Source organism: Erinaceus europaeus, chromosome 10 (genome assembly GCF_950295315.1).
Source record: "Erinaceus europaeus chromosome 10, mEriEur2.1, whole genome shotgun sequence".
In the NCBI taxonomy this organism is placed as follows: domain Eukaryota; kingdom Metazoa; phylum Chordata; class Mammalia; order Eulipotyphla; family Erinaceidae; genus Erinaceus; species Erinaceus europaeus.
Genome location: NC_080171.1, coordinates 100,618,329 through 100,759,291, shown reverse-complemented (window position 1 = coordinate 100,759,291; position 140,963 = coordinate 100,618,329). Strand labels below are relative to the sequence as shown.

General features: G+C 47.2%; 4 protein-coding genes and 2 long non-coding RNA genes across 13 annotated transcripts in view; 2 read left to right on the top strand and 4 right to left on the bottom strand.

The window, feature by feature from the left end:
* LOC132540921 (uncharacterized) overlaps positions 1-11,296 on the bottom strand; it is an 18,211-nt gene extending 6,915 nt beyond the window's left edge. The window contains exons 1-2 of the long non-coding RNA XR_009552110.1: positions 10,666-11,296; positions 10,290-10,378 (exon numbers count right to left, since the gene is read on the bottom strand). This is a non-coding gene — a long non-coding RNA (uncharacterized LOC132540921). The remainder of the gene's footprint in view (positions 1-10,289; positions 10,379-10,665) is intronic.
* A 15,303-nt stretch (positions 11,297-26,599) lies between these two features.
* Positions 26,600-54,965, bottom strand: URM1 (ubiquitin related modifier 1). 3 transcript variants are annotated; one of them, XM_007526783.3, is made up of 5 exons: positions 54,609-54,726; positions 47,581-47,651; positions 29,936-30,017; positions 28,028-28,076; positions 26,600-27,684 (listed from the first exon to the last, which is right to left on the bottom strand). In XM_007526783.3, exons 1-5 carry the CDS (start codon positions 54,641-54,643, stop codon positions 27,616-27,618), a joined length of 306 nt encoding a protein of 101 aa, XP_007526845.1. In that variant the 5' UTR covers positions 54,644-54,726; the 3' UTR covers positions 26,600-27,615. The 3 variants fall into 3 exon arrangements, with proteins under 3 accessions (XP_007526845.1, XP_060056269.1, XP_060056270.1); XM_060200287.1 differs by lacking the exon at positions 26,600-27,684 and adding an exon at positions 36,353-36,462 and having other exon boundaries at positions 28,029-28,076; positions 54,609-54,965; XM_060200286.1 differs by lacking the exon at positions 28,028-28,076 and having other exon boundaries at positions 54,609-54,735.
* An 8,572-nt stretch (positions 54,966-63,537) lies between these two features.
* Positions 63,538-83,084, bottom strand: SLC27A4 (solute carrier family 27 member 4). 2 transcript variants are annotated; one of them, XM_007526782.3, is made up of 13 exons: positions 82,725-83,083; positions 80,773-80,939; positions 78,151-78,545; positions 75,615-75,773; positions 71,794-71,863; positions 71,602-71,693; positions 68,911-69,020; positions 68,460-68,669; positions 68,179-68,305; positions 67,510-67,647; positions 67,191-67,355; positions 66,955-67,101; positions 63,538-64,405 (listed from the first exon to the last, which is right to left on the bottom strand). In XM_007526782.3, the coding sequence occupies exons 2-13, from the start codon at positions 80,931-80,933 to the stop codon at positions 64,248-64,250; spliced, it is 1,932 nt and encodes a 643-aa protein (XP_007526844.1). In that variant the 5' UTR covers positions 80,934-80,939; positions 82,725-83,083; the 3' UTR covers positions 63,538-64,247. The 2 variants fall into 2 exon arrangements, with proteins under 2 accessions (XP_007526844.1, XP_060056265.1); XM_060200282.1 differs by lacking the exon at positions 80,773-80,939 and having other exon boundaries at positions 82,725-83,084.
* A 13,599-nt stretch (positions 83,085-96,683) lies between these two features.
* COQ4 (coenzyme Q4) lies at positions 96,684-112,125 on the bottom strand. Of its 3 annotated transcripts, none has more exons than XM_016189865.2 (7): positions 111,980-112,125; positions 111,432-111,563; positions 109,449-109,545; positions 108,789-108,891; positions 99,954-100,083; positions 97,608-97,701; positions 96,684-97,180 (listed from the first exon to the last, which is right to left on the bottom strand). In XM_016189865.2, exons 1-7 carry the CDS (start codon positions 112,020-112,022, stop codon positions 97,003-97,005), a joined length of 777 nt encoding a protein of 258 aa, XP_016045351.1. In that variant the 5' UTR covers positions 112,023-112,125; the 3' UTR covers positions 96,684-97,002. The 3 variants fall into 3 exon arrangements, with proteins under 3 accessions (XP_016045351.1, XP_016045350.2, XP_060056268.1); XM_016189864.2 differs by having other exon boundaries at positions 111,857-112,037; XM_060200285.1 differs by lacking the exon at positions 111,980-112,125 and adding an exon at positions 111,819-111,939.
* On the top strand, positions 112,069-125,923 carry TRUB2 (TruB pseudouridine synthase family member 2). Of its 3 annotated transcripts, none has more exons than XM_007526794.3 (8): positions 112,069-112,201; positions 112,660-112,791; positions 113,629-113,703; positions 116,962-117,023; positions 121,188-121,269; positions 122,654-122,726; positions 123,376-123,512; positions 124,963-125,923. In XM_007526794.3, the coding sequence occupies exons 1-8, from the start codon at positions 112,093-112,095 to the stop codon at positions 125,259-125,261; spliced, it is 969 nt and encodes a 322-aa protein (XP_007526856.1). In that variant the 5' UTR covers positions 112,069-112,092; the 3' UTR covers positions 125,262-125,923. The 3 variants fall into 3 exon arrangements, with proteins under 3 accessions (XP_007526856.1, XP_060056267.1, XP_060056266.1); XM_060200284.1 differs by lacking the exon at positions 112,069-112,201 and adding an exon at positions 112,404-112,421 and having other exon boundaries at positions 116,934-117,023; XM_060200283.1 differs by lacking the exon at positions 112,069-112,201 and adding an exon at positions 112,456-112,472 and having other exon boundaries at positions 116,934-117,023.
* A 7,178-nt stretch (positions 125,924-133,101) lies between these two features.
* LOC132540774 (uncharacterized) lies at positions 133,102-137,220 on the top strand. Its single transcript, XR_009551916.1, has 3 exons — positions 133,102-133,368; positions 136,399-136,484; positions 137,031-137,220. It is a non-coding gene; the product is annotated as an uncharacterized LOC132540774 (long non-coding RNA).
* The last annotated feature ends 3,743 nt before the right edge of the window (positions 137,221-140,963 follow it).

Here is a 140,963-nt window from a genome sequence, read left to right as displayed (position 1 = left end):
CTTTCTCTCCCCCTCTCTGTCTTCCCCTCCTCTCTCCATTTCTCTCTGTCCTATCCAACAATGATGACATCATCAACAACAACAATAATAATAAATTTAAAAACAAGGGCAACAAAAGGGAAAATAAATAATTTTTTTTAAAAAAAATTCTAAAGTAGGGAGTCGGGCAGTAGCGCAGTGGGTTAAGTGCACGTGGTGCGAAGTGCAAGGACCAGCGTAAGAATCCCAGTTTGAGGTCCCCTCCCACCTGCAGGTGTCTTTCTCTCCCTCTATCTTTTGCTCCTCTCTCCATTTCTCTCTGTCCTATCTAACAATGACGACATCAATAACAACAATAATAACTACAACAATAAAACAAAGTCAACAAAAGGGAATAAATAAATAATAATAATAAAAGAAATTCTAAAGTATTTAGAATAAGTGAATTTTGAAGAGTGGTCTCTGGACCAATCATCATCAGCCTCACCTTGAAATTTCTAGAAATGCAAATGATTTGGTCCAGGAGACGGTGCAGTAAATAAAGCATTAAACTCTCAGGCATTGGGCACTGGGATCAATCCCTGACATCACATATGCCAGAGTTAGGGTTTGGTGTGTGCCTACCACCTGTCTCTCTCATGAATAAATAAATATTTAAAAAGAAATCCAAATTCTTATTCTTCTTCTTTTAGAAATATAAATTCTTAGGTCTCTCCCTACACCTATGGAGCTGAATCTAGTCACTGGTGTAAACAGTGATTTCAATACAGGCTAAAGTTTTTGCAGAACAAGAGCCTAGAGCACACACAATTTCACCTCTTTCACAGAAGCAGAACTTCCTCAAATGCCACAGCACCATCCATGTGGTGACGGGGCTCAAGCCTGCACGGTTGGCATACCAAAAACACACCCTAAATGCTGGGTGAACTGTTGCTATGGCCTCAGGATAAAGTTTGAAGCTACTGTTTAATTGGTCTCATTATTCAGACCATGTAGACTACGTGCTTGGAGAGAAAAGTGATTGTTTGAGCCCATCTGGATGAATGAGACCCATAGCACCCTGGACCAGCACCTAGTTGGGCTGGGGCTTTCTCCCTTGGAACACCCTCATTCCGACCGGTGAGCTGTTGTAATTCTGGCCATAGCCAGGCGGTGGCGCCTGTAGTTAAGGCTTCACTCACTTTGGGCACTAAAGCCTGGTTCTCCTCAGCAGGGCCTTTTTCATACTGGGAGCCTCTGCTTCAAGTCTTGCCCACTGGCAGAGGCCCTGCAGAGTGACCTTTATCAGGGATAAGAGTGCTGAGGCTGCCATGCCCAAGATGGAGAGAGGGGTAACCTTTCATATCTGGAGGTACAGAGGTGGGCTAGCGGAGCCCTTCTAGTTGGAGAAACTAAGGACAAGGGAGACAGCATAATGCTTATTATGCAAAATACTTTCATGCCTGGGGCTTAGAGATCCCAGATTCAATTCCCAGAGCCACCATAAGCCAGAGCTGAGTAATGCTTTGATCTCTCTCTCTCTCTGTATCTTTCTCTCTGTATCTCATTCAAATAAAACAAGCAAAATATAAGTAAGTAAGAGAGAAAGAAATAAAGGGGAGGGGAGAGAGAGAGGAAAGGAATGAAATTAAGGGCCTGTGGGACTTGGGAGTCAGGAGCCCAGGCAGACAGCTCTGACCAAGTAGATTCTAACCACACCCCCATTAACCCTCTACCAACCTGCTCAACCTGAAGTAAAGTCTTAGGCTTTGCTGCCAATGGGTGGGAGCAGGTTGAAAGGAACATATGGCCCAACAACCCTAGGGCTGGGGGTGTGGGGGGAGAGTTATCCCAGACAGGCAGGGAGCAGAGTCCCATGACTACAGACAGTTAGATAGAGCTCTTACCTGCTGCCAGATGCACGTCTTGTGGGTTGGGGACTCTAGGGTTCCTGTCCTGCCTGGTGGCCAAGCCACTGAGGATGCTGACCAGAGGATGGTCCTGGGTCCGACTCAGAAGACAGGAGTCAAGGAGCATAGCCTGATTTCTCTCCCACTTCAGTTTCCAAGTCCAGCTCCAAGATGCTCTGGAGTGAGTGCTAATTTGCCCATAAGCTCCCCTGCTCCTCACCTTTCCAATATGAGTGAAGACTGAGCTCCTCAACCCCCAAATTCCAGCTGGAGCCATACTGCCTATTCCACTTAGACCTAGCATACCTTGGCCTCTGCTCCAGGAATCCACCCACACCTCCTCATCTCCAGGGGCCCCAGCCAAAACCCAACCTCCCTCCCACCCCCTCCCCAAGACCACCTTCTCTCTCTCAGCCAGGCTGTCTTCTCCCAGGACCCCAATGGGGAGCTGTCCTCCTCTGAGGTTCTGCCTCTTTCCTCAGGAGGCTGGGACCAGGCCAGCTGTTTTCCTGCTGTAGCCAGCTGTTTTGCCCATCAGGAAGCCTCCCTGGCTCCTCTGCTCTGGCCGCTGCAGCGTGGCAGCCCTGCTGGGCCAGTGCCTGGGGCTGTTAACTCCTCTGGGCCCACGCAGCCCCTTCTCCCTCCCAGGCCCATCCCTTTGCCTTCCTCAGCTCCTGGAGAAGTAACATGTTAAAAAATTTCTATAAATCCATGGAAGACTAAGCACTGCACCACTCCTACCCTAAAATTGCTAACTGCCCACTTCACAGAGCTTCTAGCTCAGGTGACCGAGGGAAAGGGAAGTTCAAAGGGATAAATGTTACCCTCACCCAGAATAACAATAGCTATCCTGAACTGAGGGTAGTCAGGCTTTGTGCTAAGTATTATCTCACTTTAAGTTCACACCCTATGAATTATTATTATTCTCTTTTCATTTTACAGAAAAAAAAAACTGGGAGTCTTTGTAGTGCAGTGGGTTAAGCATTAGGTGCACATGGTGCAAAGTGTTAATGGACCAGAGTAAGGATCCCAGTTCGAGCCCCTGCTCCCCACTTGCTGGGGACTTGCTTTACAGGCGGTGAAGCAGGTCTGCAGGTGTCTTTCTCTCCCCCTCTCTGTCTTCCCCTCCTCTCTCCATTTCTCTCTGTCCTATCCAACAACAACAACATCAATAACAACAACAATAATAACTACAATAAAACAACAAGGGCAACAAAAGGGAATAAATAAATAAAATAAATATTAAAAAAAAGACTGACAAGTGTCAGGCCTCACACAGACTTAAGAGTTTGAAATGGAACTATCTCCCCTTCTCTGGGCAGCCCCATTTCCTCTGGAAGGGCTGGTTTAGGGGGTGTTGTTTCCCAGAGCTCCTTGCTGCAGTCTTATTCTCTGGTTGGGGCCACCTTTGTGAATTTTTCTATCTGTGAAATGGGTCAACAGGTGGGTGGGGTTAGCATTTCCAGCAGCTCCTGCAGGCTGGTTCTGGAGCCTGGCAGGCTCTGGCACTCAGCAGCTTCCAAGTATTTATGAGCAGTTTGTTCCTCTTGGTAGCTGCGGTCAGCTGGGCCAGGATCCCAGCTTTGCAGCTTCCTACCAGCCTGGTTTGGGCAAGTGACTTTACCTCTCAGTGCCCAGAGCCAGATAATGGATCCAAGCACCTTATCTACTGCATCCCATTTCACTATGAAAGGGAAGAGCAAATGCAGGTTAACTGGTTAGCCTGGCAGCCAACATGGAGAAAGAGGGTGAGAAATGATACCCCTGGTTAGCATGACTATTAACCACAATCTGGAAGGATCTGTGTGGTCCACCCACCACTTGGCATCCCCATGACCATCATGGAGTTGGCACTTGGAGGGTTGTCCTTGTGAATGAATGAACCCTGGTCCATTCATACCCACATGGGGACAGTGGGCTGTGAGAGAGGGCAAAACTCATTCCCATCACGGTTACTGAGGTGAAGCTCTGGGGTCTCTGTGGCTTTCTCTCCTAAGGTTGAAACCTGGTTTGGGGTGGGGGAAAGGGGGAAGGGAGGGACGAGGGAAAAGGGATGATCCCAAGGTTGAGACAGCCCAGAAGGTGACTGGGTGGGATATCAGGGTCTGGGAACAACCCCTTAGGATGCAGTGACCCGTGCTTTCTCCCTTTGTCCCCTCCCTCCAGCCCACCATGGGTCAGCTCTCTGGTCCCAGCCTAGACATCTGGAACTGGGACAGACAAAGGGCTGTGAGGAGGGACAATAACCTTCTGTCCATTTTCAGATGCTGGGCTGGGCCTGGCCAGGGCTGGGGGCCGGAGCCCCGGCGAGGCGGTGCCAGGCCCCCCGCGGGCAGCGGACAATGTTGGCAGTGATGGAGAGGAGGCATTTCAAAGTGTTTTGTTCCTACTGACCCCCCCACCCCCCAACACATACACACACACATATACATACACACACACACACACACACACACACACACACACACACACACATCTTGCCCCTGCTTGGGATGAGGCTCTATCCCCACCCCCAGCCACCCAGGCCCCTGCTCCAGGCTGCTTGGGGACTGGCCACATTCTTGACCTCAGGGGAAAAGTTTAGACTCTTTGCACCCTGGGCAACAATAACAGTGTCACAGAACTGATTTAGGAGTGGTACTTACCATCACAAAGCAGCAGACAAAGAGCCAGGGCTGAGAACGCAGGCCTCTAGGCTTACTCCTCCACCACTGCTCACTTCTCTCCTGGGCTCTGCCCTAGGGCACTAGGTGCCAGGGCCTTGGACCAGGGGTGTGCCAGCGGAGGACTCAGGGAGGAAGGGAGCAAAGTACAAGAGACAAGAGTTCAGCTGGAAGTGGCGAGAATTGACAACTGCTTCCTGCCTCCACCACAAATTTGCCATGTGACCCTTTCCTCATTCTGGGGTCTCAGTTTCCCCATCTGCAATAAAGAAGAAAAATGATAAAGCAAACATGACAGACTCTCATTTATTTTACCAGAGCACTGCTCAACACTGGCTAGTGGTGATGTCAGAGACTGAACCTGGGACCTCAGAGCCTCAGGTATGAAAGTCTGCTGTAAAACCCTGTGCTATCTCCCTGCAGGAGGCTCTAACATCTTGCCTGCAAAAGGGTTTCGTTAATGCTGCTGCTGCTGAGTAGTTAGTTATCTATTCATTCTGAGAATTCACAGGTGCCAGAAACAATGATCCTAAGCCCCTTTCTGGCCTTTATCTCTTTTGCTCATTAAACTTGATCAGCCTCATAAGGTAGATACACAATTAACCCAGTTTATAGTTGACAAATTATGGTACTGAGAGGCTGGGTCACTAGTCCAGGACCACACAGCTCAGAAGTTGACATGTGAGGCAAGTTCATTTCTGATTATGCTCTGGTGGGATGAGCAGTGAGGCAGCTGGACCCCAGAGAGGTCTGGATGGGAGGGCCTCTCCTCATGGCCAGAAGGCTATGAATAAATAAATGTCTGATCACCCCCACAGGGAGTTCTACCCTTGGAGCAGGTGCCTCTCAAAGCTAGATTGATTCTTGTCTGTAAGCAGAGGTTGGTCCGGGTGAACACCCAGATGCAGGGGACTGAATGCAATGACCTTTAGTGGAGACTTCCTAGGAATCAAAAGCAGGATTGGTGAGCAGTGCAAGCTCTGCATTTGAGGGCCAGCAAATAGCTCACTTGGTTAGTGTGGTGCTTTGCCATGTGCCCAATCCAGGTTTGAACCCCAAAGGAAGCTTCAGTGCTGTGGTTTTTTTTTTTTTTGCCTCCAGGGTTATTGCTGGGGCTCAGGGACTGCACCATGAATCCACTGCTCCTGAAGGCCTTCCCCCCCTTTTGTTGCCCTTGTTGTTGTAGCCTTGTTGTGGTTATTATTGTTGTTGTTGATGTCATTCGTTGTTGGATAGGACAGAGAGAAATCGAGAGAGGAGGAGAAGACAGAGAGGGGGAGAAAAAGATAGACACCTGCAGACCTGCTTCACTGCCTGTGAAGCAACTCCCCTGCAGGTGGGGAGCTGGGGGTTTGAACCACTGGTCCTTGCAGCACTACTGCCAGACCCCCGCTGTGGTCTTTTTTATTCTCTCTCTGCCTTTATGTTTCTAAGAGGGAGAGGGAGAAGGAGAAGGAGAAGGAGAAAGGGAAAGAGGGAGAGAGACATATCTGGATTTGAATCCCAGCTCTGACTTTTCTTGACTGTATCCTTGGACAAATGACTTCAACTTTAAAATATATATATATATATATATATATATTATTATTATTATTTATTTTCCCTTTTGTTGCCTTTGTTGTTTTATTGTTGCAGTTATTATTGTTGTTGTTGTTATTGATGTCGTCATTGTTGGACAGGACAGAGAGAAATGGAGAGAGGAGGGGAAGACAGAGAGGAGGAGAGAAAGACAGACACCTGCAGACCTGCTTCACTGCCTGTGAAGCAACCCCCTGCAGGTGGGGAGCCGTGGGCTCAAACAGGGATCCTTATGCCAGTCCTTGTGCTTCTCGCCATGTGCGCTTAACCCGCTGCACTACTGCCCGACCCCCTCAACTTTCTTTTTCTTTTCTTTTTTCTGTTTCTTTCGCCTCCAGTGTTATCACTGAGGCTCAGTGCTAGCACTAGAAATCCACAGCTCCTGGCGGCCATTATTTCCATTTTATTGGATAGGATAGAAAGAAATTGAGAGAGGAGGGGGAGATAGAGCGGGAGAGGGAAAGATAGACACCTGCAGACCTGCTTCATCATTTGTAAAGCGTTTCCCTGCAGGTGGGGAACCTGGTGCTCAAACTGGGATCCTTATACAGGTCCTTGAGCTTAGTACTATGTGCGCTTAACGGGGTGTGCCACTGCCTGGCCCCAGTGAATTCAAATTTCTGAGCCTCTTTTCTGATCAGCAAAACTGAACCCGAGTGTAGCAGTGTGGTGACAACTGACTGAAATCCTTGGAGGGCTGGACTTGGTGGGGCTGCTGTTTTTGTTTGGCAAGGTCCTCCTGCCAGGCCCCACTGACTGAAGGAAGGTTTGATGCTGTGGTCTCCCTTAACTTTCTCTCTGCTTCTCTGTCTATATGTTTTTTAAAGGGGGGGGTGGTGGTAGCACAGCAGGTAATCACACATGGTGCAAAGCACAAAGACGAGCCTAAGGATACCTGTTCGAGCCCCAGCTCCCCACCTGCAGGGGGGGGGTCACTTCACAAGCAGTGAAGCAGTTCTGCAGGTGTCTAGCTTTCTCTCCCCCTCTGTCTTTCTTGTTTCGGTCCGGGTGGTCTCCTTTGGTATTCCTAGTTGATCCGGGAGAGGAGAGGAGAGGAGAGAAAGCGATCTGCTGCTCGTAGCTCCGCCTCCGGAAGTCGAATCCCCCCTCTGTCTTTCTATCCTCTATTTCTCTCTGTCCTATCCAACAACAATGACAGCAACAACAACAACAACAATGATAAATAACAAATAACAAGGGCAACAAAAGGGGAAAAAAAACATCCCCTAGGAGCAGTGGATTCAAAGTGCAGGCATCAAGCCCCAGTAATAATCCTGGAGGCAAAAAAAAGAAAAAAGAAGAAAGAAAGAAAGAAGAAAAGAAACTGTGTATTTTATATACATTTAAAAATATTTATTTACGGGAGTTGGGCGGTAGCACAGCGGGTATGGCGCGAAGCGCAGGGACTGGCATAAGGATCCCGGTTCGAACCCCAGGCTCTCCACCTGCAGGGGAGTCGCTTCACAGGTGGTGAAGCAGGTCTGCAGGTGTCTATCTTTCTCTCCCCCCCGCTCTGTCTTCCCCTCCTCTCTCCATTTCTCTCTGTCTTATCTAACAATGACGACAACAATAAGTACAGCAACAATTGTTGGGCATTACACCAGCTCCCCCTGCTCCATTGTTTGGCGTTGTGGTCTATTTACATAATCATTGTTTTGCCTGAGACCCAATCTGCCTGCAGGGCATTGGTTTAATCCCCACTGGTTAGAACCTTAGCAACAGCTGGAGACCTGCCCTGCCTGTAGGGCATTAGTTTAATCCCCACTGGTTGGATGGAAGCTCGCTACTTTTGTGCTCTTTCCTTCTCCCCACCCCCTATCCTACCCATTCCCTTTTTCTGACCTGCCACTTCCACCTCAGAAGGTATAAAGGCAGATCAATAAAGGCAGGATTGCATTGCATTCCTGCTCAGCCACGAGAGTTCCTGGTTCCTCTTCTGTGTCGCTGAGTAAGCAGCAGCCTAGGTTGGCTCCAATAGAATTCTCTCTTCAACCCAGAGAGCACCAGCCCCGGGAGAAACACCCTCAGGCTAGCCCGGCAGGTGTGGGGGTTGGGAACTATCAAAACAGAAAACTCCCAGCCAATCTCTGTTTCCTTTGTCCCTTTTCAGCCTCTGTTTGTCAGCCCAAATATGAATTATAGGACTCTTCTTGTCTTGAAGTGACCTCCCTGTAGGTGGGGAGCTGGGGGCTCAAACCGGGATCCTTTCATGGGCCCTTGTGTTTTGTACTATGTGTACTTAATCCCGTGGGCTACTGCCAGGCTTGCGTCGCAGGAGAGAGACCAGGAACTCGTAGTGGTGTGGTAATACGATTCTTTATTCATGCGAGAGCCCCAGAGTCAAGTGTGAGCGCAGCAGGTTAAGGCACGTGGTGCCAAACCGCAATGGCCAGCATCGCCTCCCTGTCTGCATGCCTGCCCTCTACCAGGTCGGGACACGGAAAGAAAGAGAAACCAAAAACAGCAGTGACTTTTATAGGATAAAACCGCTATGCCATCTCTCCGGCCCTTTCTGCTTTTTTTTTTTCTTTTTAAATTATTTATTTATTTATTTACTTATTCATGAGAAAGATAGGAGGAGAGAAAGAAACAGCCATCACTCTGGTACATGTGCTGCCGGGAATCAAACTCAGGACCTCATGGTTGAGAATCCAATGCTATATCCACTGCATCACCTCTTGGACCACTCTGCTTTTTTTTCCCATCTCATTAAAATAAAATAATTTTGGGGGCCAAGTGGTGGTGCACCTGGTTAAGTGCACACATTACAGTGCACAAGGATCCTTGTAGTTATTATTGTTGTAGTTATTATTGATGTCGTCGTTGGATAGGACAGAGAGAAATGGAGAGAGGAGCGTAAGACAAAGAGGGGGAGAGAAAGAGAGACACCTGCAGACCTGCTTCACCGCCTGTTAAGGGACTTACTTGGGTCCTTGCACTTTGCACCACATGCACTTAACCTGCTGCGCTGCTGCCCGACTTCCTATTTATTCTCTTTTGTTGCCCTTGTTTTATTGTTGTTGTAGTTATTATTGTTGTTACTGACACTGTTGTTGTTGGATAGGACAGAGAGAAAGGGAGAGAGGAGGGGAAGACAGAGGGAGAGAGAAAGACACCTGCAGACCTGCTTCACTGCTTGTGACATGACTCCCCGACAGGTGGGGAGCCAGGGCTCAAACCGGGATCCTTACACTGGTCCTTGTGCTTTGCACCACTGCCAGACTCCCAATAAATAACCTTTTTATTGCCAACACGATTATCACTGATGCTAGGTGCTACTAGCACTATGAATTTACCACTCCCTATGTCATTTTTTTCATCCTCCCCCTTTCTATTTTACTTGATAGAACAGAGAGAGAGGGAGACAAAAAAAATACCTGAAGACTTGCTTCACTGTTTCTGCAGCATCCTCCCTGGAGGTGGGGAGTTGGGGCTTGAACTAGAGTTGTCACACATGATAACATTTGTGCTCAATCAGGTACACCACCCCCTGGACCCCCTAAATAAACTTTTAAAAATGTTTATATAAAAGAGGCAGGACTTGTATTACATTATAAAGAACTCAATTAGGGAATCGGGCGGTAGGTAGTGCAGCGGGTTAAGCGCACATGGCGCAAAGCACAAGGACCGGCGTAAGGATCCCGGTTTGAGCTCCCGGTTCCTCACCTGCCAGGGAGTCCCTTCACAGATGGTGAAGCAGGTCTGCAGGTATCCATCTTTCTCTCCCCCTCTCTGTCTTCCCCTCCTCTCTCCACTTCTCTCTGTCCTATCTAACAACGACGACATCAATAACAACAACAATAATAACTACAACAATAAAAAGACAACAAGGGCAACAAAAGGCAAAATAAATAAAATTAAAAAAAAAAAAGAACTTAATTAGACCCTAAAGTTAATGGGTCCCTGATTTCTGAGCTCTCTAAAGCAAAGGCCAACCATGGCTTCACAGGGACAGCCAGAGACTGTGTCTACTCAGATGCCTGGGCAGAGTTTACCCACTTCTGGGCATGGTGCCTGGAGAGAGGACAGAGAGAGAAAGAGGCCCTGAAGTGGGGTGCTGTTTAGAGCCTGTCCCACCCACTCCATAGAAAGGGGAGGTCAAGGGCAGTGTCCAGAGCTCCCCAGTGCTGCCCTCAGCCTGGTGAGGAGGCCTGGTGGGCCAAGTCCCAGCTCTACCAACCTGATGTGTCACCCAGGAAGGTGTGCAACCCCCAAATTCATTCCCCAAATCAAGGAATGCAGAAAGGGAGCCTCCGTGGTTCCACCAGTCTAATAAAAATAAATAAATAAATAATTTACAAGTTGGCTTGGAACTGGAGTCCTATCCCACTGTCCCCACATCCTCCTGCCTCCCCTCAGCCCCAGACATCTCCAACCAGCCCTTCAGCCTCTCACCAAAGTACCAGTGACACAACTGTCACAGATAGGAGGCAGGACCAACAGAAAATGTCACATTCTTGGGGACTCCTGGAGCCTTTAGGATGTTCCAGGGAGTCCCAATCAGGACAACTTTCCTCTCCCTCTCTACCCAGCTGTGGGGCCTGAGGAACACTCACCCAGGCATAGCATCTTGGGGTCCCCTGGGCCTTGGAGGCAGCTGGCACTGCAGACTTACAGGGGCTGCCTCTGTACAAGGTGACTGGCCTCGCCAGCGTCTGCTCTGAGAAGAGGGTCAGGCGGGTCCTCAGGTGTTAGACCGCCCTTCCTGGCACAGATTTTCCTTGGCATCTGCCAGGCAGGAAGGGCACTGACTGAGGGCTGGGCAGAGGGGCAGGGAAGGTCTGGGTGAAGGAAGGGGTCTTCTAGAGGGCACAGCCCCAGGCCTAAGCCCCCTCCCCTTCTTGAGGCTGGGGGCCAAGGGACAGGAAGCCATGGGACCCTGAGAGGTTAAAGAGGGCTGAGATATGTTCAGGCCCCTCACCCCATTCTGTTCCGCTCCACCACACAGGCCAAGTAGGGCCTGGGCTGTGGTGTTTGCTTTTCCTGTCTTCACACTGACTCCATTCAGAGCAGCCCTTCTCCACCCCTGGCCAGGGAGCCAGGGCACCAGGGAGAGAGATCACCACCCCTGCCTGCCCTCCCTCCTGCCTTCACAGCCCCTACTGTCATCCTCACTGCAGGGACTGGCAGTAGCAAGGGCTTCCTCCTGGTTGTTCTTTTTTTGGGGGGCAGGGGTTAGGTGGGGGGAGAGTCAAGGGGGACTGCAGAAGCAGAGGGGATGGAGGAGAGGCCTCCCTATGCAAGAGGAGGATAGAAAATGTGATCAGACACAGCAATTGGAGCTGGGGTGGTGGAAAAGAAGGCTGTGAAATAAAGCCATGGAAAGAAGCAAAGGGACAGAGGAATGTGGGAGGACTGGGCAGGAGAGGGGCTTCTGAGGGAGGAGGTGCTAGGCAGAAATGGGGAAAACAAGGGACCCAGGGTATGGGGAGTCCTGGGCAAGGAGCACCTTCACCAGCTGACCCAGGCTTCCCTGCCTGGCTCTCAGCCATTAAGGGGGGCAGGGCCTGAGGGGGCCCTGAGGGCTTTTGAATCCCACCTGCTCATCCCTAGGACAAGGACCCTGGAGGGGCTATGACCTGGTCTGGGGCCAGGGGAAGACAGAGGGTGAAAAGTTTCTCAAAAGTCAGAAGGCCATGGTAGAAGTGTCTGGGGGCTCTGCTCTTTGCTCTCTCTGACTGTCACGTTGGTACATAAAGGGGGTAGAAAGGTCAGATGTGGCCTTTCAGGCTCGTGGGAAAAACTCTGCCCATTTCCCTAATCCATATTTATTGGTGTGAGACACTGGGGTGGGAGGAAGCCCCCCGCTCGCTGCCCCGGCCAGGCCAGGTTAGCACTAAGAACAGACTCCGTGTCACCCAAATCCTACTCTTTGTCTCCAGAGTGGCTCCAGAGTCCTCCCCCTTCCCTCCTCCCCTCTGTTCCCCCCACCCCCCTTTGGGGTTGCCAAGCAACCGTGGAAGGGTAGCTGAGATATTTTCTTTATTACAAGCAAAAAGCAAGACAGCATCATGGCCCCAGGAGGGGAGGGGGGTGGGGGCTGGGGGAGCAGGCATCCTGGACTCCGGGAGGACCTCACTGACTCAGTCTGCTCCTGGGTGGTGGGGAGATAGGATGTTGGAGCCCAAGAAAGGTGGAAGATGGAACAGAGTTGTGGGGAGGGGGCAGGTTTGTATTGACATGAGTATAGACTCCATAATGCTAAAAGAAGCAGTTCCTGGCCTGTCCCCTTATCTGACACCCTCCAGCTGTGCGTTCTGAGTCAGGTCACTTCTCTTCTCTGGGCCTAAGTACACGGGGAAAAGAACATGTTTTATCTCACTTTGAAAAGGATTTAGTATATGGGCTGGCCAAAGAGCTCATCTGGGTAGTGCATTGCTTTGCCTTGTGTGTGATCCAGGTTTGAGCCTGGCTCCACTGCATTGAAGGAATCTTTGGTGCTGTGGTGGCTTTCTCTCTCTCTCTGTCTTTCTGCCTGTACCTAAAGATAAATAAATAAATAAATAAATAAATAAATAAAATAATTACCAAAAAGACTTATTGTGAGTGGGGAAATGAATGCCTTAACTAGTAGAATATTGGGTGTGTGTCTACCTGCGGCTCCTAGATTAATCCCAAGAGTGTGATCTGTCTTCTTTCTCTCCGTCTGTGTCTCATGTAAAATTATTTCAAATACACACACACACACACACACACACACACACACACATGGGGGGGGATAAAAATGGTGAGGGAGGGACAGAGTTTCACAGAGGAGACAGAAAGAGACAAGCCCGAGTACCATTCTGGTGCATGAAGCCTTAGGCACAGGAGTCCAATGCTCTATCTCCTCAGCCACATGATATTCTCTCTCTCTGTTTTGCTATGTTTTAACTTTTTAAAATTATCTTTATTTATTGGATAGAGACAACCAGAAATTGAAAGGGAATGGAGCGAGAAGGAGGGAGGGGCGGAGGGAGAGAGAGAGAGACATCTGCAGCACTGCTCACCACTTGCAAAGGCTTCCTCCTGCAGGTAGGGTCTGGGGGCTTGAACCCAGGCCCTATCGCATTGTAATGTGTGTGCTCAACCAGGTGTGTCACCACCCAGCCCCATGATCATCTCTTTAAACCTTACATCAGTCCTATGAGACAACTTACTGGTTAATACAGATTTGTTCAGAAAAAGGCACTCATTGAAGGCAGGGTGTGATCTTGGGAAGTGAGAAAAAGCCTCACTCCACACTCCAGGGCCTAGAAAATGTATTCAGTTAAAGAAAAGAAAAAGGTACAGAGTATGGGCTTAACTCAGAGTAAGAAAAAGTGTTACAGGCCTAGTAGAAAACTTGAGAACGTTGGGCAGGAAGTGGGCTGGCGGCACCTGTTTATCTATCTGTTTCTCTTTTTAAAGATTTTTTAGAAGAAAGAGCTTTAATAACAGCTTTATTTTTGAGATGTAATTCACGTATCATACAAGTTGCCCATTTTAAACAGTTTAATGGTGTTCGGGGAAGTAGCTCTGCTGGCAGAGTATGTGAGTTGCATGCCTGAGGCTCCCAGTTCAATCCCTGGAGCCTCATGTACCACAGTGATACACTGGCTTCTCTGTCTTTCTCTCATGTTCTCTATTTAATATATTAAAAAAGCCTTAAGGGATCAGGGTGGGGGGGCCAGGCAGTGGCACACCTGGTTAAGTGCACACATTACAGTACACAAGGACACATGTTCAAGCCCCTGGTCCCCACCTGCAGGGGGAAAGCTTCATGAGTGGTGAAGCAGGGCTGCAGATGTCTGTCTGTCTCTTTTCCTCTCTATCTCCCCTCCCCTCTCCGTTTCTTTCTATCTCTATCCAATAATAAAAAATAAATAAATTTAAAAAAAGCAATGGCAGTAGTGCAGCCAGTTAAGTGCACATATCACCATGTGCAAGGACCTGGGTTCAAGTCCCTGCTCCCCACCTGCAGGGGGGATGCTTCACAAGTGGTAAAACAGGTCTGCAGGTGTTTCTTTTTCCCTCCCCCTCTCTATTTCCCCTACCCTCTCAATTTCTCTCTGTCCTGTCAGATACATTAGAAAGGGAAAAATGGCCACCAGGAGCAATGCCAGCACTTAGCCCCAGTGACAACCCTGGTGGGAAATAATAATAATATATAATAATATATATAATACAGCTTAACTTTTTAGTACATGCATAGAATTGCAAAAGCCACCCTCCACCCTCGCTAGACCACTGTTTAGCTCTGGCTTATGGTGAAGCTGGGGAATGAACATAGGACTTCAGAGCCTCAGACAAGAAAGTCTGTTATGTAAACTACTGTGTTATCTCACTGGCCCCACAGTCAGTTTTAGAACATATTCATCACTTCAAAAAGGAATCCTGTATCCATTAGATTTAATTCCCCATTCACCCCTAACTTCCCTTTCCCCAGCCCTAGGTAATTACTAGCCTACATCCTGTCTATAGATTGACCTATTGCAGATATTTCTATAAATGGAATTAGACGATCTGGGTTGCAGCTCTTGATTTCCAACGACTCTGATCTCACTGGGTGCTTGGCTCACATGGTAGAGGTGTTAGAGAGTGGGGTTTAGGTGGGCGATAACTCAGCAAGTAAAATACATGCCTAACTATGATTGAGGCTGAGTTCAGTCCTCAACACCATGTAAGAGCACCATGCACAGTAACCATGGAAATCCATGGATGGTGGAGTAGTACTTTGGTGTCTCTCCTTTTTTTCTCTATGGAAGGATGGATATATAGTTGGGGCTGGGAGATCACTCAGAGTATCCCTATACCTGAGCACATTGGTTCATTCCTGGCACTACAGGGTTATTGCTGGGGCTTGGGTCCTGCACTGCGAATCCACTGTCCGGAAGGATATATTTTCCCTTTTGTTTTTCTTGCTGTTTACTGTTGTTGTTATTGCTATCATTGTTGGACAGGACAGAAAGAAATGGAGTAGGGGAAGACAAAGATGGGGAGAGAAAGACAGACACCTGCAGACCTGCTTCACCACTTGTGAAGCGACAACCCCCGCCCTCCCGCAGGTGGGGAGCCTGCGACTCAAACCCAGATCCTTATGCTGGCCCCTGCACTTAACCCACCGCACTACTGACTGGCTCCCTGGTTTCTCTTTCTCATGTGAAACTCTCTTCTCTCTCCCCCCACTGAGGCTCTGAGGTCCCAGGTTCAATCCCCAGCACCACCATAAACCAGAGCTGAGAAGTTCACTGGTAAAAATAAATAAAATTAAGCTTTAATGGGGGCCAGGCAGTGGCACACCTGGTTAAGCACACACATTACAGGACTCAGGTTCAAGCCCCTGGTCCCCACCTGCAGGGAGGGGGAAAGCTTCACGAGCAGTGAAGCAGGGCTACAGGCATTTCTCTGTCCCTCTCCCTATCTCTTCCCCTGTCAATTTCTCTCTGTCTTCATCCAATAATAAATAAAAATAATAATATTTAAAAAAAGAATTCCCACATTAGGGAAGTGGTACAGTGGATTGGACTGCCAAACATGAGGTTCTGAGTTCAATCCTCACCCTCATTCCATGTACCAGAGTGATGTTCTGCTTCTCTCTCCCTCCCCATGTAAACAAATACACCAATATGTAAATAAATCCCAATTTAAAAAAGAAGAGCATGGGTTTTGTTATCAGATAGACTTGGGCCTAAAACATGTTCTTGTTACTTAGTAACTCTGGCCCTCAGTTTCCTGATCTGTAAAATGGAGAGAGTTGATGTCACCGCTCTGGCCAAGTTGGAATAATCCATGAACAGTGCTTAGCCCAGCATACAGTGCTTAGGATACAGTAGCTGTTAACTGGATTATAAGAATCCCTACATGCAACTACCCATATATTTTTCTTTTTTAATTTTTTAATTTTATTTATTTTGGATAGAGACAGGGAGAAATTGAGAGAGGAGGAGAGGGAGAGGGAGAGGGGCTGGGTGGTGGCGCACCTGGTTGAGTGCACATGTTACAGTGTGCAAGGACCCAGGTTTGAGCCCCAGTCCTCACCTGCAGGGGGAAAGCTTCAAGTGGTGAAGTAGGGCTGCAGGTGTCTCTGTCTCTTTCCCTCTCTATCACTCTTTTCCCTCTCAATTTCTCGCTGTTTTTATCCAATAAATAAAGATAATAAAAAAAATTTTTAAAGGAGAGAGAGACAGACAGACAGACAGACCCACACCTGCAGCAGTTTCACCACTAGGGAAGCTTCCCCCTGCAGGTTGAGCCTGGCGCTCAAACCAGGATCCTTGCACACTGTGATATTTGAGCTCAATCAAGTGTGTCACCATCTGGCTCCATCTGTTTATCTTTCTACCTGGACATTTAATAAAAGTTAGCACCTTCTCAGAGTCAGGCATTTCTCTAAGTTCTGGGGGCAGAGAAAGAAACAGGGTTCCCCTCAAGTGGGGAGACAAGACAGCAGTGAACAAGAGGCTTCAGGAGAATGCAAGGTGCAATGAATCCAGCAGCAAGGCATGGTGGGGGGAATCTCCAGCTGCTTCAGGAGGCTACTTGGGTTAGATGAATTCCTTGCTATGTCTACTGTCTGGAACAACATTTATCAACTGCAACATGCTCTGTAGAGCTGAAGGCTTCTGAAGATCACCTCTGAATGGGGACTGTGGCCTGGCTTTGCCATCTTTGAAATTGGGGACAGGTCAGATTGCCATCTCATTCAGCTGATCACTGGATAAAGCACAGGCCACATACAGCCCAGGAGGTGACACCATGAATAGCGTGAAGTCCTGACTTCAATTCCTGGCATTGCATGTGCCAGAATGATGGTCTGGTTCTCTTATAAGCAAGCAAGCAAATAGATGATTGATAGATAGATAGATAGATAGATAGGTCTGGGAGATGGCACGGTGGAAAGACACTAGGTTCTCAAGCATGAGGTCCCAAAGTTCAATCCCCAGCAGCACATGTACCAGAGTGATGTCTAGTTCTTTCTCTCCTCCTACCTTTCTCACTAATTAATAAACAAAATCTTTTTAAAAAAAAGGGGGGTGGTGGTGGTCCAGAAGGTGGTGCAATGGATAAAGCACTGGATTCTCAAGCATGAGGTCCCGAGTACAATCCCTGGCAGCACATGTACCAGAGTGGCATCTGGTTCTATCTCTCTCCTTCTAGCTTTCTCATTAATAAATAAATAAAATATTAAAAAGGGGGGGGACAGGTGGAGGCGTGCACCAGGTTTAGCACACATAGTACAAAACACAAGGATCTGCCCAAGGATCCCAGATTGAGCCCCTGGTTCCCACCTGCAGGGGGAGGTCACTTCACAAGTGGTACAGCAGGGCTGCAGATGTCTCTCTCTCCCCCTCCACTCTCAATTTCTCTGTCCTAGACAATATAATGAAATAAAAATGGTCACCAGGAACAGTGGATTCCTAGTGCTGGCACTGAGGCCCAGCGATAACCCTGGAGGTAAAAAAATAAATAAGAAAGAAAAAGGAAAAAGCAGCATCTAGCGTGAGAGTGAACTGAGAGACCTGTCCCCACAGCAGTTCTCCAGGCAGCTGGCTGCCATGCTCAGGTCTCCTGTAGTATTGAACCTGTCTTTGAAGCACAGATTGAGGACTCAGTGGAGCATCTCCCCCCACCTTTAACTCTTGCTAAGCCCCAGTCATAGGAACATCTCTAGATCCACAACCAGAATCCCAAATGACTGGCCACTCTTACCTACCCAGATAGCTCTAATCATTTGAATTTTATTTTTATTATTTATTCCCTTTTGTTGCCCTTGATGTTATATTGTTGTAGTTATTGATGTGTCGTTGTTGGATAGGAGAGAAATGGAGAGAGGAGGGGAAAACAGAGGGGGAAAGATAGACACCTGCAGACCTGCTTGCGAAGCGACTCCCCTACAGGTGGGGAGCCGGGGGCTCAAACTGGGATCCTTAATGCCGGTCCTTGCGCTTTGCGCCAAGTGCATTTAACCTGCTGTGCTACCACCTGACTCCCTCATTTGATCTTTCATGTGCCCCAATTTCTGGTCTTTCATCCAGTTATCTATGTCTGTCCTTCCACTCACTCCTTTAATTATTATCCCAATAAGGATTTTGTTCACCCATTCACTCAACATAGATTTACTGAGCACATACTCTGCGATGGACAAAATGTTTGGTGAAATTTTTGGCAAAATTCTAATTCAAAAAAGGTGGGCATGTTTAACTGGCAGTGTGGATAACTGCCACTTTCTTCATGAGAGTTGTTTTAACAGGGGAGATGGAAGAGAACAGAGGCTAGGAATAGCTTAATTTACATGAGCTTGGACATCTCTGCATGTGTGCATGCCTGTATGTTGAAAGAGAATAAAACTTGCTGGAGCCGGGCAGTAGCACACCAGGTTAATTGCAAACAGTTCGAAGTACAAGGACCCGCACAAGGATCCTAGTTCGAACCACCGGCTCCCCACCTGCAGGGGATTCACTTCACAAGCGGTGAAGCAGGTCTGCAGGTGTCTGCCTCTCTTTCCCTCTCCTCTCTCAATTTCTCTCTGTTCTGTCCAATAAAATGGGAAAAAAAATATGGCCTCCAAGAGCAGTGGATTCCTAGTGCCAGCACCAAGACCCAGTGATAACCCTGGAAGCAAAAAGGAGAGAGAATAAAACTTGCAAGTATAAGGCATCCTGGCATCCTTGTAACACTACAGCCATGTAAGCCCTTCCTTCCTTTCCTTCTGTAGATTTTTAGGGGCCGGGTGGTGGCACACCCGGTTGAGAGCACATGTTGCAATGTTCAAGGACCCAAGTTTGAGTCCCCACTCCCCACCTACAGGGGAAAAGCTTTGCAAGTGATGAAGCAGTGCTGCAGGTGTCTGTTTCTTTCCCTGTCTCCCCCTTCTTCTCAACTTTTGGCTGTCTCTATCCAGTAAATAAATAAATTAATTAAATTTAAAAGATTTTTTATTTCATTGTGCTTATTGTCTATTAGACATTTCAACTCAATGCTTTAAAAAAATTCTTTATTGGGAGTCGGGCGGTAGCAGCAGGTTACATGCAGGTGGCGCAAAGCACAAGGGCCGGCATTAGAATCCCGGTTCAAGCCCCCGGCTCGCCACCTGCAGGGGAGTCACTTCACAGGCGGTGAAGCAGGTCTGCAGGTGTCTGTCTTTCTCTTCCCCTCTCTGTCTTCCCCTCCTCTCTCCATTTCTCTCTGTCCTATACAACAACGACAACAACAACAGTAACTACAACAATAAAACAAGGGCAACAAAAGGGAATAAGTAAATAAATAAATATTAAAAAAAATATTTATGGGGCTAGGCGGTAGTGCAGTGGGCTAAGTGCACATGACACAAAGAGCAAGAACTGGCGTAAGGATCCTGGTTTAAGCCCCCAGCTCCTCACCTGCAGGGGTGGGGGTCACTTTACAAGTGGTGAAGCAGGTCTGTAGGTATCTTTCTCTCTCCCTCTGTCTTCCCTCTCTCCATTTCTCTCTGTCCTATCCAACAACAACAGCAGTAACAACAATAACAGTGACAATAAGGGCAACAAAGTGGGAAAAATGGCCCCCAGGTACAGTGGATTCATAGTGCAGGCACCAAGCCCCAGCGATAACCCTGGAGGTAAAAAAAAAAAATTATTTATTTATTGGGTAGAAACAGACAGAAATCAAGAGAGGATGAGGAGACAGAGAGAAAGAGAGACACCTGCAGGCCTGCTTCACCATTTGCAAAGCTTTCCCCCTGCAGGTGGGGAACTGATGGTTTGAACCTGGGTCCTTGTGCATTGTAATGTGCACTCAAATCTTTTTTTTTTTTTTTAATTTTATTTGGGCTAGGTGGTGGCGCACCTGGGTGAGGACATTACAGTGCTCCAAGTTTTGAGAGCCTCCAGTCCCACCTGCGGGGGAAAACTTCACAAGTGGTGAAGCAGTGCTGCAGGTGTCTGTCTCCGTCTCTCTCCCTCTTTATCACCCCCTTCCCTCTCGATTTTTGTCTGTCTCTATTCAATAATAATAATAAATGATAATCCAATGTCTTTTTCTCTTTTGCATAAGTACTATGCTATTTCCACAGCCCATCCCTGCAAACTTTTAACAGAATTCCAATTATGTTTAGGAAAAGCCCACTAACCCTCCCCATAGCCCACAGCCAGCCATCTGCTTAGACTTCATCTGCCCTTGGTGTTTCAGTCACATTCATATTGATTTTTTTTTTTTCCTGGAACTCACCAAGTCCCTTCTTGCTTGTTAGCTCTGGAGTGTTCAGTTTCCCCCTTCTGGAACAATGCCTGCCTAGGCTGCACCCCACCACCTGACTCCCACCCCCCATAACCGCTTCTCTTCTGGCACTCTCATCCTGAAGTCTCCTGTTTCTGAGGACATCTGCTTCACCCCCCACCCCCACCCCCAGAATTTGGTCAGCACACAGTAGGCATTCTATTCATTGACTAATGGAAAGAACCTTCCTGGTGCTTTGATTCCCCTGAGAAGCCAAGTTAATCCTTCTCTGCACAGGACTAGGGCCTTTAAATAGCCCAGAGGTACACAGCTCAATAAATGCTGCTGCCCCATTGACCTGGGATCAAGCTGAAACCACTACTGGCCCACACACCAAAGTCATGGCCCTGTCAGACTGGGGTGGGGCTGGGCCCAGACCCTAACTTAGAAGGTGTCATTTTGAGCGTGTGCACCTGCACCAGTCCCCTTTATCTGCCAAACAAAGAGAGAAACTGGAGTGTGTGGCAGGTAACCTCAGTTTCTTCATCTGTAAAGTGGAACTGATAATGTCTTTTCCCAGGGCTGCTGTGGAAAAAAAAGCTATTTTTAAAAGTATTTTATTTATTTATGACAAAGATAGGAGAAAGAACCAGACATCACTCTGGTACATGTGCTGTGGGGGACTGAACTCTGAACCTCAGGCTTGAGAGTCCTGTTCTTTATCCACTGCGCCACCTCCTGGACCACCAAAAAGCTATTTTTTAAAATAAAGTTTTTATTTATTTATGAGAAAGATAGGAGGAGAAAGAAAGAACCAGACATCCCTCTGGCACATGTGCTGTTGGGATCAAACTAGTGACTTCATGCTTGAGAGTCCAAAGCTTTTACCACTGTGCCACCTCCCTGGACCACAAAGCTATTTTTTAATTATTATCTTTATTTATTGGATAGAGACAGCCAGAAATCAAGAGGGGGGGTTGACAGAGAGGGGGAGAGATAGAGAGACACCTGCATTCCTGCTTCACCACTCATAAAGCTTTCCCCCTACAGGTGGGGACTGGGGGCTTGAACCCGTGTCCTTGTGCACTGTAATACATGTGCTCAACCAGGTGCGCCACCACCCGGCCCCAAAAGCTATTTTTAAAAATATTTATTTATTCCCTTTTGTTGTCCCTTGTTCTTTTACTGTTGTAGCTATTATTGTTATTGATGTCATTGTTGTTGGATAAGAGAGAATGGAGAGAGGAGGGGAAGACAGAGAGGGGGAGAGAAAGATAGACATCCGCAGACCTGCTTCACCGCTTTTGAAGCGACCCCCCTGCAGGTGGGGAGCCGGGGGCTCGAACCAGGATCCTTGCGCCTTGCGCCACGTGCGCTTAACCTGCTGCATTACTGCCCGACTCCCCCCAAAAGTTATTTTTAAAAATTATTCATTTATTCCCTTTTGTTGCCCTTTTTTATTGTTGTTGTAGTTATTACTGTCATCGTTGTTGGATAGGATAGAGAGAAATGGAGAGAGGAGGGGAAGACAGGAGGAGAGAAAGACAGATAGATACCTGCAGACCTGCTTCAACGCCTGTGAAGTGACTCCCCTGCAGGTGGCGAGCCGGGGGCTTGAACTGGGATCCTGATGCTGGTCCTTGTGCTTTGCACCACCTGTGCTTAACCCGCTGCGCTACCGCCTGACTCCCCAAAAAGCTATTTTTAAAGCACCCATCAGTGCCTGATGGCCTGAGAGGTGGCATAGTGGATAAAATGTTGGACTTAAAGGCCTGAGGCATCAAGTTTGATCTCCAACATCACATATGCCAGAGTGATTGATACTCTGATAGCTCTCTCAATACATACACACACACAACTTGGTGACTGGCAATATATTTCCTTTGTTGTAGTGACTATTAGTAATTGTTACAGTTGCTGGGGCTTCACCTCTCTAAGCCCACTTTTTCTAAGCCCAGACAAAAAGAAAGAGCTATAAGAGATAGGGAAAGACCCCATAGCTTCTTCCAGTATGGTTGGGGCTGGGTTTGAACCTGGGCCATGTATATGGCAAAGCATGTACATGTGAGCTGTCTTGCCCATCAATAATGATTGCTATTAGCAATGTTCTTCTCTCTATAAAGTCCTACCTTTGAGGCTGGGGAGGTAACTGGAGTGACAAAGAGCAGGACTAACATGCTAGAGCCCCAGATGCACTGGCCTCTCTCATAAAACAAATAAATCTTGGTGGTTTATGGTTATGTAAATAGACTCTCATGCCTGAGGCTCTAAGGTCCCAGGTTCAAACCCCCACACCACCATAAGCTAGAGATGAGCAGTATTCTGGAACAAAAAAAGTTAAAAAAAAAAAAAAAAAGATACATAGTGGAGCAGGAGGTAGTGCTGTGGATAAAATACTGAACTTTCAAGCATGAGGTCATACTTTCAATCCCTAGGGTCAGATGTGTGGGAGAAATGCTCTTTTTTTTCATAAATATGCAAATATGTATTTAAATAATTAAATAAAATGTAGACTTCCTAGGAGCTGTACTTTTTCAGTTTTTGCAATATACTACAGAAGTTCATGTGGTTTGTGTTTGAATCACTGAGTAGCACTCAGTGATTGCTTCATGCTAGGGCACTGAAACAGAGGCACAAAGGGCAGGCAGCAGGATGCCTAGGAAAAAGGCTCAAATGGCAGATCATCAGACTTTCATGCCTTAAGTTCCTGGTTCAATCCCTGGCACCACCCATTCTGGACTGATGCTTTGGTTTGTCTTTCCTCCTCTCTGCCTTATCTGAAACTATCTTGTATATGTACTAAATAAAATGAATATAAAAACCCCCACCTTTATTGAAAGAAAACCAGTATGATCCATTTCCTGATCCAGTAATGAGAAGAGACAAACCTGTAATGAACTGCATGCAATTCAGGGAAGCATCCTTGAGAAGAAAAAACTTCAGGGTGAGGGCAGGGGTGCACTGGGTGCCCGTGGGTGGATGGAGGGCAGGGTGAATGAGAAGAGTAGCCACATACCTCTCCTCCTCAGAGTCCCTGAGGCTCACTGGGAAAGGCAGGCTGCACTTTGTGGGATACATTCTCCAGGAGACTGAGAACCTTCTCAAGCATCTGACCCAGGCACCCCCTACCCTCCTGCACTGACAAGACATATCTTAACAGACTCTATACCCCTCTCACAGCCCCCACTCCCTCCCCTCTTCTCCCCTTGCAATTGTTGAGTTGCTAAGTTGTCCAGAAGCCTGGGATCAAGTCCTTGGTCCAAAGGAGAAAGCAGTCTCCAGATGCCTTGGGGAAATGGAGGTGGGGTGGGTACATTCTCCAGAAGTGGCATCTTCAGCTTGGGGGTGGGGTTGCACCCCCTCATTCTTCAGCATAACCTTTTAAGGGCCCATTGACCTCCAGGTTGTCCCCCCATCACCCTCCAGCTAGGTGGGTTTCAGGTTTTAGATACAGAGAGCAGAGAATGGAGGTGAAAAGACTTTGGGGTCCTGTGGAAACACTTGGGAAGCCCAGCCAAGGTTAGGGGCCTGAATGAGGGCCATGAAGTGCAGGGCTGAGATGTGGGTGCTTGGCCCAGGAAGGAGGGGGTGATGAGCAAAGGGTTCAGGCTGAGGGAGCAGGCGGGGCATTGGGAGTCTAGGATGCATGGTGGGGGTTGGAGGGTGAGGGCAAGGGGTCCTGCCGATGCAAGGGGGGCGCCCCCGGGGAGGGGCATGCTATGTCTTTAAGAGCTGCCTGAGCGCAGGTTGCAGCTGCCTGGCCAGACCCAGAGACAGCGGAGATTCATTACCCGCCCGACACAATGACCATTGATGGCCCCGTGGCGTTATTCAAATCCAGTACCAATTGCAGCCGAGCCCCTTTCTCCGCGCCAGGCCCGTATTGTTGGAGCGGCCCACTAAAAGCCCGCCCCGGCCCCGAGCCGCCAGAGGCGCCCGCTCGGGTTCAGCCCTGCGCCTCGCCAGCCTGCCGGCTCCCAGCCCGGCTACCCGGGCGCTGCCGGTGACCCAGCGGTGCATTCCAGCGCTTCCCGCCGCCTGGGCCACCGCTGCCGCTGGCGCCCCGGCCGCGACTCAGCCACAGGGAAGCGGAGAGCGCCCGAGCCGGTGCGTGCCCGGGGCTGGGCGGGGGCGGGGACCCCACGGGTCCGACAGCCCGAACTCCGGGCTCGGAAAGGCGCCCCGGCCTCGGTTCCCTGCTGTCCGAATTGCCGGCGAACCCGGGATGCCCGGGCGGGGGTGGGGGAGGGCGGGGAGATGGGGATTCGGGGTTTCCCGAGCCCGACGGAGGAAATTCCCCCTGACCTGGGGCGGCGCAGAGATCCAACGCCGGCAACTTCTGGGACCCCGGGCCGCGATGGAAGGAGGCGCACGGCATCCCCGCGCCGGGTCGGCAGCCGCGTGCGGGCGCGTCCACCGCACCGCGGAAGCAGCCGCCCTGCTGAGCTCTGCGAGGTGGCTGGACACGCGGCCCCGGGGCGCGCCTGGTGCTGCGGGCTAAGCGCAACCTCTCGGCGGCGATCGGGGCTCTGAACTCAGGGGCTTCGCCACTGATTGTCCAAACGCAATTCTTGTACGAGTCTGCGGCCAACCGAGAATTGTGGCTGGACATCTGTGGCTGAGCTCCGGGTGCGACGAGGGCGGGGGCCGCAGGGACTGAGCTTAGCGCCAGCGAGGCCCCGGGCGGCGGCCAGGTTGACCCAAACCTGGTCCAGGCGTGTGGATCGCCGCCCCGGCCGGCCGGCGCCCAAAGGGGCGCGGGTCTCCGCCACCAGAGCCGCCATCCTCATCTTCGTCGCTGTCCTCCTCCTCCTCCTCTGCGAGGGACCGAGCCTGAATGGCGGGGTCCTCCAGGCAATGGCTTCGTTTCGTTTCTCCCGTTTTTTTCCCCCACATTTCGGCGGGGAACGAAGCTGGCCCTGGGCGGTGGGGCCCGAAAGTGATCTGGGGAGCCCTTGCCTGCCCTGAGCCGCAGGAAGTCGGGCGCGAAAGAAGATGCCGGCTGAACGCGCTCCCCAACTCGTTTTTGAATTGGTTCTAACCTATTACCTACGAATACCCCCCAACCAAAAAAAACTAAACCAACCCCTAAATTCCAAATAAACCGACCCCTCCCCTCAGCCTCTCCACACAGACTGATGGGCTGAGCCTCCTCCAGCTGCCACCGCTCAGCGTTGGGGAATGATGCACTCCAGGCGGGTAATTGCGTTGGTTTGGGGGCATAGAATTTGGACAAACGAATCCTTTTCATTAAAAACAAATCTTCGGTGATAGTGGGGTTTATTTATTCGTTTGTTTACTCAAAAGCCGGGATCAGGAATTGCGGCGTGTGTGGGGTGTTCGGGTTGAGTTGTGGGGGGTGGCAGTTGGGCACTGGGGTTGATCCCAGATCACCAGTTCCTGACCTCTCCAATTTCTGGCCAAAAATGACCCTGAATGATATGGAACTGTGGTCAGGACCCATCTCAGCCTGGACACTGGCAGCCCTCACTGCCTGGTCTCCTGCCCTGCTCCTTAGTATTAATTGGGGTGCAGTGGGGAGGGATATCCCTTATCTACCCCATCCCTGGGTGCAGACAGGCAAAGCATCCTATCATTTCTAGGACGTGGAATCCCTGGTATGACTAGCCACAGTTCCACAGGGTTGAAGGTAGGCAGGGACCTCCAGGTTTTAAGAATCAGGAGACAGGCTGATGTGATCTTCTGTCTAAGAAAGGCTATATGGGGGACATCTCAACTTCCTTGCTCTGTTTCTGAACACGAAGAGCCAGACCTCAGCATCTAGTGTAGGTCTCTCTAGCTAGCACTTGGCCAAAAATCCACACCGGTCTCCACTGTACCCAGGGCACCTGCTATCCATAATTCCTACATGATATCTTCCACCCACACATCTCCAGAGGGGCTCCATCTGTGGGAGAGATGCTTACCAGCAACGGGTTTATCCTTTAAGTCTGGAGGATGGTGAACACACCTCCTTATGAATACTGCCAGGATAACCATTTGGCGCCAGAAATTTTACCTTAAGTAATTAACATTTAATGTAATGCAACTTTTTGTGGGAGATGGACCAAGCCTGGGTCTGGAGACAGGTGGGAAGAGGGGAGCCCTGGGATCCAGACTGGTCAGTATTGAAAGGCTCTGCTATCCCTTGTCCAGATGACCTTTCCTTCTCACCCCACCCCCAGTTTGGGTAGTCTGGTTTTGTTCAACCCCTGCTTCTTTCTGGAGGGTAGTTCTGAAGGATTAAGGCTGAGGATAGACAGGCTGAACCAGAGACTCTGACTAGGGGTGATGTGGGCTGCTCCCAGTTTCTAAGGATGAAGATCCAGGCAAGGCTAGTAACTTCATCTTTTATTTGCCCATGGCCAGCAGTTACAGGCACTGAGAACTCAAAACTTCCAGAAGGGGTGAAGGGAGGAGGGGAACCAACTGTCTACCAAGTGGTGATGCCACATCTTGCTTCCTGCAGAACATGGAACAATAAAATCCACAGTTGTGTCATCAAGCATCTCCTAGTTCTTAGTTACTACCAATATTCAGTTATTGGTATGTTGGTGAGGAGGAAACTGAGGCACCTTGCCCCACCACCCAGGCCTTTTTTTCCCTTGCCAGTCCCAGGTTTAGCTCACTCCTGCCTCCTCTCCACCTTCTGCAGAATGAACTATAGGCAGCCTTTTGCTAGAGGAAGGTCTCAGGAGCCCATCTGGTGGCCTGCATGTGTGAGAAGGCCAGTCAGGGTCAAGGACTGGAGATGGGGAGAGCAGGAGGAAGGGTGTGGTTGGAAGAGCAGCTGCTGGGTGTGTGGGGGTGGGGTGGGGTGGGGAAGAGGGCCAGCCCTGAATAAGGGACCCCAGCTGGGACTCCATAATGATATCAGTGGGGGACGTGCACCATCCTCTGCCATCCAGATGGGGAAACTGAGGTGGAGCTACTTCAGTCTTCGGGAAAGGAGGGGCTTCCCATCAGTTATTCAGGTCCCTTCATCTTCCTCACCAAGACACTGTGGCCCAAGAGTGAGTAGTTCAGAGTTTAGAATGAGACACAAGGAGTGAATGGTGGCTGGCTCACCTGGCTGCAGTCTCCTTCACTCCTGATATATCCAGAGGCACCCTGCCCCCCAACCCCAGTTGTGAGCAGAGCAGGTGCTGGGCTCACCAGCCCCCTGCTCACGTGCCTGAGAAAGGCTCATTTTTAGCACCTGGCCTCTTTTCCCTGCCTGGAGGGAACTCAGGGGACAGAGCAGGGAAGAAAGCAGCCAAAGGTGACAGGCAGATCTGGAGGTAGGGCCCAGGGGGATGTCTGACTGTTCTCTTCTTCCTGGCCCAAGCGACCCCAGGTGCAGAGAGGGGCTCCTAGCCTCCATGCAGCGTGGAGATGAAGAGGATGCTGTCCTGGTCCTGAAGCTGGTAGTCCAGCTCACCCTGGGCCAGGAGAGAAATTAGGAGACTATCAGGGAAACTTCTCTAATTTTCCCTCGGCTGTGTGGGGGCTGGGGGTCAAGCTGGCTGTTACGGGAAGACCGGTATTTTCTAGGACCCAGAAAAACGTGGCATCTTGTTCATTAACCTGCAGATCTCTAGGGTGGAGGGAAGCTCAGCACAACCCCATCGCCCCCCCCCCTCCCTCCCACAGGGAACCTTGAACAGCCTTTGTGTGGAGGCTGGGGTGGGACAGGATGGTCCATCCAGCCACTCTGGTCTGGGCCTGACAGGAGGACCAAGTGGCAGGGGAAGTGGTGGGGGTGGGAGTCCCCGAGGTACTGACCAGCAGCTCCCAGTCGGCGTCATTAACCAGCACCAGAATTCCTGGTCGCCTGTGGGAAAGATGGTGGGGAACAGCACGGGGTGAAGGGCAAGGGCAAAGAGGCTTAACCGCTTCAGTGATGCAAGTTAAGAGTGTGCTAGGGTACCCTCCACCTGAAGAAGATCCTGGGGTGAATGGTGGCCCAGGAAGCAGAGGCAATGGTCCTAGTCGAAAGGAAACCAAGTCCAGGTGGGCAACTAGTGCAGATTCCCTCACCTCTCAGGGCAGGGGCAGGTCTTTTGTTTCTGAGCATCAGCTTTTTTTTTAATTTAAACAATTTTTTAAAATTATCTTTATTACTTCACCACTCGCAAAACTTTCTTCCTGCAGGTGGGGATGGGGGCTCAAACCTGGGTCCTTGCGCATTGTAACGTGCGCTCAATCAGGTGTGCCACCACCCAGCTCCCTAGAATCAGCTTTCTCATCTGAAAAGGGAGTAAACTGCAGACCCTTCCCCACAAGATCTGTGGAGGATGGAATGGAACTAACTATACATGTGCAGTGCTTATGTCTGTTGTAACCACTGGGAGCAGCATACTTTTCCAAGGGTTTAAGCTAACTAGGTCTCCCATACACTATTCCTGAGAGGAAACTTCAGGGTACATTTGGATAGGCATCTCAGCCCAGTTCCTGCAGGCAGAGTCCCAAGAAGCTCTGGTGCCCTCTCAATTGCTGGACCATGATCTGAGTCAGGAGCCAGGCGGCAGCTCTTACCCAAGAGCCCCAAGAGTGCCCTCATTTTTACACGCCAGATTGGCCTTATTTTAGAAGTAAAGTGACTTCTTGGCATATAGAACTTGGCTCCTTTCCTAGGAGGCTGAGCTGGGCCCAGGACAGGTATAGAAGCTGTTCCAGGATGTGTGCACATGAGTGTACATGCATACACACACGCAGAGTGACCCTCTGGAGTCCTAGATGTGCACTGTCTAGTGAGGCACGAATAGTTACATTTAATTACAGCTGGTGGGAAAAGAGCCAGCTGGCAGAGTGCAGGACTTGCATGCCTGATATTTGAGAGATGTTCTAGTTTCTCTCTCTTGATAGAGAACCTTTATCTCATATGAAATAAATAGTTTAAAAATAAATCAAGAGGAGGGGAAATAACACCGACAGTGCACTGGACTTGGTGCCTGAGGCTCTGGGCCCAAGGTTCAATCATAAGCCAGAGTTGGGCAGTGCTCTAGTAAATAAAATTCAAATCAATAAATTTAAGTTATAATGAAATAAAACTGAGAATTTCATTCTGCAGTCACAGTAGCACATTTCAAAGGCTCAAGAGTCTCATGTGCCTGGCAGCTGCCCTATGGGCAGCACAGAGAACATTCCTTCATTCAGAAAGTTCTATGGGAGCTGGGGAGACAGCATAATGATTATACCAATACTTTCATGCCTGAGGCACCGAAGGCTTCAGGTATAATCTCTAGCACTGACATAAGCCAGAGTAGAGCAGTGATCTGGTAAAAACCAAACCAGAAATTTCTACAGAAGAGCAAGACTGAGTTCTATGTCCAAGAATGTCAAGGGAGAATAGAGATCTGAGGCAGCATCTGTTTCTCCATAGAATAATGAGGCCCAGAGAAGTAAAGACACTTGGTCTACCATCCCACAGCAAGTTTGTGACAACCAGAAGGAGGAAGCTGAGACTTTAAGTAAATTAGGACTTTAAGTAAATCCCCAGCAGTCCAGTGTGGTAAGAAAACTGAGAATAAGATTCCTAGAGGGTTAGGTAGAAGCTCTTTTCCTTGGAAGGCTCAGGCTAGAGGGGATAGAGGAGGCAGGGTCCCAGAGAAGGCTCTGGTTGAACCCAAGGACAGGGGTTGACACGTCTTTCCTACCACCCGTCCTCAGGGAAGGCAGAAAGGTACTCACACGCTGTCTCCCTGGATGAACAACTCTGGCTGCTCTTTCAGCAAATTGTTTTTGATCCAGACAAGGAGGTTTCGGATGTCCCCTGGAAAGGAAGACAAAGAACAAACCGTGGTCAAACCTAAATAGGCCCTAGAGGGATAGCACAGTGGTTATAGGTTATACAGAATAACCTTCATGCCTGAGGCACCAAACCTTCCAGGTTCAATCCCTAGCACTGTCAGAAGCCAAAGCTGAACGGTATTTTGGTGAGAAAACCGACATGCGCATGTAGATGTACACTAAATGCCCCGACTTGCCTGGATCAGAATGAAATAAGCATAGAGGTCAGAGAGCCTCTTTCAGACCAGGTTAACAAGGGCCTTGAATTGGTAGGTTCCCGAGGGGAAGAAATGGTTGGGAAGGAGTCAGTGTCCTGTCAGGCAGGTCTTCAGAGCCAGTGGCAGCTACCATGCTGAGACCTGAAGCAGTAATAGGGACTTAAGGTACACAGGGGGGAAGTGTCACATATAAAAGGGTTGGGGAGACACCCCCCCCAAGACCTGGAAGATGCTCTAAAATGGCCACAGAGGGGCTCCTGGTAGGACCCTGAGAGGCCCCTCCACCTTTATCTCTCTAGCCAGTCCCAGATAGGAAGGTTCAGCTTTGCTCTTGGAGGGGTCTGAATATATTTCCCTTTGTGAGGGAAGAAAAACAATTGCCTAGCTGATAACATCAGTTAATTTCCTCTAGCTGAGGGAGAGAGGGCTTCTTCACCAGGCAGAGACGCTGACAAATCACTGTCCCACCATTCCCCCTCCCAGCGCTGGTTCTGGCTAATGGCAGCCACTCTGAAGAAGCAAGAAGCTCCGGATTGAAAGGGCCTCTCCAGTTCAGCTGAACAGAGACCTACTTCTTTGTGGTTCTGAGACAGACATCATATCATACTCTGCACACTATGTATTGGCATAGTCACCTGTCCCTCCCTTCTTGGGGGTCAAGGTCCCAGGCCACAATGCTGAAACCTGACTTTGAATTTCTCCAAGCCTCTGGCTTTCAGCTGTTCACTCCTCAGACCGTCTCCTGAGGCTGCAGTTCCTTCTCTCCTTGAGAACATTTGAGGACTAACAGTCCTGGGGCATGGGTCTCTAGGATGCCAGGAGAGGCCTAGAGCTGGCCATCTCCATCCTGAGTCAATGCCAATTGACTAGTTGGGAAACTAGAGGGTCAGTGACTTGGTTTTTCTCCTTGGAGTCAGATTCCTGGCACACGGGCCAGGTAAAGGTGGCCTGGATCTGAGGCAGGGTGTTAAGGCATTTCCACTAGCCTGCAGCCACACTCCTAGGAGTCAAGCAGCCTATGCTCTGGCAAGCCCCCACCCCTGGACTGTTGGCCAGCAGAGCACAGGCCCATGGGCTAGCTTAGCTGTTCAAGGACGGAGCCTGCCACTTTTTATTTCCAATCCCTACATCTAAAATCCCTAATTTATCTATTCTTACTACATGTCACCAGGGTTTTATTGCTCCTAGCTAACTATTTTTCAGATGGGAGAAACAGGGACAGAAGGAGAGAGGGAAAGTACCAAAAGGTCTTCCACGGTAGTGGGGGCTAGGCTTGAACCTGGGGCACATCTTTGATAAAGCACTATTCAGGTGAACTATCTTGTAGGCCTCAACCCTTACTTTTAAACAAAGATGACCCAAGAGTGTAGAATCTCCCTTTCTCTCTCTCTCTTTCTCTTTTTTTCCTGTTTCCAGGATTATTGCTGGGGCTTGGTGCCTACACTATGAATCCACTGCTCCTGGAGGCCATTTTCTCCATTTTGTTGTCCTTGTTCTTGTTGCCACAACTGCAGTTGTTGTTGGATAGGACAGAAACAGAGAGAGGAGGGGAAGACAGAGAGGGGGAGAGAAAGATAGACACCTGCAGACCTGCTTCTGAAGAGACCCCTTGCAAGTGGGCTCAAACCGGGATCCTTATGCTTCACACTATGTGCACTTAACCCGCTCTGCCACCACCCCCACCCCTTTTAAGAGCACTACTCAGCTCTGGCTTATGGTGCTGGTGGTGGTGGGGTACTGAACCTGGGACTTTGGAGCATCAGGCACAAGAGTCAGTTTGCATAACTATTATGCTATCTCCCCCACCTGAAGAGTATAATCTCTTTCACAAACATAGGACTGGAGGTGTTGCCTTCAGTTGGTTGCAGTTCTTCTGGACTCCTGGCTGAGCTCCTTTTGAGATCCAGCTTTTGGAGGTTTTCTCTTGGCCTCTATCTTGGCATTGTATGGTGGGCCACCAAACCATATTATCTTATGGCCGTTCAATAGAGCTGCCGGGGTCTGACACACCCATCAGCTAGCACTGGCCAGTGGGAACACATCTATGTATAATCTGTGTGTGTACACTGAGAGGGACTGGGCAGGGTATGGTCTGAGGGCCACCTACCAAACCTACACCAATACCCAATTACCCAATACCCACTTGGGTAACTGTCTGGGCTTCCTCCAAAAGGAAAGGATTTCTTGCTCTGCTCTGAATGGGGGATAGTGGGGGCAGGGAGACTAGTGGTCACATTAGGGTCATCCAAGGGATGGTACCATCATGGAGTCCCAGAGGAATAGGCTGGGGGGGGGGGGTGAGTCTGCTGCCACTGCCTGCTCATTTATCATGATGCTTCTCTTTGCTGAGGTCATTCCCTCCCTTTGCTGCACCCCCCAGGCCTGCGCACATTCTTGATAGCCTGTTACCATGGTGAGGCCACTGCATCACCACCAGTATTGTTCCCCCATGCCTGGATTTGGGGGTGGGGGAGGTAAAACTCACTGCTCCCTTCGCAGGCTGCAAGGGCCACTCAGCCTGGCCTGAAACCCACCCCCAGGGACATCTTACTAGGCTACTTGAGACCCAGACAATATGCAAATGGCCTCCAAGCCAGATGGTCAGCTTCCAAAGGCGCCCAGGGGGGAGGAAGGGTTAAGCAGAGTCAGGGGCTGGTGGCTTAGGATGGGCCTGGGACAGACGGGGAATCTTACTCTCACCTTCCCCCTGTGTCTTCTTGCCTTCCCACTTCCACTGAAGGTGGACTCTCTGCTAGGATTCCAGGTCATCATTCATAAGAAAATCGTTTATTGAGCAACTACTATGTGCCAGGGCCCGAGGAAATGGTGGTGAGCAAGATGGACACTGATTATTTAATCAGTTGGGATAAGTGCTTGCTCCTCTGTGTGGGATCAGGAAAGCTTTTCTGAGGATGTTCAAGTGGAATCTGAAGGATGGATCAGTAGGGTGGGGTGGAAGGGCACTGCAGACAGAAGAATATATGGAAAGACCTGAGGTGGGATGGAATTGGCAGGCCAAGGTAGGCAAACAAATGGAGGCAGGAAGCAAGGCCAGTTCTGAGGGCTCTTGCTCTTTGGCAAACACGGGAACTTACCAAGGGTTTGATCTGCCGGCCTGAGAGCTGTGTTCTTATGACATGGGTATCAAGGACCAGCTCAAAGGGACTGGCTGATCACTACTAGGGTTTGTTCTGAACACCTGCACTGGCCAAAGCAAATAACATGCGATCCTGGTATTTTTTTTTTTTTAAGATTTTATTTATTAATGAGAAGACAGGAAGAGAGAGAGAGAACCAGACATCACTCTGGCACATGTGCTGCCAGGGATCGAACTCAGGACCTCATGCTTAAGAGTCCAAAGCTGTATCACTGCGCCACCTCCTGGACCACCTGGTAATTTTTTAAAAGACAAAGATATTGAGAGGAAGGAAAGATAGGGAGAAGGTAAGATCCTCGCAGCACTGCTTCACCATGTGTGAAGCTCCTACTTCTGCACATGAGGACTCAAGACTTGAACCCAGGTCCTTGTGCATGGTAATATGTTCACTCTACCACTGCACTACCTCCTGACTCTAGTATGTGACCCTGGACACAAAACCAACTAGATGTTTGCTGAAGATGCTCGTGGGTGAAGAGAGTGAGTGGTGGTCTGGGAGGTGGCACAGTGGATAAAGCATTTGGCTTTCAAGCATGAGGTCCTGAGTTCAATCCCTGGTAGCACATGTACCAGAGTGATGTCTGGTTCTTTCTCTCTCTCCTATCTTTCTCATAAATAAAATTTTTAAAAATCTTAAAAAAAAAAAAAAAAAAGAGTGAAGGAGGGGGAGGAGGATAGGGAGCTGGAAGATAGCTATTCAGCAGAGAACACTTTATCACACTTGAGAAGCAAAGCTGAAACCCCTAGCTTGGGAACATGAAGCAAAGGGGAAACTTCAAGAGCAATGGAGAAGCACTGTGGTGTCTTTACATCCTCTATCTGGGTAAAAGGAAGTAAGCAAGAAAATAAAAAGCTGGTTGGGAGCAGGGGAATTGTATAGACATCAAGTCCTAATAAAGGGCTGGGGAGACAGCATAACGGTTATGCAAAAGACTGATGCCTGAGGCTCTGAGGTCCAGGTTCAAACCCCAGAACCACTATGAACCAGAGCACTGCTTCTCTCTCTGTCCCCCCCCCCATATATATATCCCTCGTTAGAATAAAACAAATAAAACCATTAAAATAACTAAATGACTAATGTTCTAACAAAGCCCTGGTGGCAAAAACAACAGGGCCTGGTGTATTGCACCAAAGTAAAAGACTCTGGGATAGGGGAGGTACAGGTCCTGGAATACAGAGAAGAACCTAATGATTTTTTTTTTTTGCCTCCAGAGTTATTTTTTAAATATTTATTTATTATACCCTTTGTTGCTCTTGTTTTAATGTTGTGGTTGATATTTATTATTTATTTCCTTTTGTTGTCCTTGTTGTTTTATTGTTGTTATGATTGATGTTGTTGTTGGGTAGGACAGAGAGAAAAGGAGAGAGGAGGGGAGGACAGAGAGGGGGAGAGAAAGACAGACACCTGCAGACCTGAACCGGGATCCTTATGTTGGTCCTTGCGCTTTGCACCACCTGCGCTTAACCCACTGTGCTACAGCCCAACTCCTGCCTCCAGTTATTGCTGAGGCTCGGTGCCTGCGAATCCACTGCTTCTGGAGGCTATTTTTTCCCATTTTGTTGCCCTTGCTGTTGTTGGATAGGGCAGAGAGAAATTGAGAGAGAAGGGCAGACAGAGAGGGGGAGAGAAAGACAGACACCTGCCCCACCTGCAGGGGGAAGAGGGTCACTTCACAAGCAGTGAAGCAAGTCTGCAGTTGACTATCTTTCTCCCTGTCTCCCCATCTCTCTCGATTTCTATCTGTCCTACCCAACAACATCAATGCAACAATAACAATAATGACAACAACAAGGACAACAAAATGGGGGGAAATGGCCTCCAGGAGCAGTGGATTTGTAGTGCAGGTACCGAGCCCCAGCAATAACCCTGGAGGTACCAAAAAAAATAAAAAAATAAATAATAATGTGCACGCAGCCCAGCAGGTGGAGTGCCCAACTTACAAATATGAGGTCCTTGTTGTGGTTGTTATTATTGTTGTTGTTATAGCTGTTGTTATTGGATAGGACAGAAAGAAATGGAGAGGAGGGGAAGACAGAGAGGGGAAGAGAAAGACAGACACCTGCAGACCTGCTTTAGCGCTTGTAAAGCGACCTCCTTGCAGGTAGAGAGTTGGGGGGCTCAAACTGGGATCCTTATGCCGGTCCTTGCGCTTTGCGCCATCCGCACACTTAACTCACTGCGCTACCGCTGACCGCTAGTTTCTACTATTATGTGGAAAATTGAGGAATGTTACACATGTACAAACTACTGTATTTTATTTTACTGTTGACTGTAAATCATTAATTCCCCAATAATGAAATTTAAATAAAAACAAGGCCTTGGGTTTGGTTCTGAATTTGACCCCATCACCTGCTAGTTCTGACTTTAGTTAAGGAATTCTATGGGCCTTAGCATTTTTTAAATATTTATTCCCTTCTGTTGCCCTAGTTGTTTTATTATTGTAGTTATTATTATTGTCGTCATTGTTGTATAGGAGAGAAATGGAGGGGGGCGACGATGGGGGGAGGCCTGCTTCACCACCTGTGAAGAAACTCCCCTGCAGGTGGGAATCCAAGGGCTGGAATCGGGATCCTTAGCCAGTCCTTGCACTTTGCGCCACATGCGCTTAACCCAGTGCACTACCATCTGACTCCCAGCATTTTTTTTCTTTAAATATTTTATTCATTTATGAGAAAGGCAGGAAGAGAAATAGAGAACCAGACATCACTCTGGTACATGTGCTGCCGGGGATTGAACTCAGGACCTCATGCTTGCACCACCTCCCAGATCAACTCAGCATCTTTTATAAAATGGGGACAGTGAGGCTGCTTAACAGAGGTGCTGCAAAACTCAAATAACAAGATCCACAGAAAGCTCTTGGCAGCATGCCTGGCGAATCGATATAATTCTTCTCTGACCTATAAAAAGAATCTGTGCCCTTTGGTCTTTCCTGATACCCTTACCTCTTTTGTCCAGAGGCCTGATCCCCCAAGGAAATGTCCAGGTAGTACTGGAGTGTGAGACAGAGAGCCATTAATAAAACAATGCTGGGACTGGCTGGAGTTATCAGTAGCTGGAGAGGAAGACAGGAAAAGAGGATTGAAGAGTAGTAAGGGGTGGTCTTGGGAGGTGGCACAGTGGATAAAGCATTGAACTCTAAAGTATGAGGTCCTGAGTTCAATCCCCAGCAGTACATGTGCCAAAGTAAAATCTGGTTCTTTTTCTCTCTCCTCCTATCTTTCTTGTTAATAAATAAAAGCTTAAAGGGAGGGAGAGAGAATATTGAGGTTAAAGTGATTAGTTCAGATTATTAAAAAAAAAAAAAAAAAAGTGGTAGAGGGAGGCCCACTCACTGGCCTTCCCTTCACTGTGGATGCTCAGAACCCTAAGATGCTCCCGGGAATCACATAAGTCACGGGCATTGAAGACAGGCTAGCAGCCCTTGAGCACACAGCCAGCAGGGGAGATGAGTACCAAATAGGAAGAAGCTTCTGAAGTAGGGAGCCTGGGGTCTGCCCTGTCCACTTGGTTAGTAGCAGGTGTTGGGGGCTACAGTTCTGTGGCACAGGGTTTGGATTCAAGAGGAGAAATATGGCCTTAGAAGTCACCTCATTTTACTCAGCCCCAGTGCCATCCTGACAGACAGGGAAAATAACCGATACTCCGAAGAGCTTCTGTGACAGCAGTGGCTCCAGCAGTGTCACAGATATAGGATGCAGAAATGTCTGTCTACAGTTACTTAGAACTCAGAGGCTGCTGGTCTTTTTTTTTTTTTTTATTTTTAAATATTTATTTATTATTGGATAGAGGCAGAAAACTGAGAGAAAAGGGGAGGGGAGATAGAGAGAAAGACACCTGCAGCCCTGCTTCACCACTCATGAAGCTTTCCCCCTGCAGGTGGGGACTACGGGCTTGAACCTGCATCCTTGAGTACTGTAATGTGTATGATTAACCAGGTGCACAACTGCCTGGCCCCTAAGGCTGCTCATCTTTATCCAAAAGGCTAATAAGTAAGGGCATCATGCTCCCCTTTCTCAGCACCTTTGAAAGCTCCATCCTCCCAGTTGATTTGTCCTTGTCAAAGCACACTAATGACCCACTGTGGCTTCCCAGAGCTTAGAAAAGAACAATGTCAGGCCCAGTCTGAGACTGAATCCTGGATGCAATAGATGCTCTCTAGCCTCCTTGTGAACACCTCCCGGGAGAGCTTTTCTCCTAACTTGAAATCTATCTTGCGGTCTTCTCCCATCCTTGGAGCCTGCTGCTCCCCTCATGACCAAGCCAGGGCATGCAGCCCTTCTCCCCACACCAGCCCTTCAGATTTGGGAGGGATGGCTCCCTTGAGTCTTCTCTTCCATGGGCCCTAATACTACTGTCCCCACCAACTCCACCAGGCTCCAAAATGTCTCTTCTGGGAGCCCACCCCAGGCCTGAGTTGAAAAGAGAGAAGAAAGAGCTGGGATGGGGGGAGCAGAAAAGGAGAGAGGGTAGAGGGAACATCAGAGGGTCTATTTACAAGTGAATGGCAGTAAGAATGGAGCAGTTTGTGGGCTCAACTGGCCTCAGAAGAAGGTTTACAGATGTGTGAGGGGACGCTCCTCATTGTTTAATTAAGCAGAAAGTAGATCTTTTCAAAAGCAATTTTGCACAGGGACTGGGGTGGGGGTGGGGGGGGAGGAGGGAGGTGGGGAGGGGATCAGCAAACAGGCCTGAGCACAGAGAAAGGAACAGCTGGCCCCAGAGAGGCTGTGAAATGCATGCTAAGCAGTTTAAAGTCCGCAGGAGCTAGCTCAGTCCCTGCACTCTCACAGACCACCCTTTAATGTGTCCCAGCCCTGCCCTGCCTCCCCTCTTCCAGGGCAGATGGAGCAGGGCTGGGAGAGGTCAGGGCAGGTAATACCCACTTAGGGACAGTCTGTTCCCCAACATTTGGGTTTGGCTTCAGGTCACTGATTACTCACAGGCTGGGTGTCTTGTATTAAAGATTTACTTGCAGTAAATCTTAGTAAAAGCTAGCTTCTAGTAGACACTATGCCCAAAGTGCCTACCAACTCCCCTGCCCACTCAGAGATGGCTACTTTTTTGCCGCCAGGTTATTTCCTTGATGATTTTAGCAACTTGTTCCCCAGAGGGTGAGAAGAGAGAGAGAGAAATGACACTGATCAAGAAGTTTCCCCTTTGCATGATGCTTTCACATGGTCGCTGGAGGCTCAAACTCGAGTCCTCGTTCATGGTAAAGTGTGCACTCTACTGGGTGACCTATCTTCTGGCCCCCATGGATATGGCTATTTGAAGAAAACAAACAAACAAAAAGGCATTTATTCATGAGAGAAAGAGAGAGGGAGGAAGAAGAGAGAGTGCCAGACCTCTGGACAAAATGCCTATCTGGTACTGGGGACAGACTTGAGACATTAACTGGCAAATCTGGAACTCTACCTGCTGTACTGCCTCCTAGGTTACGAGAGATGGTTGTTACAGGAACTTATAATTTCTCTCTTATATACACAATACTCACTGGGTCAGTGTGCTCTGCCTCACAGAATCACATATACTTAGATGTGGAAGCACTCTGTCCAAACTACAGATGTCAAAATGATAGCCAGATCAATTATGACTCAACTCCTCACACTCCCATTTCTCAGATTGGAAAATAGAGGTCTGTGACAATCTGTTTCTAAGGAGCATCTCTTGCCCCTTTGGTATTGTCTATCTTCTTTCCAGTTAGCTGGTTGGAAACATTCTCTAATCTAGGGTCCATGATCCTGGAGTCTCCTTGTCTGTGGAACTTGTAATGCATAGTTAAAAAAAGAGAGACACCTTTCCCATATCTGGGAGCTACTCTCTTCCCTGATCCAGCTTTCTGGTCCTTCTGCCAGCCATGACATCACCTCCCCAGACAATAATTAGGATCCACCTGCATATCAGATTTCAGGCTCAGGCAAAAAAACAAAACACCAGTATAGCCACAGGCCCTTTGGAATATAACTAAAATATGCCTATTAGCTATATACAAAATGGAGGGCCCCCAACTCTTCATCTGCACTATTTCAGTCTTTAGGTCCATGATTGGTCAACAATTTGTTTGACTTTGTATGTTAACTCTCTTTTCAACCACCAGGTTCCAGATGCTAGTATGATGCCGACTAGACTTCCCTGGACACACAACCCCACCAATGTGTCCTGGAGCTCCGCTTCCCCAGAGCCCTTCCCCACTAGGGAAAGAGAGAGGCAGGCTGGGAGTATGGACCGACCTGTCAACGCCCATTTTCAGCGGGGAAGCAATTATAGAGGCCAGACCTTCCACCTTCTGCATCCCACAATGACCTTGGGTCCATACTCCCAGAGGGTTAAAGAATAGAAAAGCAGGGCCAGGTGGTGGCGCACCTGGCTGAGTGCACATGTTACAGTGAGCAAGGACCCCGTCCCCACCTGCAGGGGGGAAGCTTCACGAGTGGTGAAGCAGAGCTGCAGGTATCTCTCTGTCTCTCTACCACCACCCTTTCTCAATTTCTAGCTTTCTCTATCCAATAAACAAATAAAGATAACAAAAAAAAAAAAAAAAAGAATAGGAAAGCTATCAGGGGAGGGGATGGGATACAGAGGTCTGGTGGTGGGAACTGTGCGAAGCTGTACCCCTCTTATCTTATAGTTTTGTCAATGTTTCCTTTTTATAAATAAAAAAACTTTAAAAAATAATAAAAATAAAAAATAAAATAGAAAAAAAAAGAGAGAGAGAGAGTGGTCTGGGAGGTGGCGCAGTGGCTAAGGCACTAGAGTCTCAAGCATGAGGTCCTGAGTTCAATCCCCGGCAGCACATATACCAGAGTGATGTCTGGTTCTCTCTCTCTCTCCTATCTTTCTTATTAATAAATAAATGAAATCTTAAAAAGAGATTTATTTATTTTAATAAGAGAAAGAGAGAAGTGTTGGTATGCTTCTGGATTCTGCTTGTGAAGTCTTCTGACTTTATCATCACACTGGGTTCGCTTGTGTTGCTTGCTATGTGTTCTGTCTGCACGTCCACTGTTGGCTGGGCACCCCCTGCCTCCTGGATATTGGTTTGGTGTCCCTGCCACCCCCACCCACCTCTGGGACATCTGGTTTAGTCATCCTTGGTTCGTGCCTCTTCCTTCTCCCCGCCCCCTATCGTACATATTTCCTTGGCTCCTGACTCTTCCGCCTGAGGAGGGATGTAGGAGGGAGACAAGACAGAACTGGATTGTGATTAGATTAGATCAGTTTGCTGAACCACATCCAGGCTCCTGAATAAAGCTCGAACTGCGTTCTCAGCTCAGCCATGAGTCTCTGGTCATCTCTGTCTCCTGGCCGCGAAGCCAGCCCGACAAAAAACGACAGAGAAGGAAAGATCACTGTTCTGGTTTATGGTGGTGCCAGGGATGAAACTGAGTTCTAGGGAGCCGGGCGGTGGCACAGTGGGTTAAGCGCACATGGTGCAAAGTGCAAGGACCGGAGTAAGGATCCTGGTTCAAGCCCCCAGCTCCCCACCTGCAGGGGAGTCGCTTCACAAGTGGTGAAGCAGGTCTGCAGGTGTCTGTCTCTCTTTCTCTCCTCCTCCGTCTTTCCCTCCTCTCTCCATTTCTCTCTGTCCTAGCCAACAACAACATCAATAACCACAACAATGTTAAAGAACAAGGGTAACAAAAGGAAAAATAAATATAAAAGAAAGAAAGAAAGAAAGAAAGAAAGAAACTGAGTTCTCCGAGCCTCAGGCACTAAAGTTAGGTGATTTACTGTAGGTGCTGTATCGCTGGCCCATAACCCATGACTTTATGGCTGCTGTCCTCTCTGTTGGACTTTCTTTCTTTCTTTCTTTCTTCTTCTTTTTTTAACCAGAGCACTGCTCAGCTCTGGCTTATCATGGTACAGGGGACTGAATCTAGGACTTTGGGGCCTCAGGCATGAGAGTCTCTTTGCAAAACCATTATGCTATCTACCCCTGCCCCTCTGTTGGAGTTTCTAAGACTTGATGGCCAAGTGGCAGCCTCTGGACTAGGAAAGTTACCAGGCAACAGTTCTGGACTTGGGTTTGGGGGAAGAGTAAGACACTCCTAGAGGAATTGGGCCCTGCCTTCCCATTGGGTTGCCATGTGCCAGGGTAAGGCCCAGCAGCCTCCCAGTGGCTCTGTGGCAAGGATGTGACCTATGCCTGTGGGCACAGCAGAACATGAATCCAGAGGTAAAGCCACAGCCAAGGGTGAAAAGACAAGCAAAGGGCTACTCTAGCTCCCCCCTCCCCAGCTTCCTTTTCTTTAATTCCACAAAAGGGGAGACTAGGTCCCTAATGACCCTCCTCAACTTTGGTCTCTATTACTGGTTTCCTCAATAATATCTCCTAGGGTCATCACAAACATAAAAATTAAGTAGCAGATAAAGGCATGAATGGGGGCTGGGCAGTGGCACACCAGGTTGAATACACATATTAACAGTGCACAAGGACCAGAATTCAAGATCCCGGTCCCCACCTGCAGGGGGAAAGCTTTGTCTACTACATCATCTCCTGGACGACTGCAGGGGGAAAGCTTTGTCTACTACATCATCTCTTGGACCACTGCAGGGGGAAAGCTTTGTCTACTACATCATCTCCTGGACCACTGCAGGGGGAAAGCTTTGTGAGCAGTGAAGCAGGTCTGCAGGTGTCTCTCTGTCTCTCTTCCTCTGTATCTCCCCTTCCCTTTCAATTTCCCTGTCTCTATCCAATAATAAAACGATTAAAAGAAGATGATAAAGAAGGAGGAGAAGGAAGGAAGGAAATATAACGGTGGATGGCATGAACAAGAGACAGATCACCACGAAGAGCACAGTCCTAGTATGAGTGTTCCTGAGTATAACTGCCAGCACCATATGGGAGCAGCATGGACAATACCAGAAGGTGAATTCCATGGATGGCTGAGTGGTACTTTGATAATTCTCTCTCTCTCTGCTTATCTAGATATTTTAAATTACCATTCCACCACTAGTGAAGCTTTTCCTTTGTACATTCTGCTCCCTTGTGATGCTGGAGGCTCAAACCTATATCCTTCTGCATGGCAGAGTACACGTACACTACAGCAGGTGAGTTATCCCCCAAATGTGTTATTTTTTATTATTATCTTTATTTATTTATTGGCTAGAGTCAGCCAGAAGTCAAGAGGAAGGAGGATACAGAGAGGGAAAGAGACAGAGAGACACCTGCAGTTCTACTTCACCACGTGCAAAGCTTTCCCCCTGTAGGTGGGAACCAGGGGCTCAAACCTGGGTCCCTGAGCATTGTAGCATGCGTGCTCAGCCAGGTGCACCACCACCCAGGCCCTTTATTCTGCTTCTCCCCCCCCCCAGTTTTTAAAAAATATTATTTATTTTCCCCTTTGTTGCCCTTATTTTTTTTTATTGTTGTTGTAGTTATAGTTATTATTGTTGTTGTTACTGATATCGTTGTTGTTAGATAGGACAGAAATGGAGAGAGGAGGGGAAGACAGACAGAGAGGGAGAGAGAAAGATAGACACCTGCAGACCTAAGTGACTCCCCGGCAGGCAGGGAGGCAGGACTCCAATCGGGATCCATATGCAGGTCCTTGCACTTCGTGCCACGTGCACGTAACATGCTGTGTTACCGCCCGACTCCCTTGTTTTGCTTTTCTACCAAAGCACTGCTCAGCTCTGGCTTTTGATGGTGTGAGAAATTGAATCTGGGACCATTAGTGCCTCAGGTATCAAAATCTTTTTGCATTATGCTATCTTCCCAGCCTTTCTATTTTATTTTCTTAAGATTTATTTCATATGAGAGAGGCAAGAACACCACTCGAATATATGTGGTACTGGGGATCAAGCCCAAGGTCCCAGGCACACAAATTCTGCAATCTAGCTGCCAAGTCATTCTTTCTCCCACCACTAGGTCTTTAAGATCATATCTCTGAGTTCTTTTTCTTTCCTTCCCTCCCCCCTTCCTGCACAAAGGTCTCCTGCATGCCCAATTCCACCTCTCCCAGACCAACTTTTTTCATTACTTTAATTTCAGATGGAGAGAGAAAGAAAAACCACAACACCAGAGCTTTCCCTAGTGCAGTGGCACTCCCATATGGTGCCAGACTTGAATCTGGGCTGCACACATGGCAAGGCACATAGCTCTACTAGGTGAATTGTCTCTCTGGCCCCTGGGAAATCATTATTTGATCTCTTGCAGACGGGTGCCCGCTTCCAGAAGGATCTTACCAGACTACACCTAACCACTTTGTATTGCCTAGCTCCAAGAATATCTCTCAATTTCCTCTTCTCTCCAGAATTACCTTGATCCAAAGCAACTGGATGGGCTCCTGTTCCTGAGCACTGCTTTGGCCCAGAGCTGTGCTAGGGCTGCAGAGCACTCCCATAGCAGCGGTCGCCAGCTCTGTCTCTAGGCCACAGTGAGAGTCACCCAGTTGGACTTCTGCAGGTTAACAAGCTAATCACCACCTCCAACCTGCAGGTATGAACTGGGCTCTCTTTCATGTCTGTCTCCCCAGTATATGGTCTGCCACACAGTAGGTGCTCACTATACATTTGTTTTTTTGTTTTTAATTTTTTTCTTTTTTAAAAAACTATTTACTTATTGGATAAAGACAGACAGAAACTGAGAGGGGGGCAGGGGTAAATAGTATAATGGTTATGCAAAGAGATTCTCATGCCTGAGGCTCTCAAGTCCCAGGTTCAATCCCCTGCACCACCATAAACCAGAGCTGATCAGTTCTCTGGTAAAAAAAAAGAATGAAAGGAAGAAAGGAAGAAAGGAAGAAAGGAAGAAAGGAAGAAAGGAAGAAAGGAAGAAAGAAAGAAAGAAAGAAAGAAAGAAAGGAAGAAAGAAAGAAAGAAAGAAATTGAGAGGGAAGGGAGTCAGGTGGTAGCTCAGTGGGTTAAGCGCACGTGGCACAAAGTGCAAGGACCAGCGCAAGGATCCCGGTTTGAGCCCCCGGCTCCCCACCTGCAGGGGAGTCGTTTCACAGGCGGTGAAGCAGGTCTGCAGGTGTCTATCTTTCTCTCCGCTTCTCTGTCTTCCCCTCCCCTCTCCATTTCTCTCTGTCCTATCCAGCAACAACAACATCAATGATAGCTACAACAATAAAAAACAACAAGGGCAACAAAAGGGAAGAACGAAAGAAAGAAGAGAAATTGAGAGGGAAGAGGGAGATAAGAGAGGGAGACAGACAGACACATGCAACACTGCTTCACCACTCATAAAGCTTTAAAAAAAATAAAAATAAACTAAAAATATTTTAAACTGGGAAGTCAGGTGGTAGTGCAGCAGGTTAAGAGCAAGTGGCACAAAGCGCAAGCAGCTACATTAAGGATCCCGGCTTGAGCCCCTGGTTTCCTATCTTTCTCTCTCCCTCTCTGTCTTCCCCTCCTCTCTCCATTTCTCTCTGTCCTATCCAACAACAACATCAATAATAACTACAACAATAAACAACAAGGGCAACAAAAGAGAATAAATAAATAAATATTTAAAAATATATATTTTAAACCAGAGCCCTGCTCAGTTATGGTGATTAGGGAATTGAACCAGAGACCTGGGAGCCCCAGGCAAGAGAGTCTACTTGCATAAGCGTTATGTTGCCTCCCCCACCTGCAACCCAAAATTTAAAAAGCCTCTTACCATACATGGTTCCATTGTTAGTGAAGGTTGTTACCACCTTCTTGAGGGATTGTCTCTGATGGTGCTGGGGATTGAACCTGGAGCCTCAGGCATAAAAGTTTATCTAGCAGGGTAAGGCAGTGGCACATTGGGTTAAGTGCACATAGTACAAAGAGCAAGGACCCACACAGGGATCCTGGTTTAAGCCCCCAGTTCCCCACCTGCAGGGGGGTTACTTCACAAGCAGTGGAGCAGGTCTGCAGATATCCATCTTTTCTCTCTCCTTCTCTATTGCCCCTTCCCCTCTCAATTTTTCTCTGTCCTATCCAATAAAACGGAAAAAATGGATGCCAGAAGCAGTGGATTTGTAGTGCAGGCACCAAGCCCCCAGTGAAAGCCTTGGAGGGAAAAAAAAAAAAAGAAAGAAAGAAAGAAAGAAAGAAAGAAAGAAAGAAAGAAAGAAAGCTTATCTAGTATTGCTCTGGCACATATGATGCCAGAGACTGAACTGAGGATTTCCAGCTTTTAAGTCCTCAGCTCTAGCCAACTGTACTACCTGCCAGGCTGTCAGGCATGAAAGCATTATGCTGTCTCCCTGGACCAAAGGATACAGCATCTAAAAAAGATTTAAGGCCAGGAGAGATAGGATAATGGTTATGCAAAAAGACTCTCATGTCTGAAGCTCCAAGTCCCATGTTCAATCTCCCACACCACCATAAGCCAGAGCTGGGCAGTGCTCCAGTACAAAGTTTTTTTATTACTTAGTTCTTCTTCTAGCGTTTGCCCTTCTTCCGTAGCCAGTCAACAGCGTCAGGTTGAGCCTGATGTAAAGTTTCGAGACCTCCTTTGAATCTGGAGAGGTGGCAGTCGTTGACTATGTGGGTCATAGTCTGTCTGGAGCCGCAGGGGCAGTTCAAGTCGTCTCTGGCTCCCCAGTGATGGAACATAGCGGCTCACCGGCCATGGCCTGTTCAATAGCAATTGAGGAGGGCCCGATCATAACATGCTAGGTCAAAGCCGGGTTGACGCTCGCAGGGGTCTGTGATGAGGTGTTTGTTCTTTACCTCAGCTGACTGCCAGCTCTGTTTCCAAGAGACTGGAACAGAGAAGTTCAGTGTAGGCATAGGGGACCAGATTGGGTGACAAGATGTCAAGCGTTGGACAGGGTGGGCGAAGATATCCGCGTATATTGGCAGGTCCGGTCGAGCGTAGACGTGGGAAATGAACTTAGATGATGCTGCATCCCGACGAATATCTGGCGGGGCGATGTTGCTAAGAACTGGCAGCCATGGAACCGGGGTGGAACGGATGGTTCCAGAAATTATCCTCATGGAGGAATATAATTTGGAATCGACCAAGTGGACATGGGGGCTACGGAACCATACTGGGGCACAGTATTCTGCAGTGGAATAGCATAATGCCAGAGATGATGATGGTAGTGTGGAAGCGCTCGCGTCCCATGAGGAGCTGGCCAACCTTGCAATGATGTTATTCCTCGCGCCCACCTTTGCTGCAGTTTTTATGAGATGTTTGTGAAATGACAGAGTGCGATCGAGAGTAACGCCAAGATAGACTGGCTGGGCTTCATGCCGGATTCTCGTATCGCCAAGCTGCACATTAAGCTCACACGAGGCCGAGGCATTACTTAGTGAAAAGGGGGAGGGGTGGGGGTAGATAGCATAATGTTATGCAAAGAGACTCTCATGCCTGAGGTTCTAAAGTCCCAGGTTCAATCTCATGTACCACCATAAGCCAGAACTAATCAGTGCTCTGGTCAGAAAAAAATAAGAACCAGAGTCACTCTGACACATGCAAACTGCCTGGATGGAACTAGGAACTTCATGCTCTAGAGTCCAATGCTTTATCTACTGTTCCATATCCCAGGCCACTTACAGCAACCACTTACATGCTTTATCTACTGTTCCATATCCCAGGCCACTTACAGCAACCCTGTAATAGGGGTGAGTACCCCTGCTTTACAGTTAAGAGAGCTCAGAAAAGTAAGCACTGGTCTAAGATTCTTAAGGGATTCAAACTTAGGTCTGAAAGTAAAAGGTAACTCATAAGAATTAAGCTATATTACCTCCTTCCAAATTGATTGTCCTCGGTAAGGAAAGGAAAGAGTACTTAGTGAGCCCCTTTCTCCCCCCTCCACTATTTGGGGAAATCCTACCCTTCCATTTGAATGGGGGCTAAAGGTCCCTTTTAGACTCCTGCCCAGTGGCCTTCAGAGAGGGGCTGAGAAGGTGGCCTACCTAGTTGAGTGCACATGTTACAGTGTTCAAGGGCCCATGCTCAAACTCCTAGTCCCCACCTACAGGGGGAAAGCTTCATGAATGGTGAAATAATGCAACAGGTGTCTTTCTCTCTCCCTCTCTATCTCCCCCTTCCCTCTCATTGTCTCTGTCTCTATCCAAAATAAAGACTCTTATGTCTGAGGCTCCAAAATCCCACGTTTAATCCCCCGCACCACCATAATCCTGAGTTGAGCAGTGCTCTGGTAAAATAAAGAAAGAGAGGGAGAAAGAAAGAGGGAAATAAAGGGAGGGAGGGAGGAAGGAAATAGGCAAACCAGCCTATACTCACAGGGCTCCTCCTGTCCAGGCAAAGTGACCTGATGCTTCCTTATGCCATCAAACAGGAGCTCTGCACCACCTCTGAAAAGAAGAGAGAAAAGTGAGCTCCTGCAAATAGAGAGTAGCTAAAACTGAAAAACAAGGAGACTAAACCAGGGGTCCGAGATGCAGGGACCATGATTCAAGAACACCTTGGGAACCAGTGTCCTATTCTCAAATGTGATATCTGATGAGGCACTCTTGAGACTTTGGTAAGAATTTGAAATGTTCCTGTCTAGGCTACCTACTGCTGGCTTGGTGGGCCCACCATGGTACTAGAGGGCAAGACACTTTACTAGGCTTAGCAACAGCTCTGTTATTAATCTCCTTTTAGTCTCAGGAACTCCCAGGGAAGGAGACAGACATCATTCATATCATCCTACGGAAAAAAAAGACTGAGGCTCTGAGAGGTTAAGTGATTGCCCAAGGTTCGATAGGCTAAACTAGGACTATGTATTTATTACTGGATAGAGACCGAGAGAAACTGAGAGGGGAGGGGGAATAGAGAGGGGAGGAGACAGAGAGACACCTGTAGCCCTGCTTCACCACTCGTGAAGCCTTTCCTCTGCAGGTGGGGACCGGGGGGCCTGAACCTGGGTCCTTGCATACTGCAATGCTTGCGCTTAACCAGGTGTGCTACCGCCTGGCCCCTAGAGTTTGAATTCTAACCCAGCAGCCTTGGTAGAATAGAACTAAGACTTCCCCCATCTTCAGCCCAACCCAGTCAGAAAGTCCCTTGAGGACAGAGTTTGGTTCATATCTGTGTGCCAGCACCTGGGCATGGGAAAGGAGAACAGAGATGCCTGAGGCCAAGTCCAGAAGCCAGGGCTTATGATGCAGATAGCAGAGGTCTTTTGATGCCTCACACTGCTTCTCCCCCCGGGTCGCCTGATTCCATCTCAGCCTTCACATGGATCTGAACTAAGAAGGCCTTAACAGATTCTTGACAGATGCAATGTCTTCTCTACTCCACTACTCTTCTCAGTTCCAGTGAACAGAGAGAGAGAGGTCCCAAGCAAGTCCATTGGGAGTAAAAGGCAAGGCAAGCATTGTCATGGGAGAAACATGGGGCGACTGTCATCCAAACAAGGTCATGCTTTGTTGATGCAGAAATGTGGAGGGGGAGAGGAGGCCCATCTGTGGCTGCGCATAGGGCCATTTCAGCTGCAAGCCTGCACAGAGTCTCCATTTATACCCTTCCAAGAGCCTCGTTCTCTCCTGGGTGGGGGCTGGCACATGCAGCAGCTGGAGTGGGGGAGGGAAACAGGCAAGAGTCTCAGGAATCGAGGGTCAGAGGAGTGGGAACTGGAGGCTCTGTGACCCAGACAAACAACTAAGAGTGGCCGGACCTGGTGGTGCCAGGCTCAGAGGCTAAGGCTATTTTGTCCTTTTCAAGAAGATAGAGGGAGAACCTGTCTGGCTCAGAGTGACCTATCACTGCTGAGTTCACTAGCACCCAACGAAGGGTGTTAAGCACATCTAGAAGGGAGAGAGGTTAATGTCCAGCCTTTGGAGTGACTCAGGGACAAGTAAGGGGGCTGTTTTGGCCACAGAAGAGAACTAAAATCAGATTCTTACTTATGCCTTACAATGTCTGCTACTCAGAACCAACTAAGGAGTTATTGTTATTTTTTTTTATTATCTTTATATCGGCCTCGCGTGAGCTTAATGTGCAGCTTGGCGATATGAGAATCCGGCATGAAGCCCAGCCAGTCTATCTTGGCGTTACTCTCGATCGCACTCTGTCATTTCACAAACATCTCATAAAACCTGCAGCAAAGGTGGGCGCGAGGAATAACATCATTGCAAGGCTGGCCAGCTCCTCATGGGGCGCGAGCGCTTCCACACTACGATCATCATCTCTGGCATTATGCTATTCCACTGCAGAATACTGTGCCCCAGTATGGTTCCGTAGCCCCCATGTCCACTTGGTCGATTCCAAATTATATTCCTCCATGAGGATAATTTCTGGAACCATCCGTTCCACCCCGGTTCCATGGCTGCCAGTTCTTAGCAACATCGCCCCGCCAGATATTCGTCGGGATGCGGCATCATCTAAGTTCATTTCCCACGTCTACGCTCGACCGGACCTGCCAATATACGCGGATATCTTCGCCCACCCTGTTCAACGCTTGACGTCTCGTCACCCAATCTGGTCCCCTACGCCTACACTGAACTTCCCTGTTCCAGTCTCTTGGAAACAGAGCTGGCAGTCAGCTGAGATAAAGAACAAACACCTCATCACAGACCCCTGCGAGCGTCAACCCGGCTTTGACCTAGCACATTATGATTGGGCCCTCCTCGATCGCTATTGAACAGGCCATGGCCGGTGAGCCGCTATGTTCCACCGCAGGGGAGCCAGAGACGACTCGAACTGCCCCTGCGGCTCCAGACAGACTATGACCCACATAGTCAACGACTGCCACCTCTCCAGATTCAAAGGAGGTCTCGAAACTTTACATCAGGCTCAACCTGATGATGTTGACTGGCTACGGAAGAAGGGCAAACGCTAGAAGAAGAAGAATTATCTTTATTTATTGGATAGAGACAGCTAGAAATTGAGAAGGTAGGGGAGATAGAAAGGGAGAGAGAGAGAGACTCCTGCAGCACTGCTTCACCACTTGTGAAGCTTTCCCCTCTACAGGTGGGGACCAGGTGCTCAAACCTGGGTCCTTGTGCACTGTAATGTGTGCGCTCAAATAGGTGCTCCACCACCCGGCCGCTAACTAAGGAAATATATCTTATGATGGGTATGTTTGTTTATACCAGAGACTGGTACAGACAGTCCTAAAATTGCCTTTCAATCATCTTTTAATCTTATATTTACATTTGTGTTTATTACCCCTATATCTGTTAAAATGCAACTAAATCACAGTGCCTACAGACAGTAGATACTCTAGAAATATTTGCTGAATAAATCAAAATACCCATTTCTGGTCTGAGGGTAGATAGCATAATGATTATGAAAATAGACTCCCATTTCTGTGGTTAGGAGATAGCTGACCTGTGTTAGAGCCCTCATCACCACACAGAGACACCATGCAAGGGGAAAGGGTGGAGAGGTACTGTGGTGTCTCTACTGCTCACCCTCTACTGGTTTGTTTTGTTTTTTTCTTTTTTATTTATTTTTTAAATATTTATTTATTCCTTTTTGTTGCCCTTGTTTTATTGTTGTAGTTATTAGTGTTGTTGTCATTGTTGGATAGGACAAAGAGAAATGGAGAGGAGGGGAAGACAGAGAGGGGGAGAGAAAGATAGACACCTGCAGACCTGCTTCACAGCTTGTGAAGCAACTCCCCTGCAGGTGGGGAGCTGGGGGCTGGAACTGGGATCCTTATGCTGGTCCTTGCGCTTTGCACCACGTGCACTTAACCCGCTGTGCGACAGCCCAACCCCCTTCTCCTACTTTTCTAACTTTAACAACATCCCTCCCCTTTATCAATCCCTCTCAGACTGAGAAAGGAAGAAAATCAAAAAGGACCCTCAAACCTGAACTACATACATGGACACAAAACACAGCTGTACTCTTTGTGAATTCAGTGTGACCTAAGAAAATACTCAGCTGGGGAAAGCTGAGGAGGCAAAACAAAGCATGGCAGGGTTGGTTCCTGATAAGAGAAAGGTGTAATAAGTATTAGAAAGTCTGTCTGAGCTTGCACGGCTGACAGGAACATAAATATACACACATATGTATACATATAAATGTATATATGTATATATATGTAGAGAGAGAAAGAAAGGTAGGGAGAGAAGACAGAAAGGGAGAGATGGCGGTAAGAGGCAAAGTCTTAGCTTTAAGGATCAGTATGACACTTAGCGGCAAAGGGAAGAAGATAGACAAGGAAGTTTCTTTGCAAGTCTGCTTGGGTGCAGAGCAAAGACATTTAGTAAAAGATGTAGAAAAAAGAAGGCCAGGCCTTATGGTGGGGGGGGGGAGGAGGAGGAGAGGGAGGAGGAGGGGGAGGGGGGAGAGGGAGAGGAAGAAGGAGGAAGAGGAGAGGGAAGAGGAGAGGGAGGAGGAGGAGGGGGAGGAGGAGGAGAGGGAGGAGGAGAGGGAGGAGGAGAGGAGGAGGAGGAGGCGCGGCGGCCAGGGCTGGCAAAACAGCTTACTTAGCGCACTGTTTTACCATGTGTACAATCAGGGTTTGAGCTTGGACCTCACTGCCTTGGAAGAGGCTTTGGTGCTGTGGTCTCTTTCACTTGATCCCTCTAGCCCTTTGTCTCTCTGTTTGTTTATCTATCTATCTGTCTGAAAAAGCTATCTGTCTATCTGAAAAAGTTATCCCTGAGCAGCAAAGTCCTAGTGATGACCAAAAAAAAAAAGGGGGGGGGGGCACAGGCAATCTAGGGTCAACAGACACCCCCCTCAAAGACAAAGAGAAATCTGGGTTTGGCATGCATCTTGAGCATTTCTACTTCTTGAGATGGCGAAATTCTCCTCCTCCTCCCCTTCTCTCTCTCTCTGTCTCTCTCTCTCTTTTTTTTTAACCAGAGCACTGCTCAGCTCTGGCTTATGGTGGTGTGGGGAAGTAAGCCTGGGACTTTGGGGCCTCAGGCATGAGAGTCTCTCTGCATAACCATTATGCTATCTATGCTATGGAACACTGTGATGGTGGGTAGGTGATGATGGGCCGGGGAATGCTGTCCTGTGTTGTTGGGGATCACTGTTACTTCTAGAGGTTAGGGAGTCTGAGGCTAAAGTTGGTCAAACCAAAATGGAGGTAATTAAGTTAGTCTATAAGCTCAAGAGGGCAAGGACCATATCTTCTTCATCAGGTAAGAAACATGGGGGGGGGGGGGGGGGGAAGAGTACAGGCCCAAAAAGGATGACAGAGGACCTAGTGGGGATTGTTTTGTTATGTGGAAAACTGAGAAATGTTATGCATTTAGTACAAATAGTACAAACTATTGTATTTACTGTGGAATGTAAAACATTAATCCCCCAATAAAGAAATTAAAAAAAAAAATCCTGGGAGTTGGGTGGCGCAAAGCGCTAGGACCGGTGTAAGGATCCCAGTTCGAGCCCCTAGATCCCCACCTGCAGGGGTGTCACTTCAAAGGCAGTGAAGCAGGTCTGCAGGTGTCTATCTTTCTCCCTCTCTGTCTTCCCCTCCTCTCTCCATTTCTCTCTGTCCTATCCAACAATGAAGACATCAATAATGACAATAATAAAAAACAACAAGGGCAACAAAAGAGAAAATAAATAAATAAATAAAATTTGAAAATAAAAAAAACAATCATTTCTGGGAGTCGGGCGGTAGTGCAGCACGTGGTGCAAAGCACAAAGACCAGGGTAAGGATCCTGGTTCAAGCCTCCAGCTCCCCATCTGCAGGGGAATCACTTCACAGGCGGTGAAGCAGGTCTACAGGTATCTTTCTTTCCCCTGTCTTCCCCTCCACTCTCCATTTCTCTCTGTCCTAACAACGATGACATCAATAACATCAACAATAATAACTACAACAACAATAAAAAAAAAAACAAGGGCAACAAAAGGGAAAATAAATTTTTAAAAAGACAAAAAGAAACATTTCTAATGAACACATACCATATTTGACTGAATTAGAGTAAAGTTAAATGGCATAGAAACAACATTAACAACGGCAAGTCTAACAGTCTGGGAGGTAGCACTGTGGATAAAGCACTGGACTATCAAGCATGAGGTTTTGAGTTCGAAGCCCGGTGTTGTATGTGCCAGAGTGATGCTCTGATTCTTTCTCTCCTCCTCCTCCTCTCTCATTAATCAAAACAATGAAACCTGGCAGTCTACAGTTTCTCTTTCTCATTTTTCATTCAGCCTTGTTGAAAACTGTCAAAACAGTCACTCTCCTAAAACCCCCAGGATATAGGGAGGGGGCATAGCTGGGTCAAGGGTTAGTTAGTGAAGCAAAACAGTCAAGAAAACCAGAGCAGTAAAGTTTTAATAGGACCCAAGGGGCTAGACAATATCATCAATTAAAATGCACTTAACATTCATGAGACTACTCCCTTCTAAAGGCAGAAACAAAGTTCTATTTATCTTTGTATCTTCAGTGCCTGGCTCATTGCCTGGCACATGGTATGCACTCAGTAAATGACTGGTGAATGAATTACCCAGTGAAGGGAAAACATGAAAGAAACTAGGGACAACCAGTGGAAGGAAAAGCATTTATGGGCAGATGTTTTCGATTCCCATACCAGACTTTTCCTTTCACATGACTTGGCTTGTTTATCTTCACACAAACACATATCCAGCTTTTCCATGTGACTGTAAATTATACCACCTTGCTCTTAGGGACTCATTTTCTGCGTCCTCTAAATGTTTGTTTTCTTTAGCTCTGAGGTCAAATGACAAGCCTTCAGTCTGTAGGGGGTGGAAGAGAGAGGCTTCAGGAGACTGCCTCCATGATTTGTCTCTTCCGCAAATTGGTGCGTGCCACCATTCATACACTTCTAATCTTGTGCATACTGTACTGTCACCTACACTGTGCTGTCTTATGTGTCTCATAAGCTAAGTTTACTGTGTCCTGAAAGGGGCTAACCCTCACAGATCTTGGGAAATAAAAGGGAGTCCCGTCTTGGCCACATATCCCACAAGAAACAAATCTCTAGAAATCATAAGTTATTTTGCTCACTGAAGGAAGACAAGAAGGAGCTAGGGGTGGCACTTTTCAGTTCTAGGTCAGATGACAGACATTAGGGTGATGCAAAGAGAACTTGGCAATGAAGGTAGGGAGACTGCCTGCCAACTGCTACACCTTTGGGGTGTTGTAGAGCACAGGACACCGAGGAATGCCCAGAGTGCGCCTCCATGCCCTGGAGTGCGCCTCTATTATCGGACATACGGCCTCGTCGCCAAGGGAGACCGAGCCACTCAGGCTCTCTGAGGCACGTGGCGCAGCTCAGGTAAAACACCGGAAGCCCTGGCGATTTGGCTGTGACAGGATCCAAGATAGAGGAGTGGAAATTCCAGGTCTTAGGACTTCAATCTATCCCCAGGGCGCCCCAGCTCTGTGACTCACCCGAATTCCACCTCCACTGACAAGGGCGCTGCCATGTTGAGGAAACCGAGCTCACAGGAAACTCCCCCCAACTTCCGGCTCTCACGCTCCACTTCCTGCCGACGTGCCCGGAAGAGGTGGCACCGAGGGGGAAGTCATCCTCCTCAGCTATTGGAGGAGGCAATCGAGTCGCCATAGAGGAGAAAAGGATCTGGGCGTTGCAGGGGTTTTCGAGTTGGTCTCTGCCTAACTTTTTTTGGGTTTCGACTTCAAAGTGGTAGCTGTCTTTAAGGCCCCCCAGCTAGGTGGACGATGGCCCTGGCATTTTTATGCAATGACCGTGAGCCACGTTATGGGTTTTTCTGTTTGTTTTTGTCAGAGCATTGCTCAACTCTGGCATATGGTGGTTTGAGGGATTGAACCTGGGGTTTCAGAGCCTCAGGTTTGAGAGTGTTGGCATAATCATAAACTACACCCTTTCCCCATGCCTGCCACCTTACTTGTTTATCGCGCCTTAGTTACAGGTCTCCAGCTGCATACTGCTTGGGTGAACCTGACCATTCCACTTAAAAATGACACTAAAACCTGTTCCCAGCCCAGAAATCCTGCTCCTAAGCGCTATTTATTGCATGTCCTGTGTGTTTCCACGACTGAAGGAATAACCACATTACTCTTTTCAAATAAAGCTACCATCATACTAACAAATGTATCTGAGGGCAGGGGAGATAAATTAATGGTTATGCTAATACCTCATGACTGAGGCTCTAAAGTCACAGGTTCAATCCCCTGCAGCACCACCAAAAGCCAGATATGCTTAGTGCTTTGGGAAAAATAAATATAGTTTTCCTAAAAAGCAGCAAAGCCTGGCCATGACCAAAGAACATCATTACTGTGGTGTGAACGATTTGGAGCCAAGCAAAGAAGGAGATATGGAGAGTTATTTTGCTGGTTCTCCTTCTTTGCTTGGGTTTTTAAGTCTGCTATAGAAGCCCAAGGCAGGACCAGCGAAATAACGCACTTGGATAGTGAATTATATAACTGCTTGGATAGTGAGTTATATAACTGCTTTGCCACATGAGCTACCCAGGTTCCATCCAACCTGGCACCTATTGCATTGGAGGAAGCTTTGGTGCTGTGGTCTCTTTCACACTTTTCCTCTTTCTTGAAAATAAATAGGGAGTTGGGCGGTAGTGCAGCGGGTTAAGCACACGTGGCAGAGCGCAAGGACCAGCTTAAGGATCCCAGTTGGAGCTCCGGCTCCCCACCTGCAGGGGAGTCACTTCACAGGCGGTGAAGCAGGTCTGAAGGTGTCTATCTTTCTCTCCCCCTCTCTGTCTTCCCCTCCTCTCTCCATTTCTCTCTGTCCTATCCAACAACGACAACAATAATAACTACAACAATAAAACAACTAGGGCCACAAAAGGGAATAAATAAATAAATCTAAATAAATAAATAAATAGTGCCTGGGCAGTGACACATCCCTTGGTTGAGTGCACATGCTACCATGTTCAAGTCCCACCTACAGGGAAGAAAGTTCACAAGTGGTGAAAGAGTGCTGCTGATGTCTATCTATTTTCCCCTGCCCCTCTTAATTTCTCTCTGTCCTGCCAAATACAAATGAATAAATAAATTTAAAAATTAATAAATTACATAAATAAGGCTGGGGAAACAAGTTAATGATTATGCAAAAGACTTCCATGCCTGGGAGTAGGGCGGTAGCGAAGCAGGTTAAGCACATGTGGCGCAAAGCGCAAGGATCAGTGTAAAGATCCCGGTTCGAGCCCTTGGCTCCCCACCTTTAGGGGAGTCGCTTCACAAGAAGTGAAGCAGGTCTGCAGGTGTCTTTCTCTCCCCCTCTGTCTTTTCCTCCTCTCTCCATTTCTCTCTGTCCTATCTAACAATGACGACATCAGTAACAACAACAATAACTACAACAATAAAAAACAACAAAAGCAACAAAAGGGGAAAAAAAAAAAGACTTTCATGCCCGAGGCTCTGAGGTCCCAGGTTCAATTTCAGTACCATCATAGGCCAGAGCTGAGCAGTGTTCTGGTCTCTCTCTGTATCTTTTTCTCTGTAACTCTCTATTTATTTATTTTCCCTTTTTGTTGCTCGTTTTTTTATTGTTGTTATAGTTATTGTTGTCGGTATTGATGCCGTCATCGTTAGATAGGACAGAGAAATGGAGAGAGAAAGGGAAGACAGAGAGGGGAAGAGAAAGATAGACTCAACTGGGGAATGTTATGCATGTAAACGGGAATGTTATGCATGTACAAACTATTGTATTTACTGTTGAATGTAAAACATTAATTCCCCAATAAAGAAATAAATTTAAAAAAAAAGAAAGATAGTAGCCCAACCTTGATTAATTTCCCTTCTAAGCTGATTTTGCTTTTTCTTTTGATTCTTTTCTTTGCCTCTTGGGTTATCACTGGGACGTGGTGTCGGCACTACAAATCCACTGCTCTTGGCATCCATCCCCCCCATTTTATTGAATAGGACATAGAGAAATTGAGAGAGGAGGGGGAGATAGAGAGGGAGAAAGACAGAGAGACACCTGCAGATCTGCTTCACAGCTTGTGAAGCGTCTCCCTTGCAGGTGAGGAACCAGGGCCTAGAACTTGGATCCTTGCATGTGTCCTTATGCGCTTAACTGGGTGCACCACCACTTGGCCCCCCCCAAGCTGATTTTGTAACCTCCATTTCTTTCTTCTCCTTTTTTTTTTTTAAAAAGAAGTTATTTATTCATGAGAAAGATAGGAAGAGAGAAAGAACCAGACGTCAGTCAGTCTGGTACATGTGCTGCTGGGGATCAAACTCAGGACAGACCTCATGGTTGAGAATACAATGTTTTATCCACTGCGCCACCTCCCAGACCACTTTTTTAAAAGATTTTATTTATTAATGAGCAAGGAGAGAGAGAAAGGACCAGATATCTCTCTCTACATGTGCTGCCAGAGATTGAACTTGGGATCTCATACTTGAGAATCCAATGCTTGACCCACTGCGCCACCTCCCAGACCACTAAACCCATATTTTTCTTTCTTTTTTTCTTTAATTTTTTTAATTATCTTTATTTATTCACTAGATAGAGACAGTCAGAAATTGAGAGGAAGGGAGGATAGAGAAAAAGAGAGAGACAGAGAGACACCTGCAGCCCTGCTTCACCACTTGTGAAGCTTTCCCTGTGCAGGCGGGGACAAGGGACTTGAACTCCGGTCCTTTTGCATTGTAACATGTAAGCTCAATCAGGTGTGCCACCACCCAGCCCCAAACCCTATATTTTTCTACCACCCCTATCACCTCTCACCTGAGCCTGCTTCTCTGGCCTGCCTGCCTCCCTCAGACCCTGTCACTCTTTGACTTTACTGTACTTCATTTGACTTTATTGTTTCACTCTATGGAAGGATCCAGGAGATAACTCGTTGGTTGAGTGCAGGACTTGCATACCTGAGTTCCTGGGTTTAGTCTGTTACAGCATATACCAACATCTGAGTATTGCTTTGGTCTTGTGACTCTCACAAACTTTTTTTTTTTTCTTTTGGGTTATCACTGGGCCTCAGTGCTGGCACTATGCATCCACTGCTCCTTGAGGCCATTTTTTCCAATATTTATTTATTCAGTATTGGATATAGAGAGTAATTGAGAGGGGAAGGAGAGACACCTCCACCCTGCTTTACCACTCGCGAAGCTTTCCCTCTGCAAGTGGGGGTCAGGGGCTTGAACCTGGCTCCTTGTGTACTATAATGTGTGTTCTTTTCTATACCTTTGTCTACTACTGCCTATTAATGATTTTGGTGTTCTAGAGTGATGCTTGGACTTCTCATTAATAAATAAAGTAGGGGGGCTGGGTAGTAACACAGCAGGTAAAGTGCAGATGGCATGAAGCAAGGACCAGTATAAGGATCCCGGTTCAAGCCCCCAGCTCGGTTCCCCACCTGCAGGGGGGCCGCTTCACAAGCAGTGAAGCAGGTCTGCAGGTGTCTTTCTCCCCTCCTCCTCTCTCGATTTCTCTCTGTCCTATCCAACAACAGCAGTATCAACAGCGGTAAACATCAAGGGCAACAAAAAGGGAAAAATAACCTCTAGGAGCAGTGGATTCATAGTTTCAGGCACCAAACCCCAGTGATAACCCTGGAGGAAAATAAAATAAAATCAACAAAGTATATTTCTTAATGAGTAGCATGGTGCCTTTGGCATCATAAATAAGGAGTGTAGGGTTCTGTGGGAGCTGGAGGTTACTAATCCAGTTCTGTGATCAGGGAGGCTTCCCAGTGGAAATTCCATTGGAAGTCCAAATCCAAAGGAATTGTGAGAAGAATGGGTGGGGAAGGACCTGCCTGGCAGGTGGAAAGGCTAGGGATATTCAGCCCTTCCCAGAGGAGTGAGAATCCCTCTTCCACCTCAGTTGGCAGGGGGGTCTTCCAACTTCTTGCTGAGCCCTAGGGAGTTCACTTAAAAAAAAAAAAATTTCCCTTTTGTTGCCCTTGTTGTTTTTCTTGATGTCCTCATTGTTGGATAGGACAGAGAGAAATGGAGAGAGGAGGGGAAGACAGATGGGGAGAGAAAGATAAGACACCTGTAGACCTGCTTCAGCACCTGTGAAGCAACAGGGAGCTCACTTCTGAGTAAATCAGCCCATTCTGTGACTGGTTCTCACTCTTGCAAAGGCTCCCTCTGCCCCAGCCCTAACCCTATCCCATCTCATCCTTTTAACTAGGAACAATAATAATGGTTTTTAGTACAATATATTCATTTAGTTAATTTTTATTGAACACCCACTCTGCACCAGCCGCCAAGTGCTTTACATGCATTACCTGATTGGCTTCATTATTATTTTTCAAATAAGAAAAACGAGAGTCTGAACTGGCATCTTGTTCACTGACCCCAAAGCATGAGGTCTTCATCCCAGATGCTGGGCCTTCAGGATCCTTGCATTTTACTGCCTCCTGTTGGGCTAGGCCCACCCAAAAACTTTCCTTGGGATCTAAGTAAAAGGGACCTGGGCCCCATCCCGTCCCTGGTCCCTGTTAGCAGGCTGGCTAGACCGGGTGTCAGCCTCCGTCCCCTCTGAAGCTCCTAGGAGGACAATGGTGAGGGAGGTGGGGGAGAGGGCATGGGTGCCCCCCTGCCCATTGCCCTTTGTCTTCCCGCCTGCTCCCCACCACCGCCCCGGGAGGCTGGGAGGCGCCTCTCGCAGGCTTCCTCCTCCCATTCTTGTGCTAATTGGGTGTCAAGCTGAGATCAGTGAGAAAGAAATCCGCCCTGGCTCGGGTTAAACTGCCAGGGAAGATCAGGGCTGAGCCCAGAATATCATTAGGCTGGGAGGAAGCAGGGCCCCCGGGGGGAGGGGCCAGCCATGCATTCAGACCCCTTTGAAAGCCACTTGGTTGCTACGTCCTTAGCCGTCGCCGCCTCAATGGGCCCCTTGGAGGTATTTAACCTTCCCAGGAATTGAAAGTGATACGCCAAGCACCGGTCTGGGAGGCCTCTTGCTTGTCCTGAGGGCGGTAGGACCTCCAGGGACGCTGGAGGCAGGCCTCCCTCCAGCTGGGATAAAGGGGGTCACTGCATCCTTGTGGTGGGGGCTCTCAACCCAGCTCTGCAGACTTCCAACTCTCTGAGCCTCAGCATCCCCATCTGTCGAATCGGGATACACAGAGTGACTGTGGGTTTAATGAAGAGGTGCATGGAAAGTGTTTTGCTCAGCACCTAGCTCGGAGGGTGCTCCATGGTGTATTGACCTGTCGTGGCCTTAGCAAGAGTCACGAGACAGCGGTGATTTCTAGTACAGTTGCCAGAGGTGCTTAATAACAAATGCCCATAAAGGACTCACTTCCCACATCTGCCTTGCTGTCCTCTGACCTGTGTGCCCACCCCACCACAATTCTTTAACTAGTTCTGCTTGCCCTTACCTTCAGGGGTTACATTTTCCCTTCTGGAGCCCTTCTCTCCTCCCACCCTTTATCCTTTCAGCCCACCCCCACATACTCCCTCCAGGGCCTTGTGTTAGTGCTGCTTGCCACACAGCCTTAGCTTCTTCTTTTTTCAAATTTTATTTATTAATGAGGAAGATAGGAGAGAGAAAGAATCAGACATCACTCTGGCATATGTACTGCCGGGGATCGAACTCAGGACCTCATGCTTGAGAGTCCAAACTTTATCACTGCACCACCTCCCAGACTACCAGCCTTCTTAGCTCCTTCACTAAACTGGGTAGATGGGGGGGGGGGGGGGGCTTTCTCTCTTGCTTCGGGTAGCACACAGCCTAGGGGCCTACAAAGTCTGTGCAATGGGGTGAGGACAGATAGCATAATGCTTATGCAAAGAGACTCTCATGCCTGAGGCTCCAAAGTCCCAGGTTCAGTCTCCTGTACCACCAAAAACCAGAGTTGAGCAGTGCTCAGGTTAAAAAAAAAATTGTGCAGTGGGCTGGGGAGACAGCATAAAGATTATGCAAGATTTTTGGCATCAAAAGGCCCAGGTTCAGTCCCTAGCACCACCATAAACAAAAGCTGAGTAATGCTCTTGTGAAAATAAAATCTGCACAAATAGGAACTTCCAATGCTTTGAAAATCCTAAAGCATTATGTAAGGTCAGAGTGTGGCCTTAACAACAGCTGTGGTTAATTAACCTCACCAGCAAGTACTGAGCACCTAGCTCCTACATGTGTGAAGACTTGCAAAGCATGACTTGGATGAGCAGAGGTCTACCAGCCCATTCCCTCATGCCCTTCTCAGGGGAAGTGGGAGGGCCAACGTGGAAGAGGGGAACTTAAGCCTAGCTCAGGGTCTTTTTCTCTTCACTACCAGCATGGTTCTGGGGACCACGCTAAGATTTCCACGCACCATCTCACTGCATGTTCACAGCTAGGGAATCAGGCTTAGCTTGCATGCAAACCTGTTTGACTTGTGAGGGTTTTTTTTTTGTTTTTTGTAATTTTACTAGAGAACTGCTCAGCTCTGGCATATCGTGGTGCTGGGGATTAAATCTGGGAGCTCAGGCACAAAAGTTTTTTTTTTTAATTTTAGAATTTTAATTTTTAAATTTAATTTTTTAATTTATTTATTCCCTTTTGTTGCCCTTGTAGTAGTTATTATTATTGTCATTGGATAGGACAGAGAGAAATGGAGAGAGGAGAGGACGACAGAGAGGGGGAGAGAAAGAGAGACACCTGCAGACCTGCTTCACCACTTGTGAAGTGACTCCCTCTGCAGGTGGGGAGCTGGGAACTGGGATCCTTACGCTGCCCTTGCGCTTTGTGCCACCTGCGCTTAACCCGCTGCGCTACTGCCCGACTCCCAGACATAAAAGTTTTTTACAGTAACTATTATGCTCTCTTCCTGGTCAGAGGTGGAATTTTTAACCACCACTTCATAATGTGACTGTTCAAACTAGAAGCAGAAATGGGGGTCCCTGAGAGACCCTTCCCACTGGAAAGCCCCCATTGCTGAGCTGAAGACACAGTCACACTCTCAGTCAAGTTCAGCCCTTGGGGAACCCCTCAAAGCCCACCAGGGCTAGGCACCTGCTTGATTGTGAAGTCTTCCTTTCTGCTTCTTTTGCCAGGATGGGATTCTCCAGGTGCCACACACCCTCTGCTGGTCATATTCAGCACTGCAGCTACGTCTGCCACCCCACACCCACCACACCATTACTCTCCCAAGGGCCTGATTCCAGCTGAGTTAGCTCCCAAAAGACAGGTAACTTCTGCCTTTAACGGCCACCCTCCCCACAAGAGGAACCCCCCGAATTCCCAGCCTGGCCACCCTCCACCCAGGCCGTCAGCAACTGTCCTAGAGTGTAGTCTACAGTTGTCTGCATAGGCATATAAGGAATGGAAGCATTTCCAGCTTTCCTGTTCCCTTCTCACTAGGAGGGCAGAGCAGCATAGCAAAGGCCTGGGGTTGGGGCTTACATTCCAGCCCCCACTGCTACTTGTATGATTTGGGCAAGAGACAGACCTCAGGGAGGGTTAAAGAATGAAGATGGAGGCTGGGTGGCGGCATACCGGGTTCAACACACACATTTTTCTTCTTGAGGACACAGGTTAGAGCTTCCAGTCTCCAGTCAGGGAGAAAGCCTTCATACATGGTGAACAGTGCTGCAGGTATCTCTGCTTCCCTCTTGATTTCTGTCTCTACCCAATAAATAATTTTTAATAATAATTAAAAAAAGAATGAAGAGGGGGCTAGGTGGTGGTGCACCTGGTTAAACGCACATTACAGTGCACAGGGACCCAGGTTCAAGGCCCCAGCACCCACCTGCAGGGGGAAAGCTTTGCGCGTGGTGAAGCAGGTCTGCAGGTATCTTTCTCCCTATCTCCCCTTACCCTCTCGGTTTCTGGCTGTCTTTATCCAATAAATAAAAGATTTAAAAAATTAGAAAAATAAATAAGAAATAAAATAAGAACTTAAAAAAATGAAGATAAAGCCCCTGTGGGCTAAATCCTTGTCCCATTGGGACCTGTATTTTCAGCCTGTGACTCCAGTGGTAGAGCCCAGGGCGCAGCTGGCTCTCTACACCTGCTGAGACAGCCTCCAAACACTGGGAATATGTGTTATGCACAGAACAGCTGGAGCAAGGGTCTGGAGCTGGGGTCCTGCTCTGGGTTAGGAACTTCTTCCTCAAAATCCCATAACAGCTATCTTTATTTTTCTGAATCACCACTGTTCCTCTCCAGTTCATAGATTGAGAGACAGCTGCCCAAGGCTACAAGCCCCTGAGTGACACAGCTGCTTTGGAATTTCAGGCTTACACTATTAAATACCCTGCCAGACTCTAATGGGGACAGCCCCTTAGTGGGGCTGTGGCCTCTAACCTGCCTGCAACCCCACCAATCCAAGCACATGAACAAATGGATGTGTGAGTGAATGGGCAAAGGGACCAGGGCAGGGTTTGAGTAGGCTGGTGCGAATATGGGGGCAGCCCAGGTGGCATGCACACAGGCTTGGGAGTCAAGGCAGAGTTTATTGGCTCCTGAGTGCCCCCCTACCCCTCCTTCTCCCATAGCTAGGCCAAAACTGACAAGGAGAGGGCAACGTGGACAGATCCACAAAGACAGAAAAGCCTTGCCTTAGGGATAGCCAAGCAGTCACCAGGGAGAAGAGGGGACAGGATGTAGGGAGGAGGTGCTGTCTATGGCAGGGTTGGGCTCCTTCCACCGTCCTAGAGGTGTGGGCAGGACTGAGTGACAATAGAACAACTGTGAGGTCAGGATCCTCTTTGGCCACCTGATCAACAGGCCTCAGTGCCTCTGCCCCCTCTGCTGGCTTCCTGAGTCTGGGAGCTTCCATCCTGGTCCCAGAGATAAGCTTCCTGCTCTCTGAGGAGAGCTTGGTGATTTTCAGCCCCCCACCCCTCCCCCCTGCCCTGACTCAAGACATTTATCCTGAAGGGCCTAGTCAGTCTCAGCCTGGGGTGCAGAGGCCTCCCTGCCCTCGAAGTCGTAACCTGGACATAAGGCTTTCACAGAAAGCCTCTGGGAGAGGGGAGAGGCGGCAGTGAGTCACTTGGCAGTTTCAGGGGGAGGGGGCTGGCGCCTTAAGGTGGAGGTGCCAGCCCTGCTTGCTTTGGTCTGGCGTCGCCCAGACCCCTCTGGGGTGGGAGCTGGGTCTCTAGATCCAGACTCTTCTGGCCCTCAGAGGGAAACAGGGCAAATCACAGCTTCTCCTCGCCTGCCTGGATGCGGGTGTAGGTCTTATGATCCAGTGGGACGTAGCGGCCCTTGCGGGCGTCCAGGTAGAATAGCTGATCTTTTACAAATGCTGGGTTGAAGCCCTCCTTCCGCAGCTCAGTCTTTTGTAGTTTGAAGGTTCCTGAGGAAGCAGGGAAGATGGAGGGAGGAGTCAGAGGACAGATGTTGCAGGAGTGAACTCTGGGCAACCACCTACCAGGGGTGAGGAGGGGTAGATGAGGAGGGCTGGGGTGAGCACAGGAAAAGGGCCATGGGGGTAGGGCTCCTGACAATTTGCCAGGGTCAGAAAATTGACGCCTGAGAAGGAAGCTATTGTTCAAGGTCCCACCCACACTGAGTGACAGCAGGAAGAGGACTAGCAGACTTGGGTCTTCTGTGCAGCTCCCTTTATATGAGTATCTCTCTCAAGTATGGCAGTGACCTCTTTAATCTCTTCATCAACCCCAGACTCAGGTGCTCAGCTTTATTCTTAGGGATGCTTTTGCTTTTGGTTGTCTCTGGGGTTTCACAGCTCAGGGATGACTTTTCCAGATACAGATAGAGAGGCAGAATGAGAGAGAAGGAAAGAGACTATAGCAATGGGAACTTCCTTCAATGAGGGTGACGGGCTTGAACCTGGGTAGTGCACATGGCAAAGCAGCACACTATCCAAGTGACCTATTTTTTCATCCCTACTCTATGGATCCTAAGGAGGGTGTGTGTGTGTGTGTGTGTGTGTGTGTGTGTGTGTGTGTACACATAACCTGGGCCTCACACAAGCATGATTTCACTGCTCTGGGCTACTTTTTTAAAAGACAGAGTGGGAGAAACATGGGGGGCTGGGTGGTGGCACACTTGGTTAAGTGCACACATTACAGTGTACAAGGACCTGGGTCTGAGGCCCTGGTCCCCACTTGTAGGGGGGGGGGAAGCTTCAAGCAGGGCTGCAGGTGTCTCTCTGTCTCTCTCCCTATCTTCCCCTCCCTCTTTCTGGTGGTCTCTATCCAATAAATAAATAAACATAATAGAGACAGACGGGGGGGGGGGGCCACCATAGCACTGGAGTCTCCTCTGTTCAGGAAGAACCAGGAACTTGAACCTGAGCCATGGACATGACAATGAAGGCACACCTCCTAGAGCTATCTCAGGTCTTGTCTCAAATACATCTCTGAAATAATTGAAGTGACTTTGTTTGGGTCCTTAATAGCATGTGAAGTAAGCCAAACATAGAAACCACTGTACAGATGAGAAGACGGACGCTCAGAGGCACACCTCTGGGCCAGCATTATGTAGCCAGTGATTGGTGAGCTGGGATCTGAACCAGAGCGTGGTCAATTGCCAAATAAGGTAGAGTCTCTGCTCCCTGTGTACATACTCCTCTGCAACATGACCACTTCTCCCATCAAGAGCTGGAGGCTAGGTGGGGGTAGACAGCATAATGGTTATGCAAAGAGATTCTCCTGCCTGAGTTCCAAAGTCCCAGGTTCAATCCTCCACACCACCACAAACCAGAGCTGAGCAGTGCTCTGGTGTTTAAAAAAAAAAAAAAAAAAAAAAAGCTGGAAGTTTACTTGACCCAGCTTGAATAGACTCTGGCCTGACAAAGAGTATGTGGCAGAAGCAATGGGTGCAGTGGCCAGCTGCAACCTTTTGGAGTCCCTCTTGGGAAGCACCTTGCCTGTGAAATGTGAGAAGCCACATGGAGTGGTTAGGAAACATCTTAGCAGAAGCACCTGAAACTGGGACTATCCAGTAAGTGTACACAGTGGTCATCTGTACTGACTATTTCTATTTAAGTGCAGTTCTGTTTCTCAGTTTCCCTGGCTCTCCTGGACAGGGAAGTCAGAGCTGTGAGCCAGTCTTCAGGGATCTCAGTCACAAGTCTGGTACTGGTACCAGACTCCTTGCCAGACCCAGCCCACTACTACAAGTGCTTCCGGGGCAGCACTTAACAGTAACAGAAAGGGTGGGGGCGTCCTGGGCAAGTGTCTCAGCATTTCCAGCCCACAAGAGGGCTTCTGAAATCCATGAGCAGAACAACAGACAAAAGGATGGCCATGCCCTGCCACATGATAGTGGACCCACTGCTCCCTTTCACCTGGATGCCGCTGTCAGCCCTCACTGGTGTCCCTGCTCTCCCAGGTCTCTCTCTCCACACACCACCTGCTCCCCTCACAAGCTGCAGTTCTGTGTGTCTCCCTTTGCCCGTCTGTAGTGCCTTCTTAGCCTCAGAGACTTTACACTTGCTAGTCCCACATGTAGGGAAACCTCCCGACCCCCATAAAATTCTTCCTCCTCATTCAGGGTTCCGCTAGAACATCCTCCCCAACCCTCTCCATTCACTTTTCTGTCAGTCTGATCAGTATCCCACTTTTCATTCTGGAATTCCTTGTCCTAGGGCTGCCTCCCTACCACTGTAAAAGGTCCAAGAAGACAAAGGTGCTGCCAAAAGTGGTACCTGGATCACCAAGGCTTAGCACAGAGCCTGGCAAACAGTGGGTCCTCAATAAATTATCTGTTCCCTCAAGGAAGGAAGGGACCTCTCTGAAAGCCTGGCTCTCTGTGCACATGGAGTTCAGTGACTCACTGGCCTCTGCAAGTCTGTGAGTGAAGGTCTAGTGACTCTCCAGAAGAAGCCAGGAAGGGGCCTCTGAATTAGGTGGGGCTGAGGGTGAGGCGTTGAGGACTGACCTGTTTTGTGCAGCTCAGGCAGGAAACGCAGGAAGATGGGGCGGGCGTAGAGGGGCAACTCCTTCTCTAGGAGCTGAGCGAATTGCTCCAGGTCACAGCTGCCAGTGGGCGTGGCCACAGCGGCCATTCCAGCCCGGCCCTCGGTCCCTAGGGGTAGGAGAACGAACAGTGAAGAACTGGCAGTGCCCCCAGTGGCATTGCTCCCAGATACCTGGCATGTCCCACTCCTCAGATACCTGGCACTTCAACACCGTACACGGCCACATCAGCCATGTCCAGCAGGCGGCTCAGTATGCCCTCAACTTCGGTGGTGGAGACATTCTCACCCTTCCAGCGGAAGGTGTCCCCAGTGCGATCTCGGAAGTACAGGTAGCCCAGCTCATCCATCACCAGCACGTCGCCTGAGGAGGGGTGGGATGAGGCAGTCCTCACTGGGTCACAAGGAACTGCCTGCCTATCATGGCTGGGACTGGGAGAGTGCTGGGGGGTGTCTTTTCAGTGGCAGGGAGGTCCCTTCATTCCTTTCTGCCCCTCCCCCAGAGGGTATCCACCCACCAGTGAGGTAGGCCTGGTCTCCCTTCTTGAAGACATCTTTGGCGATCTTCTTATTGTTGGCACCCTGGTTGAGGTAACCGTCAAAGCGCCTCAAGGGGTCCTGCTGGATGATGCGGCCCACTAGCTGCCCCGGCTCCCCTGGAATTAAGAAAGACTGTGTCAGTGGATGGGGTGGATGGTGGGTAAAATCATGGACCTAATTTTTCTTGTTTGTTTACCAGAGCTCAGCTCGGTCTGATGGTGGTGTGGGGGAATGAACCTGGGACTTTGGAGCCTCAGGCATGAGAGTCTCTTTACATAACCATTATGCTATCTACCCCCCCCCCCCCCCCCGCCCAAAGATGGACCTATATACCTGATGACCACTGGTTAGAAAAGGGCTCCTCACACATAACCATGTGTAAGGACCTGAGTTCAAGTCCCCAGTCCCCGCCTCTGTGTGTGTATTGGGGGTGCGGGGGTGGGACGGGGGTAAGGGAAGGGAGCAGCAGGGTGAGAAAACTTCACAAATGGTGAAGTAGTGCTGCAGGTGTCTCTTTTTTCTCCCTCTCCTCTTCAATTTCCATCTCTAGGGAAAAAAAAAAGGCTCCTCACTCATTTACCCTACCCCATCTCCCTTTTAGGTCCACTCCTCCGCCTCTGACCCCCAATCCCAACCCCAGAGCAGACCTGGTTGGCAAGGAATGCAGACCCCATCAGGCCCCCGGATCAGCTCCATGGTGTCTTCGTTGACACGTACCAGCCGGATGGGGTATACAAAGGACAGGATGCGGCTGTTGAAGCCACAGGCTCCCACCTGCAAAAGCCAAGACTTGGGCTGGGCTCTCCCATGGACCCCCAACTGAACAGTATACACTGGGGGGGGGGGGGTCCCTGTCCCACTATACCCTGCTGGAACTCAACCCTCTCCATGCCACAAATGCTCCCTTGGGCTATCACACGCCCCGTACCTGGCTGTCAAAATTGCCCAGACTACAGTTGCACTCGGTGGCCCCATAGAACTCGGCCACCTGTGGGATGTGGAAGCGGCTGGAGAAGTCGGTCCAGATGGAGTGCCGGAGACCATTGCCCAATGCCATGCGCACCTGGTGCTGACTTTCCACCTCCCGGGATGGCTGGTTCAGGAGGTAGCGGCACAGCTCTCCAATGTACTGTACAATCTGGAGGCAGAGCAGAGTGAGTCTGGCCCCTGAGGCAGCTCTCCCTTCTCCTTCCAATCCCTACAAGAACTTCCCACCACCACTCCCATATAGTCCTTCACAGGGTTGGCATGTGATCCTTGTCCTCTCTGGGTCTTGGTCTCCCCATCTGAACAATGTATGACTAGCTGCCTAAGCTGTGGGACAGATGTGCCTGTGTGGGGCTGGAAGAGGATGCCTTGCCCCTTCCCTTCACACTCACTGTGCAGTTGTACTTGACACAGTCATCCCAGAAGCGGGAGGCTGAGAACTTCTTCCGGATCACCACTGTCATGCCATGGATCAGGCACTGTCCAATCCCCACAATGTTTCCTGAAGGCAGAAGGTCGGCCCTGGAGGTTAGTGGGAATGGAGAACCTTCCCATCTAAACCTCCTCTTTTTTATGTCTATTTTAGTTTTTGTTTTTTATTAAATAGAAATAGAGAGGGAAGGGGAAGCTACAGAGTGAGAGAGATGCCTGTAGCACTGCTTCATCACTCATAAAGCTTCCTTCCTGTAGGTGGGGACTGGAGGTTTGAACTTGGGCCCTTGAGCACTGTAATATGTGTGCTAAACCAAGTGCACCATTACCTGGACACCAAGCCTCCTCTTGCCCAAAAATTTCCTGGTCTCCCTCTTTTCTATCCTGTCCCTCTAATACTAACTTCTCTCTCTCTCTTTCTCCTAGTCAGAAACCTTCATGGCTTCTCATTGCCTCTGGGGTCAAATGTATTTTCTGAGATTGTCCTCTAGGACGTTGGAGTTGACCCCAAGCCCTTCTTCCTGTACCCACAATGTTGTCACTTATGGAGGGAGGGTGTGAAAAAGAAGCTAACCCACCTGACCTCCACACCCCCTCTTTGCTTGCCTTGTGTACAGTTGCTCCAGAAGACCTGTGGGAGGGTCATGTCCTTGGCCAAGTTCCTGCTCCCTGCTCCTCTATATTCTCTGCACCATTTCTGTTTTCCTTTGACCAGAGAACCAGTCACCTGTGACTATTAGTGGTGCAGGGGTCAAGCCTGGGATTTTTTTTTTTTTTTTTTGGCCTCTAGGGTTATTGCTGGGGATCAGTGCCTGCACTACAAATCCATTGCTCCTGGAGGCTATTTTTTTCCTTTTGTTGCCCTTTTTAAAAATATTTATTTATACAACAAGGGCAACAAAAGGGAATAAATAAATAAAATAAATTTTAAAAAATTATTTATTTACTACCTTTTGTTGCCCTCATTTTATTGTAGTTATTATTGGTATCATTGTTGGATAGGACAAAGATAAATGGAGAGAGGAGGGGGAGACAGAAAGGGGGAGAGAAAGAGAGACACCTGCAGACCTGCTTCACTGCTTGTGAAGTAACTCCCCTGCAGGTGGGGAGCCAGGGGCTCGAACTGGGATCCTTACTCCAGTCCTTGCACTTTGTGCCATGTGCGCTTAACCCGCTGCGCTACTGCCTGATTCCTGTCCTTGTTGTTTATCATTGTTGTTATTATTGTCGATGTTCTTGTTGTTGGATAGGACAGAGAGAAATTGAGAGAGGATGGGCAGACAGAGAGGGGGAGAAAAAAGATTAACACCTGCAGATCTGCTTCATCTCTGATGAAGAGACCCCCCTCCCCCCCCTGCAGGTGGGGAGCTGGGGGCTCGAACTGGGATCCTTAGGCCCGTCCTTGGACTCTGTACCATGTGCGCTTAACCCACTGCACTACCACCTGGCCCCCAAACCTGGGACCTTTTGCTTGCATGTCCTCTGTGCTACTATTGTGTCACCTCACTGGTCCCATACCATCTTATATTCCTGATAAGTAGGTTCTCATCACTCATCCTGCCCCAACACTTACCTGGCTCAAAGCACCTGGAGGACAGAAACTATTTCATTTCTGTTTCTCTGTCTTTCCTGGAAACTCCCAGACTAAATGGCAATAAAACATACAACTACTGGGCCGGGTGGTGGCGCACCTGGTTGAGTGCACAAGTTACAATGCGCAAGGACCCGGGTTCAAGCCCCCAGTTCCCACCTGCAGGGGGAAAGCTTTGTGAGTGGTGAAGTAGTGCTGCAGGTGTCTCTCTGTCTCTCTCCCTTTCTATCTCCCTCCTCCCTCTCGATTTCTGGCTGTCTCTATCAAATAAAAAAAGATAATAAAAAATAATTAAAAATAAAATATACAACTACTAAAAGGAAAATGGGCAAAACAGATCAGACATAATGTGTACTATGCCATGCATGTAAACCAGCGTTGAGCCCTAGCACCATACAGAGGTGCTTTGGTATCAGAGAAAGCTCTGGTGCTGTGGTCTCTAACTGAATGAAAGAACTTCATGGGAAATGGTACAGCAGATAAGGCATTGGACCATCAAGCATGGGGTCCTGAGTTCAATCCCTAGCATTCCATGTGCCAAAGTGATATTCTAATTTTCTCTCTCCCCTCATTCTCATAAATAAGTAACTCTTTGAAAAAGTGATGGGGGTAAATAGCATAATGATTATGCAAAGAGACTCTCATGCCTGAGGCTCTGAAGTCCTAGGTTGAATCCCCCGCTTTATCACAGGCCAGAGATGATCAATGCTCTGATGAAAAACAAACACACACACCTGGGAATGAAACTGTACATAGCAAGGTCCTCCAGAACAAACAAGCAACCACAACAAATAGTAGTGGCAAGGTAATACAGCTGTGGAAATGAACTAGTTAAACCAACCCAGGAGCCCACAGACATACCACTGTGAGACCCTGAGGCTAGAATGGCCATCCTCATTCAGAGGTCAAGTCAACATCAACACCCAGCCTTGAAGACTTGACTATAAAACACATGTGTTTCTACTGCAACATGCTACCTGCCGGGGTGGTGGTGGTGGTGGTGGTGTACTCTGAAGGGGTCCCAGGGGTGCTAGGGGCTGGAGGCACAGACTCAGGTTACCTGCAGAGTGATAGAGGGGGAGGCAGTCATAGACAATGTCGTCAGGTCGCATGCGAAATCCGTAGTACACGAGGGCAGCCATGCGGTAGTACCTGGTAGGGCACAGGCAGAGGGCTCAGTGGCCTGGCAAGGCAGGAGAGGCTCCCAGACCAAGTTCTCCCATCCTCTCTCCCATCTCCCACTGCCCCGTACCTGCTATGTACCACGATGGCAGCTTTGGGAAGCCCTGTGGTACCTGATGTGTAGATGTAGAAGAGCTTATCTGAAGAAAACACACACATGAGCAAATGTGAGGGGATGCAGCACAGGACTGAGCGTGAAGTCAAATGGTCAGGTAGGCGTTGGTATGTGTCCACCCCTCAGCACTCACCCCTTCACACTGCTTTCCAGAAACTAACTCTGGTGATCGAAGATACCGCTCTTGGCTCTAACACCTGCCCCTGTACCTTCAACAAACATTTTTTTTGCCTCCAGGGTTATCGCTAGGGCTCAATGAGTGCCTGCACTATGAATCCACTGCTCCTAGAGGCTATTTTTCCCATTTTGTTGCCCTTGTTGTAATCGTTACTGTTATTATAGCTGTTGTTGGATAGGACAGAGAGAGGAGGGGAAGACAAGAGAGGGGGAGAGAAAGACAGACACCTGCAGACCTGCTTCACTACTGTGAAGTAACTCCCCTGCAGGTGGGGAGCTCAAACCGGGATCCTTATGGCAATCCTTGCGCTTTGTACCATGTGTGCTTAACCCGCTGCGTTACCGCCCAGCCCCCCCCCCCCAACAAACATTTTTAGGGCCTTTTCTCAGCAACAGGTCTAGGTGAACATCAGTGACTATGGCAGGCATAACCCTGGCCTTGGCAGAGTTCACAGCTTATTGGGACAGTCAGATGAAGACAGATAATTCTGTGCTAAAAGTATGTGGGAAGCCCAGGAAGCACCTAGCCCAGGTTCCAGGGAGGGCTTCCCTAAGGAAGTGTATAACAAACTATATAATACAGTATAAAATACTCCCACAGTCTTCAAGTGTGGGAGGTACAGCTGCAGGAAGTGAGGTGCTAAGGTGGCTTCTATGCCTCTGACCATCTGTATTCCCACTGCAGAATCAAGCAGGGGACCAGGGATTGCCACATCCCAGTTTCTGTGCCAGGCTGGGAGGCCCTGGGGAGTCAGGTTAGATAGAGATTAGCCTGCACAGTAGATGTAGGCACACCTCCTGTAGCAACTGAGGCTGGAGGCAACCTGAATCAAGCAAGTCTGTCTGCTCAATTTTTCTTTTCTTTTTCTTTTTTTAATTTATTATCTTTATTTGATAGAGACAGCCAGAACTCAAGAGAGAAGGGGGTGATAGAGAGGCAGAGAGACACCTGCAGCACTGATCACCACTTGCAAAGCTTTCCCCCTGCAGGTGGGGACCGGGGGCTCAAACCCGGGTCCTTGCACACTGTAATGTGTGTGCTCTACCAGGCGCGCCACCACCGGTCCTTCTGCTCAATTTTTTCAACAACATGAGCATACTTTACTTTTCTGGACATTAAGGATTTTGTTGGTTTGTCTTATCTTTGTTCTTGTCTCAAAGGGTTCACTGTTTTGGGCTGAACTTTTATCCTATAGAGAGAGGCAAAGAGGCTGAGAAAGGGAAAGAAAGCACATTGCCAAAACTTCCTTCAATGGAAGGATGCCTTCATACACATCCCAACATCCCACCCAGTAAAGGCTTGGCTTGAAACTGGGACACACATGGTGAAGCAGTGCACTATCCAAGTGAGTGATTTTACCAGACCAGTAAGATACTATTCAATTAAAAAAAAAAAAAAAACATAAATTGCAGAATATCCAAAAGTATCTCACTGGGTACATCATGCTCAAGCATCCACCTGCGCTTAACGGCTTCTTTTTTTTTAATCTTATTTATTTTCCCTTTTTGTTGCCCGTTTTTTTTGTTGTTGTTGTTGTAGTTATTACTGTTGTTATTGATGTCGTTGTTGGATAGGACAGAGAGAAATGGAGAGAGGAGGGGAAGACAGAGAAGGGGAGAGAAAGACACCTGCAGACCTGCTTCACCACCTGTGAACTGACTCCCCTGCAGGTGGGGAGCCAGAGCCTTGAACCGGGATCCTTCCATGGGGCCTATGCTTTGCGCCACATGCGTTTATCCCGCTGTGCTACCGCCCAACTCCCATAAACTGTTATATTTTTTTTTAATTTTTATTATCTTTATTTATTGGATAGAGACAGCCAGAAATTGAGAGGGAAGGGGGTGATAGAGAGGGAGAGAGACAGAGACACACCTGCAGCACTGCTTCACCACTTGCAAAGCAGTGTCCCCACCTGGGGACCGGGGGCTTGAACCCGGGACCTTGTGCATTGTAATAGGTGCAGTCAACCACGTGCGCCACCACCTGGCCCCTTAAACTGTGTTTTTAAAGAGAATGCTATTATATACTTCAGATGACAGGATACTGTAGATGTAACATGCATTTGTACTAGGAAAAGACAGTCTAGATGACTCACTTTATTGTGGTACTTGCTTTATTGTGGTGGTCTGCAACCAAACCCACAACATCTCCAAGGTGTGCCTGTATCAACCGTCTCCTGCTCTCTGGATGTCTGCTGAAGGCCCACTCTCAGCTAGGCACTAAGCCAAGCCCGCCAGAGCCCCAGCTCTCAAGTAACTTACAAAAGCACTCAGGAGACAAGATCTGCCTGCAACTGGGGATAAATGACCATAATGACAACTACCAGTTGCAGAGCCCTTCCTGTCACACCCTAGCTTCAGGACCTGACCCAGTGCATCTTTTCCAGTCTTCCTCATCAGTTAATAACATAGGTTCTGTCACTATCCCAATTTTGTGTGATTGATTGATTGATTTGTCAGAGCACTGCTCAGGTCTGGCTTATGGTAGTGCTGGGAACTGAACCCCACCAATGTGTCCGGGAGCCCCACCTTCCCAGAGCTCTGCCCCATTAGGGAAAGAGAGAGATAGGCTGGGAGTATGGATTGACCTGTCAATGCCCATGTTCAGTGGGGAAGCAATTGCAGAAGTCAAACGTTCCACCATCTGCACCCCAAAATGATCCTGGGTCCATACTCCCAAAGAGATAAAGAACAGGAAAGCTATCAAGGGAGAGGATGGGATGGGAAATTCTAGTGGTGGGAATTGTGTAGCATTGTACCCCTCTCATCCTATGGTCTTGTCAATATTTCCATTATATAAATAAATTAAAAAAAAAAAACTAGGAAAAAAAAAAGAAAGGGGCTCAGGAGGCTGGGGAAAGGGGGGGGAGCGCAGGCAGCCAGTGCAGGGAGATGTTCACAGCCCAACAGGGACCTGCACTGTGAATGATCTTACCCCTGTCCTGGTCCCTAAAATCCAGACAGAACAGAATCCTGGGCTCCACACACTCCTATATATGTTAGATATCAACAAGGCTGTTTGAACCAATCCAAGAGTTGGATTTTGTGTGCATCTGTGTGCTCAGCACATGCCTGACACTTGCATACACGCTAGAACATACTTTATTTTTATTATTATTATTATTTTTTTTCATATTTATTTATTTATTTTTCTTTTGTTGCCCTTGTTGGTTTTTATTGTGGTTGTAGTCATTATTGTTGTTATTGATGTCGTCGTTGTTGGATAGGACAGAGAGAAATGGAGAGAGGAGGGGAAGACAGAGAGGGGGAGAGAAAGACAGACACCTGCAGACCCGCTTCACCGCCTGTGAAGCGACTCCCCTGCAGGTGGGGAGCCAGGGGCTTGAACCGGGATTCTTATGCCGGTCCTTGGCGCTTTGCACCACCTGCGCTTAACCCGCTGCGCTACCGCCTGACTCCCAAGCTAGAACATACTTTAACCTTCACACTCACTTCAGAGTTACTGGCCCCATTGTCCTAGAGGAAAAAAATGAGGTAACATGACTCATTCCACGTCACACATCAAGTGGGTAAAAGAACTCAAGACTCTGAGACCTGAGGCTCTGCCCATGTTCCACCTCAGAACCCCTGTGACTCACCTGTGAAGCCTTTGTCAGGGAGATTGGGTAGGTGCTTGGGGGCCTCTTCCAGCAAGGGGTCCATGTGCTCTGTGCTGGCAGGCACTGTGCTGGGCTCCCAGTGCCCAGAACAGAAAAGACTGAGTGAGGGGTCCAGGCTAGCTTGGATCTCGGAGACAGCTGCAGGGAAGATAGAGAAGGTCAGCAGGTAGGCGAGGATACCTTGCATTTGCGTTCCCAGGGCCTCTGCTCAGGTCAGGGCTGGTGTGCTACTGGGGGACACTGGCGAGAGGTGTGACAGGGGGCTGATGCACTTGGGACTTCAGTACATGACAGATAAGGAAAACAGTTCCTGACACCTGGCTAACTCTACTTTAGGTTTTTTTAGGGGATCTCTTGCACACATACATCCCTAGGAAATAGGTGCTGATAACAGTACATTTCACACAAGAGGAAACTGAGGGTCTGAGGAGGGACTTGATAGAATTAGCTAGAATTATGCAACTGAAGCTAGCTCTATCTCAACACCAAGATTTGAGCACTAGGCCACTGTACTACACTGAGGGGGTGGGATTAACACCAGTTAGGAGGGGTGGACTGGGTTATTATTAAAAAATAAAAATAAAGGGAGTCAGGCAGTAGCGCAGCAGGTTAAGTGCACGTGGCGCAAAGCACAAGGACCAGTGTAAGGATCCCGGTTTGAGACCCTGGCTCCCCACCTGCAGGGGAGTCGCTTCACAACTGGTAGAACAGGTCTGCAGGTGTCTTTCTCTCCCCTTTTCTGTCTTCCCCTCCTCTCTCCATTTCTCTCTGTCCTATCCAGCAATGATGACATCAATAACAATAATAACTAAAACAAAGGCAACAAAATGGAAAATAATGCAAAAAAAAATTATGAAAAAATAAAAATAAAAAATAACATTATAAAAAGGGGGAGGAGTCAGAGGCCAATGGCGGTCTAGCCACTGGAGAATTTCTTTTTTCTCTTTCTTCCTCTCTTTTTTCAGGCATGAAAGGTGTTTGTGTAACCATTATGCTATCTCCCTGGCAAGTGAGAACATTCTCTTGGGATCCTCCATGCACTACAGATATTGATACTCATTCACTAGGGCATGAGCTACTCCTGGCCCACTTGGTCCTACATCTTCATTCATCCAGCTCCTACCCCCCCCCAACACACACCAGCACCACCTCCATCTTTCCTTTCTCCTTCTAGTATTTTAATAAGCTTCTCTATCCATTGCCTCATAGCCACAGCAGTGAGGGGACAGAGAACAGGACAACATGGTTGAGCTCAAAATCAAATTTCTGTTCCAGGTGGGGTAGATAGCATAATGGTTATGTAAAAAGACTGATGCCTTGGGGAGGGGGAGCAGGTGGTAGCACAGTGGCTTAAGCGCACATGGCATGAAGCACAGGAATGGTTCAAGGATCCCAGTTCAAGCCCCAGGCTCCCCACCTGCAGGAGGCTCGCTTCACAGGCAGTGAAGCAGGTCTGCAGGTATCTATCTTTCCTTTGTCTTCCCTTCTTCTCTTGATTTCTCTGTACTATCTAACGACGACGACGACAACAATGATAAACAACAAAGGCAACTAAAGGGGAGTCGGGCGGTAGCACAGTGGGTTAAGCGCACGTGGTGCGAAGTGTAAGGACCGGCATAAGGATCCTGGTTCGAGCCCCTGGCTCCTCACCTGCAGGGGAGTCGCTTCACAAGCCGTGAATCAGGTCTGCAGGTGTCTGTCTTTCCTCCTCTCTGTCTTCCCCTCCTCCTTCCATTTCTCTCTGTCCTATCCAACAACGATGACATCAATAACTACAACAATAATACTACAAGGGCAACAAAAGGGAAAATAAATAAATAAATGCAACAAAAGGGAAAAAGTAGCCTCCAGAAGCAGTGGATCCATAGTGCAGGCACTGAGCCCCAACAATAACCCTGGGGGCAAAAAAAAAAAAGACTGATGCCTGAGGCTCCAACGTCCCAGGTCTAACCCTCACACCACTGTAAATCAGAGCTGAGCAGTGCTCTGGTAAAATAAATAAAAACCTCAGTTCTGTCACTTACCAGTGGCATGACCTTGGGTGAGAGTGCCTTGTCAGTCTCCTCATCTGTGAAGCTGAGAGGGCAACTCCACCTCACCAGGCTTTGGGGGTATTAGAGCTGCTCTTGCTAAACAGCAAGGTCAGCACTTGGTCAGTGCTCAGGGCAGCGGCAAATAAAACAGAAGCTCACAGGACAGCAGAGAATGGACTCTTGGTTCCACTCTACAGATGAGGCAAATGAGGCATGACTAGTCATGCCAGGTGGGTTACCATTACATCTGAGCGCTCACCTAGCCTCAAGCCATTTTATTAGTGCTTCAGGTGAAACATCTCTTTGGATGAGGCTGGTGCCATAGAGAGGAAACTGAGGCACAGCTTGCCAGTCTTCTAGAGGGCATTTCTGCCTGGCCAGGCTATCTGGCTTCAGGGCACCAAGACACAGTGTCTTCCAAGACTGAAGGGAAGCTGTGACTTATGCAAGATCCTCTGGGCTTCCCTGTGTTTGGGCCTCACCTGCCACCATCTCACTGCCAAAGATGAGGGCCCGGGCCTGGGAGGTGGTCAGACAGTGGCGCAGGGCATCCCGCCGGAGGTTAGTGTTGATGAGTGCTGCCTCCACGCCCAGTTTGGCCATACCCAGCCAAAGGCCCACAAACTCATTGCGGTTCTCCATGAAGAGGGCCACCACTTCACCCGAGGCCAGGCCCCGGGACTGCAGAAAGTTGGCCACACTACTGGAGTAGTCATCCAGCTGGCGGAAGGTCCAATGTGTGTCTGTACCCTCAAAGATTAGGGCTGTCTTGTCAGGATGGCGCTGTACCGTAGAGGCAAACAAGATGGGCACTGTCCGCTTTTCTCGCAGGTACCGTCGTACCTTTGCCTTCACCTTCAGGAGCACCATGCCACCACTGTCAGGAAGCAACAAGGCAGCTGTGACTTCAAGGGTGCAACTACAATTCTTGATACTCTAGCCCAGTATGGTTGCCCAGCTGGTCAGAGACTCATGAGCCTGGTAGCTTGTAACACTTCCTTAGGGGGCGGGCATTGTCATATGTGCCAGTTGGTCAGACGATTCTTGGTAATAACAGGGCCCAAGGCAACATGTCCTTTACATACAAGGGAGAGAACCAAGCTCTGCCAGCTACATGGCTTGCTCCAGGCTTCAAAGATAAAATGTGGTTGACCCAATCCCCTCTTGCTCTACAGTAAGTTCTTCTTGGAGTCTGCTGTTCTTTCAAGAGCCTCCTAGACTCCAAGTCAAAAAATCCAAATTCCTACATCCCAAGAGGTGACACAGTGGATATATAAAGCATTGGATGCTCAAGCATGAGGTCCTGAGTTCAACCCCTGGCACTGCATGTGCCAGCGTTATGCTCTAGTTCTCTCTCTCCCAATTTATTAATAAACATTTTAAAAAAAAATTTAAGTCACTAAGAAGAAAGTGAATAAACAAATAAATTCCTTAAAAATTCTTTCTCTCGGGGTCGGGCGGTGGTGCAGTGGGTTAAGCGCACGTGGCGCAAAGCGCAAGGACCAAAGTAAGGATCCCGGTTTGAGCCCCCGGCTCCCCACCTGCAGGGGAGTCGCTTCACAGGTGGTGAAGCAGGTCTGCAGGTGTCTATCTTTCTCTCCCCCTCTCTGTCTTCCCCTCCTCTCTCCATTTCTCTCTGTCCTATCCAACAACAAACATCAACAATCAACAATGGTAATAATAATAGCCACAACGAGGCTACAACAACAAGGGCAACAAAAGGGGGAAAAATGGCCTCCAGGAGTGGTGGATTCATGGTGCAGGCACTGAGCCCAGCAATAACCCTGGAGGAAAAAAAAAATCTTTCTCTCCTTTCTCATGAATAAACAAATAAATTCTTTAAAAAAAAAAATGGTCTGGGAGGTGGCGCAGTGGCTAAGGCACTAGACTCTCAACTCAAGCATGAGGTCCTGAGTTCGATCCCCGGCAGCACATATACCAGAGTGATGGCTGGTTCTTTTTCTCCTCCTATCTTTCTCATGAATAAACAAATAAATTTAAAAAAAAAAGAAGAAATTTTAAACTATTTGAAACCTCCCACACATCCTACCCTCCACTGGTACAGTAAATAAGGGACAAGGGTGCCATTTGTCCTCACCTCTGTGAGCCCAATATGAGTGAGGCTCTTTCCGGTTCACTACCTTGTCTGGACAAAGATGTCCAGTACTCAGCATGTGTTTATGGAAACAACATCCTACATTCCTGCCCACCCCCACCCTCTGTCTCCATTACCTTTAACTACTGAGATCCCCAGCTCCCTACCTCCCACCTTGACTGGTTCTGGGCTGATACCCTACTCTTGGACTGGAATCCTTTGTTCCCACCTCCTAGAGATGCTTCTAGTATATAGCTCCTTTCTCTCTTGGAGGCCCTGGCCTGAAGCCACCTTTCCTTTTCTGGACTCCCAAGTTCCCTGCTGCTACACCCATCCTGTACGGCCATCTCATACCAACTTTTATAATCAGTTCAGGTTGACAAATACTGACTTGCCTCTTCTGGGCATGGGTGACTGTGCTAAAAGTTGGGACACTATAGTGAGCAAGGATGTCAGAGTTTCTGCTCATATGACAATATCTATTTAGTGATTTACTGTACCTTCTTATCTCCCTGACCAGGTCAAACTGAGTCCAGGTCTAAGTCTGTCCTGTTCCTCTCTGACTCCATAACCAGTTTAGCACCTGGCACAAAGCAGGTGGTGGCAGGTGTTCCTAGTATAGAACAGCCCTATAGACCACACATGACTTCCTCTGGGGCCTTGCTCTAGAACTCTGCAACCCAAGGGCCACTCCCATAGGATTCCTTCCACTTTCTCACAAGCCACTATAGTATGCTTTTGGGATTCCCAGTAGTTACCCCTCAGCAGACCTTGTGTTCATTGTATGTCTAGGCCTTCAAGTCAGCCCAGGCTAAGGACAGTCTCCAGGAAGAGACTTTGGCCTTGGAGACTGAGGTGCCAGGTACCATTGCCCAGGAAGTGTAGGGAACAAAGACTACTCTTTGGGTCCCAATGCCCAGCGATGACAGAGGCCATGATCTGGGGAGATTGGGAGAATTAGAAGCCCAGTGTAGTGGAGACTCTAGGAATGGCTGGACTCAGTACTTACAAAACATCACGCCTGACCGTCTTGATGAAGATTCGAACAAAGCGCCAGCCGCCAGACCCCAGGTAGAGGAGCAGTAGAGAGAACCCCACTTGTGTCCAGGGCAGCTTCAGCACCAGCTTGGAGAACAGCAGCACCCCAACCAGAGATGCCCCAAGCAGCATTATGGCCTGGGGGCACAGGGCAGTCAGTGAGCCAGCCAGCTAGGTTACTATGAACTCAAAAGGTCACTCTGTAGTGAACTTAGCCATAATAAGTGGGGTGGCTGTGTTTCAGTCCCTTTTCAGGGTTGTCTAGACTGTCTAGACTGAGCAGGCTGCAGGCAGCGACTTGAGATTAAGAGTTCCAGGGTAAGAAAACAAGGAAGCTCCGTGGTAGCACACAGGGTTATGTGCACACAGTAGGAAGCACATGGACCTGTGCAAGGATCCAGGTTTATGCCCCGGTTCTCCACCTGCAGGGGGGTCGCTTCACAAGCGGTGAAGCAGGCCTGTGGGTGTCTATCTTCCTCTGTCCCTCTCTATTTCTCCTTCCTTTCTCAATTTCTGTCTGTCCTGTCCAATAAAATGGAAAAATGGCTGCCACAAGCAGTGGATTTGTAGTGCCTGCACCAAGCCCCAGCAATTATCCTGGAGGCAAAAAAATAAATAAACAACAAAAGAGTTCCAGGGGTCAGAGCAGGAGAGAGCTCATCAGGGAGGGGCTATGCCTTGGCTAGTGTGAAATACAGGTTTAAGTACTGGCACTACATAGCAGGTGCTGTGATGTGTTTCCTCTCTCTCCCTATCTGCAAGAAGAAGCTGATCTACGGGTGGTAAAATTATGTATGTGTGATGTTCTAGCTCAGGGAAAAAAAAAAAAGAATTCCAGGGGTGAGAGGCAGAGATTAAGTTCTAGCTTTCTGGTTCCAACTCTGGCTATGACTCTCCGAGTCTCCTTGGGCGAGTCACCTTCTCACTTTCCGCCTTCATCACTCCTTTTGCATAAAGGGCATAGTTAAGGTTGCTCTGAGAGGCCCTTCAGACAAAACAGGACAATCCTCACTCCCGGCATTCAGGGTTCCTAACCAAAAGGGTTTGTGGGCAAGAGGAGTACCTCTAACTTGACTCCTCTCAGGGAGGCTGGAAGGCTCTGTGGATGGATGACCATACCACGCCTTGGCAGGTAGCTCCCTAGTAAAGGGGCTTCACTCAGTCTGTGCCTGCAGGCAGGGACGGCGCCATGTTTCTGCTTGGGCAACAGAGGGCGACAGAGCAAAAAGGGTTCGAGCTGAGGTGCTAGATAGGTGACCGCCCAGGGTGAAAAGGTGATTGGAAGAGAGGAGGGGTCTGAAGATGATCTCCACACATACACTCCTCAAATTATTCCGATGAATCTTTGGGGATTGAGATCTAAGGTGTGGGCAAAGGCTCACTGGACAGAGATTAGGACTCCTGAGCTCTAGAGCTGGCGCTTTTTCATTCATTAAAAAGGACTGCAGATGGGACTAAGTTTTCCTCTTCCTGGGGAGGGGCTGAAGGTCATGGCTAGGATGGAGCCTGAGAGCCTCCGAACTAGGAAGGCATGGAGCCCTTACAGATCATCTTCCCCTCCTCCATGCGACAAGTGAAGGCAGGAACGGGAAGCGAAGCAGCCCTTCCAACTCCAATGCCAGGGTCTCTGAGGGCAGGGACGTCCTACAGCCTATCAGGGCAGAAGGCAGGAACCCGTCCCGCAAGGTTGAGGGGTGGGGGCAAGGAGGGGAGGGCTTGTCCCGGTTTCTTGCCGCCCGGCCCCAGCTCGGTAACAGCCTTGGGCCTCTTCCCAGCAAGGGTGGCGGGTGGCGGGTGTCGGGTGTCGGGCCGAGGCAGAGCAGGGCGCAGCCCCCCACCCCAGGCCGCCCGGGCCACCCACCCCCCCGGCGCGGCCGGGTTTCCTCCCCCGCCTGGAAACCTACTGGCCCGGCCTGTGCTCACCCGACGTCTGTCCCGCCGCACGGCGCCCCGTCCAGATGCGGCCCGGCTGCGGCAGCGGAGTGCGAAGCGCCGGGGACATGAGCCGCCCCTGGGCGCTCAGAAACGGGTCTCAGAGCAGCGCTTTGCCGGCTCTGTGCCCTGCATGGCCCGGCCACCCGCCTAGCCTCAGCCTGCGGCCCGACCCCGCCCCGCCAGTCTGCCGCGCTCCTCCCCCGTCCGCCTCCAGCACCCTAAACCGGCTGCGCGGGCCGGCAACACCGCCTCCCGCACCTTCCCGCGCCCAGCGAGCCGCAGAGCCAGCGGCGCAGCGCAGCCAGAGCGAAGCTGACGCCGCCCGGCCCCAGCCCGCCCTGTGTGCCAGGGCCTCGGGCGCGGCGCCGCGGTGCACGCTGGGAGTTGTAGTCCGCGCCGCGCAGCCCCGCGAGACCGCAGAGACCCGGGAGACCTAGCAGGAACCAGGCGGGTTGTGCCGGGTGCTGGCGAGAGCCCCCACCCACGCCTGCAGCAGAGGATCCCGAGACCGCGCCCACGCCCACGCCCACGCGGGGGCAGATTTCCACAAAGGCCCAAGGCCACGCCTATAAAACTCTGAAAGGGAGTTTCTCGCTGAGAGGTGAGGTTGAGTGGGTGGGGGACACGCAAACATCTGTCCCTGTGGCGCTGAGGCGAGCGCAGTGGACTTCTACCCCGTACTCATGTGGACATTGTGGGGTGCAGGATTTTTGACAGCGCCTCACATTCATTCGGGTGTTTTAATTAGATGCAAAAGAGTGGCACCTCAGCTTCTGAGACAGAAGCAGAGCTAGTGTTTGGGAATCCTTTCTCATCCGTGTTGTCATGTGAGCAACCTGGCAGCCCCGATGATACAGAAAGCACAAACCCAGAAGCCTGTACCTAACGCTGACATCTGATCCCTCAACCCTGCAGCACATTCGTTAATCTCTAAGTCTACGACGTTATTTGTCATGCCACCTGCTGAGCACTGGGCTGCGTCACCTGCCCTGCCCTATGGGGCGCTGGGCCTTTGTAAACTTGGCTTTTTGATCGCCAAACATGTTCGTTCGGCATCCATAATGGCCCCTTGTCCTTAAATAGATCCCTGGATTCCTTACTGTAGTGGTCTAGCAAATTAAAAGGGGAAGACCAGTTTTCAAGACCCATTCAAAGGAATCAAAAATGAAATTTTGGTATGAAGAATTTGACCATCACAGCCTGGGAGGCAGAACAGTGGCTATAGTGCTGAACTTAAATGTATGAGGTCTGAGCTTGATTCCTTGCATCCCATGTGCCAGTGACGCTCTTGTTCTATTTCTCTGTTTCTCTAATACGTTTTTATTTTTTGTTTGTTTGTTTGTTTTACTGGAGCACTGCTCAGCTCTGGCTTATAGTGATGCTGTGAATTGAACCTGGTACTTTGGAGCCACAGGCATGAAAATCTTTTTTGCTTAACCATTATGCTATCTCCCCAGTCCATTAATAAATAATTACAAAAATAACTTAGCCCTCTTTTAAATATAAGACATTACTTTTTAAATTTTATTTATTTATTAGTAAATAATTTATTAATAAGAACCCTTAGAGGAGAGAGAGAGGAACCAGAGTATCACTAGCACATGAGATGCTGGGAATCAAACTCAGCACCTCATGTTTCCAAGCTCAGTGTCCTACTCAGGCCACTTCCAGGGCTCAGGAGGCCTCCTTTCAAAGGAATTGGGTGAATTAAAGCACCACTAAGGATATTACTTACATTCAGGAGGTAGCTGGATCAACTCTATTCAAAGTCTCTATTTCCTCTTATTTCTTCTCTCCTCCCCCACCCCCACCCTTCACTGCAACCCAGATTATTGCTGGGACTCAGTACTTGCATGAGAACTCACAATTCCCAGAGATGTTCATTCTTTCATAGAAGATGAGATAGGGCGGGGCTGGGTGGTGGCGCACCTGGTTAAGCGCACATGTAACAATGTGTTCGAACCTCAGTCTCCACCAGCAGGGGAAAAGCTTCACAAGTGGTGAAGCAGGGCTGGAGGTGTCTCTCTGTCTCTCTTTCTCTATTCCACCCTTCCTTCTAATTTTCTGGCTGTCTCTATCCAATAAATAAATAAATATAATTAAAAAATTAAAAAAAAAGATGTAACGGGGGAGTGCAGCGGGATAAGCGCATGTGGCGCAAAGTGCAAGGACCAGCTTAAGGATCCCAGTTCAAGCCCCCGGCTCCCCACCTGCAGGGGAGTCGCTTCACAGGCGGTGAAGCAGGTCTGCAGGTGTCTTTCTCTCCCCTTCTCCCCTATCTTCCCCTCTTCTCTCCATTTCTCTCTGTCCTATCCAACAACGACGACAGTAATAATAACTACAACAATAAAACAAGGGCAACAAAAGGGAATAAGTAAATAGATAAATATTTTAAAAATTAAATAAATAGGGAGTCGGGCTGTAGCGCAGCGGGTTAAGCGCAGGTGGCGCAAAGCACAAGGACCGGCATAAGGATCCCGGTTCAAACCCCGGCTCCCCACCTGCAGGGGAGTCGCTTCACAGGTGGTGAAGCAGGTCTGCGGGTGTCTATCTTTCTCTCCTCCTCTCTGTCTTCCCCTCCTCTCTCCATTTTCTCTCTGTCCTATCCAACAACGACAACAACAATAATAACTACAACAATAAAACAACAAGGGCAACAAAAAGGAATAAATAAATATTAAAAAATTTTAATTTAATTAAAAAATTAAAAAAGAAGATTTAAATTAAAAAAGACAGAAAGAGATACAACTACAACACTGCTCTACTATTAGTGAAGCTTCCCCACTACAGGTCAGGACTGGGGGCATAAACCCAGTTCTTGTGCATGATATGTGTGCACTCTGCTGGGTGCATCACCACCTAGCCTCTCCTCCTCTCTCTTTTTTATTTATTTTGACTTTTTTTTTTTTCCAGAACATTGCTCAGCTCTGGCTTGTGGTACGGGGAATTGAACCTGGGACTTTGGAGCTTCAGGCATGAGAATATATTTGCACAACCATTATGCTATGTATCCCGAGTATTTTTACTTATTAATGAGAGAGAGAGAGAAAGGACACCAGACTATCATTCTGGTATATTCAGTGATAGGGATTGAACTTGGGACCCTAGTTCTGAGGTCCAGTGTTTTGTGAACAGCATCGTCTCCCAGGCTGCACTTTTTTTCCTTGATAAAAAGAGAGATACAAAGGGAGAGAGCTAAGACACCATAGCACCCAAGCTTCTTCCAGTGCAGTGGGGCCCAGCTCAAACTTGGGGTGAGTGTAAGACAAAAACAAGCTGAGCTATCTTGCCAACCTCACCATTTCTTCTTGTATAGAAAACCAGGAATTTTGGTGTATTTTATCAAAGTAAAGGACTCTGGGGCAGGGGGGAAGTGTTCAAGTCCTGGAACATGATGGCAGAGAAGGACCTAGGTAGGGGGTTAGAGTGTTATGTGGAAAGTTGAGAAATGTTACCCATGTACCAACTACTGTATTTCACTGTTGACTGTAAACCATTAATCCCCTCAATATAGAAAAAAAAAAAGAACGTTATTTAAAGGAAAGTCTGGTGAAAATTCAGCCCTTTGACCTTCTGTTCCTGTAGCTGCTGTTTATCTTGGGAACCTTGCATGAAGAAGTTTAACACTGGTGAACTTTAAGCTGAACCCATGTCACATGGCTAGTTAGTCTATTTCTTCTCTCTTGTCTATTTTTCCACCTTACTCTTCCTTTAATTTTTTTTAATTTATAAGATGGAAATATTGACAAGACCATAGGATAAGAGGGGTAAATTCCATACAATTCCCACCATCAGAACTCCATATCCCATCCCTTCTCTTGAAAGTTTTTTTTAATCTTTTTTTTCAAAGATTTTATTTATTCACTAATGAGAAAGATAGGAAGAGAAAGAGAAAGAACCAGCCATCACTCTGGTACATGTGCTGTCAGGTATTGAACTCAGGACCTCATGCTTGAGAATCCAGTGCTTTATCCACTGTACCACCTCCCGGACCACACTTTCCTATTCTTTATCCCTCTGGGAGCATGGACCCAGGATCACTATGGGGTACAGAAGGTGGAAGGTCTGGCCTCTGCGATTGCTTTCCTGCTGAACATAGGCGTTGACAGGTTGATTCATACTCCCAGCCTGTCTCTCTCTTTCCCTAGTGGGCAGGGCTCTGGGGAGGTGGGGCTCCAGGACGCATTGGTGGGGTTGTCTGCCCAGGGAAGTCAGGCTGACATCATGGTAGCATTTGGAACCTGGTGGCTGAAAAAAAGTTAAGATATAAAGCAGAACAAATTGTTGACTAATCATGAACCTAAAGGCAAGAATATTGCAGATGAAGATGTGGGGTCTCTGGGGAAAAGCTAGTAGATATATTTTAGGTATATTCCAAGGGACCCATGACTTTACTAGTTTTTGCCTGAGCCTGACATCTAACATGCAGGTGGACCCAAGTTATTGTCTGGGGAGAGATGGTGTCATAGCTGGAAAAAGGTCTAGAAAGCTGGATCAGGGAAGAGAGTAGCTCCCAGATATGGGGAAAGTATATAAACACTGCTACCTGTAAACCCCACTGATTTGCTCTGGGGCCCACCTTACTCTTTTATTTTTGTCTCCAGGGTTATTGCTGGGACTTGGTGCTATGGCTCCTGGAGACTATTCTTCCCATTTTGTTGCCCTTGTTGTTGCACTTGTTATTGTTGTCGTAGTTGTTGTTGCTGTTGGATAGGACAGAGAGAAAGAGAGGAGGGGAAGACAGAGAGGGGGAGAGAAAGATAAGACACCTGCAGACCTGCTTCACCGCTTGTGAAGCCACTCCACTGCAGGTGGGGAACTAGGGGCTCAAAATGGGATCCTTACATGGACCCTTGCGCTTTGCACCATGAGTGTTTAACCCCCTGTACTACCGCCCAGCTCCCCCATCTTACTCTTTAAGTACTTAACAAACCTGCCTCATTTATAAACCTCTGAAAAAGAAAAGAAAACCAGGAATATACTGTTACAGGGCTGGTATGGAGTCATGGGGAGCATTTGAAGTAGCACTTGACACATTTCTGTTACTTACATATTCACCAAAAACAAAGTGTACAAAATCAAAATCTAGATCTCTGTAGCCACAGTTTTCTTTCTTTCTTTCTTTCTTTTTTTTTCCTAGAGCACTGCTCAGCTCTGGCTTATGATGATATGGGGGACTGAACCTCAAACCTTAAGCATGAAAGACTTTTACCAAACCATTATGCTATCTCACCCACTTTTCCACAGTTCCTTTCTCATATTTTCTTTTTATTTTTCATTCTTTACTTATCAGAGTATTGTTCATCTCTGGTTTATGGTGGTGCTGGGGATTGAGGGACTGAACCTGGCACCTCAGAACCTCAGGCAAGAATTTTCCAAGCTTGGGGGCCAGGCAGTAGCGCACAGTGAGGTAAGTGCATATGGTGTGAAGCATAAGGATCCTGGTTCGAGTGGCTGGCTTCCCACCTACAGGGGGGTTGCTTTACAAGTGGCAAAGCCGGTCTGCAGGTATCTTTCTCTCCTCCTCTGTCTTCCCCTCCTCTCTAGATTTCTCTCTGTCCTGTCCAGCAACAATAACAACAATGGCAACAAAATGGAAAGATGGCCTCCAGAAGCAGTGAATTCCTAGTGCAATAACCCTGGAGGCAAAAAAAAAAAAAATCTTTCAGGCTTCTACAGTTCTTTTGTTGCTGTTGGGGCTTCACTGTTCTGGGTAGACTTTTTTTTTTTTTTTTTGAAAGAAAGAGAACCAGAGCACCACTCTGGCATATGCAATACCAGGGATAAAATTTGAGGTCTCATGCTTGAGAGTCTAACACTTTATCTACCGTGCCACTCCCTGTTCATTTTGGGCTGACTTTTTCAGATAGAAAGAGGACCGGGAGTCGAGCGGTAGTGCAGCAGGTTAGGTGCAAGTGGCGCAAAGCACAAAGACCAGCGTAAAGATCCCGGTTCGAGCCCCCGGCTCCCCACCTACAGGGGAGTCACTTCAAAGCGGTGAAGCAGGTCTGCAGGTGTCTGTCTTTCTCTCCCCTCTCTGTCTTCCCCTCCTGTCTCCATTTCTCTCTGTCCTATCCAGCAACAATGACATCAATAACAACAATAATAACTACAACAATAAAACAAGGGCAACAAAAGGGAATAAATAAATAAATAAATATAAAAAAAATAAAGAGAGAGGACCAGGGGCATAGTATAATGGTTATCAAAAAGACTCATGATTGGGGGTCAGGCGGTGGCATAGCGGGTTAAGTGCACGTGGTGCAAAGCTCAAGGACCGGCATAAGGGTCCCAGTTTGAGCTCCGGCTCCCCGCCTCCAGGGGAGTCACTTCACAGGCAGTGAAGCAGGTCTGCAGGTGTCTGTCTTTCTCTCCCCCTCTGTCTTACCCTCCTCTCTCCATTTCTCTCTGTCCTATCCAACAATGAACATCAACAACAACAATAATAACCACAACAAGGCTACAGCAACAAAACGGGGGGGGGGGATGGCCTCCAGGAGCAGTGGATTCATGGTGCAGGCACTGAGCCCCAGCAAAAGCCAGAGTTGAGCAGTGCTCTGGTGTAAGTAAATAAATAAGGTGTATGTATGTGGGGGGTAGTGGCACACTTGGTTAAGTGCACATAGTACTAAGCACAAGGACCTGCTCAAGGATCGTAATTTTTAAAAAATTTTTATTATCTTTATTTATTTATTAGATAGAAATAGTCAGAAATTGAGAGGGAAGAGGGAGATAGAAAGGGAGAGAAACAGAGAGACACCTGCAGCCCTGCGGCACCACTCTTGAAGCTTTCCCCCTGCAGGTGGGGACCAGGGGCTTGAACCTGGGCCTTGCACACTGTAATGTGTGTGCTTAGCCAGGTGTGTCACCGCCTGGCTCCAAGGATCCTGATTTGAGCCTCCAGCTCCATAATGAAGCAGGTCTGCAGGTGTCTTTCTCTCCCCCTTTCTACAATTTCTCTCTGTCCTATCCAAGAAAGTGCAAAAAATGTTCACCAGGAGCCATGGATTTGTATTTCTGGCCCCAAGTCCCAGTGATAATCCTGGAGGCAAAATACATAAATAAATAAATGAGGCAGTTTGGGAGATGGTGCAGTGGAGAAAACATTTAACTTGTAAGCATGAGGTGCCAAATTTGATCCCCAGCATCGCATGTGCCAGAATCATGCTTTGATTCTCTCATAGAGAAAATAAATAAAAAGAGGGAAAGACAGCAGGACACCAAAGCTTCCTTCAGTGATTTAATAACCCCATATGGTATAGCAGGGGCTGGACCCTGCGTCAAATGCATGGCAAAGCAGGCACCCTCCCAAGTTAACTGTCTTGCTAGCCTTGTCATCACAGTTCATTTAAAAAATATTTATTTATTTATTTATGAGAGGGATAGGAGAGAGAGAAAGAGCCAGACATCACTCTGGTACATGTGTTGCCGGGGATTGAACTCAGGACCTCATGCTTAAGAGACCAACGTTTTATCCACTGCACCACCTGCTGGACCACATCATCACAGTTCTTAACAAATAGCAAAAGTTCAATACATGTCAAATGAATGAGAGTGAATTTTAAAAAATACTGTATTTACTTATTTATTTTGGATAGAGACAGAGGGAAGCTGAGAGGAGGAAGAGAAATAGAGACAGCTGTAGCACTGCTTCACTGCTCAGGAAGCTCCCCATCCTGCAGATGGGTACTGGGGACTTGAACCATGGTCTTTTCACATGGTAACTGTGCACTCTATTGGGTGTGCCAACACCAGGCCCCTAATGAATTTTTTTTTTTACATTTTATTTATTTATTAGATAAAGACAGAGAAATTGTGAGGGGAGGGGGAGACCGAGTGGGAGGGAGGGAGAGAGAGAAAGACAGAGATGCCCACCACACTGCTTCATTACTAGTGAAAATTTCCTCCTGCAGGCGGGGACTGGGTGATTGAACACAGGTCCTTTCGCAATGGGCTAAGTGCACGTAGTGTAGTGCTAAGTGCAAGGATTGGCATAAGGATCCTGGCTCCAGCCCCCAGCACCCCACCTGCAGGGAAGTCACTTCACAGGCAGTGAAGCAGGTCTTCAGGTGTCTATCTTTCTCTCCCCCCTCTGTCTTCCCCTCCTCTCTGCATTTCTCTCTGTCCTATCTAACAATGATGACATCAATAACAATAATAATAACTACAACTATAAAACAACAAGGACAACAAAAGGGAAAATAAATAAATTAAACAAATATATATATATATATATTAAAAAAAAAAAGACAGTTAACTTGGGAGGGTGCCTGCTTTGCCATGCATTTGACTCAGGTCCAGCCCCTGCTATACCATATGGGGTTACTAAATCACTGAAGGAAGCTTTGGTGTCCTGCTGTCTTTCCCTCTTTTTATTTAATTTTTTTTTAAAGATTTTATTTATTTATGAGAAAGATAGGAGGAGAGAGAAAGAACCAGATATCACTTTGGCACATGTGTTGCCGGGATTGAACTTGGGACCTTATGCTTGAGAGTCCAAGGCTTTATCATTGCGCCACCTCCTGGACCACTTTATTTAATTTTTCTTTTTTTAAAATTTATTTATTCATGAGAAAGATAGGAGGAGAGAGAGAACCAGACATCACTCTGGTACATATGCTGCCGGGGATTGAACTCAGGACCTCATGCTTGCGAGTTCAACTCTATGCACTGCACCACCTCTTGGGCCACTATTTGATTTTTCTATGAGAGAATCAAAGCATGCATGATTCTGGCACATGCGATGCTGGAGATCAAATTTGGGACTTCATGATTATAAGTTGAATGTTTTCTCTACTGCACCATCTCCCAAACTGCCATATATATATTAGAAAGATAGACACCTGCAGACCTGCTTGTGAAGCAACCCATGGGGGCTGGAACTGGGATACTTATGTGAGTCCTTGCACTTTGCGCCATGTGCGCTTAACCAATGCGCTACCACAGACCCTCCCCCATCACCCCCATGTATTTATTTATTTACTTATTTACATGAGAGAAGGAGAAAGAACCAGAGCGTTTACTCTATCACACACAGTGCTAAGGATTGAGAGTTCAAACCTTTTTAAAAAATATATTTATTTATTTATTTATTTATTTATTTATTAATGAGAGAGGTAGGAGGAGAGAGAAAGAACCAGATATCACTCTGGTACATGTCCTGCCGGGGATTGAACTCAGGGCCTCATGCTTGAGAGTCCAGCGCCATATCCACTGTGCCACCTCGTGGACCACGAGAGTTTAAATCTTGAGCCACTGTACCACCTCACCTCCTGAGCCGCACTTTTTCATTTTCACTGCCGCACTGGCATGCCTCTGGTACTGTGCCAAAGCTTGGAAGGTAAAAACTTCCCTTGTGGTGCTGTGGCTCAAACTGGTTAGCTACATATCTTGTCCACACCTCCCCCATGGTTCTTTTTAATTTTTTTAACTATTATTTTTATTTATTGGATAGAAACAGCTAGAAATCGAGAGGGAAGGAGGAGATAGACAGAGAGACACCTGCAGCCCTGTTTCACCACTCCCAAAGCTTTCCCCTTGCAGGTGGGAAAAGACCCAGGCTTGAACCTGGGTCCTTTCACACTATAACATGTTGCTCAACCAGGTGCACCACCACCTGGCCCCTCCCCCATGGTTCTTAAGAAGAGCAGGAGCTGGGTTTTGTCATTTGTGGGACAGGCTGAACGTAGGCTGACCTCACAGTGTGCTCTGTTTCACTGACATGACCTTCCATCTGCCTTGCATTAGGGAACTAACATTAGTGCTTAAATCTTCGGAACTTTATCAGCATTGACATTTGGACCCAGCTGTGGGACTGATGGAGTTTGGCCCCTATCACACAGTTGATGCTTATCCCATTACTGGTCAATTGCATGTGGCATTAGGACCTCTGAGCTGTACGAGTTCCTTCCCTTCTGGGTGTGTACAAAACAAGTATCTCTGGTGTGTGACTTCAGAGGCCTCTAAGGGCTTTCCTGGCAAATAAAAGCTTCCATTTCCTAAGTGTTTACTCTTTGTAAATGCATTACGCATATTCAGTGGCCTGGTCATCATATGATATAAACCTTCACTGGCTCCATATTACACATGACAGACCAGAGGTTCCAAGAGGCATGACTCCTGCAAGGTAGCAGAGTTGGTCAGTGACATGATCAGGTCTTTCTTTTTTTTCTTTCTTTTCCTTTATTTCTTTCTTTCTGTTAAGATTTTATTTATTTATGAGAAAGATAGGAGGAGAAAGAACCAGATGTTACTCTGGTACATGTGCTGCTGGGGATCGAACTCGGGACCTCATGCTTGAGAGTCCAAAGCTTTAGCACTGTGTCACCTCCCAGACCATGATCAGGTCTTTCTACCTGCAGAGGCTGTGCCTCACAAACATTGCTCTGGGCTCACTTGCATCTGTTCCTATTTATTTATTATATTTATTTATTTTCCCTTTTGTTGCTCTTGTTTTTATTGTTGTTGTAGTAGTTGTTGTTATTGATGTCGTTATTGTTAGAGAGGATACTGCCCAATCCCCCTGATGCAGCTTTCTAAATCTATTCCCAACTCTGACACCATCTCCCCAGACAATACATTCAGTCCACCTGCATGTTAGCTGTCATATGCAGGTAAAATTTGTAAGGTCATGGGCCCCTTGGAATATACCTAAAATAGACTTCTTAGTTCTTTCCAACATGAAGACCCCAAATGTCACCTGTTATATTCTTACCTTTAGGTTCCAGATTATTTCATCACTGAGATATGCCATTGACAATTTGTATATGTATATATTACCAAAAAATAGGTGACTAAGCCTGAGAAGCTTAATTTTGTGCATGTACAAGGCCCTGGGTTCATTCCTGGGCCCAGCATTAAAAAGTGTGTGTAGGGCAAATTGCATGCATTGCTATGTGCATGGCCCAGGTCAGCGCACCAGAACCATATGGGAGGTGCTGTGGCACCAGAGAAAACTGGTGCTACAGTGTTTGTTTCTGAACAGAAAGTGGTCCACTTGTATATTTTGTTCTGTCTCTGACAAAAGAAGAAGAAGAAGGAGAAGGAGAAGGAGAAGGAGAAGGAGAAGGAGAAGGAGAAGGAGAAGAAGGAGAAGAAGGAGAAGAAGAAGAAGAAAAGGAAAAAAATTGTAGTGGGGGTGGGGGGGAGGGAGAGAACATACTGGCACATATGATGCTGGGGATCAAACTTGGGACCTCATGCTTCCAGGTCCAATGCTGTAGCCACTGTGTCACCTCCTGAGCAGCAATGATTATTAGAGGGGAAAAAGGTGTGAAAAAAGGAATAGGGGCTGGGCAGTGACACACCTGGTTGAGCACACATTATCATAGTGTGCAAGGATCCAGGTTCAAGCCTTCAATTCCCACCTGTAGGGGGGAAGCTTCACTAGTGGTGAAGCAGTACTGAAGGTATCTTTTTTTTTTTTTCCCCTTTTGTAGCCCTTGTTGTTTAACATTGTTGTGGTTATTGATGTTGTTGCTGTTGGATAGGACAGAGAGAAATGGAGAGGAGGGGAAGACAGAGAGGGGGAGAGAAAGACAGACACCTGCAGACCTGCTTCACCACTTGTGAAGCAACTCCCCTTGCGCTTTACGCCACATGCGGTTAACCCTCTGCGCCACCGCCTGACTCCCTACAGGTATCTTTTTCTTTTCTTTCTTTTTTTTTTTAAAGATTTTATTTATTTATGAGAAAGATAGGAGGAGAGAGAGAACCAGACATCATTCTGGCACATGTGCTGCCGGGGATCGAACTTGGGACCTCATGCTTGAGAGTCCAAAACTTTATCACTGCGCCACCTCCCGGACCACATCTTTTTCTTTTTAAAATATTTTAAAGATTTTTTGGGCCAGGCGGTGGCGCACCTGGTTGAATGCACAATTACAGTGCTCAAGGACCTGGGTTCGAACCCCTACTCCCCACCTGCAGGATGACAGCTTTGCGAGTGGTAAAGCACGGCTGCAGGTGTCTGTCTCTCCCTCTCTATCATCCCTTCCCTTCTCGATTTCTAGCTGTTTCTATCCAAATAAATAAATAAACAAAAACAGTTTAAAAACAGGAGATTGTTGTATTTAAAAAAAGGAGTTTTGGGGAGTCGGGCTGTAGGGCAGCGAGTTAAGCACAGGTGGCGTGAAGCGCAAGTACCGGTGTAAGGATCCCAGTTTGAGGCCTGGGCTCCTCACCTGCAGGGGAGTCTCTTCACAAGCAGTGAAGCAGGTCTGCAAGTGTCTTTCGCTCCCCCTCTCTCCATTTCTCTCTGTCCTATCTGACAACGACAGCAACAATGAAAAACGAGGGCAACAAAATGGAAAATAAATATAAAAAAAATTAAAGGATTTTTTAAATTATCTTAGTTTTTTTCCATTTGTTGGAGGATTAATGTTTTACATTTGACAATAATGGGGTATTAATGTTTTACAATGGACAGTAAATACAATAGTTTGTACAAGCATAACATTCTCAGTTTTCCACATAACAATACAACCCCCACTAGGTCCGCTTCCATCCTTTTCCAGGACCTGTACTCCCCCACTCACCCACCCCAGTCTTTTACTTTGGTGCAATACACCAAATAATTATCTTGATTTTATTTATTGGGTAGAGACAGCCAGAAATTGAGAGGGAAGGGGTGATAAAGAGGGAGAGACAGAGAGATACCTGCAATACTGCTTCACCACTTGCAAAGTTTTCCCCCTGCAGGTGAGCTCGAACTTGGGTCCTTGCTCATTGTAAAAAAAAAAAAAAAAAAAAAAAAAAATTGTGTGGAGCAACTAGAAAATAGGCCATAAGGTTCCTCGTTGGTCGGTTTCCCAGCATTTCAGTTTCCCTGTCAATAGTAACGGCTACCTCTTTATCTTCCTTTTCTCCATGGCTCCTTTCCAAGAACCCCCTCCCTTGGGGGGTACTATTTCCTAAGTAAACTTTTTTTTTTTTAACATTTTTCTTTTTTGCTTCCAGGGTTATTGCTGGGATGCAGTGCCTGCACTGCGAATCCACTGGTCCTGGAGGCTATTTTTTTTTTCCTTTTGTTGCCCTTGTTGTTGCTATTGCTGTTGTTGTTGGACAGGACAGAGAGAAATCGAGAGAGGTGAGGAAGACAGAGAGGGAGAGAAAGATAAGACAACTGCAGACCTGCTTCACCACATGTGACGTGACCCCCCTGCAGGTGGGGAGCTGGGGGGCTCAAACCAGGATCCTTATTCCCATCCTTGTGCTTTGCACCACGTGCGCTTAAACCCGCTGAGCTACCACCTTCCCCCTCCCCCTTTAAACATTTGTACTTATTCAATAGGATAGAGAGGGGAAGGGGACATAGAGTTGGAAAAGGAATGGTTGTTATTTTCATTCAATCATACATACATACATACAGTTTTAGAAACAAAATGACAGGCTCTAGAGGTATCACTGTTTATTCTTGTAAGAGATGCAGAGAGAAAGTGACACAAACACCAGAGCACTGCTCAGCTCTGACTTATGGTGGTGAGGGGAACTGAACCTGTGACTTCGAAGCCTCAGGTATTAGAGTCTCTTTGCATAACCATTATGCTATCTACCCCGCCCATAAATAAATATTAAAAAAAACCCAAACATCTATAAAATATTTAAGAAAGATTTTATTAACCCAAAACAGAGCGAGCAAGCGAGTATGCATGCATCACTCTGGCACATGTGATATTCAGGATCTCGAGTCTAAGAGTCCAGTGTGTTATCCACTGTGCCACCTCCCAGGTCCCTTGATTTATTTTCATGAGAGCAGGGTGAGGGAAGAGACCAGAGCATTGCACAGCTCTGGCATTTATAGTGATGCTAAGGATTAATTTGAGATCTCTAGGGCCTCAGGCAGGCAAACTGGTGTGTTAATACTACTTATCTCCCTGGCTCTATAGGGGACTTCTGATTTCTGCTAGAAAGGCGTAAGAAAGAACTGGACAGAAGAAACACCAGACCTTTGACCTGTTGGAAGCCTTTATTTAGACAGCAGTTATTTGCCACCTCTTCTGCTCCTTCGTAGATCTTGGCAGCTAGGTGGAGTCCTTAGTACTGTGAGGACATCAGCCTGGCACCAGAACAACCTTGGTCCAGAAAAAGGGTGTGAACCCTGGACATCCCACACCAGACTAGACAGATGGTTGATGTGGCTCTCTTTGAGAAGTTTATGGCCCCCTCAAAGTCACTCAGCAGTAGTTAGTACAAACTAGATTTTAAAAATGGAACATGGGTGGCTCTAGGTGTGCAGGAGCAAACCAGGCCTTCCTGGCTAAGTGGCTCAGGGCTGAGAGTGAGCCTTAGGTGTGCATGGGGGGTCAGTGATTCCCAACTCTTCCCTGAGAGCCCTCAGGGGCTGCTCCCAGCGCCGCTCATAGTACAGGTTGAGGACACACGGCGCTTGACGCCCACTCTGAATGGCCCATGGAATCAATTCTGAGATCAGCACTTGTAGGTTCCTGTGAAGCAGCAGAGAAAAAGGAAAAAAAAAAAGTAAGTACCCACAAGCTGGGCAGGGGATATGCATTCCCAGTTATTCCTCACACACACTCGGGGTAGTTTCATGAGGAAATAGCTCAGGGAGGAACAATCCCATACCCCAAGTCACATGTTTTAAGTAAGCCAGAGCCCACATTAAAATCGAGGGCTCCCCAACTCTAGAAATTAATACCAGACTGCCTCCATCAGCGCTAATGGGACTCTAGAATCCCATCAAGTATTCCACCTTCACTTACTGCCCATTTTACCCCTCTGCCCCTTTCTTTGTCCTGGATTCCTAGAAAGCCATGGTGCTGCCCTGGAAGGCTACAAGCTCCTTCACTGTCTGGAGTCATAGCCCATCTCAGTTCCCCCACCCCTCACCTACTGAGGACACCCCTCACTTACTGGACACTGAGTCGGATGGGTCCAAAGAGCGCACCAAGGATGCACATGGGTAGACCAGTCTGGACAGCTTCAAACCACTTCACCACGATCTCCCCTGGGGGTGGGGTATGGGATAAAATGAGCAAGGACCAGGAAAAGCTAGTAGTGCTCTTGGTAGGGCAGAGCCAAGCATGTTTCTTTCAAAGCTCTACCAGGGTCTGCTATGCCCAGTTCTGATTAATGCAGGGCTGTGGGGGATATGATATAGGGGAAGGGGGCAAGAAGAGTATCTAGGAAAAGGAACATCTGTGGAGGTGGCTTAGCTGGTAAAGTGCAGGACCTGCATGCCTGAAACCCCTCACTGGATCTATGGCATTGCATGTGTGAGAATGGTGCTCAAGTCTCTCTCAGAAATAAACGAGTGGGGGCCAGGCGGTAGTGCAGCGAGTTAAGTGCACATGGCATGAAATGCAAGGACCGGTGTAAGGATCCCGGTTCGAGCCCCCGGCTCCCCACCTGCAGGGGGTCGCTTCACAAGTGGTGAAGCAGGTCTGCAGGTGTCTATCTTCCTCTTTCTCCATTTCTCCCTGTCCTATCCAACAACAATGAGAACAACAACGATAAACCACAAAGGCAACATGAGGGGAGAAAATGGCCTCCAGGAGCAGTGGACTTGTAGTGCAGGCACGGAGTCCCAGCAATAACCCTGGAGGCAAAAAAAAAAAAAAAAAAAGAAAGAAATGAGTATATAAAATCTTTAAAATTTAATTTTTAGAGGTATCTAGGAAATGGGCGGAGGCCCACTGGTAGAATGCACATGTTACTATGCTCAAGGACCTGGTTCAAGCTCCAGGTCCCCACCTGCAGGGGAGAAGCTTCAGAAGTAGTAAAGCATGCATCTCTCTCTCTTTCCCTTCTTCTCTGTCTCTATCAGAAATAAAGAAGTGATCCGGGAGGTGGCACAGTGGATAGGGCATTGGATTCTCAACCATGAGGTCCCAAATTTGATACCCGGAAGCACATGTGCCAGAGTGACATCTGGTTCTTTCTCTCCTCCTATCTTTTTCATGAATAAATAAATAAATTATAAAAAAAATAAAAAAAGGACAAGGGGAAAAGTCCCAAATTCAGTCCCTACCTCCCACAGAGCTGAGTTAAAAAAAAAGTGGGGGAGACAGCATAATGGTTATGCAAACAGACTCTCCTGCCTGAGGCTCCAAAGTCCCAGGTTCAGTCCCCCGCACCACCATAAGCCAGAGCTGAGCAGTGCTCTGGTGTTTGTCTCTGTGTCTCTCTATCTGCATCTCTCTCAAAAATTAAATAAAATATTTAAAAAATAAAGAAAGAAAAAGAAAAGGGCAAGGCGCCAGGGGCTGGCGCGCCTGGTTGAGCACACACATCACAGCGCGCAAGGACCCAGGCGCGCCTGGTTGAGCACACACATCACAGCGCGCAAGGACCCAGGCGCGCCTGGTTGAGCACACACATCACAGCGCGCAAGGACCCAGGCGCGCCTGGTTGAGTACACACATCACAGCGCGCAAGGACCCAGGCGCGCCTGGTTGAGTACACACATCACAGCGCGCAAGGACCCAGGTTCCAGCTCCTGATCTCCACCCGCAGGGGGGAAGCTTCACAAGTGGTGAAGTAGGGCTATAAGTGTCTGTCTCTTTCCCTCTCTGTGTCTCTCTCTCCCCTCTCAATTTCTCTCTATCTCTAGCCAATAATAAATAAAAATCAGAAAAGGAGAACAAAAATGGCGATCAGGAGTGGTGGGGTTGTCACGCAGGCACTGAACCCTAGTGATTAGATTACCCTGGTGGCAATGAAAGAGGGAGAGAGGGCTGAGGAGACAGCATAATGGTTATGCAGAAGACTTTCATGGATGAGACCCTGAGGTCCCAAATTAAATCTCTTTCTCCCTGTATCTTTCTCATTAAAACAAACAAACAAACAAATAAAAGAAGAGGGTCGCTTGATTTCAGAATGTAAAGGACTCCAAATGCCCAAATGAGGAGTTTAAGCTGGCTCCTCCAAGCCTTGGGAAGCTGCTGAGGATTTCTGAGAAGGGAACCCTAACAACCTTGCTTCCTAACAATGGAACAGGCAGGGAACGTTGACACTTACCTGTGGCTACAGCAGCATAGGCACCTTAAAGAGATGATGGGGAAGGAGGATAGGAGATGCCTGACCAGATGCTACCAAGATGTTCAGAAGCAGTTAGTACAAACGAGGCAGTGAGCCACCTTAATTAGTAGGTGCAGACAGGAGAGCCCTGCCCTGGCCATGCAGATAGACCCAGGGAGCCAGGCTGACTGGAACACCTACCTCACCCCACTCCCCTCCCTGAGGATGACTGGCACTCACCCAGCATGTTGGTGGGCATCCCCAGCAAGGTGTGGAGCATGTCGTGCACCTCCCGGTACCTCTGGATCACGTAGGCCAGCTCCTCATTGTCCACAAATCGGGTGGGTGCTCGGGTGTCTGGGGAGACCCTCTGACAATGATGAGCCCCCCTAGACCCTATCCCAGTGGTTCCCAGAGCCCAACCTGCCAGCCTCTCCTCTACTCTGTCAACCACTCCCACCAAATTCATACCCCATTGGGGACTCTGTTGCTGCCCATAACTCGCATTCAAATACAGAGGGCTTGCATTTAATACCAGGTGGCCAGATGCTGTATTTAACAAAACTGAGGTTTGTTCTCTCTCAGAAAAATTAAGTAAATAGGTTAATTTTCATTAAAATATAAAGAAGAATAGGAAGTGGGGGAGAAAGAAGAGGAGTAGGAGAATAATGTAAAATCTAAAGCAAAGAAACCCCAAGGAGAAGGGGAATTATAAGTTGTTTAATAGCTACAGTTTCCATTACAGATCTAAACACTCTGGAGACTAGTTTCACAACTATATGAATATACACAGCAGCACTGACATAGCCATTTAAAAAGGGTCAAGATATTTATTTATTTATTTTACCAAAGCACTGCTCAGCTCTGGCTCATAGTGGTGCCAGAATCTGGTACCTTTATTGCCTCAGGCACAAAAATATATTTTTAAAAATTTATTTCTTTATTGGGGAATTAATGTTTTACATTCAACAGTAACAAAAATATTTTTTTACATAATGCTCAATTTTGTGACTAGGGAATTATTAGCTCAATTGATAGAGTGCTGGACCTGAATGCCTGAGGTTCCTGGTTATTGCCTAGTGTTGGTTTTAGTTTGTATGTCTGTTCTGTGAAAATCCCTAATATGAAATAAATAAATCTTAATTTTCTGTCTCTATTCGGAATAAATGAAATTTTAAAAATACATTAAAAAAGATGGTTGTTTTTTTGGCTATCTTTTTAAAACCATAATTAGAAAAAAGGGAAAACAATAGGCAGGAGATTTATGCAAAAAGATTTTTATGCCTGAGGCATCCAGGTCCTAGGTTCACCACCTGTTTGTTATTCTGCGATTTTCTATTTATTTGTTTTGAGAGTATCTGAAAGAGGACAAAGCATATTCCAGCATGTAGAGTATTTGTGACTGAACCCTGGGCCTCAAACAGGCATGTTTTACACTCTACCAGTTGAGCTGCCTCCTGGCTGCACTGTTTCTTTCTGCTGTTACTGAAATGTAGTAAGATGATTTTTTATTTTATTTTATTTTTGCCTCTAGAATTATCAACGGGGCTTGGTGCCTGCATTAGGAATTCACTGCTCCTGTGATCATTTTTTCGATTTTTTTTGATAGGACAGAGAGAAACCACAAGACGAGAAGAAGATAGGGAGAAAGATAAGACACCTGCAGACCTCTTCTACCACCTGTGAATCGATCCCCCTGCAGGCGGGGAGCTGCGGGCTTGAACTGGGATCCTTTTGCAGGTTCTTAAACTGTACTACGTGCACTTAACCCAGTGCATTACTGCCTGGCCCCAGAGGATTTTTTTTTTAAACTTAATTCTTCTTTTTAATATTTTTGAGTTTTTTTTTTTTTTAGTTTATTTATTAGATAGAAAAAGAGAAAAATTGAGTGGGAAGGGGGAGAAGGGAGGGAAAAAGGCAGGGAGATACCTGCAAAACTGCTTCACCACTTTCAAAGCTTTCTCTTTCCCAGGTGAGGAACCCAGGTCCTTGTGCATTTTAAGATGTGCACTAAACCAGGTGTGCCACTGCCTACTCCCCCCACCTTTTCTTAAAGGAAAAGTAGTATAATAGTTATGCAAAAGTCTTTCATGATCCCAGGTTCAAGCCCCAGCACCACTGGGAGAGCTAAGTAGTGTTCTGGTAAAAAAATAAATAGGGAGTCGGGCTGTAGCGCAGCGGGTTAAGCGCAGGTGGCACAAAATGCAAGGACTGGCATAAGGATCCCGGTTCGAGCCCTGGCTCCCCACCTGCAGGGGAGTCGCTTCACAAGTGGTGAAGTAGGTCTGCAGGTGTCTATCTTTCTCTCCCCCTCTCCCCTATTTTCCCCTCCTCTCTTCATTTTTCTCTGTCTTATACAACGACATCAATAACAACAACAATAAAACAAGGGCAACTAAAAGGAATAAATAAAATAAAAATAATTAAAAAGTGTGGGGGGCACTGGGAAAGGTGGTTCATTGGCAGAGCACATACACAAGGCCCTAGATTCTGTCCCTCCTACCAGAAAAAATAAACAAACATTTGGAACAATGTTTACTGGATTCCAAAGCCAAAGGTTGTAACATTCATTATTAATAAGCTATATAAATGTCCTGAAACATAAACATAGCCTTTGTACCTCAGATAAGAAATATGAAACTCAGAGAAGTCAAATAATTTACCCAGGTCATAAAAACAGGAAAAGAGATGGGGCCTTCACTTGGATTACTCTTCTCTCCAGTGGCTAAGCCTTGTCTTGATGACCATGCATGGTACCAATGTCACCCTTGGAGTTCACTCTGAACTTTGATCTAATAATCTATGCTAGGACAAAGGTGTTCTGTCACATTCCAAGGTAGCAGGTTTCCCTGCTCTTAAAAGTGTTACAAACTCTAGGGCAGTAACTGGGGATAAGGTACCTGGAGAGGACCATCTCTTCCACAACAAAAAGACAAAAAAACTGAAAAATTTCAGAAAAATCTCTCCCAGGGTGGTACTTAGGACAGATCTCAGTGACCTTGTAGGATTCCCATTGATGAAATAACTTGCATCCCTGTGAGGTCTGAAGAAGATACTATAAAATAGGGGGAGGGGTGGCAGGTGTGGAGAGCAGATTATTCTCTTAGAGACAACCATTCCCTCAGCTGCTTCTAAATGTATACTAGGGGAGATCCCCTATGTCTAGAAGGTATGTGTGGTTGTTACAACTTAGGGAGATGCTACTGGCATCTAGTGGGTAAAAACCAAGAGGCTGCAAAATAATCATCCTATAATGCATAGAACACCCCACAATAAAGAATTTTCTGACCTCTTGGGTCTGGGAGATGGCTCATCTGGTAGAGCCCACACATTACTATCTTGGAGAATACAGGTTAATATGGTAGGACCAAGTATAGCACCAGGGAAAGCCCCATGAATGGTAAAGAACAGTGCTGTGGTAGCTCTCCTTCTCTTTCTCCTTCCCGTCTTTCTCTGAAAATAAAAGGAAATAAGTCTCTGGGAGTAGTGGGATCTTGCCTGTGTTGAGACCCTGGTTTCTGTGGGTGTAGGGTGGGGTGGGATGGGGTAATTATCTGACCCCAACTGTCAGTGGTGGCAACACTGAAAAAGTCTGTTCCAGGCTAGGGATATGGATCAACCATTCAATGCCCATGTCCAGTGGAGAAGGAATCACAGAAGCCAGACCTTCCACCTTCTGTGCCCCATAAAGATTTTTGGTCCATATTCCCAGAGGGATAAAGAACAAGGAAACTTCCAATGCAGGGGAGGGGGTATGGAACTCTGGTGGTGGGAACTATATGGAACTGTACCCCTCTTACTCCACAATCTTGTCAATCATTACTAAATCACTAATAATAATAATAATAATAAATGGTGTACTGCACCAAAGTAAAAGACTCTGGGGTGGGGGAGGAGGGTTCAGGTCCAGGAGCTTGATGGCAGAGGAAGACCTAGTGGGGGGTTGTACTGTTAAGTAGAAATGTTATGCATGTATGAAGTATTGTATTTTACTGTTGACTGTAAACCATTAATCCCCCAATAAAGAAAAAAAAAAGAGAGAAATAAAGAATGAAATGCTTGTTCTGGAGGCCAGACAGTGGCACACTGGGCTAAGTGCACATAGTATGAAGAACAGGACCTGTGCAGATGTGCCTCTGGCCCTCATCTGGGGATAGCTTCATAAGCAGTGAAGGTCTGCAGGTGTCTATCTTTCTCTCTCCGTATCTCCTCTTTTTCGTTCAATTTCTCTCTATCTTATCCAATAAAATGGAAAAAATGGCAGCCAGAAGCAGTGGATTGGTAGTGCTGGTATCAAGCCTTAGCAATAACCCTGGAGGTCAAAAAAAAAAAAAAAAAAAAAGCCTGTTCTAAAGCACTCTTTGTTCAAGCCTTTACCTCCTCAAGCCTTGGTGATTTCTGCACTTACTTGGTGAAAGGACTTTGTTTCCCCCATTAAAAAAAAAAAAAAATTCTGGGAGAGAGTGAGTGAGCGAGCAAGCACTGGACCCTAGTCTTATATAGTACTGGTTGGGGACAGAACCTGAGGTTTTAGGTTTGCAAAGCATGTACGCGCTGGGCACCTCTCCTGCTCCAACAGAGTGCTTTAATCAAGTGTCTCTGTGGTGGGGGTGGCAAGGGGATCTGACTGTAGTCTAAGGTCATGATCAGGTCATATTACTAACTTTGTGCCTTTGCTCAACACCCTCAGAGATTTCTTATTGCTGTTATCAAACAGACTTCTTCCTAGGGCTGGAAGAATCTAGCTTGGCTGACCACCCAGCCCACTGGCTACTTCTTCCATAGCCATGCTTCCCACCCCACTCCACTACTCTGCTTTCCTTTCTTTAAACAGATCTTGCACTGTTGGGGATAAACCTCACTTCTCTCAATGCTAGATCTTCATCTCCCAAGTCTCCTCAGAGGGGCCTCCCCTGACCACCCTGTGACAATGTCCAACCCCTTGTCCTCAACAGCACCCTCAGCTAGAATGGAAGGTCTGCAGGGCAGCTTGCTCTGTGCTGGCTCCATTCACTGTATTCTAGTTACTGAGAGCAGAATGTGGAATGTTCTAAGTATGCAGTAAATACTCTGCCTGTATATTAACACTGATTTTATCTTTCAGACTTATTTATCTGAAGGGGGGGGGAGAGAGAGAGAGAGAGAGAGAACCAGAGCATCATACTGGCATGTGAGATGTTGGGTATCAACTTTGGAAGTCTATGCTCAAAAGTCTGATTTCTTAAAGGTTTACACACACACACACACACACACACACACACACACACACACACACACACACACACACTTTATTAATTCATTAAGAAGACAGGCAGTGAGAGAGAAATAACAAAATATCATTCTGGTACATGTGCTGCCGGGGATTGAACTCTGGACTTCATGCTTGAAAGTCCAGTGCTTTATCCACTATAACACCTCCTAGAACATAAAACCTAACATTTTATTCACTGTGCCACTTCTAGGAACATTATAATAATAATTTTAAATTAAAAATTATTTTTTATGAAACAGAAAATTTATTTTTATTTAAAAAATTTATTCTTTATTTATTTATTGTATAGACACAGCCAGAAATCAAGAGGGAAGATGATAGAGGAGAGAGACAGAGAAATACCTGCAGCCCTGCTTCACCACTCACAAAGATTTTCTCCTGCAGGTGGGGTCTAAGGTCTTGAACCTGGGTCCTTGTACATTGTAGCATGTACACTCAACCAGATGTGCCACCATCTGGTCCCAATTATCTTAACTTAAAAACCTTTTTATTTATTTCTTTTTTTTTTTAAACCTTTATTTTATTTATTTATTTTCCCTTTCGTTGCCCTTGTTGTTTTATTGTTGTAGTTATTATTGTTGTTATTGATGTTGTCGTCATTGGATAGGACAGAGAGAAATGGAGAGAGGAGAGGAAGACAGGGGGGGAGAGAAAGACACCTGCAGACCTGCTTCACCGCCTGTGAAGCGACTCCCCTGCAGGTGGGGAGCCAGGGGCTCGAACCGGGATCCTTAAGCTGGTCCTTGCGCTTTGCACCGTGTGCTTAACTTGCTGTGCTACCACCCAACTCCCTTTCTTTATTTTTTTAAACTGCCACCAGGATTATTGCTGGGCCAGCACTATGAATCCACTGCTCCCATCAGCTATTATTCATTTTTTTCTTTTTATTTATTTATTTATTCCCTTTTGTTGCCCTTGTTGTTTTATTGTTGTAGTTATTATTGTTGTTGTTACTGATGCTGTCATTGTTGGATAAAACAGAAATAGAGAGAGGAGAGGAAGACAGAGAGGGGGAGAGAAAGACACCTGCAGACCAGACCTGCTTCACCGCTTGTGAAGCGACTCCCCTGCAGGTGGGGAGCCAGGGCCTTGAACTGGGATCCTTACACTGCCACATGCACTTAACCCTCTGCGCTACCGCCCAACTCCCCGTCATTCATTTTTTCTATTTATTTCCCTTTTGTTGCCCTTGCTGTTTTATTGTTGTTGTAACTGATGTCATTGTTGTTGAGATAGGACAAAAGAGAAATGAAGAGAGGAGGGGGAAGACAAGAGAGGGAAAAAGACACCTGCAGACTTGCTTCACCACTTGTGAAGCAACACCCCTGCAGGTGGGGAGCCAGGGGCTCGAACCGGGATCCTTATACCAGTCCTTGTGCTTTGCGCCACTGTGCGCTTAACCCACTGCACTACCACCTGACTCCCTCATTATTTTCTTTTTTTAAAAAAAATATATTTTTTTAAATTTATTTATTTTAATTTTTTAAATATTTATTTTATTTTATTTATTCCCTTTTGTTGCCCTTGCTGCTTTTTTTATTGTTGTAGTTATTATTATTGTTGTTGTCATTGTTGGATAGGACAGAGAGAAATGTAGAGAGGAGGGGAAGACAGAGAGGAGGAGAGAAAGATAAGACACCTGCAGACCTGCTTCACCGCCTGTGAAGTGACTCCCCTGCAGGTGGGGAGCCGGGGCTTGAACCAGGATTCTTATGTGGGTCCTTGTGCTTTGCGCCATCTGCGCTTAACCTGCTGCACTACAGCCCGACTCCCTCCCTCATTTTTTCTATTTTATTTGACAGACAGAGAGAATTGGGAGGGAAGGGGAGCTAGAGATGGAGAGAAAATGATAGATATTACTTGTGAAGTACCCCTGCCTGCAGTGAGGAGCAGGAGCTCAAACCTGGGTCCTTGTGCTTGGTGATGTGTGTTTAACATGGTGAGACACCACCCAGCCCCCAAAACATTGTTTACTGCTTTATTAAAATTTAAAAATTTTATTTATTTATTTATGGATAGCTAGCCAGAAATTAAGAGGGGGAGAAGATGACAGAGAGAGATGGAGATTGTAAAGCTTTCCCTCGGCAGGTGGGGGCTGGGGACTGGAACCTGGGTCCTTGAGTACTGTAACATGTGCACTTAACTAGGTGCACCACCACCTTGCCCATTACTGCTTTACTGTCCACCTTCCCAACTAAAATGAGCATCATGAGATTAGGACTTTGTCTGAAAGATTGTCCCCAAAATGTGATCTGGATTTGCCAACATTATCACTCACTGTGTGAAATCATCAAGTTGCTCAGCTGCTCTAAACCTGTTTGCTCATTTACTAAAAGGAAATAGGGCGGGGAAATAGGGTGGGGGGTAGGTAGCATACTGTTTATACAAAGAGACTTTCGTGTCTGAGGCTCCAACATAAACCAGAGCTGAACAGTGCTCTGGTAATAAATAAATAAATAAATGGAAATAATAAGCAGTTTAGGAAGTGGCAGGTGGATAAAGCATCTCAAGCAAAGTCCTAAGTTCAACCTCTCTCTCCCTCTCGCCCTTTCTCTTTCTCTCTCTCTCTGGGGCTTGGTGCCTGCACTAGGAATCCACTGCTCCTGGAGGCCATTTTCCCCCTTTTGTTGCCCTTGTTGTTTATTGTTGTTGTTGTTATTGGATAGAACAGAGAGAAATCAAAAAAGGAGGCGAAGACAGAAAGGGGGAAAGACAGACACCTGCATGCCTGCTTCACTGCTTGTGAAGTGACCCCTGCTGCAGGTGGAGAGCCGGAGGCTCAAACCACAATCCTCACATGGGTCCTTGCACTTCACTCCATGTGTGCTTAACCCGCTGCACTATCTCCTGCCTCCCCTTTTAAATTACTATTATTTTTTAAAAGATTTTATTTATTTATTAATGAGAAAGATAGGAGGAGAGAAAGAACCAGACATCACTCTGGCACATGTGCTGCTGGGGATTGAACTCAGGACCTCATGCTTGAGAGTCTGATGCTTTATCCACTGCACCACCTTCTGGACCACTTAAATTATTATTTTTTTAAGACTTTACTTTAAATTTTTTATTATCTATTTATTTAATAGAGACAGTAAGAAATTAAGAGGAAAGGGGAGACACAACTGCAGCACTGCTTCACTGCTCGTGAAGCTTTCCTCCTATAGATGGGGATTGGGGCTATGACCCTAGGCCCTTGCACATTGTAACATGTGCATTTAACCAGGTGTGCCCTTGAGTTCAATCTCCAGCATCATATGTACCTGATAGATGCTTTTTTTTTTTTTTCTCTCTCTCTTTCTTCTTCTATCCTAAATAAATTAATAAATCCTTTAAAAAGGGGGGTGGTAATAGAACATACTTGATAGGGTTGTTGGGAGGCTTTGGTGAGATCACATGAGTCTAGCAACATGACGTTAATAAGTGTTATGGCAGGACGTTAATAAGTGTTAGTCAACATCATCACTTAAAGCAATGACCCTGGGCCATTTGCTCATCCCATACAGATAACAAAACCTTAGTATAAGAGACTGAAAATACTCGGGCCTATAGTGACAGCCCAGGGCTATTTAATCTCAGGTAACCCCAGTGCCAATTCTCTACCCTTTCTGTTATGTTATATTATATTGTATTATTTTATTTATTTATTTATTTAACCAGAGCACTGCTCAGCTCTGGTTTATGATGGTGTGGGGGATTGAAGCTGAGCCTTCAGAGCTTCAGGCATGAGAGTCTCTTTGCATAACCATTAACTCTCTCTCTACCTTTTCTGATGAGTGCTAGATACACAGAAACTGGAGACTCACATTCACATCCAGGAAGCGGAGATACTCTCGTCCTAGTGAGCCCTCAGGTAAGCTCCTGAGTTTGTCCAGGTCAAGGGTACACAGTGAAATTCGGGGACGTTCCCTGAAGGCAGAAGGCAAAACAGATACTCATGGGTGCAGTTAAAGCAGGAGAAAGTCCAGTTATAGCACAGCTGAGAGAGGTAAGGGTCAGAAAGAGAAATGAGTCACAGCCCCTAATGGGACACCTGCTTCTGGCAAGTCAGTGGCAAGTCAGTGGCAGGAACTGAGAACATTCTCAGCTAAGGACATGGTTCCTGCTTACAGGGCACAAATCACGGCCAAGAGAACTCAGCTGTGACCAGGGTACTCAGAAAAGTCACTGCAGGATGGTCAGAGGTTACAGCTAGCGCATTATAAGAGCTTAGTGAAGGCACAGAAACCTGTGGCTGGTGGGATGAAGACCACCACAATGCAGCAGAACACAGTATCATTGTGAATGGCATTTTCAGAGTTGGGCAGTGCCCAGTTGGTCCAACCATCCATGGTCAGGGTACCAAGAAGAGCTCCCTAGAGTAAAAACAAAACCTGTCAGAATGTGATGAGTGAAAAGAGAGAGAAAAGCAGAAAAACAGAGAAAGATCCCCAGAGACAGCTTCTAATCACAGATCTGGGACTTACTGCAGGATCTGGGCACCTTCTGGGTCCCTCTTCATCTGATCCCTGAGGGCTTTCAGAGCACGCAGTCCTGTGGTCTCTCCTAGAACTGCCACCATATCTGAAAGGAAAGAAATCAGGACAAAAGGGGGATATGACTGTAGGTAAGTTACCGATCTGGTCTGAGTCATAGTTTCCTATGACATGGAGAATGTCTAGTTAGTTGAAGATTCATGTTCAATACTGAGCAAATTTCCCAGCACACAGGAAGGGCTTGGTGTATCTATACCAATCTATTGAAGTGAGGTGGCTGTGGTCAGCACAGCACTCTACAGAGAGAGAGTAAAGTCACTTTTCACATCCATTGTCACAGTACAACATTGTTTCCATTGACGGGTACAGGCTTCCACATCTGAGAGTGCCTGGTTTGAGTTCTGGCGCAAGCACATATAGGTGACCTTGTGCGAAGTGCTTCATATTGCCAAGTCTCAGTGTTCCACTTTATGAAGTCTGGAGAATATCTTTTTGTTTATATTATTTACTTTTTGCCTCCAGGTTTATTGCTAGGGCTCGGTGCCTGCACCACAAATTCACTACTCCTGGAGGCTATTTTTTTCTCTTTTGTTGCCCTTGTTGGGAGAATACCTTTTTTTTTTTTTTGCCTCCAGGGCTATTGCTGGTGCTCAGTGCCAGTACCATCAATCCACTCTCCTGGTGGCTATTTTTTCCCCTTTTGTTGCCCTTGTTTTTTATCATTGTTGTGGTTATTATTATTGATGGTGTTGTTGTTGGATAGGACAGAGAAATGGAGGAGGGGAAGACAGAGAGGGGGAGAGAAAGACAGACACCTGCAGACCTGCTTCACTGTTTGTGAAGCGACCTACCCTGTAGGTGAGGAGCCAGGGGCTCGAACCAGGATCTTGATGCTGGTCCTTGCACTTAACCCAAGGGGCTACCTACTCACCCCCAGGGAGAATACTTTTTTAAAAAAAAAAAAAAAAAGAGGGACGCCTGCATCCCTGCTTCACCACTTGTGAAACTTACTCCCTGATGGTGGGAGCCAGGGATTTGAATCCCAGATCCTTATGCATTATAACATATCTGTTCAACCAAGCTTGCCACTGCCTGGCCCCAACCAAAATTATTTATGGATTACAGAAGGTGGGAGGTCTGGCTTTGAGAACACTTTTTTATAGAGTCAGGGTGGGGGAGATAGCATAATGGTTATGCAAGACTTTCATACCTGAAGCTCAATCTCCCACATCATAAGTCAGAACTGAGCAGTGCGCTGGTAAAAAACAAAAAACTCTCTTATAAGGTCAAATCAAGCAATCAAAAGCCTTTTTAAAAATTCTAATTAATTATTATTAGAGACAGAAAGAAATTGAGAGCGGAGGGGGAGACAGAAAAGGAGAGAGAGACACAGCAGCCCTGCTTCACCACTCCTGAAGCTTACTCCCTGCAGGTGGGGATCAGGAGCTTGAACCTGGGTCCTTGTGCACTGTAGTGTGTGTACTTAACCAGATGCGCCACTGCCTGGCCCTAAACAATCAAGAACTTCATGCAGCTAAAACAGCACAGGGAGAAGCCAAAACAGTGAGTGGATAGCTGTACTGTCTCTCCAACCCCCCCCCCCCCACAGCAACAGTACTTTACAGTCTTTTAACAATTTTGGAGGGGATGAGGAACACTACAGAATTCAAAAATAGTCTATTCATACCCCCCAACAGTCGATTATTGAGTATTTATTTTATGCTGGGCATACAAAATCCAAAATGTTGCTTACACAAAAGCTAGCAATCATGGTTACTGAACTTACACAATTTTCACTTCTGGTGAGATGTTACCATTTGATGGGTGCTTACAAGTCGTCTATTTCGGGTAGGGGAGACAGCATAATTGTTATGAAAAAGACTCTCAAGCCTTATGCTCCAACGTCAGACAGAGGTCATGACCTGTCCGGGCTCCCGAGGCGGGAGCCGACCCCGCAGAGCCAGGCGGCCTTACCGTGCCGGTGCGGGTCGGAGAGCGCCATCCCCGCGGAGCCCGCAGCCAGCAGCGCCTTTTGCAGCGGGGAGGTGGGGATGTGCTCCGGGTAGAGCCGGCCAGCGCCGTGGCCCACGGCCCGGGAGGAGACATCTGCGGGGCAAGGACAATGTCGCGGTCAGACGCGCCCGGCGGGAGGAGAAGCCCGGCCGCCCCGCTACCCGCCTGCAGCCGCCCTCGGGAGGCCCGGGAGCCGCCGGGAGGGGCGCGGGGCCCGCGGCAGCCGCGTCGCCGTGACACCGGGCGGCGGCCCCTCTCCGGAGCGGGGCCCCAGGGCGCGCAAGGACTCGGGAAACCTCTGGGGACACACTCAGAGCCCCGACCCGACAGGCCTACGTCCCCCAGTACCAGCTGGAAACCCAGCCACCGAACTGCTTTCGACCTACTTCCACCGAGACAAAACTTTGCCCTGTTCGCGGTAAATTTCCAGGGTAGATGAAGGTTTTGGACAGTCAGGACCCTAGTCCCAATCCTCATCGCGTTCCCCCCGTGGATAATAAGACGCGCACCTTTTCCGGCTGCCGTGCCTGGCGGAGCCAATGGTAAGACCATACTGGAGCCTAGGCTAGTACGTCACTTCCGTCGCTCGTTTTTTTGCTGTCCGGGGCCGCGGGTTGCCGGCATGTGGTCCGCGGGGTTGGCGCGGCTGCATGGGCTCTTCGCAGCCTACAAGCCCCCGGGGCTCAAATGGGAGCATCTGCGTGATACCGTGGAGCTTCAGCTTCTGAAGGGTGGGAACCTCGACGCAGACCTGAGCCCGCTGTCCCGCTGCGCGTCCTTCCTGCTACACGGAGTCACGTGACCGTTCCCTGGGCAGCGTTTCCTAATGTCTTCTGTACTGCCCCGCCCCTTTTAGCCCCCACTTTCGAATAAGCTCAGATGGGCAGTCAGGCTCAGTGACTTCCGATGTTAAAGTAGTAACTGCTAACTTATTCAGACTTTAAACAATCCGTATTTGAACCCGCCTGTTTTGTAGCCACTGTCATTTCTCTTCGCTAAGTTGTATGATTTTTTTTGTTTGTGTTTCCTAAACTCTGGTTTATGGTCATGTGGGGGATTGAACCTGGGAATTCAGAGCCTTAGGCATGAGAATCTGTTTACATAACCATTACTTCTGTCTCGGGTGCCTGCATATTCCCTATTCCTTACTCTCCAGTTGACAAGATGCTCTTCACTTGTATGTGCTCAGGTCTCAATGCGGGAAAGCCTCCTGCCCCTGAACAGCGTGTTCGCTTCCTACTGGGCCCCGCGGACGGCAGCGAGGAGAAGGAGCTGACCCTTACGGCCACCAGTGTGCCCACTCTCACCAACCACCCGCTGGGTAAGCCATGTAGTCTGGGGCCTGCGTGTCACTTTTCAGAGTCAGTGTTTCAGACAATATTCACAACTTTTCTCTATCCAGATTTTTATTTTATTATTTTTTTAAAGTTTATTCTGTTACACATATTGCAGTAGGAAAAAAACCTGTGTTCAAGTCCCTGGGCCCCACCGGCAGGGTGAAAGCTTCATAAGTAGTGAAGCAGGGTTGCAAGTGTCTCTCTGCCTCTCTCCGTCTCTAAAATATCCTTCCCCTCCATTTTTAGCTATCTCTAGTCAATAAATAAAAATAAGTAAATATCATAGTCTCCATTTTTATCTAGAATTGTAGGCATGATTCTCCTGCAGGAGCTGGTTATGGTTAAGGGACCCCCAGCCTCCCAGTTGAGAGGTTATGGTCCAGTACAGCTGCATAGGGAACCACCCAGTTCAGTCAAAGCCTCCAACAGGGGAATAGTGATAGACAAAGTACCAGGCTTCCTGGGCTGCTCTTTCCTAGGCCAGATTACTGAGGAAATAATTGTAGGCCCCAGATTCCATGACTGAGAAACCTGTAAGTCTAGACTGATCTTGTTTGAGGCTCCAGGAGACTACATTTTGGGCATGAAGTCACTACACAGCCCAAAGCCATCCATGTGTTGAGGAAAATGGACTCATTTCCTTCTTCTTTTTAAAGATTTTATTTATTTATTAATGAGAAACATAGGAGGAGAGAGAAAGAGCCAGACATCACTCTGGTATATGTACTGCTGGGAATTGAACTCAGGACCTCATGCTTGAGAGTCTGATGCTTTATCCACTGTGCCACCTCCTGGACCACGACTCATCTCCTTCTTTTCAGTATGTGGACCAGCATTCACAAGCCTGAAGATTGGTGTGGGCCACCGGCTGGATGTCCAAGCCTCAGGGGTGCTTGGTAGGTTGTGTGGTGATCCTGGGAGTTCCCCATGGGTGATGACAGGAACTTGGAGGAGGGTTGGGAAACTCCTAGGAGCCTGGCCTGTTTCTAACTTGACAACCATCTTCTGTCACTGTCCTTCTTCCCTGGTTCCTGCCCCAGGTCTAATGTCTAGTGGAAGAGAGGGAAGTCGCAATCACTGCCTTAGTTATGTGATTCCTTTGTGTTACATATGGGATGAAGCCTTTTGAGCACATTATTCCCATTACAGCCTGCTTGTCTTCTTGACCTTACAGATGAAGAAACTAGGACTCTAGGAGTTTTGGTGACTTGTCCATGTGCCTAGTGAATGTCCCAGAAGGGGCAAATTGTCATTGTTTTCATGGGTAGTCAAGTACATGAATCTGGGTCTCCTGGCCAGGATCTGTGTGTTGCTGTGCCAGACACACAGAGCACTGGGTTATAAGCCATCCGTGCCATGAGGTCAGGCAGGGGCCATGTCTTCCGTGTGCAACAGTCAGTCTCCTTGTCTGGTTTCCTGTGACACAGCAGGCAGACATTCTCTCATCTTCCCATCCTCCCTTCCCTAGTTCTCCAGGAATTAGAGTAGAGGGTCATTTTCTTGTTCACCCAGAGGGAAGAAGACAGGAGGAAGCCAGGACATGGCCACACTGTCCCCTTATATTGGGCCCACCCTTTGTACTGCCATTGTCTATATGACACCAGTAATTTTTTTTCTTCCAGGATTATCAGTGGGGTTTGGTGCTGGCACTACTAATCCACTGCTCTTGGTGGCCATTTTTTCCATATTTAGGACAGAGAGAAATTGGGAGGAGAGAGACAGAAACCTGCAGACCTGCTTCATTACTCATGGGTCCTTGTGCTTAGCACTATGTGCGTTTAACCAGGTGCGCCACCGCCAGGCCCCCAGATCAAGCAGCATTTTTGTCTCCATTTTACTGATGGGAATCTTGAGACCCAAGGAGATTGAAGGACATACTTAATAGTACCACTGTAGGTTTGTTGGATGGGACTAGTGGTCTTTTTTCCCTAAATGTATTCATTCAATTAAGCATTATATATCCCCCCCCAAGCTTCAAAGTCAGTATATATGGTTGGGACCCCAAGGCTGCATTTTTATAGCCTGACAGGTTTGTCAGAGGGTAATGTGTAGGACTTAGACTGTGTGAAGCCCTGATATTAGTTTATAACATTGTTAATGTAGGAGTGGTACTTTTCTTCTCTCTTTTAAAAAAAAGTATTGGATTAGAGACCGTCAGAAATCAAGAGGGAAGGGGGAGATAAAGAGGAAAAGAGACAGACATCTGCAGTACTACTTCACCAGTCACAAAGCTTTTCCCCTGAAGGTGAGGACTGGGGGCTTAAACTCAGGTTCCTTGTGCACTGTAACGTGTGCTCAACCAGGTGCAACACCTCCCGACCCCATACTCTGCTTTCTCTCAGTAAAAGTCAGTAAATCTTTTCTAAAAAGAAAACTTTGGCCCAAGATGTGGCCCAATATAGAACTCTACACTCAAAAGTATGAGGTCTAAGTGCACATGGCGCAAAGCGCAATGACTGGTGCAAGGATCCTGGTTCGAGCGGTGCCCCACCTGCAGGGGAGTCGCTTCACAAAAGGGAAGTAGGTCTGCAGGTGTCTGTTTTTCTTTCCCCTTCTCTGTCTTCCCCTCCTCTTTTCATTTCTCTCTGTCCTATCCAACAACAACAATAATAACTACAACAACAATAATAACTACAACAATAAAACAAGGGCAAAAAAGGGAATAAATAAGTTTAAAAAAATATTTATTCCCTTTTGTTACCCATGTTTTATTGTTATAGTTATTATTGTTGTCATTGTTGGATAGGACAGAGAGAAATCGAGAGAGGAGGGGAAGACAGAGAGGGAGAGAGAAAGATAGACACCTGCAGACCTATTTCATTGCTTGTGAAGCGACTCCCCTGCAGGTGGGGAGCCGGGGACTGGAACTGGGATCCTTAATGCCGGTCCTTGTGCTTTGCGCCACCTGCACTTAATCCACTACGCTACCGCCCAACTACCTATAAATAAATATATATATTTTAATATTTTTAATATTTATTTATTATTTATTTCCTTTTGTTGCCCTTGTTTTATTGTTGTAGTTATGATTGATGTCGTTGTTGTTGAATAGGACAGAGAGAAATGGAGAGAAGAAGGGAAGACAGAGAGGGGGAGAGAAAGAGAGACAATTGCAGACCTGCTTCACCACCTGTGAAGCGACTCCCCTGCAGGTGGGGAGTCGGGGGTTTGATCAGGGATCCTTATGCAGGTCCTTGTGCTTTGCACCACCTGCACTTAGTCCGCTGTGCTACCGCCTGACTCCCATAAATAAATATTTTTTAAAAATCTTAAAATAGGGAGTCGGGCAGTAGTGCAGTGGGTTAAACACACATGGCGCAAAGCACAAGGACCGGCGTGAGTTTCACAAGGACCGGCGTGAGATTCCTGGTTCGAGCCCCTGGCTCCCCACATGCAGGGGAGTGTGAAGCAGGTCTGCAGGTGTCTATCTTTCTCTCCCCTTCTCTGTCTTCCCTTCCTCTCTTCATTTCTCTCTGTCCTATCCAGCAATGATGACATCAACAGCAATAATAACTACAACAATAAAAACAAGGGCAACAAAAAGGAAATAAATAAATAATTTAAAAAATCTTAAAATAGGGAATTGGGTGGTAGCACAGTCCGTTAAGCGTACGTGGCACGAAGTGCAAGGACTGGCATAAAGATCCCGGTTTGAGCCCCCCACTCCCCACCTGTAGGAGAGTCGCTTCATAGATGGTGAAGCAGGTCTGCAGGTATCTATCTTTCTCTCCCCTTCTCTGTCTTCCCCTTCTCTCTCCATTTTTCTCTCCTATCCAACAATGATGACATCAATAACAACAATAATAGTTACGACAATAAAACAACAAGGGCAACAGAAGGGAATAAATAAATATTTTTTAAAACTCTTAAAAATAAATAAATAAAAATTAAAAAAGAAGGTGTGAGGTCCTGAGTTTGATCCCTGATACCACATTTCCCCAGTTGCTTTGACCTATCTCATTCCCTCCTTTCTCATTATATTCTTTTAAAGTAAGTCAGTGCTGAAACACCTCTATTTCCATATGTGCCATGGGGTTACTTGCTCCTTGTCAGAGATACTCTACTTGACTTCAGCTGCATGGGAAGTGGGCGTATTTTCTGATCATGGGCATGGGGGGGATTCCAGGTGTTTGATCAGGCTGGCTTCCTTTCAGTGCTCGGCGTGGGACATGGACGTAGGCTCCTTACCGACATGTACAATGCTCATCTCACCAAGGTAAGATGGGGAGGAGAAGGGGAACCTTGGAACAACCTACTTGGACCTTGTGCTTTTTTTTTTTTTTTTTTTAGGGGTCTAAGGGAGGATTTTTTAAAAAAATATTTATTTCCTCTTGTTGCCCTTATTGTTTTATTGTAGTAGCTATTGTTTTCAGGCCACTCTGGGTTCCCCACCACCGCTGGCCACAAGGGACAAGGGTCAGAGCAGCTCCCCAGGGAGTCCCAGGGGGGTAACTCTGGGTGTTGGGGCCTATGTGCGTGGAGAGAACCTCAGACTCATTCAACTCTGGGAGCGGCCTCGGAAAGGTGGGCAACCCAGAGTTTATTGAAAGAAAAGGCAGGCAGGTGGTCCAGGAGGTGGCGCAGTAGATAAAGCATTGGATTCTCAACCATGAGGTCCTGAGTTTGATCCCCGGCAGCACATGTACCAGAGTGATGTCTGATTCTTTCTCTCCTCCTATCTTTCTCATGAACAAATAAATAAAATTAAAAAAAAAAAAAGAAAAGGCAGGCAGATATACCCCTAACTTGGGGAAGGTTGGGGTAACCCAAACACAGAGAAATACAATGCATAATCACAGACTATTTGATCACGAGCAAAAGATTACTGTACAGGTTTGTTCACAAACTCTACAATGTACATTTTTCCAGAGGTAGATTGCAGGCACTTCAGGACAGCGGGGGTTTGGGTGGGTGGGGGAGGCAGCTGAGCAATCAGAGTGTTTGCTGGCAGTTTTTAAATGTACTACACAGTAATCCATGGCTTTTAATTAAAGAAGGAAGAGGGGGAGGTGGCATGTGTAGAAAGATGCCCATGTCTGGGGTTCCAGCTGTCATAAATTCCAGAGACCATTGGGACCTGCCATATCTCAGTCCACAGGGGGCAGAGTCTGGAGTCAGACTCACTAAGACCTCGTGGAAACTACGGTCTGAACTTTCTGGGACAATGGGCCCCTCTCTCCAACAGTTGTTGCTACTGATGTCGTTGTTGTTGGATAGGACAGAGAGAAATGGAGAGAGGAGGGGAAAACAGAGGGGGAGAGAAAGATAGACACCTGCAGACCTGCTTCACCGCCTGTGAAGCGACTCCCCTGCAGGTGGGGAGCCAGGGACTTGAACTGGGATCCTTACGCAGGTCCTTGTACCTCATGCCACTTGCGCTTCACCCGCTGTGTTACTGCCTGACTTCCTCATTTATTTATTTATTTGTTTGTTTATTTTCTTTTATAAAATTATTATTTATTTTCCCTTTTGTTGCCCTTGTTGTTTTGTTGTAGTAGTTATTATTGTTGTTGATGTCATTGCTGGATAGGACAAAGAGAAATGGAGAGAGGAGGGGGAGACAGAGAGAGGGAGAGAAAGATAGATACCTGTAGACCTGCTTTACTGCTTGTGAAGTGTCTCCCCTACAGGTGGGGAGCTGGGGCCCTGAACCTGGATCCTTATGCCGGTCCTTACACTTTACACCACCTGCGCTTAACTTCTTGCACTACTGCCCGACTCCCTTTTCTTCTCTTCTCTTCTCTTCTCTTCTCTTCTCTTCTCTTCTCTTCTCTTCTCTTCTCTTCTCTTGTCTTCTCTTGTCTTCTCTTGTCTTCTCTTGTCTTCTCTTGTCTTCTCTTGTCTTCTCTTGTCTTTTCTCTTCTCTTTCTTCCTTCCTTCCTTCCTTCCTTCCTTTCTTTTTTTTTAACCAGAGTACTACTCAGCTCTGGCTGATGGTGGTGTAGAGGAGTGAACCTAGGACTTTGCAGCCTTAGGCATGAGAGTCTTTTTTTTTTTTCTCTCTCTTGTTGCCCTTGTTGTTTTATTGTTGTAGTTACTATTGCTGCCATCGTTGTTGGATAGGACAGAGAGAAATGGAGAGAGGAGAGGAAGACAGAGAAGGAGGGAAAGACAGACACCTGCAGACCTGCTTCACCGCCTGTGAGGCGACTCCCCTGCAGGTGGGGAGCCGGGGCTCGAACCAGGATCCTTTTGCCGGTCCTTGTGCTTTGCGCCACATGCGCTTAACCCGCTGTGCTACCGCCTGACTCCCAAGAGTCTTTTTTTTTTTGCATCTAGGGTTATCGTTGGGACTCAGTGCCTGCACTACGAATCCACTGCTCCTGGAGGCCACTGTTCCCATTTTATTGCCCTTGTAGTTGTTATCGTTATTATTGTCATAGCTGTTGTTATTGTTGTATAGGACAGAGAGAAATCAAGAGAGGAGGGGAAGAAGAGAGGAGGAAAGATAGACACCTGCAGACCTATTTCACTGTTTGCGAAGCGACCCCCCTGCAGGTGGGGAGCTGGGGGCTCGAACTGCGATCCTTAGGCTGGCCCTTGCTCTTTGCGCTATGTGCACTTAACCCACTGCACTACTGCCCAGCTCCTGAGAATCTCTATATAACCATTACTCTGTCTACCCCGTCCACAAACATTTTTCATGACTGTGTGCCATAGGAGACTGACGATCACACAGTAATAGCTGCCAGTATTATTGAAGTGCAACTGCTCCATGCCTGGCACTGTATGCAGTGGGACCTGTTGCTAATCCATCTTAATGAGGTACAGAGTAGATGTCTCTTCACAAGGGACATAGTAATCTTTACGGGGCAGAGCTGGCTTTGAGCCCGAGCTGGTACCAGATCATGGTTGGTGATAAACATGGCTTATTATGATATCACTCCCTCCTGGCCCTGAATCTGAGATACGGACATCACCATTAAGGGATCAGGGAACTGGTATGTGAGTCAGGGTCATGAGATCTGGCACCAGGAGTGTGTGCAGAAGTGCCACTTTAGGAGGCTGGGTGGTGACACACTTTGTTGAGTGCACATGTTACAGGATGTAGCCTCTGGTCCCTACTGCAGAGGGAAAGCTTTGCGAGTGGTGAAGCAGTGCTATAGGCGTCTCTGTCTCTCCCTCTCTATCTCCCCCTTCCCTCTTGATTTCTGGCTGTCTCTATCCAATTAATAAAGATAATAAAAATAATTAAAAGTGCCACTTTAGAAAACCGATGATTTCAGTGGCAAAGAGCACAATTCAGGAAACAAGTGGCTGTGTTTAAAACCCAGCTTCTGGGTAGGGGTAGATAGCATAATGGTTATGCAAACTGGCTGTCATGCCTAAGGCTTTGAAGTCCCAGGTTTAATCCCCTATACCACTGTAAACCAGAGCTGATCAGTGCTCTGGCAAAAAAAAAAAAAAAAAAGATAAAACCCAGCTTCTACCACTTTTCCAGGTGTCTCCTTGGGTGGATTACTTAATTTCTGTCTCTATTTCCTTGTTTTCAAAATGGGAAAGAAGGGGCATAGAGATGGCTCACCTAATAGAGTGTACACTCTGCCATGTAGAAAGGTCTGGGTTCAAGCCCCTGATCACCACATAACAGCATGCAAATGGGGACCCTTGGGAATGAATGGTAGATCGTGCTGTGGAGTCTCTCCTCCTGCTGCCCCCTCTCTCTCTGTTTCTGGTATTGAAAGGAAACAATCTACCAGGTGTGGTAGAATTATACTGGTATGAAACCCTGGCAGGAAAAAAAAATGGGGGCGGGGGAAGGAAAGAGGGCCAGGGAAATAGGACAGTGGTAGTGTTCTAGACTTAACATACTTGAAACCCTAGAGACCCCACCCTGTGGCTCAGTACCCACCACCACAAGTCAGAGTTAAGTGGTTCTCTGGCCTTTTCTCTCTGCCACTCTGTGTCTGTCTCTTTTGCACTAAAAATCTTTTTAAATTTTTTATTGCCACCAGGGTTATTTCTGGGGCTCAGTACCTGCAAGATGAATCTATCACTCCTGGTGGCCATTTTTTCTTTTTATTTCCCCCTCTCTTTTTACTTTATTTTCTTTGAGAGGGAAGGGGGAGATAGAGGAAGCCACTTCCGTCACTTGCTTCACTGCTCATGAAGCTTCTCCTCTGCAAGTAGGGACCAGGAGTTTGAACCCAGGGCCTTGCACATGGTAACACCTGTGCTAGACCAGATGTGCCACCTGTGCAGTAGTGGAAGCATAGGGTGGCCCACATGCCCATTAGCTGTGCTCACTCTTATGGGAAAGTGTGGTGTGTCTCCCTAGGGAAATCGCATAAGGGCTTGAGGTGCTGAATCATGCCTTCAGTCTCATTCCAGAGGTTAGAGTGGGGCCACTGATCACATCTTCCCCTCAATCTCCTTGCAGGATTACACGGTGCGTGGCCTCCTGGGTAAAGCCGCAGATGATTTTTGTGAGGACGGGAAACTGGTAGAGAAGAGCACATATGGTGAGAGCTTAAGGGCATCTAGGCTACAGGGAGGGGCAGCTGCCTTACATTATTTTTATAATTGTTTTTTATTTTTTTAATTTTTCATTCTACACAAGCCAGGTGTCACTCTCAGACATAATAAGCTGAGGCTGGCCGTTGAGGAACTCTGAATGTGTCAGTCTGTCTTCCTGGAATGCCCCGTGCTCCCCATTTGCCTCACCACCTGGCTTAATCTGTTCCCCACTCCCCGCCCACCAAGCTTTTCCAGCCCCCAATTTGATCTAAGATTGACTCAGAGTTGTGCTGAAGTAATGACTAGTGATTATCTTTTATCTGTCTCCCCAGCCAGCTAACATGAGGTGGATTAGAAATAGTGTCTAGGAGAATGATGTCAGAGTTGAGAATAGAACTCGAAAGTCTGATTAAGGTAGAGAGTAGCCCCCAAATTTGAAAAAAATATATAAATACAGTTAACTCTTAACCACATTGATTTGACCCAGAGCCCATGTATATTCATGTTAGCACAGGAACCTGTATAACCTCCCAAGTCCCTGTCAGTCTGAGCTCAAAGTCTGTGGTCATGCTGGGAACCTAGACTGTACTCATTTCAGGATCAGTCTTCCTTGAGTGGCAGAGAAGGATGACAACCCAGCCTCTGGTCTATGGTGATGATAAGGATTGAATCTGGGACCTGAGCCTCAGGCAGGAAGTCCTATCATATAAAACATGTGCTTTCTCCCCAGAGTGTTAGAAAAGAGACCATAATAACGAATGGCAGGGACCAGAAGTGATATGGTGGGAGGACTTTCTGGAGGAAGCAGCATATGAGGTGGGCTATAAGTGGGGAGGAGGGAGTACAGTGGCAGATACATCCCAGATTTCAGGTAGGATAACAGCATGAGTGAAGTCATTCAGAAAGTACAATGAAATAAAATAAAATTGGTGTTTTTCAAACTGGGCGCCGGTATCAGCCCCTTTGGCAGAGTTTGTGAGTGTCCATCAGACTTTGCTGTTGTTCCTTAAGTCATTCAGTGGGGCTTGAAGACAGAGTCACTTCCACCCTTACCATTCTGACATATGACACCTTTCCTCCCAGGAGCTCTCCTATGAAGGAACTTCAAACTAGGCCTACTGAAGAGACCTAACAGTATTGAACAAGTCACATTATGTCTTTGATCTAAATTCGGAGTTAGTGAGGCGTGAAGTGACGTCTTCAGGGATCTTTGTGAGAAGATAATCCAGACCTTTCATTAAATTCTCCAAGGACCCTCAGTTCTACTTCTTATTGGGAGCCCCTTCAGGTTCCAAGGATAGAGTTGGTTTGAAAGAAGGGAATATATTAGTTTGTTTTCACCCATCCTTGGCAGGCACCTGTATGCTAACCATCCCCTGGCTTTTCCAGACCATGTGACCAGAGAGAAGCTGGATCGAATCCTGGCCCTGATCCAAGGCTCCCATCAGAAGGCCCTGGTGAAGTAAGAAGGGCCCCACCTACATCTCCCTGGAAGTGACCTTTGAGTTGTTGCTGCAGGAACCAGGAACCCCTGTCCTAGGGAGCTAAGGGTCCCGTGAGGGAAAAGCCAGGGACTGGCACCATCATATGACAGCTGGGGAGCAGTCATCACACATATGACTGTTGAAGCCCAGGAGAGCACAGAGGAGGGCAGAGCCTGCATTTAATAATTGGAGGGAACGGAGAAGGAGGCTGGACAAAAGTGATCTGAAAGGGTAGACAGATGGAAGGTGAAGGATGAGCTTTGATGGGCTGGGGAATGGAGCAGCCAGTTGAGCTCACATGTTACATGTACAAGCACCTGGGTTTAAGTCTGCTCTCCACCTGCATGGGGGAAGTTTCTCTCAAGAGTCCTTTCCCAAAGCTCTTCCTTTTTTTTTCTCTCACCACCCACCAGGGGCTCAGTACCCACACAACTCCAACACCATACCCCATGGCTATTTTTCCCCTTTCTTATCTGATAAAGACCAAGAGAGGCAGGGAGAAATGGAGACACCAGTAGCACTGTCCCACTGCTCATGAAACTTCCCCCATGCAGGTAGAGAGCAGACTTAAACCAGCTCCCCACTCCCCACTAACTACTACACTCCCCTCACCACCTTGATCCCTAGCTATTCCAACCTTGACCTGAAGACCCAGGAGGCCTATGAGATGGCTGTGACAGGCTCGATCCGTCCCATGAACAAGTCCCCGATGCTGGTAACTGGTATCCGCTGCCTCCACTTTGCACCTCCAGAATTCCTCTTGGGTAAGTTGCCCCTGGAAATTGGAGCAGTGAGATGGGACTCCTGGGCTTTGGGAAATCCAATGGAATGGCTTTGCACAAACTGTCATGTGCCAGCACTGATCTCTACTGTGCAGACACATGGGGATCTATGCTGGACTTAGCCAGTCACACAGCACGGATGTTGTATCTTGCTGGGTTGACACTGGAAACCAGACCTCAATAAAGATCATTATTTAGTGGCTTGTTTCCAGAGTTGCCTGTTTCAGGTGCCATCTGATACCACTGTTACCTCCCCAGTTCTCCCCCATTATTTTTGTTCATTTTTCTGCTTACCTCTCCCCTATCCGGTCTTTCTTTGTTAATCATATTAGTAAATGCTTCTTTTCTTGAGCAACAAGAAGGATTTTTTTTTTTAGCTTATGGTAGTTTAATCCCCCCCCCATTTTTTACTTGTGATTAATAGTGGGTTATAAGATTGTAAGATTGGGAGTCGGGCTGTAGCGCAGCGGGTTAAGCGCAGGTGGCGCAAAGCACAAGGATCGGCATAAGGATCCCGGTTCGAACCCCGGCTCCCCACCTGCAGGGGAGTCGCTTCACAGGTGGTGAAGCAGGTCTGCAGGTGTCTATCTTTCTCTCCTCCTCTCTGTCTTCCCCTCCTCTCTCCATTTCTCTGTCCTATCCAACAACGACAACAACAATAATAACTACAACAATAAAACAACAAGGGCAACAAAAGGGACTAAATAAATAAAATAAATATTAAAAAAAAAAAAAAAAGATTGTAAGATTACAGGGTATATATAGTTCCACACCTCACCTCTAGTCTCCGCGTCCTGTGTGGGGACAAGTTGAACGGTCCTGAGAGTAGGAACGAGAGCTGAGGGGTAGGGAGGGCTTGTGCCAAAGACACAGCAAACTTTATTCAGGATAATACATGTATATATACTTCACATCATCAGTTAAACAATAAGCAAGCGGTTACATAAGTTCAAGCAGCACCTGGTGTTTATGAACTCTTACTATATGTTTGGGTTTATTCAGCAGCTAGCAAAGCCAAGGCCAGGTCAGAATGTTCTGCTAATGTTTGCAGACATAACTGGGGAAGTTGCGGGTTCAATCAAAGGCCATGGGGTCCTTTCCCATGCTTTATCTTCCGGCAGCCTTGTTTATCAAGGGCCTAATGAAGACTTGCCTTTTGATGGTCACCTACACACACCCACCACCAAGGTTGTGTGTCTACCTGGGAGGCTTCTTAAAGGGCTTTTTTGAATGAGTAGGCCTGGATGCTACCTGAGATTCATTAAGTTTCAGGCATGCCTGCAGGGCTGAATCTGGAGCTACACTTTGAATATCCATGGGTCTGGCTAAGGTTATTATACATTCCAGAAGCATCCAAGGGGTATGGCTTTAAGTCCAGACAACTTGTGGCTGTGTAGCTGACCACCCTTCTGTCATTGTGTGTCCTGGGCAGAGGTGCAGTGTATGCATGAGACTCAGAAGAACCTGCGAAAGCTGGTGCATGAAATTGGCCTGGAATTGAAGACCACTGCTGTGTGCTCCCAGGTGCGTCGCACACGTGATGGCTTTTTCACACTGGACGATGCCCTCCTGAGGACCCAGTGGGATCTGTATAGCATCCAGGATGCCATCCAGGCTGCAGCCCCCCGAGTGGCAGCAGAACTGAAGAAGAGCTTGAGTCTGGAGCTGGGCACCCAGCAGCTTCCCAACTCAGACCTCTCCCACGAGTCCAAGGGCCAGACTCTGCCTTGAGGCTACAGAGCTCAGTGGGCAGTGAAAGGCAAGGCAGCTGGTGGGGCAGCAGGTGGGTAAATAGAAGGACTATGATCCAGAACTAATGACTGTGTTGAACATGAGAAGCTTGTTTACATATGATAGAACTCTGAAGCTGTCAAAGATTGGCACAATTAACCCAGCTTTAAAAGAAAAACTTCTGGGGCCAGACGGTGGCGCACCTGATTAAGTGCACACACTACAGTGCTTTAAGGACTCGGGGTCAAGCCCCTGGTCCCCACCTGCAAGGGGAAAGCTTCACAGGTGGTAAGCAGAGCTGTAGGTGTCTGTCTCTCTCTATTTCCACTTCTGCTCTCAATTTCTCTCTGTCTCTATCCAATAATAAATAAAGTAATAATAATAATAAAAGAAAAACTTCTGTATGGAAGAAAAGATAATAAACGACAGACTGAAAAAATTATTTGCAATATAGGGCCAGGTGGTGGCGCACCTGGTTGAACTCACATGTTACAGTGCACAAGGACCCAGGTTCGAGCCCCTGGCCCCCACCTGCAGGGGGAAAGCTTCACAAGTGGTGAAGCAGTGCTGCAGGTATCTGTCTCTCTCCCTCTCTATCACCCCCTTCCCTCTCAATTTCTGACAGTCTTTATCCAACAAATAAAGAAAAAAGATTAAAAAAATATTTGCGATTTTTTTTTTTTTTTTTTTAAGAAAAGAGACATTAACAAAACCTTAGGATAGGGGATCGGGTGGTGGTGCAGTGGGCTAAGCACATGTTGCACAAAGCGCAAGGACCGGCATAGGGATCCCGGTTCGAGCCCCCAGCTGACCTGCAGGGGAGTCACTTCACAGGTGGTGAAGCAGGTCTGCGGGTATCTATCTTTCTCTCCCCCTCTCTGTCTTCCCCTCCTCTCTCCATTTTTCTCTGTCCTGTCCAACAATGAACAACATCAACAATGGCAATAATAATAACCACAACGAGGCTACAACAACAAGGGCAACAAAAGGGGGAAAAAATGGCCTCCAGGAGCGGTGGATTCATAGTGCAGGCATCGAGCCCAGCAATAACCCTGGAGGAAAAAAAACAAAACTGTAGGATAGGAGGGGTACAACTCCAGACAATTCCCACCACCCGATCTCCATATCCCATCCCCTCCCCTGGTAGCTTTCCCATTCTCTATCCCTCTGGGAGTATGGACCCAGGGTCGTTGTGGGTTGCAGTATGTTTAACAAAGAACTAATAGTCACAATATATAGAGCTTGTATGAAACAATAAGAAACTTGACAAGAAATGGAGACAAATCATGTGCATATATTATCAAGAGTAATCCAGGGCTGGGGAGACAGCATAATGGTTATGCAAACAACTCTCATGCCTGAAGCTCTGATCTCCCAGGTCCAGTCTCCAGTACCTCCATAAGCCAGAGCTGAGCGTTGTTTCTCTCTATTACCTTTCTCATTAAAATAAATAAAGTATTAAGAATAAAAAGAAAAATATTAAAAGACAAATTCATTAGACCAAAAGGTAGCTTACCCAGTAGGGCCCATGCCTTGCTATGAGTAGCTCAGGTTCAAGTCCTACCATATGAGAAGGTCATGTCACCAGGGGGTGGGGGGGTGCTTTGGTACTGTGATGTTTCTCTTTTTGTCTGAAATAAAAGGCTGAAAAAGTTGGCCCAGGAACAGTGAAATTGGGCATGTGCAAAGTTCTGGCACGATACACACACAAAGAAATCCAGCAGGAACCAGGGTGAGGCATAGCTGGTTGAGTGCACATGTTAATGTGCAAGGACCCATATTCAAGCCCCCTGTCCCCATGTGTGCCAGAGGGGATGTTGGGGGACAGTTTAACAAATAAGTGGAGCAGAATGACAGGTGTCTTTCTCATTTCTTTCTTCCCCCTCTTTTTTTTTTTTCATTTTATTTATGTTGGATAGGGACAGAAATTGAGAGGAAAGGGGGAAGATAGAGATACCAGTAGCACTGCTTCACCACTCATGAAGCTTTTCCCCTGCAGGTTAGGAGCAAGGTTTGAACTGGTCCTTGCACAAGATACTGTGTGTGCTCAACCAGGTACACTACTGCCTGACCCTCTTGATTTCTCTGTTTCTATCCCATAGGTAGATAAATAGATAAAAATATTGAAGACGGTGTCGGGCAGTAGTGCAGCGGGTTAAGCGCAGGTGGCGCAAAGCGCAAGGACCGGCGTTAAGGATCCCAGTTTGAGCCCTCGGCTCCCCACCTGCAGGAGAGTTGCTTCACAACAACAATAATAACTACAACAACAACAAAAAACAAGGGCAACAAAAGGGAAAATAAATAAATGTAAAAAAAAAGGAAAAAGTAGCCTCTAGGATTCATAGCGCAGGCACCAAGTCCCAGTGATAACCCTAGAGGCAGAAAAGAAAAAAATATGAAAAAGAAAACAAAGCAAAACTTGGTTCTTTAATCTGTGTTATGATTTCTATTTTGTGGGCTGGATGTGGGGACAAAGGAAGTCATGGCCGGGTAATTGTCACAGTGCTTGACATGAGTATAAACTCTACTATGTATGTGTGAACTGCCTATTTGCCGCAGCCACTTTTTAAAAAAATATTTATTTTCCCTTTTGTTGCCCTTGTGTTGTTATAGTTATTATTATTGTTGTTATTGATGTCGTTGTTGGATAGGATGGAGAGAGGAGGGGAAGATGGGGGAGAGAAAGATAGATACCTGCAGACCTGCTTCACCACCTGTGAAGCCACTCCCCTGCAGGGGGGGAGCCGGGGGCTCAAACTGGGATCCTCATGCCGATCCTTGCACTTTTGTGCCACCTGCGCTTAACCTGCTATGCTACTGCCCGGCTCCCTACATTTATTATTTATTTATTTATTTATTGGACACAGACAGCCAGAAATCAAGAGGGTGGTAGAGAGACAGAGAGACACCTGCAGCACTACTTCACCACTTGCAAAGCTTTCCTCTTGCTGGTGGAGACTGGGTGTTTGAACCTGGGTCCTTACGCATTGTAGTACATGCGCTCAGCCAGGTGCGACACCACCTGGCCCTGCAGCCACTTTTAAGAAGGTGAAAGAGGGTGGGGGTAGATAGCATAATGGTTATGCAAAGAGACTCTTGTGCCTGAAGCTCCCAAGTTCCAGGATCAATTCCCCGCACCACCATAAACCAGAGCTGAACAGTGCTCTGGTAAATAAAATAAAAAAAAAAAAAAAAATATATATATATATATATATATATATATATATATATATATATACAAAAAACAGAAAAAGGTGAAAGAAGCAAGTGTCATAGCAAGCCCCTTCAGCCACATCTGCCTGTTTCCTGGACCTTCCACACAAACCCTAGCTTCCTGTCATCTAGGAGCTGGGAGGGAAACACACGTAGAGATAGTGATGAGGGATGGGCCATGCCCTTCTCACATACCTCACCCCCTATCTTCATTTGACTGTTCCTGAATTGTATCCTTTTTTCGTTTGTTTTGGTTTTTCCAGAGCACTACTCAGCTGTGATTTATGGTGGTGCAGGGGATTAAACCTGGGGCCTGGGAGCCTCAGGCGTGAAAGTCTGTTCACATAACCACTATCTGAATTGTATCCTTTATGAAAAATGGGTAAACACAGATGTTTCTCTGGGTTCTGTGAGCTGGTCAGAATAGTTATCAAATTTGAGGAGGGTGCTGTGATCCCACTTTTTTTTTTTTTTTGTAAACCATAACATCACTCTGGCACGTGCAATGTCAGGGCTCAGATCCAAGGCTCATTCATCATATGAGTCCAACGCTTTATCCACTGCACCATCTTCTGGGCTATTGATTCTACTTGCAGGCAGTCGGTTAGAGGTGTAACTGACAACCTGGGATCTATGGTTAGTATCTAAAATGGAGAACATTTTTCTGGAACTGAGCCCTAAATATGTGGTCTGTGCCGACTCCAGGCAGTTAAATTAAATTGTAGGACTCCTGACCCATGTCATCCAAGAAATAGAGAAACCCTCAGCTCACACACCTGGCATAAGAAGCATTTACTTTGTGTAGAGAAGCTATTCTTTCTTGCATCTGTATGTGTATATGTGTGGCGAATAAATGACTTAACACAAATTGTTAGTTCTTTTTTAAAAAATATTTTATTTATCAGAAAGGAAGAGAGAGAAAGAACCAGACATTACTCTGGGACATGTGCCTCCAGGGATTGAACTTGGGACCTCATGCTTGAGAGTCCAGTGCTTTATCCACTGTACCACCTCCTGGGTCACACACAAATGGTTCTTTATTATTATTATTATTTCTTTATTGGGGAATTAATGTTTTACATTCAACAGTAAATACAGTAGTTTGTACATGCATAACATTCCCCAGTTTCCCATATGACAATACAACCCCCACTATGTCCTCTATCCTTCATGGACCTGTATTCTCCCCACCCACCCACCCCAGAGTTTTCCTTTGGTGCGATATGCCAATTCCATTTCAGGTTCTACTTGTGTTTTCTTTTCTGATCTTGTTTTTCAACTTCTGCCTGAGAGTGAGATCATCCCATATTCATCCTTCTGTTTCTGACTTATTTCACTTAACATGAATTTTTTAAGGTCCATCCAAGATCGGCTGAAAACAGTGAAGTCACCACTTTTTATAGCTGAGTAGTATTCCATTGTGTATATATACCACAACTTGCTCATCCACTCATCTGTTATTGGACACCTGGGTTGCTTCCAGGTTTTGGCTATTACAAATTGTGCTGCTAAGAACATATGTGTACACAGATCTTTTTGGATGGGTGTGTTGGGTTCTTTAGGATATATCCCCAGGAGAGGAATTGCAGGGTCATAGGGTAGGTCCATTTCTAGCCTTCTGAGAGTTCTCCAGACTGTTCTCCACAGAAGTTGGACCAATTGACATTCCCACCAGCAGTGCAGGAGGGTTCCTTTGACCCCACACCCTCTCCAGCATTTGCTGCTGTTACCTTTTCTGATGTATGACATTCTCACAGGAGTGAAGTGGTATCTCATTGTTGTCTTGATTTGCATTTCTCTGACAATCAGAGACTTGGAGCATTTTTTCATGTGTTTCTCAGCCTTTTGGATCTTTTCTGTGGTGAATATTCTGTCCATGTCCTCCCCCCATTTTTGGATGGGGTTATTTGTTGTCTTGTTGTTGAGTTTGGCAAGCTCTTTATATATGTTGGTTATTAAACTCTTGTCTGATGTATGGCATGTAAAGATCTTCTCCCATTCTGTGAGGGGTCTCTTGGTTTGGGTAGTGGTTTCTTTTGCTGTGCAGAAGCTTTTTAATTTGATGTAGTCCCATAGGTTTATACTTGCCTTAGTCTTCTTTGTAAGTGGATTCGTTTCATTGAAGATGTCTTTATAATGTATGCAGAAAAGAGTTCTGCCAATATTTTCCTCTAAGTATCTGATAGTTTGTGGTCTAACATCCACTTGAAATTTACTTTTGTATTTGGTGAAATACAGTGATTCAGTTTCATTCTTCTGCATGTTTCAACCCATTGTTTCCAACACCATTTGTTGAAGAGACTCTGCTTTCCCCATTTAATAGTCTGGGCCCCTTTGTCAAAGATTAGATGTCCATAGGTGTGGGGCCTCATTTCTGGGGTCTCAATTCTATTCCACTGGTCAGTATGTCTATTCATGTTCCAGTACCAAGCAGTTTTGATGACAATGGCCCTATAATACAGTTTGAAATCTGGGAGTGTGATGCCTCTGGTTCTGTTCTTTTTTCTCAAGATTGTTTTGGCAATTCTAGATCTTTTCTGGTTCCAGATAATCTTTTTTTTAATATATATATTTTTAATATTTATTTCCTATTGTTGCCCTTGTTTTTTTTTTTTATTATTGTAGTTATTGATGTTGTTGTTAGATAGGACAGAGAGAAATGGAGAGAGGAAGGGAAGACTGAGAGGTGCAGGGAAAGACAGACACCTGAAGACCTGCTTCACCACCTGTGAAGTGACTCCTCTGCAGGTGGGGAGCCGGGGCTTGAACCGGAATCCTTACTCCGGTCCTTGTGCCACATGTGCTTAACCCACTGCACTACCGCCCGACTCCCACAAATGGTTAATTTTTATTTGTCATTGCTGAGCTTTCACTGCTCTGGTCTGACTGCTTTAGTTAGAGGGGGAGAGAGAAAACTACCACAAGACAGCAAGATTCCCTCCAGTGTGGTGGGGGCTGGGCTGTTGCAACGTGGCAGAGCAGACAGACTATCCAGGAGAGCTATCTTGCCAGTTTGCAAATGGTTGATTTCATAAGAAAGTGTATGGGCTGAGGAGACAGCATAATGCTTCTGCAAAAGACTTTTATGCCTGAGGTACCAAAGATCCCAGGTTCAGTCCCCAACACCACCATAAACCAGAGCTGGGCAGTGCTTTGGTCATTAAAACAAACAAACAAACAAACAAAAAACAGATTCAGTGGGGAAGCAATTAGAGAAGCCAGACCTTCCACCTTCCGCATCCCATAATGACCCTGGGCCCATAGTCCCAGAAGGATGAAGAATAGGAAAGCTATCAAGGGAGGGGAGAGGATATAGAATTCTGGTGGTGGGAACTGTGTGTAATTGTACCCCTCTCATCCTATGGTCTTGTGAATATTTCCAATTTTTTAAAGATTTTATTTATTTATTTATGAGAAAGATAGGAAGAGAGAGAAAGAACCAGACATCACTCTGGCACATGTGCTGCTGGGGATCGAACTCGGGACCTAATGCTTGAGAGTCCAAAACTTTATCACTGTGCCACCTCCTGGACCACAATATTTCCATTTTATAAATAAAAATTCTATAGATTTAAAGAAAGAAAGTAGATTTATGATGCAATATCAAAACCTGCTCATTTCATTTAGCAATAGAGGTGGACTTTCCTCTAGCTCTCCACCAGCCTCCAGAACCTGTGGGCATGGCCAGAGACACAGGTTTATGAGAAAGACTGGTTCCCTCTCCCTCCCCCCTTTAGCTTATTCCTTGTCATTGAGTAAACTTTCCAGGCTAGGATGGGGCAACTATCCCAAGGGCCTGAGTTTTCCAGCCTGTTCAACATTTACCAAGCAAGTATTTTCTTAGTACCTACAGTTTGCTAGGTCTTGCTTTAAACACCATCAACAATACATCAGTAAGCAGGACTGCCCAAACACCAAGTAGGGAAAAGGGAGGTTGGTAATGGTAGACAAGGCAGTTTATGATGGATTAGGTGAAAGGCGGTGAGGGAGGCACCATGCCTCAGACAGGTTACCTAGGGGAACCTTCCACCCAAGGGAACAACGGTTTTGACTGCATCTGACTTAGCCAGGTATAGTAGTGTCCCAGGTGGAGGTTCAGTGTCCACTGACTGACTTCCCTATGTGTGAATGAGAGTTAACCTTGAGGTTTTTTCCACCAAGATGTATGTCCCGTGTTCTTAGAAGGTGGGGCCTAGCTTCTTGACACCTTGAGTGTCCACTGAGGCAGCACCCTGAGCCAAATTCTTACTGAGTCTGACCTGCAGTACCAGTAGTTCTAGTGCCAAGTAGTCCTTAGTTCCATGAACAGGAGGAGAGGACAGAGCAGTGACACTCAGTGCTTTCAGCTATGGTGTCATACAACCAGCTGAGCACCTGGGACTTGCCTCTGGGCAGTGAGAGGGTCTGCATAGGGACACGTGGCTCTTGACCTTCCTCTCAGAGCCCGGGGGCACATGGTCATCTCCACCCACATCTCGCTCAGGACTCACAGGAACTGTGGGCGGAAAGTTGAGTCAGGAAGCCACCCCCAAGTCAGGGGCTCTGGTGTCCTGTGGGAACAGGCAGCTTCATTCCACCCTGGTCTTTCCTCCGGAGCAGTTGTGGGTGGTTCTTTGCTGTGGGCCCTTTGACCACTGATGCAAAAGTTAGCTGCTGCCTTGGTCCTTCACTGATCAGGGATTCCTTGCTTTATTTACTTATGAGAGAGAGGTGAGAGAACCAGAACATCATTCTGGCACATGCAATGCCAGGGATTGAACTCAACACTTCATACATGAGAGTCTAATGCTTTATCTACTGTCCCACCACCCAGGCAGAAGTTACCTGCTCTTTAACCTTGCTCAGTCCCTTTCTCAAGCAAACCTGCACAGCCTGATCCCTAGAATACACAGAGGTCTCTCCTCTCCTCTCCCGGATCAACTAGGAATACCAAAGGAGACCACCCGGACCGAAACAAGACAGGACTAGAATGACCACAGAAACCCAGTAAATCACCCGTGAGTACAAACACGTGTGGCTGGTGACAGAGAGGAGAGAGGGGCCTAAGGAGAGATTAACTGACTGCTAACAGTTCGACAGTTTGTCAGTGGAGACACCACCTCCAGTCTGCTCCACCAACAAGGGGACAGCTGAAGGGAGGAAAGGACTCCCCAGAGACTCACCAAGTACAACTCTGAGTCTCCATTGCTACTACCCTCAGAATCTGGAGCAGCAACAGGGAGGGACACCAGGGCACAGAGATCTAACCGGGAAACTCAGGAGAAGACCTATACCTAGGTGACATAGCTGAAGGGCTAAGTCTCTTTACATAACCACTGGATTATCTCTGCCACACCCTGCTTTATCTCTTGGTCAGGAGTCATTGATTAAGCCAAGAAGCCTATTGATAGTTTAAAAGCCCTCAGGCTACCATAGCCTACAGGGGAAAAAAAAAAAAGGCTTTTACACCACTGAACTCCAACTCAGGGATTGAAAAACCTCTTAACTTATATAAAATGGTTAAAACAACAAGAAAAAATAATGGAGACTTGAACCAGGACAAGAGTCCAGCTAAAAGTCCTCCAGAGGGCAAAGCACAAAACAACGAGTTCAACATCCAAACATTAGCTAAGGAAATAATAACAGGAGTGAGTAAAGAATTTGAAAAAATTGTAATCAGAAATGCAGGAACAACAAATGAGAATATGGAAGAAAATTCTAATTATCTCATGGTTATTAGAGAGCTGAAAGCTGAAATTGCTGAGCTAAGAATGCAACTAGCTGAACAAGCTAAAACAGTATCAGAGCAGGGCAACAAAATAGATGAACTCCAGAAAGCAGTAGAGGGCAGAGAGAATAGAATCAATGAGGCTGAAGACAGAATTAGCAAGATTGAGGATGAATTAGAGACAACTAAAGAAGAAGTAAGAGATCTCAAAAAGAGATTAAGAGATGCTGAAAACAACAACAGAGTCCTATGGGATGACTTCAAAAGAAACAATATACGCATTATTGGCTTACCAGAGGAAGAAAGAGAAGGGGAGGAAGAAAGCGTTCTCCAGGCCATAATAGCTGAAAATTTCTCTAGTCTAGACAACACCAAAGACATAAAGATTCAAGAAGCCCAGAGGGTCCCAAACAGAATTAACCCAGACCTAAAGACACCAAGACATGTCATACTTAGATTGGAAAGGAATAAGGATAAAGAAAGGATCCTCAAGGCTGCAAGAGAAAAACAAAGAGTCACCTACAAAGGAAAACCCATAAGATTAGCAGCAGACTTCTCCATACAAACACTACATGCCAGAAGAGAATGGCAAGATATCTATCGAGTGCTCAATGAGAAAGGCTTTCAGCCAAGAATACTATATCCTGCTAGACTGTCATTCAGACTAGATGGAAGCATCAAAACCTTCTCAGACAAGCAACAGTTGAAGGAAGCAACCATCACCAAGCCTGCCTTGAAAGAAGTTCTGAAAGGTTTCCTATAAACAACCAGACCACCACAAATAGAACATATATCAAAACACTCTAAAACTCTACAAGAATGGCGTTAAAATATCTTCAATCTTTGATATCAATAAATGTGAATGGCCTGAATTCACCTATTAAAAGACACAAAGTAGGAAGATGGATCAGAAAACACAACCCAACAATATGTTGTCTACAGGAAACTCACCTAACGCAACAAGACAAACACAGACTTAAAGTGAAAGGATGGAAAACTATCATTCAAGCCAATGGCCCACAAAAAAGGTCAGGAACAGCTATTCTCATATCTGACATGATAGACTTTAAAATACATAAGATTAAAAAAGATAGGAATGGACACTACTTAATGCTCAGAGGATCAGTCAATCAAGAGGACTTAACAATTATTAATATCTATGCACCCAATGAGAAGCCATCTAAATACATCAAACTTCTACTGAAAGAGCTACAGCAATATATTAACAGTAACACAATCATAGTAGGGGACTTCAACACCCCACTATCTCAACTTGACAGATCATCCAGGAAGAAAATCAGTAAAGACATAAGGGAGCTAAATGAAGAGATAGATAACCTAGAACTATTGGACATTTTCAGAGTCATTCAGAGCAAGTTGTGGTATATATACACAATGGAATACTACTCAGCTGTAAAAAATGGTGACTTCACCATTTTCAGCCGATCTTGGATGGACCTCGAAAAAATCATGTTGAGTGAAATAAGTCAGAAACAGAAGGATGAATATGGGATGATCTCACTCTCAGGCCGAAGTTGAAAAACAAGATTAGAAAAGAAAACACAAGTCAAACCTGAAATGGAATTGGAGTATTACACCAAAGTAAAAGACTCTGGGGTGGGTGGGTGGGTGGGGAGAATACAGGTCCATGAAAAATGATGAATGAAATAGTGGGGGTTTTATTGCTAAATGGGAATCTGGGGAATGTTATGCATGTAAAAAAAAAAAAAAAGAAGTAGAAACGCAAAGCAGAAATTGACTGAGTTTGGAGTATGGCACCAAAGTAAGAAAGCAGAAGTATACTAGAGTTTGCATCACCAGGTTCCAGGTATCATCAGGATGCCGGCCAGACTTCCCTGGATTGAAGACACCACCAATGTGTCCTGGAGCTCAGCTTCCCCAGAGACCCATCCTACTAGGGAAAGAGAGAGGCAGACTGGGAGTATGGACCGACCAGTCAACGCCCATGTTCAGCGAGGAAGCAATTACAGAAGCCAGACCTTCTACCTTCTGCAACCCTCAATGACCCTGGGTCCATGCTCCCAGAGGGATAGAGAATGGGAAAGCTATTGGGGGAGGGGGTGGGATATGGAGATTGGGCGGTGGGAATTGTGTGGAGTTGTACCCCTCCTACCCTATGGTTTTGTTAATTAATCCTTTCTTAAATAAAAAAAAATTAAAAAATAAAAAAAAAAAAAAAAAAAAGAATACACAGAGGTCATTAGGGTGACACTGCTACCAGGAGGCCTTGGGTGAACTAAGCACCAAGACACAAGAGGGACTGTGAGGACCTCTCTTATCAGGTAAGAACTTGAGGAGAGTGGAGAAAGGGTTGGAGGAACCCAGACATAGCAACTCCAGGCAGAGGTCACAGGCCATGCAGTGGCCAAGTACAGGGTAGTCAGGAGTAAGGCCTGTATTTTGGCATGGTGCTCAAGGCAGCATCAGCAAGTCACCTGTGGCCAGATACATCTGTGGGTCACTGCTGCTGCAACACCAATGTGACATCTCGCACAATGGTTTCCACTTGAGACCAGGGAGATAGGCTGCCTGGTAGAACACCCACCTGCCTATGTGGGAGGCCCTGAGTTAGAGTGCTAGCACCATCTTGGGGCACCCTGGCACTAGGGAAGAAGTTCCACTGATTGTAGTGCTGTGGTGGCTGTCTTGCTTTTCTCCCTCAGAATAAAAAGGGGAAAGTGTTGGCCTGATGTGCTTTGACACATGTGTGATCTAGATTTGAGCTCCAGCATCATGAGGCAAGTGCTATGGTATCTCTATCAATCTGAGATTTAAAAAAGGAAAAACCATCTATGGTGTTTTTCCATCTCTGTCTCTACCCTTGAAAGGAAATGCAACTCAGAGCAGTGAAATCACACATGCCCAAGCCCAATACCCCATAAACCAAACAGTGAGCTATTTCCACTCCAGTCAGCCGAAGGAGTATGGCAAGTCAGACATCTTTCCCAGTGAGCTCTTGTCCTGGCCAAGCTTCCTGATTTTTGAGCAGTTTAACCTGCACACCTGCCTCTCTGCCCCTGAGGTGAGTACATACTTATCTAACCCACTAGAGTCTCTGAACCTGTGGTGAGGTTGGTTGAGGTACTTGTTCTACTGGTGCTGATTTAAGTCACTGCTGCTGACTAAGGCAGTGACTTCTTCCTGTTAGCAGCTCCAGACTTCTGCCTCTAACTCCCTATTAAACCAGAATTTCCAAGAAATTGTTTGGGAAAGCAGAGGCACCAAAGATGTAATATTTGCTTGAGATTTATAGCTGGTCATGGGTAGACTATTCCCTTCCTTTCCTTTCCTTTCCTTTCCTTTCCTTTCCTTTCCTTTCCTTTCCTTTCCTTTCTTTCTCTCTTTCTTTCTCTTTTCCTTTCTTTCTTCCTTTTTTTCTTTCAAAGATTTTATTTATTTGTGAGAAAGATAGGAGGAGAGAGAAAGAACCAGACATCACTCTGGCACATGTGCTGCCAGGGATTGAACTTGGGACCTCATGCTTGAGAGTCTGATGCTTCATCCACTGCGCAACCTCCCGGACCATGGTAGACTACAGTTTCTATCAATATATATATTTTTAAGATTTATTATTTCATGCATGAGAAAACAATCCAGAATAGGAGAGAGAAAAAACAAACATGTAGCCGTAGCTACATGATACTGTCAGAGATGGAACTTGGGGCCTCTGGAACCTTGGGCATGAAAGTGCTCTAATGCTGAACAATCTCCCTGCACCAGACTTGAGTCATTCATCTTCCTTCTCTCTCTCTCTCTCTCTCTCTCTCTCTCAAGATTTTATTTATTTATTAATGAGAAAGATAGGAGGAGAGAGAGAGAAAGAACCAGACATCACTTTGTTACATATGCTGCCAGGGATTGAACTCAGGACTTTGTGCTTGAGAGTCTAATACTTTATCCACTGCACCATCTCCTAGCCTACCCTTCCTTCCTGTCTTAGAGATTTAACAATGTTTTACAAAATTATAAGATTTCAATGGTAAAAAAAATTTCAGCGGTATAATTTCACATATAGTATGGTGACAATTACCACACACTCTTTCAAAGTTCATCGCCTCCTCCCAGCACCATAATTCTCAAAGTCCAAGGGAAAATTTGGCTACCTTTTTTTTTCTTTTGAATTGTACCACATATGAGCAAAACTACCTGGTAGTTGTCTTTCACTTCTTACTTCATTTAGTATAATCACTTTCAGTTCCACCCATTTTCTTTCAAATGATACAGTCTTGACTTTTATAGTGCAAGGACTATTACATTGAATATACTGATAAGTCCTATAACTTATTTTTTAAGCGGTAAGAGAGACAAAGAATGAGAGAGACCACATTCTCTCCATCAGTCATGAAGCTTCCTCCACCCTTGCAGATGGGGAACCAGGGGCTTAAACAAAGGTCACATATGGTGATGTGTACACTCTACCTTGTTAACCACCACCTGGCCCCTCCCCATAACTTAAAAAAATATTTAACTCTGGGAGTCTGGCAGTAGTGCAGCGGGTTAAGCGCACGTGGCACAAAGCGCAAGGATCGGTGTAAGAATCCTGGTTGGAGCCCCGGCTCCCAACCTGCAGGGGAGTTGCTTCACAAGTGATGAAACAGGTCTGCAGGTGTCTATCTTTCTCTCCCCCTCTCTGTCTTCCCTTCCTCTCTACATTTCTCTCTGTCCTATCCAACAACAATGACAACATCAATAATAATAATGACTACAACAATAAAACAACAAAGGCAACAAAAGGGAATAAAAAAATATTTAACTCTGTGGTACAGGAGGTGGCATAGTGGATAAAGCACTGGACTCTCAAGCATGAGGTCCTGAGTTCATTCCCCGGCAGCACATGTACCAGAGTGATGTCTGGTTCTTTCTCTCTCTCCTATCTTTCTCATGAATAAATAAATTCTTAAAAAATATTTAACTTCGAGGGAGTCGGGCAGTAGCACAGCGGGTTAAGCGCACGTGGCGCAAAATGCAAGGATCCAAGTAAGGATCCCGGTTCGAGCCCCCGGCTCCCCACCTGCAGGGGAGTCGCTTCACAAGCAGTGAAGCAGGTCTGCAGGTGTCTATCTTTCTCTCCCCCTCTGTCTTCCCCTCCTCTCTCCATTTCTCTCTGTTGTATCTAACAACGGTGACATCAATAACAACAACAATAAAACAACAAGGGCAACAAAGAGAAAATAAATATTATAAAAATATTTAACTTCAGTTATTACATATTAGAGTTTCACATGAGGCAAAGAGGAAAGAAAGAGACAACCCTCTTACATATAGTACTGAAGATTGAACTGGAAACCTCAGGCAGAAATTGAGAGGCTCTACCAGTTAAGCTATTTCCCTATTTCCCTAGCCACTAACCTCCCTCCCTCCTTATTTTTTAAATAAAAAAAAAATATTTATTTATTCCCTTTTGTTTCCCTTGTTATTTTATTGTTGTAGTTATAATTGATGTTGTTGGATAGGACAGAGAGAAATGCAGAGAGGAGGGGAAGACAGAGTAGGGAAAGAAAGACACCTGCAGACCTGCTGTGAAGCAACTCCCCTGCAGGTGGGGAGCCAGGGGCTTGAACAAGGATCCTTAGGCCGGTCCTTGCGCTTCACGCCACATGCGCTTAACCTGCTGCGTTACCGCCCTACTTCTCCCCCCCCCCCATAATTTTTTATTTTTGGAGGGAGGGAGTAGAAACTGAGAGGGTAGGAGAAGATAGAGACCTACAGTACTGCTTCACTGTTTATGAGCCCCCCCCCCCAGATGGAGACTGAGGGCTTGAACCTAGGTCCCTGTGTACTACAATATACATACTACAATATACATACTGGGTGTGTCATTGCCCGGGCCCCTCCCCCCATAACTTATTGAGAGCTTATTTGGCAGTTCTAGCAGGGGAGTGCAGCTACTTGTATACCCTCAAACATCTCTATTCAGGAAGGCCATCCTCTTTGACCAAGCAACCAAGCAACCAAGTGACGAAGCGCACAGCTTTGGGAGGGACACACGTGGAGTGGTGAGGGAGGAAGGGGACACCCGTCTAGCCACCCAGATCAGCCTAATCAACCCTGGCGATCAATGGGGTGACAGATGTCGCAGCCAGATCGCCCTCACATTCTCCCTCATAACTTCTTTAACCAAGGATGTGTCCTGTCATTGGGCATTTAGACATTAGGGGTCCTTCCATATTTGAATATTATAAATAGGGCAGCTGTGAACATAGAGGTGCATATATCCTTTGGAATTAGTGCTCCATGTCCTTTGGATATATGCCCAGGAGTAATATTGCTGCATCATTAGCTATGTCGACCTGTGCTGGATTAGCACAGTCAACGGCCAAGCCTTTCCCGCTACGAGACAAGTTCTCAAGATCTTCCTGCACACTCATCACCGCCCAGCTATCATCCACGTTGGTCTCCAGCTCCCACTGATTCTGTGCTCAGAGAAACTAAGATGGAACTTTCGGAAAGCAAACTGGCGTCTGTTCAGTGATCTTACCAACAAATCTATTCCTGCAATTCCAATTAACTCTATCCCCTCTGAAGACTCCTACAGGCGCTTCCGCCAAGCCATCTTCAAAGCAGCTTCCCAAGCTATTCCTCGTGGGAGACGTGCTAACTATACGCCTTGTCTTGATGCTGAATGCGAGCAACTACTAAAGCAGTATGATGAGTCGGGCGACCCAGATGTGGCTGACCATCTCATTGCCTCCCTGGATGCAGCACGCCAAGCCCGCTGGCAACAACTCACGGAAAGTCTGAACTTCACCCACTCAAGTAGG

Coding starts and splice junctions, on each gene's coding strand:
- COQ4 (XM_016189864.2), bottom strand. CDS start 112,022: ATGGTCTTACCATTGGCTCCGCCAGGCACGGCAGCCGGAAAAGGTGCG. Junction 108,892..109,448: donor GAAGGTGCCCAGATCCTGCA/GTAAGTCCCAGA, acceptor TTCTGCCTTCAG/GGAACGTCCCCGAATTTCAC. Junction 97,181..97,607: donor CCCATCCGACTCAGTGTCCA/GTAAGTGAGGGG, acceptor GCTGCTTCACAG/GAACCTACAAGTGCTGATCT.
- URM1 (XM_060200286.1), bottom strand. CDS start 54,643: ATGGCAGCGCCCTTGTCAGTGGAGGTGGAATTCGG. Junction 47,652..54,608: donor TCAGTGGAGGTGGAATTCGG/GTGAGTCACAGA, acceptor TCTTCTTTTCAG/AGGTGGTGCAGAGCTCCTGT. Junction 27,685..29,935: donor TTCATCCAGGGAGACAGCGT/GTGAGTACCTTT, acceptor CTCCTGGCCCAG/GGTGAGCTGGACTACCAGCT.
- TRUB2 (XM_007526794.3), top strand. CDS start 112,093: ATGTGGTCCGCGGGGTTGGCGCGGCTGCATGGGCTCTTCGCAGCCTAC. Junction 112,202..112,659: donor GGAGCTTCAGCTTCTGAAGG/GTGGGAACCTCG, acceptor GTATGTGCTCAG/GTCTCAATGCGGGAAAGCCT. Junction 123,513..124,962: donor ACCTCCAGAATTCCTCTTGG/GTAAGTTGCCCC, acceptor TGTCCTGGGCAG/AGGTGCAGTGTATGCATGAG.
- SLC27A4 (XM_007526782.3), bottom strand. CDS start 80,933: ATGCTGCTTGGGGCATCTCTGGTTGGGGTGCTGCTGTTCTCCAAGCTG. Junction 68,670..68,910: donor GTGTCAAGTACAACTGCACA/GTGAGTGTGAAG, acceptor CTCTGCCTCCAG/ATTGTACAGTACATTGGAGA. Junction 67,356..67,509: donor AGACCAGGCCTACCTCACTG/GTGGGTGGATAC, acceptor ACCCCTCCTCAG/GCGACGTGCTGGTGATGGAT.